A 123598-nucleotide genomic window follows, 5' to 3' on the forward strand; every position below is an offset into this window, starting at 1 on the left:
ACTCAGAACTGCCTCCATCCAAGTCTTTGATGTGGGAAAGAAACACACACACTCTTTCACATGTAATCTGAAAACAATTCACCTCTTGCCAATGAATGCACAGCACTCCACTTTAATAGAGAGCAAGTTCTGTGGAGGTTTCTAATCCTTTCTGCCAAAGAAGAGAAGAGAGAGAATCACTCAGGTAGCCCAACCTCATTCAGGAGTTAAAATCACTTGGAATGTTTTGTGGTGGGCTGGGGGCTTTTTACAAAATATTACTTGCTGAAGATTACTGCTCTCAGGGGAAATCAAAACAACTCAAGATCAAAAAAATAAATAAATAAAAAATAGAAAAATAAAAAAAAAGATTCCCCATCCCCAGCTCAAACAGGATATTCTTCTCCACTCAGATAACTCTTGATCTAAGTGTATTACAAGAAACCTGCTTTAATCCCTCAAAGCAATGGTGTTATAGATAAGTAGGAGTAACTCAGGTGGCTTAAATTCCAGAAATGTACAAAAAGATTTGGTTGGAAACAAAACTAAAGAAGAAAGGAAGCTCAGTCTTGCATTGCTGTGACTTGAAGAGGTAAATTTAGGGCAGTAAAAATGCAAAGAATGACCCCGAAAAAAGAAATAGCCATAAAGTTCAGAATTGTCTTAATGGTATTATCGGCTGCTTACAGCATGTGTCTGAATGTGTGTGTGCTTTTCAGGGTGTGTGTGTGTTTAGACACAGTGAAATTGTTTTACTGATTTCGGGATCTGCTGGAGTTCATATGAAAACTTAATTATACATTATACTGTGATGCTACAACATTCTGAAGTTTTATTTCTCAAGTGATTTTCTTTCTCTTTTTATCATTTGTAGTTGAGTTCCAGCATTTTCTTCCTGCTCAGTCCTTTCTCCTAACATATCACTGCTGACTTAAAATGCAATGGGATGGACTTGATGCTTTTTCCTTCTGTCAGTAATCACCATATTTTCACAGTCTGGGTATTCATTTTGATCTACTTTCTGACATCCCAGTTAACAGATTGCAAAATACCCCTCCCCCTTGTCAACTGTAGCTCTCTATAACAAAGTAATGACAATTTCTTTCATTATGGCCTCCTCCGTTTACCCAAAACATGCCTGAAAATGCCCTTTCACTTTTTAAAGTGTGCCTCCTTTTGAGAGGTAAAGCTTGTGATTTGATAGGTGATCCATATAAATGGTTAGTAGTTGAAAATTCGGAAAGTATGAAATAGCACGCAGCCCTGGTCCCTTCCTTAGAAGCAAACATTGGTACTAGGTTTTTGTGTAACTTTCCAGAGGTTTTTGGCGTACAGAAGTCAACGCACACAAATGTAGTTTTCTCTGCAAATGGCATTCTGTTCTACACTCTCTTCTATATCTTGCTTTTTTCACTCAGTGTGTATTAGAGCTCATTTTATAACCATGCGTATGATCTTCTTCCTCATTCTTTTTTTTTTTTAATTTTAAATTGATCTTCCTCATTCTTTTTTACAGTTGCTTACTATCCTGTTCTACAGATGGTCCGTGATTTATTTAAACAGTGTATATAGGGACGCCTGGGTGGCTCAGTTGGTTAAGCAGCTGCCTTCGGCTCAGGTCATGATCCCAGCGTCCTGGGATGGAGTCCCACATCGGGCTCCTTGCTCAGCAGGGAGCCTGCTTCTCCCTCTGCCTCTGCCTGCCATTCTGTCTGCCTGTGCTCGCTCTCTCTCCCTCTCTCTCTCTGATAAATAAATAAAATCTTAAAAAAATAATAAACAGTGTATATAGATATGTTCCAAATGCTTCTCTTGTCTGTCAGTGGCTTGTTTCTTCACAGGTTGTATCTATAACTCTATCCTAGGTGCTGTAAGTAAGTGACTGAGTTGAAACGTGGAGGGCTCTTGGACAAATTTTCAGACTTATTTTCTAAACAATTAAAAACGTAAAAAAAAAAATCCAAAGGGATATGGGTTTATAGTTTTCAAAAAAATTGCATTATGGAAGATGTGTGACGTCAAGACTTGGAATGATTTTTTGAATTATTTCCTCTCAGTATAATCATGGATCCCACCTGGTTTGTGTCATGACATGACTGCTTAAACATTTAAAACCCCAATTTTCATTGATTTTTCTATATGGGTTAACATAAGATTCTGGTTTTAGAATTTCCTTCCAATAGCTGATATGAGCTTTAATTCTTTTAACCTACAAAGTATTATTAAATGTTGCTTCATACACCTCTAATTAAAAACCAATTCGACATGCTATCTCATATATGACTAAGGAGGCAAAACTGAGAAATTGGAACTTCTACTTGACCTCAGCTCTTTTGGGAGAGCGAGGCAAGCTGTGGGACCTGACCATTGTGATTTCTCTCCTATTATTGAGTGGTCTAAATGCTGAAGCTCTTGGGAGGTTATAGATTAGATCCCCCGAAGCAGGAAGAGGTCCAGGGTAGCCCTGAGATTGGTCATGCTTAAAGCATGCATGGGCAGGAAATTTCTCTCTACTTATTGGTGGCTCCATAGCACTTGGAAGCCCATGCCATTGCCAAGTAAGGATTTGAACTCTTAACTCTGCCTGAGTAGGGCTGATATCTGTGTGATTATTGTTTGGTTCTACTTTCAGACAAGTTCAGTTTCAGCTTTTTAATGTGTTCATTTTGCTCCTGATTTATGATCTTCTCTTGCATATAGAAGTTTAGCTTTTCTTTGCTCACTCTTACTGGGAGACTCTTCTGGCAGAAAGCCTGTCATCTGTTGTAAAAGAGAGCTGGTGTTGACTTGAAGCAACAGAGTTGGTGGTCCAGTAGCCATTGTCCTGTGTCAGGAGCAGGTGGTCTCACTAAGCTCCATGTGTTTGGAAACTTCTCTGACCAGTGCTTGCGCTGTTAAAGGAAGAAGAGCTCAAGCTGTACTCCTTGTTTTCCAGGTCAATCTACTGAACCTGGGAAAATCCCTAGGGGCTAGCTTGGACCTCTTCCTGCTTTTCTCTCCATGGTGGATTTTAAATGTAGGGGATTTTCCTCATTCATCTCTGCATTTGTGTTTGAAACAGCCGCTATAGAAAAGAAAATAGGCACATTATATAGAATATATAATTTTTAAGGAGCATTGATACAGGATCTCAAGGATAACAGTGCAATTTTAGTACAAAAGCCATAACTTCTCTTGATGTAGTATATGAATGTGTGTGTGTATATCCATTTTTTTTTACTAAAGTAAAAACCAAAAAAATTAAACAAGACTTATTCTTATTTTACTTACATCCAAAGTTTTGTTCATATTTAACAACTGAATACAACCCCACCTTCAGAATAATGCAATTGAAACTCCAGAAAAGTTGCTTTTTGTGTTTCTCTCTCTCCCCTTCTCTCTCTCTCTCTCTCTCTTTTTTTTTTTTTTTTTTTAAAGAGAGGGAGGGTTGCAGGGAGGGGCAGAGGGAGAGGAAGAAAGAGAATTTTAAGCAGGCTCCATGTGGGACACAGGACTCAATCTCATAAACCTGAGATCATGACCTGAGCTGAATATTTATATTTGATCTGGCACTTTCTTCCAGAACTACTAAAAATACTAAATTTTTTTCTAGAGCATAATTATCACTCTTTCCTTAGAAGAGAACTTATAAGATCATACTTCCATGTATTCTTTTTTGAAAAAAAGATTGATTTATTTATTTTAGAGAGGGGGGGGAACAGGAGGGGAGAAGAGGGAGAGAGAATCCCAAGCCGACTCCATGCTGAGTGCAGAGCCCCATGTGGGGCTTGATTTCACAACTCTGAGATCGTGACTTCAGCTAAAACCAGTAGTTGGTGCTCACCTGACTGTGCCAGCTGGCTGCCCATTATTTATCTATGTATGTTTGTGTGGATATTGGTTTATAAGTATATATTTATTTATTTAAAGACATCCCCAGTTGATGATGAAAATTTCACAAGATTTTGTGGTTTCCTTCATCTTTAAGTTTTATATCTTCTATCATCTTGTGCCAAATGAGTCTTCCTACTGACAGAGATCAGAAAATCACTAATTCTGGTGCCACATGGTGACACAGGAGTTTATCTTATCCTAATGCAGATGGTGTACTCTATATCACCTATTGACATGGAGAAGGCTATCTCAGATTAATGATAACATTATCTAACTGGCAGATCTGGGAATCTATTTTCTCTTCCCCACAGTTACATTTTGTATCCTGTCAACCCCCTTGTTCTACTCATTATACATGTGGAGTATGGAGTCCTTAAATTTTGTATATATGTGTGTATATTTACATTTATATATTTAAATACATAATATCATTTCTATAAAAATTGGTACTTGGAAATGTCTATTTTCTCATAGTTGTAAAGTTAGGACAGTATCTTGGAATGATATCTGTCCTTATGGAAAATGAATCTTTTTTTTTTTTTTAATTTGATAGACAGAGATCACAAGTAGGCAGAGAGGCAGGCAGAGAGAGAGAGGGGGAAGCATGCTCCCTGCTGAGCAGAGAGCCCGATGCAGGGCTCGATCCCAGGACCCTTGGGATCATAATCTGAGCTGAAAGCAGAGGCTTTAACCCACTGAGCCACCCAGGCACCCCAGTATCATGTATTTGTAATGATTAATGGACCAATCAGAATTCCTGTTTATATCTAACATCCTTTTTCTTTTTTGCTCCAGGATAGCCCATTAAATTTAGCTGTCATGTCTCCTTTGGCACCTCTTGGCTGTGACAGTTTCTTAGACTTCCCTTGTTTTTGATGGTCTTGACATTTTTGAGGAGCACTGGTCAGTTAGTTTGTAGAATGTCTGTCAGTTGGGATTTGTCTGATTTTTTTTTTTTTCATTATCAGACTGAGATTATAGGTTTTGGGGAGGAATGCCACAGAGATAAAGTACCATTTTCAGGGGTGCCTGGGTGGCTCAGTCAGTTAAACATCTCCCTTTGGCTTGGGTCATGATCCCAGAGTCCAGGGATTAAGTCCTGTGTCACGCTCCCTGCTCAGCCAGGAGTCTGCTTCTCCCTCTCCCTCTGCCACTGCCCCACCACATGCACTCTCCTCTCTCTCTCAAATAAATAAGTAAAAGCTTAAAGAAAAAAAAAGTACCATTTTCATCACAATATATCAAGGGTATCCCCTATCAACATGACTTATCACTGTTGATGTTGACCATGATCACCTGGCTGAAATAGTGTTTGTCAGCTTTCTCCACTATAAGTTTACTCTCCCCGGCCTTTCCATATTGTATTCTTTAGAAGGAATCGCTATGTGCAGCCCTCACTTTAGGAGTGGGTGAGAGTTAATACTCTGCCTTAGTGAAGACGAAATAGAACACAAATTATTAGGGATTCTTCTGCATGGATGATGTATAAAATTAATGTTTTATTTTTATACTTTAATACTTTATTTTATAATTTAATATTAAAATGAACTAATACTAAAATATTAAAATGAACTAATTTAATTATTTCTTACATTTAGATGTAAATGCTTATTAGGATTTTTCAAGAACTGATTATGTAATACATGTTCACTGCAGAAGACCTAAAAATGCAGAAAAAGTGTAAAGCAACAGCAGTAGAACTATCCATGATTCCATCTCTTACAAGCATCCATTTCTAAAAATGCAGAAAAAGTGTAAAGCAACAGCAGTAGAACTATCCATGATTCCATCTCTTACAAGCATCCATTTCTAGCATTTGTTCGTATTTCCTTCTGGTATTTTTTCTGCAGAAAGTATTTTTAGACTGTCCTTTTTATTTATTTATTTTTGTTTAAATTCAATTTAGTTAACATATAGTGTATTATTAGTTTCAGGTTAGAATTTAGTGATTCGGGCACCTGGGTGGCTCAGTGGGTTAAGCCGCTGCCTTCGGCTCAGGTCATGATCTCAGGGTCCTGGGATCGAGGCCCGCATCGGGCTCTCTGCTCAGCGGGGAGCCTGCTTCCCTCTCTCTCTCTCTCTCTGTCTGCCTCTCTGTCTACTTGTGATCTCTCTCTGTCAAATAAATAAATAAAATCTTTAAAAAAAAAAAAAGAATTTAGTGATTCATCCATTGCTCATTACCTCAAGTGCTGTCCTTAAGGCCCATCACCCAGTTACCTTAAAGTTGTTTCATATGAAATAAAAATCTTTTGTCTTTGAATAGGACAAAGATGGTGGATTCATTAAAAAAACAGAAGATCTTGGTGGTATATCTAACATGATGAATATAAACTACCAACCCGATAATTTCTGAAACCAAAACTTTAGACTCCATCCTTCTATTTGTGAGATGCTCTTGTGTTTATAGATACAGTATGCATTGTTAGACCTCTTATTTCTTCTCGTTTCTTTCTTTTTTTTTTTTTTTAAGATTTTATTTATTTATTTGACAGAGATCACAAGCAGGCAGAGGGACGGGGAGGAAGCAGACTCCCCGCTGAAGCAGAGAGCCCAATGCAGGACTCAATCCCAGGACCCTGGGATCATGACCTGAGCCAAAAGCATAGACTTTAACCCACTGAGCCACCCAGGACCCCCTCTTCTCATTTCTAATACTCTAATTTGTTCTTTATTTTACTAATACATGATACACATTTTAGATGGAATAAATAAAGTTTAATGAAACTTAGGTGGCTAGTTAAAAATTCTGGTTGGACACCTGGGTGGCTCAGTGGGCTAAGCCTCTGCCTTCAGCTCAGGTCGTGATCTCAGGGTCCTGTGATCTAGCCCCACATCAGGTTCTCTGCTCCACAGGGAGCTTGCTTCCCCCTTTCTCTCTGCCTGCCTCTCTGACTACTTGTGAGCTCTCTCTCTGTCAAATAAATAAATAAAATCTAAAAAAAAAATTCTGGTAATAATTTAGGCTTCAAATCTCCAACTTTCTTATTGCATGGTGTGTTTGGACTCATGACGACTTTTTTTTTGATAGGCTTTATTGACTTTGTAAAGGTGATACATGTCTACGGCCATACCACCCTGAACGCGCCCGATCTCGTCTGTAAAGGTGATACATGCTTCCTCTTTAAATAAATCAAGGAATACAGAAAAGTACAAAGTAAAACCTAAAAATTTATTACCTAGAAATAACCATTATTTTTCAAAAAAATTTTATTTGAGGGGTGCCTGGGTGGCTCAGTTAAGTGTCCAACTCTTAATTTCAGCTCAGGTCTTGATCTCAGGGTTGTGAGTTCAGCCCTGTGTTGGGCTCCATCCTGGGCCTGGAGCTTGCTTAAACAATTTTTTTTTTCATTTGAGTGTAGTTGACCACAATATTGTGTTAATTTCAGGTGTACAGCATACTGATTCAATTTCTTTACATGTTATGCTGTGCTTACACAAGGTAGTGACCATCTGTCACCATATAACGCTATTATAGTGTTATTGGCTATATTCCCTATGCTGTGCCTCTTATTCCTGTGACTTTACTCATTCCATAACTGGAATCCTGTGTCTCCCACTGTCCTTCCTATTTTGCCCACTCCCCTCCCCCTCCCCTCTGGCAACCACCAGCTTGTTCTCTGTATGTATAGGTCTGATTCTACTTTTTGTTTATTTATTTGTTTTGTTTTTTAGATTTCACATGAGTGAAATCATATGGTATTTGTCTTTCTCAGTCTGAGTTATTTCACTTAGTATAATACCCTCTAGGTCCATCCATATTGTTGCAAGTAGCCTAATATTATCCTTTTTATGGCTACATAATATTCCAGCAGAGGGGTGTGTGTGTGTGTGTATACATACACCACATCTTCCTTTTCCATTGTATATGGACACTTAGGTTTTTTCTGTATTTTGGCTATTGTAAATAATGCTGTAATAAATGTAGCGGCACTTTATCTTTTCATATTAGTGTTTTGTTTCTTTTGGGTACATACCCATTAGTGGAATTATTAGATTATATGGTATAGAAAGAACCATTATTAGCATCATTTCACAAAATCTCCCCTTGCATATTTACAAACAGGGATAAATTTACAAAAAGGGGTTATATAATATGTTGTACCATACATATATGGTTATTTTATTTATTTATTTGTAAAGATTTCATTTATTTCCTTGAGAGAGACATAGAGTACAGAAAGAGAGTGAGAGGGAGAAGCAGATTCCCTGCTGAGCAGAGAGCCCGACGTGGGGCTTGATCCCAGCACCCAGAGATCATGACCTAAGCTGAAGGCAGATTCCTAACTGACTGAGCCAACTAGGTGCCCCCATATATTGTTATTTAAATTTAACAAAGGAAATTGAAGCTGAAGCAAATTGTTAAACTTTAGTTAAATGTTCTTTTGCAAGATAGATTAGTTCCTACAAGTCCCTTTAAAGTTTTGCAGAAAGATTAAGGATAGCACTAAGAGGCTGGAGGTCTACATAGTTAACTCTTAGAAAGTGTTGTAGATGAGAAAGGAGTTACTTTAACTACTTAGAAGCAACTTTTATTTAGATACCAGAATTGCTTGATGGTCAGAGGTGAAGTATACTACTATTAAGTGTGTCTATCAGTTGCTAGGGATCTCAGAGGACCCTGAATTCAGTGTCTTTTTCCATTCTCTGCTATGTATGGTAAAGGCATGGTTCAGAGTATAGCTTTGGGGCTAGACTGCCAGTTAGGAACCATGAGGCCACAGGCCTCAGTCTCATCTCCTGCAAAAAACTGGGTTAATAGTATCTTCCTCATTTGACTGTTGATAGGATCAAGATAATACATGGAAAGCTCTTGTAATAGTGCTTGATCAATAGTGTTTAATAAATAGAAGCTATTATTATTATATAAGAATAATGATGAGCATCTGAACTGGTATATGCCATTGAAAACTATCATTCACAAAATAATCTCTTTCTAATTCATCTCAGAATGATTCCTCTGTTAAATCTGCCCACTTCCTAAAGTTGAAGGCTGGAGCCCCGAGTCTTTGACCAATGGGTACATAGATTCCTGTCTGAGACTGCCTCCTATGTTTATAAGAGTGGATGGAACACACACTTCTAGTATTGTTGACAATCCCAAGCATACATTATCACCTATAACAGCAATAGTTACTACTATGCACATCACTTACATGGACATGCACAAAGAACTTTATTTCTATACTTAAAAATCCTCTTTCAAAGTAAATAATGCTAGTGTTTCTAAATACCCAATATGAAGTTCATATTGAGTCTTAAGGTGGTTGTTTTTCTTAATTTTACAGAGAGAGACACAGCTAGAGAGGGAACACAAGCAGGGGGAGAGGGAGATGAAGAAGCAGGCTTCCTGCAGAGCAGGGAGCTCAATGCGGGGCTCAGTCCCAGGACTCTGGGATCATGACCTGAGCCGAAGGCAGACACCTGACAACTGAGCCAACCAGGTGCCCTGAGTGTTAAGTTTTAATATATTCTCCGTTCCATGTTTCTGACTATGTTGAAAGTAGTCTAATGTCCTCAGTTTACTTATTAGTATGCAAATTAAAATTTTAATAAAAAGCCTTATAAAAATAAAGGTAAATTTCACTCTCTACGTTATTTTATTGTGATTGCTTCCTGAATTTGAACTTCAAGGGAGTTGATGACTTTTCTTAAAAATATTCTGAAGTCCACTGTATTCTTTCTATCTCCCTTTTGGGGAACTATTAATATATTTATATTAATATAAATATTAATATATTTATTTTATTTCAGGTACTCCATGAAGAATATATACATTTATTTTCATTATAAACCCATCTTTCAGGCATAGTTGATTTTTTTTTTAAAGTGCTTTATCCCAAAAAAAGAATTTTGAGGTAAAAATTACCTGGGTTTCTTCTCATGCTCAGGACTTTAGGGATACACATTACCACCAAGTAACAGAACATATGCCAATTTTCCATTTTGGCTTTGCCTTTCTACATAGTAGGCTTTTTTGGGGTGAATCATTAAACCATAAATTCTAGTTCAAACAGTTCACTTGATTTCTAGTTTGAGTGTGAAAGAGGGTGATTTGATGTTTTTAAATGATGGTGTAGTTTCTCCATCAATAAAGGTAACATAGGGTAAAGAATAAGTTACATTTCTGTGAAGGTGGATTTTGACTTGATTTATGTTGGGTTAATTAAATAAGTTTTTGTGTCTTCTAGTTCTCCAGTAAAACTAGGTCATATGCATAAACTCAGCTTTACTCTATAGAGGAATGGTTAAAAAATAGTCAAATAATAAGAAATTACAAATATATCTAAATCTGAACACAAAATATAAGAACCATATGCTATATTCATTTGTCTTCCTTCCATCATGGCTCATGGTACATAAATGTAGCAAAATCAATAAATGTTGAGTTGATGACCTGGCCTCAGTTTGTAGTATTCCTGCCTCAAACCTTCTAACAGTAGGATACCTATGAATAAATTTCTTTATAATCATCTTTAAGAGATAGTCTAAATTTTTTAGTTGTACTGAATATCATATCAAATATTATTTTTATTTAAGTAAACCACTGGCTGGAGTTTGGAAATCTTTTTCTACTCAAAGCCTTTGTTGCATTTCTTTTTCTTTTTTTTTTTAAGGATATTTTTTGTAACAGGATTTGACCTGTAACTATTACTGAGCATTTTCTTAGAGGAGTTCAAAGCATTTTACAGGGATCATCTCATTTATCCCTCGAAAGTAAGGCAGAGGCATTATCTCCACTATAAACTGAGAACACTAAAAGGCCAAGATAGGTGGGGTTTTTTGTTGTTGTTTTGCTAAGATCAAAAAGTAATTCTAGGGCAAAGCCAGATTCCGGTCTGACCTTGTTACACGATGCTTCTGCAGCATAATAATGCTGTGTCGTAGCTTTCCTAGGTCTCCCCTTGGCTCTCCTAGGTATCAAATAATTTCCAGAGGTGATTTCCCATTCATTCTTGCTCCCTGAAAACGGGCCTTCAGATATAAATACAAAATAAAATGCTCAAACAGGATTTGGGGTACAGGCTACACAGGGTTAGTCATCTTCTTCCCAAATCTTACGGCCTAGTCCAGTGCTATGTATAGAAAAACAGTTGGGGCCATAAATGCAAGTCACATGTACAGTTTTATTTAATTTTTAATTTGCACTTAATTTTTATTATTTTTTAAAGATTTTATTTATTTATCTGACAGAGCACAAGAGGGAATACAGGCAGGGGGAGCAGAAGCGGGAGAGGGAGAAGCAGGCTCCCAGTTGAGGGGGGAGCCCAACTCTGGGCTCTATCCTAAGACTCTGGGATCATGACCTGAGCTGAAGGCAGAAGGTTAATGACTGATGCGCCCCTTATTTTAAAAGATTTTTAAAATTTATTTAGTGTGGGCAAGAGGGGGGCAGAGGGAAAGAGACTCTCAAGCTAGCTACCCCCTGAGCACAGAGCCTGATGGGGGCTCCATCTCACAACCCTGAGGTAATGACCTGAGCCCAAATCAAGAGTTGATGCTCGACTGACTGATCCATCCAGGGGCCTCTATAAATTACCTAGTAGTTACATTAAAATATATTTTATTTACCCAGTGCATCAAAAATCTTTATCATTTCAACATGTAACATGAAAGTATTAAGGTAAGTAACATGCTTTTTCTTATATGTCTTCAAAATCTGTTGTATGTTTCCCATAGCACACCTCAGTTTGGAGCAGCCACCTTTCAGATACTCAGTAGCTACAAGGGTCTGGCAGGATGTGTTGGACAGCTAGCGAAGACTTCAGTAGGGTTTTCTTAGCTCTCCCTTCAGATTGGTGCCCTTGTGAATGGAATGCCTGGTGTTGGGGAAGGACTCCTGGGTGACCTTGGAGAATCCATTTGCACTTGTGTGGTAAATAGTAAGAAGCCCCAGGTTTTGTCATTTCCTAATAACAGCACTGGGAGTTACTGATTCAGAACCTAGAGGACTGCAGCCTCCCCAAATGTCTAAAACACCAACTCACAGTCCTGAGCGGTTCCGACCCTGCGGGAGGACCCGGCCCAGGGAAAGTGCCAAGTCCCAGGGCTGCGGTGTCCGGGGCCCTGGGAAGTGGCCTGTCGAAAGGAGGCATCACCCAGGGAAGAAGAGGGCTCCTAGAGAGGGAAGGCCACCCAAGTGGATGCTTCTTGAGGGCAGAGGTACTACTAGGTAGATTCGTAGAAGGCGGAAGCTCTTCTTGGGGCCTCGGGCGCCCCGCAGCCGGCCTCACATGCCAGAAGAATGAATGCATGTGCTTCCATCCGATGCTCCCGGCGGCCCTGCCCATGGGGGAGGGGGCCCGCTCCCTGGCCTGGCCCGCACCCCGCAGCGGCTCCGCGGCTGCGGGTGTGAGGGGCGGGCCCAGGTCTCGGCCCGCGCCACCATGTGACCCGGTCCGACATGGTGTCGCCTCCTCCTGGGGCGGCGGCGGCCGCGGCAGCTCGCCTCTGCTTCGGGCTGTGCCCGCGGCCGCTCATGGGCAGCCAGGGCCACCCGGGGCCGCCCGGGAACGGCGGGCCGGGCGAAGGCGAGGGCGGGGAGGCGAGGAAATTGCAGGAAGGGAGGGTTGCGAGGGGGAAGCGAAGGAAGGCGAAGGGGAAGGGAAAAGCTGGAGCAGGGCAGGGCGGAAGAGGAAGCGGGGCGGAAGGGAAGCCGGGGCTGCAGAAAGCGAAGGAGGCAGCGGGGCTGGGGGCCGAGGCGGGAGCCAGGGCAGGCCCGGGGGAGGAAGGAGAGAGAGGCGGAAACGTGGAGGAAGGGGCGAGAAGGATCGTGCGGGAAGATGAGGGGAGCGCAGGGGCGGGGAGGGAGGCTAGAGGAAGAGGGGATGGGAAGGAGGAGGAATGGAAAGTCAGGCCTGGGCGGCGGGAGGACGCGAGGCCGGGGAGAGCGCAGGGACGAGGGGCTCAGGCTTGGGGCTGCATCGCAGGGCCTGGGGCGGCAGGGGTGGCCGTGGCGGCGGCGGCCGAGGAGGAGGCAGCGGCCAGGGAGCCGGCCGGCCGCCCCGCTGCGGGGCCAGCGCTCTTGCGCCTGCCGGAGGAGCTGCTGCTGCTCATCTGCTCCTACCTGGACATGCGGGCCCTCGGCCGCCTGGCGCAGGTGTGCCGCTGGCTGCGGCGCTTCACCAGCTGCGACCTGCTCTGGCGCCGGATAGCCCGGGCCTCGCTCAACTCCGGCTTCACGCGGCTCGGCACCGACTTGTAAGCGCCCGCTCACCCGCCCGCTCCCCGCCCCGGGCCGGCCGGCGTCCCGGGAAAGGGCGGGGCGCCGCGGCCTGGTCGGCCCGGGGTTATGTCGCACCCCGAAGGCGAGGCCCAAAGCCGGCCTCGGCGGGGACCCCTCCCCAAGGGCCCCTCTCCTATCGGAGCCCTCCCCCCTTCGCCCCCAGGAAGCCTCCCTTGAGCATCCCTCAGTCGGTACCCTCTTTGGGCAGCTTCTCACAATTAGCCATCTTAAGCACTGCCTTTAGCTTGTAATTGTGTCTTCCCTCGAAGAAGGTAACTGGCCCTGTTCCTCAGTACCCCCAGGAGCCAGGCTGGTCTGAGGCTTCCTTGGCGCCTCCTTGGGTCCTACAAGGCCACTGTGTGGCCTATCAGAACGTTGTTACAGACATTCACCCGCTCCCCCTCTTCTGAAGGTTGTTAGGCTGCAGGATTCAGATAAAATCGAATATGGAGAAAAGGACTCAGACCTGAAAAGAAGGCCCCTGGGCCAAGTGCCAACTGTAGTTTGACTTGATACAGGCAGAATGATACAAAAAAGAGTGCCTGCTTATGGCAGGGGACTGGTTTAGGTCCAGGTGGTATACCAAGGCATGGTACTGCAGTCTGGCCTGTTTTAGGTAGGATCTGAGACCTGTGAGTGGAAAACGTACTTGAGCCATTTGAGCTGTTGAATAGGAAGGGGGAAAAAAAAATAGAATTGGGTGAGTAAAAGCTTTTTAGATTGCATCTAAAACTCCATCCAATTATGGTTTTAAAAAGTAATTCTAAAACAGTATAACAACATTAGTTCTTTAAGCCGCAAAGTGTTATAATAGCACCACCTTTATTTAAAATAACTTTTTAGTTGCATACTTCTTCCCCCATCTCAGTTGCTGTTTTACTGATCCTGCCAGAATAGGTGCATAATAAATGTTTGTAAACTCTATCATAATGAGATTAAAAACATTCCTCTAATATTAAACTTTAATGTCGTGTCCAGATTTTTGCTATTATAGACAACAGTGAAATGAATAAAGCATTTTTGGGTAACAGCTTTTGAGATACGTCACATACCACACATTTTTAAATTAGTTCCTTAGGATAAATGCTCAAGATGGGCATTACTGGATCAAAGGTTATGGTTTGTAAAATTCTACCAAGTTACGGTGGCACCAACAAAGAATCATTAAACCAGTTGCATGTGAAAATTTAAAAATCTGCTAAAATGGTCATATGATTGTATCCCAAAGTTTTATTTTTTGCTTTTTTTTTTTAAACTACTGACCCCCATAAATATTTTTCCATGTGTTTGTTTCACCTGTGAGATCATCTGTACATAGTCTTTGCCCATTTATTATTGGGGTCTTGATGTTTTTCTCATAAATTTGGAATCCTGTGGGTCATAGATACTAGACTCTCATCTGTCATCTTTGATGCAAATATTTTCTCCAGTCCTTTTTACTTTCCTATTTTTAGCCTATAGAAGTTTTACACTTAAATATGTCAGAATCTGTCGGTCTTTTGTCATTTTTTTCTTTTTTTACCCCAAAGCTGAGAAATTTACAAATTCTCCACAGACCTGATGAATCTTCTTTTTGATATTCTGCTGGCTTTCTTATATTTGGTTTTTTAAAGATAGTTAACACTTTCATCAATATCAGTTTTATTCTGGTGCAAGGGTGAGTTTACCTTCTCTTTTTTCCCCCTAAACCTAGTTATCACTATACCTTTTGTTAAATAATTCTCTTTCACTTTGTTTTAGAAAGCTTATGTTGTCAGTCATTAAGTTTAGGTGTGTATAGACACACACACACACACACACACACATCTGAACTTCATTTTGTTCTGCAGATATATTTTTCCATTTTCCTACTGTTTTAAATATTGTTATTTTTTGGTAGAATCTGCTATCGGTTAGGGTTAGATTTATCCTTTTTATGTGGTGTGTTAGGTCTCCACTCCCATTCAACTCCCTAGCAAAAAAAATTCTGTGCCTTTTCAAAAGTTTCTGTTGTTTTTACTGTAAAGTTCTTACATACCTGTTGTCAAGTTTTTTCCTAAGTATTCCTGTATATGTTATGTATTTTGTTTTTATTGTGAATGCAGTCTCTTTTTCAGTATGTTTTTCACCTGGGTGTTACTAATGATGTACAAGGTTACTATAATCTTTTGTAAATTTTGAACCTGATTATTTTGCTTAACTTTTATTCTGGTATGATTTTGTCTAGTCAGGTTTGTTATCTAGTATGATAATGATTCTTTGGGATCTTTTGGCATGCAGTCTTGTTACCTTCATTTCTTATAAGAAAAATTCTTTCAAAGGACCGATCAGTTGACCTTTAAGGGAAGTTGGCTAAAGTGACTGAAACCCAAGCCAGCTAAGGCAAAGCTTTCTTTCCTTATAGAGACTGAATGAATGAAAGAATTGATGTTTATTTTTCTTTCCTTTTCAAATGCTCTAAAAGAGAGATAATGGGAATGAGTGTTCGTTCTGTGAGCAAAAACAACAAAATGAAAATGAGTTTATAGTATAAAGTGCTTTGAGACTGTCAGGTGATAGCCTTTATTATTTATTAGCCATGTGTGTTTTGATTTCTTGCCCATGTCCTAGGATGGGGTATCTCCGACCTTCTAGGGAAGTTGTTTTACCACAGCACTTGATAAAGAGCAGGGTCACTGCTCATGTTTTCTGAGTTGAGGGAAGAAGTTATGCGTGTTACAGCAGGTGGAGAGAATGTTTACCAGTGTGGTCTGTTTCTGGACAGCTGCAGAGATGTGATAAGCCACCAAGAGAGGTGGTTGTCATCCCCGGAGGGAGCCAGCATACACCCCAGTCCTCTAAGGGCGTCAGATAGCCTGGGCCCAAAGTATAATGAGACTATGGCTGCTTGAATAGTGGCAGGACAGTAGTTTATTTATTTTCTTATTTTTTTATTTTTTTTAATTTATTTGACAGACAGAGATCACAAGCAGGCAGAGAGGCAGGCAGAGAGAGAGGAGGAAGCAGGCTCCCTGCTGAGCAGAGAGCCCGATGTGGGACTCGATCCCAGGACCCTGAGATCATGACCTGAGCCGAAGGCAGAGGCTTAACCCACTGAGCCACCCAGGTACCCCAGGACAGTAGTTTATGATTTGGACTAGTTAACTGCAGACTGGACCGTGGGCTGTTTTTATGAGCACAGCACAAAACTTCATTTAATCAGAAGTTACACAGCCTCACTGGACCTGAGTTTTATCATCTATAAAGAATTTTATACTTTTGCATTTTACTACCCAGTAAAATGAGGCTTAAATGTATGAATGCGGAATAACCAACACAGTGTCCAGCACATAGTAGGTATTCAATAAATTGTTGTGAAATGGAACTCTTTCATTGCTTGGCTTCTCTAGTCCATACTTAGCAAAAGAGATGGTTTGAATTGGAGGTGCTACTGAAAGACAGGAGGTGGGAGAAAACACACACATGCAAAGCTTAGTTTCTCTCACCTGTCCTGAATGTTTTTGGAAGCATGACAGCAGAACCTGTGGGCCTAGGGTCTGTACTCCGTGCTGTAAGAGCCTCTTGATTCTCAGAAACACAAACTGCTAAGGTTTACTGACCTTCCGGCCCAGGGCAAGTCCCATTCAGTTTGGCTGTTCCTAACTGATCATAGCTTTGTTTAGTAAGATGAACTGCTTTGGCTCCTTGTGATTTGTTAATGGTCTTATACTTGTGCTTGAAGGCATTTTGGCCACTTTAAAACCACAAACAAATAATTTGCTTCCCTTCAGGCCTCTTGCCCAAACAGTGAACATGGGTAGGTATTGTGAGCTTTTAAAAAAAAAGTGAACACAAAAACAGTTTGAGTCAGTCATCTGGTTTAAAATCAGTTTTCTTTGAAGGTTTTATGAAGCCTGGGGGAATAGAAATATCTTTAATATAAAAATCAAGGAAATGTTTCATATAGTGGTCTTTTAAGTTTTCCCTGAAGGGTAGGGGGGAAGCTAACCTAGTTCGGTCTTCAAGAGCAAATGAGTGAAATTTAACCCCGTCGGTTTATAATGAAGGCTAGATGCAAGAAGTAGACAGTATGACAGGTGGAAGAGCAGAGGTGCTATCTGTAAGTTCTAATACTGAAAATGAATAAGAACAGAGAATACAGTATAGCTGTTTATATAATCTAAGAGTTTTTTAAAGATACTTTGGTCAGTCTCATGTTAATTCCTCCCAAATTAAGTCCTGTGTGTTTTCAAACTTGAATTTTATTTTAGCTATCCTTTGCGCAATAGCTGGTACGCCTTGCATTTACTTGTGGTAGATTTGCCTAGAATTAACAATGGGTGTTTAGGAAGTAAGGCTCTGAGGGGTTTGCCCTGGCATGTACATTCATTCCTCAGCCAGGGTCTTGCAGACTTGGAGCTCTTTGAGGCTGGGGAACAGGGTATCTATTTCAGTGATGATTAACGTCCAAAGTGGTCAGATGGATACAGATAAGCAGAGTGTGTTTGTTTGTTTTAAAATGATTGCACCTAAGAGCATTTTTGGGGTCTAGAAAGCATAAAGTTTCCTTTCCTAACTCTGACCTGGAGAAGGCGTTGCTGCCTGGTTACATTTAAGGTCTGAACAGTGATTTTCAGAAAACAATTAGCAACTTAAAATAGCTTAGGCTTTCTCCTTTGCCTTCCTGCCTTACCTAGGAAGGGGAGTCACTTAACTTGTTCTGTAGTTGATTGAAAATTTCATAGTTGCATGTATTTCTCTTTAGCCTTTCTGGAAAGGCTTTATTTTGAATCGTTTTGTGAGTTAATAAAAGCTGAGTTCAGTCCACAGGCTTAAAATAAATAAAACAATACACCTGTGGAAGCAGGAAACGGTCTAGTGCAGTTAGTACCTCCCAGTGCAATACTGGAAGAAAAGAAGAAGCCTTTTCTTCCAAGACCATGTCAGAATATAGTGCTGCTTATATCCTTTCCAGTCTTCCAAAACTTGAGTGGTAGGGGATGAATTTCCTAACATTCAAGGCAAAAACATGGAGGAAATCTAGAGTCTTCACAGTCTGTGAAATGAGCAGCTCCTGTTGGGACGAGATCTCTGAAAATATTTCATTGCCCCATACTTTGAATTTTCTGTGCCTAGCACCTTCCCCTCAGGTAAAGATTGTGAGCTGCTGAAATCAAAATGACAGTGAAGTTACTGAGGAACCGTAAAGATTTTTAAAAAATTATTCTTGAGACAATAGGGAAGAATTATCTTTGCGTGACAATGTAACCTTAACTCTGGGTTGACCCTAGCGCTGGGTTCATCTCTGGTTCTGGAACAGGGAGTATTTAGGTAGACTCTTCTTAAGGCAAGTAAATGTTGAAAATTTAAGATGAGATCAGCTGTTTGAAAAAGTGAGGACAGAGTCAAGTTTTGAATTTTCTGGAAAATTGGCATACGCCTCTAATCTACAGAAACAGATTTTGGCTCAGTTCCAGAATTTATCTCAGGTTAGTTAACCATCAGACAAGATTGAGAATCCAAAGATTTGGTTGGTTTCTTTCTTTCTTTCTTTCTTCCTTTCTTCCTTTTTTGTTTAAGATTTTATTTATTTATTTGACAGAGAGCACAAGCAGGGGGAGTGGCAGGTGGAGGGAGAGGGAGAAGCAGGCTCTCCGGCTGAGCAGGAAGCCCGACACGGGGCTCGATCCTAGGACCCTAGGATCATGACCTGAGCCAAAGGTAGATGCTTAACCGACTGAGCCACCTAGGAGCCTCAGATTTGGTTTATTGAGGAAAGTCCTTTCTATTCAGCAGTCTTGCTCAGATTTGAACAGAATTCAGATGGAAATCCAGTTATAATCAGTGGAAATGAGGCGGTTGTGCTAATTAAGAGTATATTTGTGAATCCCAAATCATGTGAGTGCTTGAACTGATCTAAAGCCTAGGATGAGACTATCTGCAGAAAGAATTTATCTCTTGTTAGAGGGTTAGCTGCCTTGTCTCAGCTCTGAGTCAGTTCTCCATTAGACCCAAACCATCTTCATTGCCCTCCCTAGAAGTCTGGGCCACCCAATGGGCCCTGGGCTGCCCCTCTTTAGCCCACAATTAATTGCCAGTACATTCTTTCTTCTTCTCCTTCTTTTTGGTATTTGACATAAGCTCAAATTGCTGAGAAAGGTGACAACTGTGAAATGAGGACAGGGCTTAGAGACACCTTAAAAAATACACGCAAGGGCCACTAAATGACAAGAGCAGACCGCCAGGCTCTTTCAAAACATCGCCACGTCTGTTGACTTTCCATTCCTTGTCTGCAGCACAAAATTGGAGGTCAAAGAATCATAGGAGGTAGAGATGGAAAAGACATTTGGGGTCAGCCAGTTCATCCCTCCACCTTCTTCTGCCCCTGATTCCGAATCATTCCTTACATTATATTTTCTCCCTCAGCTCTTGTACAGTTTTCACGGTCTTCACTCAACCCCGGCTGTCACCTTTGGGGAATGATGCTAGAGGCTCCATCCAGTTTCTCCTCAGCAGAGAGAGATATCGCCTCTGCTCCCAGTTGACATTCATGAACTTCTTTGTTGGTGGTCTCAGCTGAGAGGCTGAAGAGTAGGGGGAGTCTCTCCCCTGCCTGGTGATGGGGCTTTTCTACCAGAACCGAAGCGCATTTAGCGTCTGGTGAAAGGGAGAGGGCTGGGGTATGGTGTAGTTAGTCATTGCTGAATTTGTTCCTAGACTTTTGCTTTTCAAGGCTTTTGACCTGAAAGGAGGGATGTGTGTGTGTGTACAAGGCATGTGGTTTTGGGGAGGTGGACAGAGACAAGGCGATTATACTGACGAGGAGTTTGGTAAAAATCCAAACTTGGAAGTTGGTGGGTTAAGCAAACAAATAAAAGATACTAGTAGAGGACTGTTTCAAGAAATGCATGTTAGCAAAGACATGGAGTGGGGGCTTAACGATACACGGCGTTCAGCTTACGGTCAAGTTGAGAAGATCAGATGGGTGGAGGCAAATGTTTTGAACTAGGGGATGCTGTCGTTTTGGGGGTCTCTCCTTGCTTTAAGAAAGTAGGGAAAGACAAGTCTTATGTTCACCGGCTGCCTGGTTGGGCAGGGGGAATGGTCCTTTTTAGAGGCAGCTTTGGAAGTTTACCCCCAGCTCCCCATTTTGTTCCAGCAGCTGTTGGGAGCACTCCGGAGGGGGTATTATGTTTCTTCTGGTAACTCTGCCAAGAATGAGAGGAAATCCACAATCTGTGGGCTTTTTGGGGGGAACGGGGATGGGGTGGCAGGTGATGGGACAGGGAAATTAAATTGTTTTATAGTAAATATGTTGAGATACTTTTCCTGGAAAGCTCTTTCACGAGCAGGAATGATATTTCCCTTGCTCATGAGCTTGTAATGGGTTCTTTCTCTGCAGAGAAGGGGAAATCGTCTTCTTCCAGGACATCTTTTTCTTTCTTTCCTGTAGTTCCAGCTTTGACCTCCCATGTTTCTTGGTGGGGGGGGGGGAGGCAGTTAAGAAAGTCCATATTGAAAAGGTGAGTCAAGATTCAGATACTGGTGCTGCCGTGTGAGCCCAAGAGGGGCCGAGTCTCTTTAGAAGTGAGTTACTAAAGAAGAACCTCTCATTTATCCAGTACCTCGGCTGCAGTTTGACTTTATCATACTGGCCTTGAAACTGGAGATGTAAAAACTTTCTGGGTGGTGTCTGGTTCATGTTCTTTCCATCCCTTCATCCAGGTTGGAAGGACACCAGGGATTTTGAAGCCTGGCTACTTGGGCTGAGAACCTGTTTTAGTGATTAATATGGAACACAGTTGCAAGATTAAAAACAATAAAAAACAACCCTGAGAAGCAGAGCAGTGTAATTATTCCTTACATTTCAGATGGGGAGCCCAGGGAAAAGTCATTTTTAAGGTATGAGAATAAAGTCCACGTGTGAAGCTGCTAGTGCCTAATTCATGACTCACTGAGAGGATGGCCTGTTCACAAAAAGTAGTAGCATCTTTCTTGCTGTTGTTTGTGCTCAGAAACTGCTAGATCAGCCTTTCTGAAAGTTGTACTGTGGGATTCTTGAAAAAACTTACTCTGTGATCAAATGAGTATGGGAAATGCTGTGCTCCGTATTGCTTCTCCTAGAGGTTCACAATGCCTGTTGGTAAATGAAAGACACCGAGTAGTCCTGCAGTCAAGAGACCTGTTTAATTTTGTTTCAGCCAGCATTGTCTAAAAAGAGTTTGACCATACATTTTTCCCATTGCTTAATATCTCTCTCTCTTTTTTTTTAAAGATTTTATTTATTTATTTGACAGAGATAGCTCACAAGTAGGCAGAGAGGCAGGTGGGGTGGGGGGGGAAGCAGGCTCCCCACTGAGCAGAGAGCCCTATGTGGGGCTCGATCCCAGGACCCTGAGATCATGACCTGAGCTGAAGGCAGAGGCTTTAACCCACTGAGCCACCCAGGTGCCCCAATATCTCTTAACATCTTGGAGAACATACGCAGTTAAGTGCCTTGCAAATACAGAACTTGACCAATAGTAGGAGGAAATGAAGGTGAGTGTGAACACAGTCCTAAATCCTATATTCAGGGTTATGAATTGAGGTTATGCCTAGAGCTTCTGAAACTTCTTTGGACAGCTTTGACATGTGGTACCACATTAAGGTAACTTATCTGCTCAAGTTCCTTCCCTCAAGTTTCTGTAGCATAAGAATTTGGAGGCTTTGGTTGAGTTCCTAAAGGTGTGGTGTATTATACATTTTTAGGAAGGGACTTTGGAGCAAGAAGGTAGTGTGTCTGGGCTCCTGAAAAGCTACAAGTATTGTTGAAAGTGTGACTTGCCAAAAGACTTAAGTGGTTCCTAAACAGTAGCTATCAAAATACCTGTTATGATAGGCCTAGGGTCCTCCCATTTTGTGTCTAAGACATACTTTTATATGGTGTTAGAATTTTTTGGTAGTACATGAAAGGATTAAAAGGTTAAGTTCTTTGAAAAAAACAAGTTTTAGAAAGTTGAAAACCTGTATATTTATTTATTCACCATCTGGTATGTTCCTGTTTGAGTAGAACTGTTTACTGCCTTGATCTTGTTCTCTTATATCCATTCATATACCTTCCTCCAGACACATTATCTTTATTTTATTTGCAGCAAATTGGGCCAGGGGCCATATTGTGGCTCAGTGGTTTGTCTGAAATCTTCATGAAAGTGGGTGGATCTCGAGTTGAATGAAAGTCAATTCTAGAAATTGTTTAAAGTGTAATGGCACAATTGTTCAGGGTTTCTGGTGTACCACTGCTCTGCCGCATGCCGATTGGGATGTACTTTTAGAAGTACTAAGAGGCTAAGACTTTATCCTGTGGAATTTAGGACTGGATTGGACAAACAAGACATAAAGCCGCAGAAAGTTAACAGTGCCTCAGTTTGTGGTACGTTCAGTCCAGGGGTTCACATGAGAGGGAGAGGACTGTTTGCAGGACTTAGGAAGTAGAGGTGGAAGCTGGATCGTGCAGAATGGGTGAATTTGACTAGTGCCCAGAACAGAGAAGCAAGCGTTTGTCTGGGACAGGCTAGGCTGGTGCTGACAATTCAGGAGAAGGTACAAGGGTAGGAATGAATGTAGAAGAGATGGGCTTGGCCAGAGTTTGCTTGTGTGCTGTGGAACCACAGGAGGTACGGTCGGATGAGCAAGGTGAGACCTTGCAGGGGGACAGGTGGGTCTGCTGCCTCATCTTTTACATGGTCCTCTCATCACGGTGGGGAACAGTCTCACTTCACCCTGGCTGTTGGGGCTGTGTCCCTGTTTCCTGGCCAGAAGGGTAAGCAGTTTAACACAATATAATGATTACTCGTTGATTAAAAAAAAAATCTTATTTGGGGTGCCTGGGTGGCTCAGTCTGTTGAGTGTCTGACTCTTGATTTCAGCTCAGGTCACGATCTCCTGGTGGCGGGATTGAGCCCCATGTCCGGCTCTGTCCTGAGTGTGGTGCCTGCTTAGGATTCTCTCTCTTCCTCTCTCCTTCTCTGCCCCTTCCTCCTCTTGTGCTTGTTCTCTCCCTCTTGATCTCAAACAAACAACCAAATAAATAAATAAAAATTTTAAAAAATTTTAATTATAGGCCTCAGCTGCTGAGGCCATTGGAGGATTTAATCCAGTGCAAGTGTAAATGAAGAGTGAAGAGTGTCCTGTCTTGGGCTGTTTAAATACTTGTGCACTGCCTGCTGCGCCAGGCCCTTGCCTGCCTGAGTCTTTTAACCTGGGTGTTAGCATTTTAAAGGGACCCCTCAGGAGTTCTGGCCATTGAGTGACTACCTCCTTCCCAGATGGGAACTGTTGGCCAGACTGTGACAAGTCAACGTTTGTACCACCAAAGTACTCTATTTTGTGGTTTAAAAAGAATAAAATTAACTACATTTAAAAAAAAATACTTGTACATTAGAGCCGAATTCTTAGTACTGGTAGAAGGTAGGGTAGGCACAGGCAATACAAGGGACAATCTTTCTGGAAAGCAGGATCAAATAAATCAAGAGGCAAGGTTAAAATTCCAAGCCATGAGCACCATCCTGAGTAGTCCCGTCTCCCCTCCTTAGCCCCGGGCGCCCTGAGGTGGCCTTGTTCTCCGTTTGTGGACAGGCTCCCCACCTTTGCCAGCGTTCTGGAATCAGCAGGGACTGAGGCTTATGGAAGTCATGCCAGTCATGCAGGGCGGTGGCCTCCACGGCATCCAGGGGAGCCGAACTGCAGGATGGGGCAGGGAGGAAAACTGAGTTGGGATCCAGGAGTCTCCGACCTCCCTGAGATACCTGTGTTTCCGTTCCTTCAGCACAAGGCATTTTTATTCAGACTAGGTTTATTTATTTGCTTTGAGTTTGCCGGGTGAGGGAGGAGATGTGAAATGAAAGGGGACTCTAGATAACTGCCTAGATTAATTTCTGTCCCTCTGGACTCGCTTGTTGCCAAGATTTTAAGGGGCCCCATAGCTTACCACGGGGGCATGTTGTGTTGTTTTTGTTTAAAATAGGTCTTGCGCCCAGGAATGCAGTCAGACTGTAATGGTGACTAAGAGCCGGAAAGCGGAGAGGGAGGGGGCCCGAGTGGAAAATGAGCCTGAGGCAAGAGAAGGTGGGCTGGGAAAATGGGAGTTCCAGCAAGCCCACAGGCTGGTTAGAGATTCTAACCCCGCATTAACAGCCCTGTGAGAGGTTTATTTACAGGGCACTAATCATTTTCGGGGGGAGCACCCCCACTTTAAACCAGCAAGTGTGTTGGAGAAACAGCCAACCGGAGAGCATTTCAAAGGTGGGAACAAGGGTCCTTATTGAATTCCAAGGGGCACCTGCTCCTGTCTTCTTAGGCACGTCTGCTGCCTTGTTCTACCAGCCCCTTTGACCGGACTGTGACAGGTCCCAAGGGGGGAGGGAGGAGAGGATGGGTACCTGTTTTCAGAGAAAGATTGTTTTATTCCTTTTGGTTTTTCAGGTGCTGAAGCCATAGGATTTCGCCACCAGCTAGGGAAACTAACCATCAAGGATGATGAAGTGGACAAAAGGGATGAAAAAGCTGAGTTGTTAAGCTGCTTTGAACAAAGTGGCACTATTTCTCAAGTCAGAGCCAAAGGGAGTGGCTTGACAAAGTTGAAATTTGATTTTGAAGGGCCAGAGCCAAGTGTCGTGAGGATGGTGTAGGTTGTGGGAGAGGACGCCTGCACCTGCTGTTTGGCAGCAGCTTTTAAAGTTCAACTTTGAAAGTTTGTTGCTGGGGTGATCAGGCCCTTAGGGCAGTGCTTTGACCCTTAGTAAAGTGTCAGCAAATGGCAGTTAAGTGATCAGAGAGATGAGAGAAGTGTTATCCTTCACCCAGTTCAGGAAATACATTGATCCTTCCCCCCTCGCTTCCTTCCTGCTGTGATCCAGAATATTCAATTTTTGGTTTCATCTCTACCTCTTAACTTGGACCTAACTCCAGACGACAGGTGAGCTACAGAGGATGTCTTCTTTTATAACCTGGGAGGGATTTGCAGAGAAGATTTGACAGGGAGTCTGATCTTTCTCATTAAGAGTTTAATTCTTTGGTCCATCCTGTTAACTGTCCTTTGCTCTGCTTAGTTCTCTCTCCATCTGATCACGAGGCTTGCTCTCTAGCATTGTGAACCAGGGACTGCATTCACCCAGTGATAAATTCACTAACATAATTTAGCTTTAATGTGTGTACACTCAAATCCTTATCATTCAGCCTGAAAGAGGACTACTGTTTGACATTGGAACAGTTTTTAATAATTGTAATTAATTAGTTAGGGGAAAAATAAATGGTTATTGGATCAGCTTCAGGGATGACACTATTAATTGGTATTAACTACTACCTGTATTTATATTTATGTAAAAAGAATGGACGTTTTCTGTACTTACACGGTACTTTGTTTTAGTTGTCATTTAAAAAACCATGATTGTGAGAAATACTGTCCTCATTTCTTGGGGGAAGGTATTGGCTGTTAGAGAAGTCAGGTCACCAGAATGCTATAATTAATAAGAGGTTGAACTGGGATTCAGATCCTAGTTTCCTAAGTGTGCATTCTGGGCTTTTCCCACAACTTCATTGATTCTACTATTTAGTTAAAGGTAAATTGAGAGATCTAATGATCAACAATTATGTGAGAGAGATCTGTATAAATATGTAAGATCTAGAAACTCACTTGCAAAGCACCATTTATTTACCTCTTCTGGTGTGTTTACGGAGGCTAATTTTATGTAGCGTATCTTCACCTCTATCTTTATAAATTGAATTTCATTTTAAAATTACCATCGCTCGCTATGGTCCTTTCCAAAATGTTTGGCAGTTCCCACATCTGTCATTTCCAGTGGCAGGATATCCATTGCATGAGTATACTGTTCTCCCCACAGACAAACATCAGGGCCACTTGCAGGTTTTAGCTCAAATATATAGCCGCAACTATAAATATCTTTGTAAAAATATATTTTTTTCTTTTGAATTATTTCTTGGTGATTTAGTGCTGAAAATGGGAATGCTGGGTCAGAAGCTGTCATTTAACAGTTCTCCTAGACAGAATTCCTTCCTGAAGGGCTGTACCAGTGTGCTACCTGCCATGTATAACCAAACCCAAAACTTTCATCAAACCAAAGCCAACTTCCTTTTCCCCCCACCTAATAATAGATGTGAGGTGGCACTGTAATAATTGTTTTAATATGCATGTCTGTATTAACGTTGTGGGATGTTTCCTCAGTGTCTTTTCTGTGGACACAGTGGGACTGTTCTTATCTGCTGTTAGTTATGGATGAGAGGGCATTGGAGACTGGGTATTATTCTGGTAGATTTCTGTCAGTCCCTTAAAAGTTTTAGAGATAAAACTTGTACCTATAGTATTGTTCATTTTTCCCTGTATATACTCCGTTGTTTTCATTTTAATCTCCTGTTTTTCTTCTGTGCAGCATTTAACATTTAAACGCTTTAAAATCTTCTAGTTAAAAAAATATTTTAAGGGGCACCTGGGTGGCTCAGTCAAGCATCTGCCTTCGGCTCAGGTTATGATCTCAGGGTCCCGGGATCAAGCCCGACATAGGGGCTCCCTGCTCAGCTGGGAATTAGCTTCTCACTCTGCCCCTACCCCTGCTCATGCTCTCACTCCCTCTCTCTCTAATAAAGTCTTTAAAAATTTTTTTTTAATTCACTTTGATTTCAGGGGGATTTATTAAATTGGGTTATGAGATATAATGTAAATCAGTTTTTTTCTCCATTGATAATCCAGTTTGGTCACCAGCATTATTTTATTTTTTAAAGGCATTATTATTATTTTAATGAGTGTTTTCTTCTTTACCAAAATACTACAGTGTAGAAAAATTGGAAAATACAGAAAAACACAAAGAAAATAACACACAAAGATGACTATCCACAGTTAACTATTTTATTTTTTTAATTGTTCATTTTATAAATAATTTATAGTGTCAGACCAGTATATTGGTCTGACCATTCCTTTACTGTCCTATAGCATCCCCAGTAAGTGAGGGGAAATGGGACCCAGTTTACTAATATATTTTATTTGATTTTTAAAAAGATTTTATTTATTTATTTGACAGAGAGAGAGATTACAAGTAGGCAGAGAGGCAGGCAGAGAGAGGGGGGGAAGCTGGCTCCCCGCTGAGCAGAGAGCCCGATGGAGGGCTTTGATTCCAGGACCCTAAAATCATGACCTGAGCCAAAGGCAGAGGCTTAACCCACTGAGCCACCCAGGTGCCCCTGCTAGTTTACTGTTTTAGAGTATTTACTTGCCATGTTCTTTCTAGACATGTATATTCCTCTTCCCTCCCTTCTTTCTTATAAACTTGGGAACATGTTACATAAAAACCCAACAACACTAATGAAGTAGTGATTTTTTCCCTTACTTTAAAATTTTACTTTGTTTGTTATATATTAAGTTCATATCAGTTTGGGTGCTTTCTGGCTTTCTCTCTTTTTTTTTTTTTTTAAAGATTTTATTTATTTATTTGATAGAGAGAAATCACAAGTAGATGGAGAGGCAGGCAGAGAGAGAGGGAAGCAGGCTCCCTGCTGAGCAGAGAGCCCGATGCGGGACTCGATCTCAGGACTCTGAGATCATGACCTGAGCCGAAGGCAGCGGCTTAACCCACTGAGCCACCCAGGCGCCCATGGCTTTCTCTTTTTAAATTGAAGAATCAGCTAGTTTGTTTATTGGTTATTTCCAAGGTCTTCTAATTGGATAAAATACAGGAAGTATAATTGTGAACTATCTAAATATAATTGTTAATTATCAACAAACACTTTTTTTAAAAGATTTTATTTATTTATTTGACAGACAGAGATCACAAGTGGGCAGAGAGGCAGGCAGAGAGAGAGAGGAGGAAGAAGGCTCCCTGCTGAGCAGAGAGCCCGATGCAGGGCTCCATCCCAGGACCCTGGGATCATGACCCGAGCCGAAGGCAGAGGCTTTAACCCACTGAGCCACCCACGTGCCCCAACAAACACTTATTGATACTTATTGATATTGGGTAAATGAAAACACTTATTGATATTGGGTAAATGAAAACACTTATTGATATTGGGTAAATGAAAAACAGTTCCTGGTTCATCATAAACACCATACTAAATGTTAAATAAATTATCTTTGGAATTATGATCCAGAGAGATTATAGAACATTCTACATCATCTTAAAAATAGTGTTCAGTTGGGTTAACTAAACTCTACTCACTATGTTGAAAGATTTTCCTTAGTAAGGTTGAAATAAAAATATATTTTGGGGGCGCCTGGCTGGCTTAGTCAGTAGAGCATATGATCCTTGATCTCAGGGGTTGTGAGTTCAAGCGCCAGATCAGGCATGAAGCCTACTAAAAAAACAACAACCCTATTTTGGGTTGATCTCTTCTAGCCAGAAAAATATAATAAGAAACCCTTTCCTGAACATTCACTCTCTTTAAAGTGTTTCAAAAGATTGATGTGAAGTCATGGATATGTAAACATTTTTTAAGTGTCCACATGGGCAAAATGCTATAAAAAGAATAATAAATAGGAACAAAATTGACAATATAGATTATATTAAGAGCCTTTACAAACTCCCAAGAAAAAGACCAAAGTCCTCATAGAACAGGGACAAAGGGTATGAACAAGCATTTTCCAGAAGGAATGCTAATGGCTTTCAAACATATAGCCAGATACTCAGTCTTACCCATAATTAGAAAAAATACTATACACATTTAAGCAACAGGAAGGAAACTTTTGAAAAAAGATTTTTATTTATTTGAGAGACAGAGAGTGTGAGTCGAGGGAAGGGCAGAGGGAGACAGTCTTCAAGCAGATTGCCCACAGAGCGCAGAGCCTCACGCAGGTTTCGATCCCATGACCCTGAGCTCATGACCCGAGCTGAAAGCAAGAGTTGGATGCTTAACTGACTGAGCCACCCAGGTGCCCCCAAAACCATCTTTTCTAATCTGCATTTGTTATAATCTTGAAAGCAGGACCTGACTGCTGCCTTTTAGCAAATGGTAGTAAATGTGATGGTATAGCAGAGATGGGAAGAAATGCAAGTCTCTCTCTTCTTTTCTCAATAGACATGGTAGTTATCACTCTGTGTTCCAAGCAGTGTGCCTTTATTGTCCAATGGAGTGGGCAAGGAAACACAGGGGAGCTATGGGGCCTAAAACGAAGTTTTCAAATTCTTGCTCATGATTTCAAAATTCTGTCTGAAGGTGCATTTTCAGAGGGGCTTTGGGCCCTTCTCCCTATCCCCTGCCACTCCAACGCAGTCATAAATTATGCCATTCCTGTTGCTCTTACTGTGCTAACTTTCCTCACCCAGATGATACTATTGACACATTTTCTTAAATGAAAAATTTTAAACAGAAAAGTTGAATGAAATGTACCATGAACACTCATATACCCACAACCTACATTCTGTAGTTAACATTTCACTGTATTTGCTTTATCATGCATTTCAGTGAGTTGTAGAGGTCAGACGCTTCACCTGTAAATGCTTCAGCATGTATGCATATACCTGGTATATATTAGTTTATGGACCTTTTCATTTATCAAAAGTTTATATACAGTGAAATGCTCAAATCTTAGGTGTATCATTGGGTGCATTTTTTTTCATTTGATGCATTTTTGACAAGTGTGTCCGTACCTGTGTAACCCAAATCCCCTTAAGCTTTAGATATAGAATGTTATTCCAGAAAGTTTCTGTATATTCCTTTCCCAGTGACAGGATTCCTAGCGGTAATCACCGTTCTGATTCTTCCATTATAGATTAGTTCCCCTCCTTACACTTCACATTTACAGAATCATACAACATGAACTCTTTTGTGTAATGTTTCTTTCATTCAGCAGGACTTTTTTTTTTTTTAAAGATTTTTTAATTTATTTGTTTGACAGATAGAGATCACAGGTAGAGAGAGAGAGAGGGAGAGAGAGAGGAGAAAGCAGGCTCCCTGCTGAGCAGAGAGCCCAATGTGAGGCTCGATCCCAGGACCCTGGGACCATGACCTGAGCTGAAGGCAGAGGCTTTAACCCACTGAGCCACCCAGGCGCCCCAGCAGGACGTTTTTGAGATTCGTCCACATTACTGTGTGTATGAGTAGTTTTTTCCTCCTTATTGCCGAGTAGCATTCTGTCAGGTAAATATATACCACGGGGTGTTTGCCCATTCTCTTGTTGGCTGCCTGGGCTGTTTTCAACTTCTGGCTATTATGACTAAAGTTCCAATGAACATTCTCGTGCAAATCTTTTTGTGGACATATGCTTTCTCTTGCGTAATTGCTAGGTCATAGAGTAAGTATGTGTTTAGATTTATAATCTAAATTCATTATTATTAGATTTATAATAAACTGCCAGACATTTTTCCAAAATGGCTGTACCATTTTGCTTTCCCACCAAGGTTATAGCAGAGTTCCTTCCTGGCCATCAAAAATAAAATATATTCATATATATGTGTGTGTGTGTGTGTGTGTATGTATATAATGTGTGTACACATTATACACATGCAATTACATATATAAAATTACATATATACATATATAAATATGTATAATATGTACATATATGTATATATACAATTATACACATATATTTATAATTTCTTCATATTTTCTGGACATTAGCCATTGGTCAGATATATGTTTTGTGACTATTTTCCTCCAGACTGTGGTGTATATTAAAGTATATTAATGTATATTTTTGGTGAGCAAAAATTTAAAATTTTGATAATGTCTCATTTATTAGACTTTTCTTTCATGCTATTGCTTTCTGTGTCTTAAGAGACCTTTTTTTTTTTTAAAGATTTTATTTATTTATTTGACAGTAGATGGAGAGGCAGGCAGAGAGAGAGAGAGAGAGGGAAGCAGGCTCCCCGCTGAGCAGAGAGCCCAATGCGGGACTCAATCCCAGGACCCCGAGATCATGACCTGAGCCGAAGGCAGCGGCTTAACCCACCGAGCCACCCAGGCGCCCCTTAAGAGACCTTTGCTTAGCCCCCACGTTGCAGAGATATTTTGACATATTTTCTTCTATTAAACTTATAGTTTTAGGTGTTACATTTAAATTCATTTTCAATTAATTTTCTGTTTGGTTTGAGGTAGGAGTCAGAATTCGTGTTTTTCCTTAGGGATAGCCAGTGGTTCCAGTTCTCTGTTATCCTTTCTCTGTTAGATTGCTTTGGCATTGCTATAGACTCTGTAATGGACAGACTGTTGTCCTTGGCTTTCTTGGTTATCCTAGGGCGGGGAGAGAAAGTTATTCCTTTCTGGTGTCCTAACCCCATCACTTATACCTAGACGTATTCTAAATACTCTTCTGAGTTCTGACTCATACGCCTATAGAATTTTCTGTGGTTGGTAATGAGTTGTCATGACTAGGTTATCTGTTCTGTCTGAAAACAGGATGGCCAGTGTCCCGGTGAAGGAACGGGTGAAGGTGTCTCAGAACTGGAGGTTGGGGCGCTGCCGAGAGGGGATTCTGCTGAAGTGGAGATGCAGGTAAAGTAGCCTCTTACCTCTTTTAAAGCTACCTGCGATAGAAAAGCATGCTGGGAAGTAAAAAGTCTGGTCCTAGCTAGAGTGGAAATGTGTCTCTCTTGAGTGGTGTGGCCCTGGCAATCCTTTAAACATCATGAACGGGGCGTCAGAGGGACAACTTTCTTCTTCTTTTTCTTTTTTACATTTGTAAAAATTACCAAAAAGTGCGCTTTATTTTAACAAATTCCGCATTTTTATGATTATAAAAGTGACATGTGTATTGTAGAGATTTGAAAAAATAGAAAAATTTAAAGAAGAAAACAAAACTTCCATATAATGCGCCAACTCAGGGGTAACCGCTGTTTATGTATCTTATTGAAAGAAAGAAATGAAGCCAGCATTTCAACCCATCTTTTTTTACACTTGTTTTGTTTAAATCAGCTCTGTGGACTCACACCTTCACTTCCTTCATTCCATTAGCCCTCGGCCCAACTTTATTACGAAGGCAAAATAGGACCTATGGGCTTGGCTCTAGATGTTATAGGAGGTAAAGCTCGGAACTGTGAGGAAAGTTAGACAGTGGCTTTGGACTGCTAATACCACACATTTTATGCTTCACTGATACTGCATTATTTCATAGTTACCACTTGACTCCCTACCAAAAAAGTGCTCCTTATCGATTGGTTGGAATGGATAAGGAACATCGTGGTTCCTCATTGCAAGTTGACCTGCATTCAGGCTTCTTCCTTTGAGGACCCCTTCTCCCTTGCTGGTGTCCAGTTTCTGCTGCTTTCCTGGGTGGTGGGTACTGTGAAGTGTGTGTGGGTCCTGGCACTCATGATGGTAAAGAAACTACTTGGGAGGAGAGAGATTTTCATGGTAAAAAACTTTATCCTGTGCTTCCCGCTTTTGCCTTTTAATACCAGAAAGTACAGATTATTTCTCTATCAAGGTTTTGTCCCTGACGTCTTTTTTGGGGATGGTTTCAAAGCAGTTTGGCAAATAAACACACAAAGCAGTTACCAGGCGGCCCCGGGATTCTCCACTGTTCGCCTGGCGTGAACCTGGTTTCTCGTCCTAGGCAAGTGGCTGTTTACCAGATGGCTCTAAACGCATGCATTCCAGCCCCTTCTGCTTGCTCCGCACTTGAGTGTGCCACAGACCCGTGCAAGGGGCTGTTGAAGAAAGAAGCACATGAGTGAGAATATAGGCATCTCTACACACTCTTCACACGTCCTATATAATATATGCACATGCTTGTAAAAACCTCCTGAGCAGAAACTCAGCTACTACAAAGTCCAAGCTGCATTTAATGGCCCGTCAAGTCAATTTGCAGAACTTTTCCACATTCCCATGACGCTTGTATTAAGGAGTCTGGGGAAGAAACACAGCCCAGTTTGCTCAGACAGGCTTGGCAGTGGGAGATGGTGACTCTGTAAATGCGGATGAATCAGCTGTCCCTGTGCTTAGCTTGGGATCGGGTAGCTGCAGAACTCCTGCATAGAGTAGGACAGGCTGCTGGGAGGTCTGCCTTGGAAAGGGGCTTAGTCTCCACCAGAGAACCTCGGGTCTGGCAGAGTTGGCTTGCCTTTCCTTCTATCTTTTTTCTTTTTTTCTTTTCTTTTCCTCTTTCCTCTTCTCTTCTCTTTTTCTTTCATTTTCTTTCTTTCTTTCTCTCTCTCTCCTCTCTCCCTCCTTCCTTCTCTCTGTCTCTCTCTTTCTTTTTACCTCCTTCCCTCCCTTCCTCTCTTGCTTCCTTTCTTTTTCTTTCCTTCTTTTAAAATACTTTATTTATGTGTGCGTGTGTGAGTGTGTGTGCGTGAGGCAGAGAAAGAGAGAGAGAGAGAGAGAGACTGAGTGCGTGAGGGGGAGGAGCAGAGAGAGAGGGACAAGCAGACTCCACGCTGAGTGGAGCCTGTCTCAGGGCTTGATCTCAAGTCCCTGAGATCATGACCTGAGTTGAAATTAATTGGTCGCTTAACTGACTGAGTCATGCAGGCGCCCCTGGCAGAGACTTCTTTCTTAAGGCTCATTCTGTGCGGTGGGACTGGCCTTTGGCTTCTAACCTTTCTTCCTCCTGCCAGACTATAGAGAGAATCTTGAACTATTTGTGGATTTCTTTTATCAGCTGCCTAGGAGAGCTGAGTATTACATTGGAGCCCCCAAACTGTAGTGGACTGCTGCGCAGCCATGTTTTCCCATTGCTCCACTTACCCTCTAATACAGAAACACAGCTATCCCCTGGGCGGACCTGGATAGCTAACCACTGCATTAGCATCCTTTCCTAAATGGCTTTATTCCTTTCACTTATGAATGGCCCCTTTGCTATAGCGGGATAGGGAATGGGGCTTCTTGGGGCTCACTCTTCTCTTTTCTCCATCTGCTGTGTTGGGGGAAGAAGTAAGAAGTATGTGTGGGAGTCTTGGAACCTCGAAACTTACCGCTTAACACTTCAAATCGGGGAGGATGCAGAATGAAAGAAAATCACTTCATCTGGGTGGAAGGTTTCTTTTTTAACCCTCTCCACAGCCCAGTCATTGAATTTGCCATACTCTGCCTACCCCCAAGAAGTCTATGCTGCCAGTAATTTGAGTCTTAAGCATTCTCTAATTCAGAGTGATATTTAATTGATCTTTTAGTTCTGACTTTCTTTTAGAAAGTCCAAAGAAGATTAGGTTACCATAAAGCTCAATCTCTCTGGTTTTCTGAGGGTGGCCTAGGGGTACGTAATTTTACAGGAGAGAAGGGAGGTGAAGGCTTAGCTGTGCAGGTTATCCTTGCTAAGTTGGGCATCAGTCAGCCTCTCCAAAGATTGGAGTCGAGTTTTCATGCTGTATCTTGATAATTCTTAAATTGTGTTTTACGTCTTTGCAGTCAGATGCCCTGGATGCAGCTAGAAGGTGATTCTCTGTACATATCCCAGGCTAATTTCATCCTGGCCTATCAGTTCCGCCCAGATGGTGCCAGTTTGAACCGTCGGCCCCTGGGAGTCTTTGCTGGGCATGATGAGGACGTTTGCCACTTCGTGCTGGCCAACTCGCATATTATCAGTGCCGGAGGGTAAGTGCTGCAGGCTTCTCCTTCTCCTTCTTCCTTAGCATTCTTCAGGGGACTTCGGCTTGTCTGCCTCTGATTTTCTCTCTCAACTCCAAAGAGGTGAGGAAGGAGACCATAAGAAGAGGGAGTGTTTTTTTCCCCCATTTGTAGCAGAGAGGTTTACCAAAGGCATTTAATAGGGTTAGCTGGAGAGGGAAAACAGGAAGAGCCTTTAATGAAAAGTGAAGCTGGTTTTGATACTCTCATGGGAGAGATTTGTTTTATCTCTCAGCTCTGCTCAGCTCCAAGTGTACTGAAGAAGTAGAGGTGTCTCAGAGCTCAGTGCCTTGTTGAGCTGAATTGCTTAAAACAGCAAATTTGGACATCACTGGAGACTCTGGCTGCTTCTGTAGCCTTGTTCTCTTCCGACGGAGAGAGTAATTGGCTATTGGGGGTGGGCTCCCTATTTCTCTCCTAGAGATGGGAAGATTGGTGTTCATAAGATTCATAGCACCTTCACTGTCAAGTACTCGGCTCATGAACAGGAGGTGAACTGTGTGGATTGCAGAGGGGGCATCATCGTGAGTGGCTCCAGGGACAGAACGGCCAAGGTGAGTAGTCTCCCCCCTTACATAGGGTTATTCCCGCCTGTCTATAGGGAGTAGGGTGGGAGAGGGTGGATAGGGCCTTGAGTCTTGGGATTGGCTGAGGGCATTGGGTGGGGGTAGTGGGGGACGACACGATAAAGGACTCACTTATGTGCCTCTGGCATGCAGGTTACCATGCCAGGCTCTGTCCCTGCCAGCTGGCCTGAGAAAGGAGTGGACAGTGGCTGGGAAGCTTGCCACTCACTTGAAATGTGGCGTGAACTCAAAAACAGAGGGCCTGGCTAGCTTTTCCTCCCTGCGCTGAATTTCCTCAAGTTTGTGGGCTGAGTTCTGACCCCAATATTTTATTTTAAACTCTCCCTCCTTTTGCTTGCTCTCTGTTTAGGGAGGTTAATTTTTCACCACCTTGTTTATAAGCAATCAGGCTGATAATTAAAATGTGTTTTTACTGCTTCTCTGGAGAGCGATGTGGTCAGCAAGCAGTAGAAAGACGAGGAGAGAAAGGCATTTTAGTGCGTCATCGCCAAACTGCCTGGTCTACGGTCAGTCATCTGCCAACGTGGAACAGAACGAGGCCGATAAGTAGTGTGACCCCTGCTTTAGGGACTCTGCTCCTCCAAGTTTGAGTCAAACAGGCCTCCACCCATGAGATAGAGAAGAACATCTTTCTCCCCCACTGTGTCCAGCAGTCCCAGGCTGGGCCCACACATACCTGGTGTTTTGGGGCTGCTGTGGAAACTGCGCTGACAATTGAGTCGAGGTGCAGGATGCCTGACAGTATCATACTTGCCTGTTTCCCAGCATCTGGAGACTTTGTAGTGCCAATAGGAGCAAAAATGCTGCTCGTGTCAGCAAATGGGCCGCTAAGACACCTGGGGAGGGTCTCTGGAGAGGGAAGTTGCAGTTTTTACTCGATAACTTTTCTGAACCAATTTGGAAACTGAATTTCCTATTGCCTATTTCCTGTTTCCCTTACCCTGTACTTATTTCAGGTTTCTGACTGGTCACCGTCGTTGTACTATTCCTTCCAAAGAGACTGGCCCTAACTTGCTCTACTCCTCAGAAATCAATTTGCATAGAAATCTTTTTGGCATGTGTAACCTACAAATATTCCCATTGCCTTCTGGCATCTTCCTGTTATGGCTTCAAGTCTCCCCTGACCCCTCTTTTCAGTGACATGTCTTTCTTCTGCCCTCTTCTCTGGGGTCTGACACCCAGAGCAATGAAAACTAAGCTTTATGACCAAAGGTAGCAATCCAGGGGGATGGACTGCTTGTAATCAAAGGGTAGTAATCCTAATATTTGGGATGTTGGATTAGTTTCATGTTTTTTTTTTTTTAAATTTTGAAAAGATTTTATTTATTTGACAGAGACACAGCAAGAGAGGGAACACAGCAGAGGGAGTGGGAGAGGGAGAAACAGGCCCCCCGTGGAGCAGGAGGCCCTATGTGGGGCTCCATCCTGGGACCCTGGGATCATGATGTGAGCTGAAGGCAGATGCTTAACAACTGAGCCACCCAGCCACCCCTAGTATCATGTTTTAAGTACTGCCTCAACCCTGTTTGGTAGATTCAATTTGTTTTTAAGCATTAAAGTAGGTACTTTCTAATTTTAAAATTGTCACCACAGTTCATCCTTTTCCTGTTGAGGATTTCTTTTAAGTCAGTGACAGAATTTCCCCGTGTGTCCTGGTTCTTCAACTCCCAAAAGCTGGCCTGCTGTTCTGGGGTTCCCCGGTGATCTCCGGACCGCCCACCTTTGCAGATTTCTGGATGCTGTGTCTGCTCCCTCTCTGTTGCTGTCTTTGCTTCTAGCTGCCTTCATCTTCCTGACCTGTTTCTACATGACCCATTGCTAGTCTTTTATAACCAGCTCTTCATTCTTTTTGGTGGTTTCTGCAGTCCCATAGCTGCTTCTGTAGGCTTCTGATACATGCCAGTCTTCATGACAACTTAGTCATGTTTGCCTGTAAACATCTATAGCCTGTTTGTTTCCCCAAATACATACTGTGTTTTAGGAAAGAAATTTGTTTTTATTGGGGTGAAAGGAACTAAAACATTTTCTTTGTAAGACTTCTGAGTTAGGGACTGCTCAGAGAGCCTTCTTCCTCCTCCCCCCTGCCACTTTCAAACTTATCGTGACTTAATGTGGGTTGCCTCTTGGGGGTTTACAGAGGCCAGCTCCATCCTGAGATGTGATAGGAATGTAGGAATGTTCTCAGTGGGCCTGGGCTGGTTCTGACCATTCTTTCCTTGTCTCCTTTAGTTCTCTATTTTTCCATTCATTCCTAAAAGTACCTACTGTATGCAAGTTGTAGTGCACAAGGCACTGGGGCTCGTCAAAGGTGAGGAAGAGATGGCCTCTCTTCTGGAGGCAAGCGGAGACGTGCCTGCAGTGGTGCAGAAGCTCATGGGAAGTGGCCAGGACTATGAAGTGTGAGGCCCTAGGGAGAGGGCCAGAAAGAAAGAGGGTGGAGAGATCACATCTGGCTTGAAAGGGGAGATTTTATGAAGGAATAAACATTTGAATTTGTTGGGTTTTTTTTCTTCTTTTAGTTATTTTTCAATGCAGAGGTTTGCTTATTTATGTACAAGTAACCAGACACGATGCTGAGCACTTGACAATTGTTCATTTTCACCTTTTCTCCTTTAGGAGAATTGTTTCTTCACATAATTATGCTCATAGTATATTTTGCATGCCCCATTACCCTACTGTAGCTACTTTATGTTACAAGGTTTCCTATTATTATTACATATTATTTGTGCCTTCTTTAATGGCTTAATGAGTAATAAGACCCACCATTACTGAATGCTGGATACCTGCCAGATGCTGACTTACTGTGTTTGGTGCTTTACGCATTTCTTGACTTTTCTGAAGCCCTCAAAAGATAGGTATTATTTCGCATTGTACACATGAGGAAACTGAGGCTAAGAATTCCTGAAACATCCCTAAGATCAGAGCTAATAAGTAACAACTGGGTGCAGACACATGTGTCTGATTCCAAAGCCCATGCCTGCTCTTCCTGCAACCGTAGGCTGCTGGGAATATTTTTATCGCACAGGTTTCTCTTCGTTTTAGGATCATTATCTTCAGCTAGGGTCTCAGCAATAGAATGACTAGGTGTGAGGCTTTGGTCGTTTTTAGGGTCTTGATGCCTATCTTTGACTGCTTTTCTGAAAGGACTGTATAAATGTCCACTTCTGCTGAGTTCTGTCTTTTCCAGGGGTGGGTTTGTTTTGGATTTGACCACTGAGAGTAAGGTGTGATCAGCATATTGTTGTCAACTCCCTTCCCTTGGGCGTCATGACATTCCGGTTTCTGGTGGCTGGTGTGCTGCTGCTCCTGCGACCAGGGGCCTCCTGGCCACTTCCTTAACATCGTGCTCAGCATTGGCAGCAAGCTTCCCGAGCCACTCCTGGAGACCAGGAACCTTGTCCTGTGGTTTGCACCATGGAATCCACCAGCCCCTTTCTTGGGGGGCACTGGTGACTTCAGGACTGGAGTTGGCCCCAGAGATTGTGTAATCAGAGGCCTTAGTGTTTCCCCACCCTCCCACCTGCCTCCTAAGGAGTTGGCTTTTGAGGAGAAGCAAACCTCTCGTTTGGACTGGGACTGTGTGAGAGAAGACATTAAAAGTGCATCTTGTTACAGGCAAAGTGGCCTGGCTGTAGATCCTGAGTAAGCCAGAATCATGGCACTCCAGGAAGGTTGTAGTATTTACCTTTGTTTTCTGCCTGTCCTTGTTCAGGATCTTCTTGTTAAGTTTATTTTCTTTTCCCTAAGTTGGAAGGAACTCACACCCTCCTCCCCCCTGTCATGCATACACAAAATCTTAAAACACTTTCTCCTTTTATAGGGAAGACATGTCATGTGACCCTAAGAAGGCCAGACCATCCCTGCTCTGTCACCTGCTCCTTAAACTCAAGGAATGTCTCTAGAAAGTTCTTCCATCTAAGGTCCTGACTGGCTTTTGTGTGTTCCCCTTATAGCACCGCAAGGACCTTGAGAGGTCAGTGATCCATCTTGCAGCCTTAGGGTCCCTCCTTGGCCGCTGTCTGGGACAGCCCTGTACATCCTTCCTTTCTGTTTGGTTAGAGGCTTATTTCCCCGAGTGTGTCATCTGGAGTTGGGTGAGGTGAGGGGGGCCTTGTGCTTAATGGGAGATTTCTAAATGCACTGGCCGCTGAGGGCTCCCTGAGTGTTGATTAGAGCTAAGCCCCGAGTGGCTGCTAATGTACATTCCTGACTGATAGGGACCAGATAACGTGCTCCAAGCAATATTTTTAACCTGTAGGAGATATGGGAGCTTAAAAGAGCTAAGCTTTTCTGCTACTTTTGGTGACACTAGGTGCTAAATTCCCTGCTGACACGAATAGCACTGGATCCTGGGCATTATCAACAAACAAACAACGACACGCCACCTTCGTGCTTTGAAGCCTCTCTACTTCTTCCCTTCGTTCCTTCCCTTGTGTCTTTCTTTTTACTCCTCTTTCCTTGCTGTCTTTGTTCCCCCACACTGGGCCTTGATGATCCTCCTCCCTACCTCCCAAAGGAAAATCTGGGTGAGAGAGAGGAAAAAGGAAAACCCACAAACACAAGGAGGTTGCTAAGAGAGGTGAGTCCCATCTGTTCACCCTGCTGAGTCAGGGCTCAGTTGAAGAGTGTGGACTTCTGATTCCCGGGTATAGAATTGGGTGGTGCAGAAAGGGCTCTCAGGTGGACGCTAAGGAGGGCGGTCCGTACGGGAGTCAGGTCTCAGGTCGGTGAGCCAGAGGCTGGGACGGCTCCTCTACTCCTCCGAGCTCAGCATTTGCAGGACAGAAAGGACTTTCCATTCCCCTCCCCTGCCTCCCTGGGACACTCATCCCACATCTCAACCCCAGGCAGTGCCAACGAGAGCATCTCCTCTCCTGTTTCCAGGTATGGCCTTTGGCCTCGGGTCGGCTGGGGCAGTGCTTACACACCATCCAGACTGAAGACCGAGTCTGGTCCATCGCTATCAGCCCAGTACTAAGGTAAGGGAGATGTTTTGGGGTATGGTTTTGTCCTGTGTAATAATGCTTTATTTTCTGAGATCGGGCAGGCTCGGCAGTCTTCCCCCTGTATATTGTAGGCTGCTTTGAGCTTGTCTTCTGGAGATTTTGAAAATCCTCCAGAGGCTTGAGTCTGTGGCTCCTTTCATATATGCATGGGGTGGAGACAGCATTCCAGAGGTAACTTCCTAGGCATCTACCCCGGAAATATGAGGGAAAAGGTACCATTAAAATGTAACCGAGGCCAGCTGTTCCAAGAGTGTCCCTTCTGTAGCATATACCCTCTGGGGCTACTTCCAAAGCAGAGGCCTGTTAGCTCCCCTGGGAAGTTACTGCACCAGCCAGCCTGCTATCACAACCTACATCTGGTTTGTTCCCCTTGGAAAATGTCTTCTGGAGTATCCCTTACAGAGCTGAGTCATCAGGACAGGTGTGTGGCCCATGTCCAATTGGGCCCTCATCCAAAGGCAGGTCTGTGGAATAGAGTGATAATTGTGGCAGAAGTGCTAAATTTTTTTTTTTTAAGACTTTTTAAAAAAAAAAAAAGATTTTATTTATGTATTTGACAGACAGAGATCACAAGTAGACAGAGAGGCAGGCAGAGAGAGAGGAGGAAGCAGGCTCCCCGCCAAGCAGAGAGCCCGATGTGGGGCTTGATCCCAGGACACTGAACTCATGACCTGAGCCGAAGGCAGAGGCTTAACCCACTGAGGCACCCAAACGCCCCAGAAGTGCTAAATTTTTGATGGTAGCTTTACTTTACTCTTTGGCCTCTTTCCTCTAGCTTTACCAGTAAACAAGTGAGCTTTACATCCTGACTTCTGCTTTCTAGGCTTTCTTGAACCAAGGCTGAGCCTCTCTCCTCCCCAGGAGGTTACATGGACTCTCCTGCTGCACCTGCTCTGCCAGAGTGTTTGTTCTTCTGGGGTCTTCCCTCACTACCCTTGGCCCTCACTCCTCACCTCAGTGATCGGTGGGAAAGCTGTAGGGCAGCCACCCTCCAACAGGGGGTTTAAGTCAGTCGCTAGTTTTACGAGAGAGTTGATTTCCACCCCCCCCCAACTTAGCCCCCTTCAGCCTCCCTCTCCTCACCCCACGGAGCCTACACCCCTCCTCCTGCCCCCTTTGCAACTCCCTTTCAAATTTTTTTCTTTCTAAAGAATTAGAGCCGATTAGCCACGTCATTAATTCTTCAATTTGACGGCTGATATAGCAGGACCTGAAACACATTGCTGACCCCAGAGAATGGAGACCCCGTTCCTTAGCATATTGACGATGGGAGAAGTTAATTAAAATTCCACAGAGCGGAGGTGTCGGCTAACCTATAAACCTGTCGCCGTTCAGAACAAATCATTCTAGCAATCCTAGGAAAGAGGGAAGGAGAGACCAGCAGGGAGTAGAGAGGCCTAAGTGTGTGGGAGCGGACAGTGGAGAACAGAGTGATCAGGCAGGGTCCCCTCCACAGTGGGTTTCCATTGCTCCTAGTGGGCCAGGCTTGGGGGTCTGTGGGCTGGATGTGTGTAAGGATTGAAGGTAGGCTGAACAGCCTGTGGGAGGTGGCCGGTTGGCTGGTAACCATCTTATGGACTTCTGATGTCAGGAGACTAGGGTAGGCTGGGGTGTGGCCGATGGTAGAGGGAAGCCCTTCAGGGCTGGTGATCTAGACCAAAGAACATGGCTATTCACCCCATCCCTTGGCCCTCGACTCTAGCCACCTCTCTGGAATGTGTCAGGCTACCCGTAACCAAAGAGAGCATGGCAATGGTTGAAGATAGCTTCAGTCAAAAAAGTTGAGGTCCTAGTTGGTCTTGTCATTAAGAAGCATATAGAACACAGCAAAAAGGGGATCCTGGGTGGCTCAGTGGGTTAAAGCCTCTGCCTTCGGCTCAGGTCATGATCTCAGGGTCCTGGGATTGAGCCCCGCATTGGGCTCTCTGCTCAGCAGGGAGCCTGCTTCCCTCTCTCTCTCTGCCTGCCTTTCTGCCTACTTGTGATCTCTGTCTGTCAAATAAATAAATAAAATGTTAAAAAAAAAAAAAAAAAAGAACACAGCAAAAGGCATTTTGTTTTGGCCACAACTTGCAGCCTAGCTTTGAGGATCTACCTGGCTTTCGGACAATACCAGTACTAGTCTACTACGGCCACAACACGTGTGTATTAGTCATTTGCCCTGTGCCAGACCCTTTGCTAGGTCCTTGATATGCCTCCTCTTTGGTGAAAACTTTCATCGTTTGTTCTCATTCTCCTTGAGAGCCTGCTTGTCCTCTTGGTGTACCTCCTTGGCCCTAAGATGACTCTTTTGCTCGCTGTTGATTGGCTGTTCTGCTTCTGAACCGCCCGTTGTTTGAGATGACCTTTGCCCCAGCTCAACAGGTGGTGTTGGACTCTTTGAAAATTGTTTGCGTTGTTTTGGACCCTGGCTTTACTTGGTGGTCAGGATGCTACTGCTCTCCCCACCGTTTTCTCTTATCCTGAGTGCCCTGGGCTAGGGCTGCTTCATTCCATTACTAAATCCATTTCTTTTCCCGTGTCCATGAAGTTGCACCTGTCAATGAGTGCTTCCATTTTTCCCATCTGGGGAGACCCTGCCTCCTGGCCTTGGGGTCTGTTCTGGAAGAGGCTGCTTTGTCATCACCAGCAGGGTGGCCTCAGGTAAGTCATTCCTTTCTCTGAGCCTGTTTCTTCATTTATTCAATGTAGATACAGTTTCTTTTATAGACCTCGCTAGATGATTGTGAAGATGACCTGAAATGATCAGAAAATACTAGGCAGGGATGAGGTCATGATCCTCTGCTCAGGTCATGATCCCAGGGTCCTGCATCAGGCTCCTTGCTCAGCAGGAAGCCTGCTTTGCCCTCTGCCCGACACTCCCCCTGTTTGTGTGCGTTCTCTCTCTGGCAAATAAATACAATCTTAAAAAAAAAAAGTCTTCAAAAGATACTAAGAAAGTGAAAATACAAGGACCCTTGGGTGGCGTAGTCCATTAAGCGTTTGCTTTTGGCTCCTGTCATAATTCTGGGATCCTGGGATCAAGTCCCACATCCAGCTCCTTGCTCAGCGGGGAGTCTCCTTCTCCCTCTGCCTGCTTTGCCTGCCCTGCCTGCTGCTCCCCTGTTTGTGCCCGAGCGTTGTCTCTCTATCTCTCTCTGGCAAATAAATAAAATCTTAAAAAAACAACGCTCTACAAAGCTAAAAGGCCTATCTCACCATGTCACCCAGAATCTCTCTTCTCTGGGGTAGCCTTTGTTCAGAGGTGTTAGTTGCTCTCATGTCTCCAGCTTGGCTGGGGACTTTTCTACAGTCTTCTTGAGGTGGGGGACCCTCAGCAGGAATTGCCTCCCCCCCCACCCCAGTGTTCCTGCCCTCGTCCACTGTCTTCTCTTCCCCTCCCCACCACACACTCTGTTGAGTATGGCCATCGGTGTGCGTGTGGTCACTACTGGCATGTGACCGTGAACCCCTCACAAAGAACATGAGTGGGGGGGTGGGCAGCACTTTCCCTCTGGGGCATGTATTCCTGGTTGACCCAGTGGATTCCCAGTCTCTCACTGCTCTCTCATCCCTTTAGAAGGATCCTGAACAGTTAGGAGACCTGCTGCATCCCTTTTCTCAATTAATCTTTCTTCTATTAAAAACAGTTTGTCAGAGTTATGCATCATATCTATCAAAGCTGTGCTTTGCTGCCTTCTTTTCTTAGGTGTGTGCTTAGACACTTGTAGGAGGAAGCACGAAGCCTCAAGCCTCAGGCTTTATTTGAGGAGCTCATGACCGGGAGAAAGCCGGTGTTCCGTCCTGTGTCCAAATGTCACCTTTCCTTCCTCCCATGACCTTGAGTTCTTGATTGGTAAACAGCTGTGGAGGGTGATATTTAATACCAGATATGGGCTTAGACCTGTGTTTAGGTACTCGAAACCACAGAAGGAAAACCAGTAGTTTCCACAGGAGGGTGGAAGACAAGGACCTTTTTCTCTACTACTTGTGTGCCCTCCTGCCCGTCTTCATTCCCTGACACCAGCGATCCTGTTTATAAGATTCCTGACTTACTGGTGAAGCGCTCCTTCTGGAGAGGAGATGTTTGATGAGGGAAAGGAGGACAGCCTGAGATGGGAGAGAGGGGCTGTGGGGGACTCACCCAGGGCCCAAGGCTGTAGGTCCGGGTATGCTTGTATAGCTCCCATATGACCTCCCGGGGCCACGTTGGATTCCAAGCACTTTTCCATGAGTAACACAGAAAAGCATAGTTGTTTTTTTTTTAAGATTAAAAAAAAAAATTTATTAAAGCGGGATCACAAGTAGGCAGAGAGGCAGGCAGAGAGAGAGGGGGAAGCAGGCTCCCCGCTGAGCAGAGAGCCCGATGTGGGGCTCGATCCCAGGACCCTGAGATCATGACTTGAGCTGAAGGCAGAGGCTTAACCCACTCATGAGCCACCCAGGCGCCCTGAAAAGCATAATTTTTAAAATGGGTGATACATTTTATTGCCATTTAAAAACTATTGCCAGCTGAATAAATTTAGCAAATACTTAAGAGTGAGGAAATAAGGCACAGCTAAAGACCCCTTCCTTGCTCCTCCCACTGCCCTATATATTGACCAGACCCTTGGGAGATGGCAGCTCCCGGGAGGGTTTTATGCAGGGCTGGGGTGAGATGGAACTGTGACGGCTGCCAGGTGACACTGAGCACCTGGAACTTTGCCTTCTCTGGCTGAGGGGGACGGGGGTGCCACCACCACACCCCTCCCCAGCAGAGGGAGAAAGTGAGCCTCAGGGAAGACTGATGCAGGCCACACGTGGTGTGGGGCAGAGGAGGTAGCTCTTCAGCTTAGGTCTCTTGCCTAGAGCCACATCCTGGGGTGCTGAGGGACGCCCACGAGGCAGGCCCAGGTCTTTGCTGTGCCTTCATCCACCGTGGATGCATGGTGGATGGTAGCTGCGGCCCTTGAAAGGCTCTTGGGGCCTGAGGAACATTCTGTCTTCCTAGAGACCCCAGTTGAGGCGTAGGGGTCGGGGAGAGCAGGACGTCCGTGAGGCCTGGGCTCTCCCGGGCGCCTGTGAGTGCTTGTTGATCTTTGGTTTGGTGCGGGGTGGGGTGCTCCAAGCCAGCTGTGGGGCCCTGGGGGCTGAAGTGAATCCGGAGACCTGCTCACCCTGTTTGCCTGCTAGGGGCAGAGCGAGGAACCCACAGCTCCTCCTTCCTCTGCAGACACCATATTTATTGTCCTCCAAGAACAAGGAGGTGCCCAGCCGACTCCTTTCTTTATCTCCAAACAACGCTTGCTATCGTGTGAGTGTGGTCAGAAGGCTTCCCAGGACACTTGGGTTTTAATCCCTTCTCTCTTGTTTCTGTCATTAGGGAAATAGATTGAGTGGTATAGGTGTAGAAAATTGACTTAGCTGTGTTATTAAGTGTACAATATAATTTTGTGTAACTTTGCTTACTGTGGTGACCTGTTTGTTTTTGGGTGGAATAGTCCAAGTCTGCATGAAATGTACCGATTCAAATTTGTAAAGTGAGTTGTGGTCTCTGGGGGGTTTTGATGAAGGAGCTGCCCCTGCTTGCTTCATTTCTCCCGGAGGTGAGGGAGAGTCTGGAAGGAAAGCAGTCACTGTGTACTGTTTGGGGAGGGGGCGGGTTGCTGGGAGAGCGGGGTGTTTGTTCCAGTGGCTGCAGGGTTTACTGTGTGTTGTGTGTGTGGTAAACGCGCATTCACCAGCATGTTGAAATACACCTTTCTTTAGTGAAAGGTAATTGCATCTGGAGTTTTCTCTGACCGAGAGGTTTGAAAGATTGGAAAAAAGAGGCAGCCAACTTTTAGTTTGGATTCTTTGGTTCCCAGAGGCTCAGCAATCCTGTGGCCCTGGACTGTGTAACTCAGAGCTTTTAGGGGAAAATGAGTCAAAAGTAATGGTTGTGCCTCTGAGTTTTGCTCTTTTTGGTTGGTGATGAGCTGGGCTGTGAAAAGGAACCCTAACCTCCATAACCTGAGGAGAGACTCTGATGGCTGACTTGGTTGTGCTTTACCTTGTGGCTTGACCTGTGGCCAATTCGGTCTCTCTGTCCTGCCTTCCTGGGGCCAGGACAGAGGGAAGCTTTCTCTTGGCCCGTCTAGGGAAAGGAGACCTTCCCTAAGCAAAGAGGGGCTCGGTGTCCTCCTTTGCCGGGCTGCAGAGCACACAGGAGGGAGCCTTCTGCATGTGGTGGTCCTAGATGAGAGAGTCAGAGACACAAGGACACTGCAGAGGGGCCGGGGGCGGGCATGGCGGGAAGAGGGGGCATGACTCCTGGGGAAAGAAGGAAGCTCTGGGTGATGCCAGATGGGCCACCTGGTCCAGCCTGAAATGACTGCAAATTAGAAAAGGATCAGTATAGGGATATGACTAAAATGGAGTCTGGTCCTGCCGAGTCTCAGTGCAGTGCCCACCACCCTAGAGTTCCCCACCTGGCTAAGCCAAGCCTCTCCAACGGGTGCAAGTGTACCCATCGGTAGCAAAGATGAGATGCCACAGGGGTGGGTTTCACTTCCTTAAGACCCTGGATTTCTGCCACTGCCCAGGGCAGGATAGGTTCAGGGAGGCTCATGTGCCGAGCTGCTGGCCTAGGACCAGCAACCCAACCAGCCCGGGCTGGCCCAGAACCCACTTGTGGGAGCCACTTCTTCCCTGGCCAGCAAGGCTGGCTCAGTGGTCAAGAGCAGATTTAAATAAAACACCACAAATAGAAGCAGAAGCCGCTGCAGAAGATAGGGCACTGAAGATGCGGCCGTGCCCAGAGAGCCTGCCTCTCCTGACAGGAAGACCTGGCCGTCCCTCAGTCTCTGTCACGTTCTTTCTCTCTCTCACTCCACAGCTGTCTGTCTCTCTCCCTCCCCCGACCCTGTCTCGATTTAGTCCCTGTTACTGCTAGGCCCTGGGGAAGACACTGTGAACTAGACAGCGTTGTGTGGTAGGGACCAGTCGGAGGGCAGTATGGTGTGTTGAGTTCCCAGCTGGGGGACTGGCACCCTGGAGGACCGGCCTGCCACCCACCTCTCCTGGCTCTGGTCCCTGCCTGCACCACAGCGGTTTCTTCTCTCCCCTCATTGGGAAGAGAGCACATCGTTTTCCTGCCGGAGCCGCCCCTGCTTCTCTGGGCTGTGTGTGCAGTGTGCCTGTGTTTGTCCACCTTTGATCACTGTTCTGCCAGCACATAATTTAGCAGTCCACATCCCCAGGTGGAAGCATGGAGTTAATGTTAAAATTAGTTGGTGGGTTTATGTGTGTGTGTGTGTGTATACACACACACACACACACACACACACACAGACACACGTACTCTTTAAACTTCAGTGGGTGATGAGGCAGAGAGGGAGGCGGGAGGCCGAAGGGGAGCTATAAATTCTGGGACTGGTGTAGCTGTTCTCTGAGCAGCCGGGAAGCCTCTGATGTCTCCACAGCACTTTCATTAACATTTAAATTAAGGGTTTGTTTTCCAGTCTGTTTTATAGGCAGGGACCTTTCATGGCCTGTCACATGCACGCCCCCCCCTCACCCCCAGCAAGTGTGTAATTGTAGCCACTGCTCTGTCCTCACTGGGTTGCAGCCGGAGTTCAAAGGGAATTCCGGAGCTGGAGCTCTGGAGGTACGAGGTGGAACAGTCAGGATGTGGGTGTTCCCTCTGACACGAAGGTACTGTGTAGGAGCTGTTTCTCCTCCCGTCCGACCTGTGCTTTCCTTCCCTCTTTCAAGGGACACACACTCTGTTCTGCCTCTGACCCCTTCCCACTCTTCCTTCCCTGGAGCCACGGGGCATGTGGGAAAGGCTGCGTCTATGAGTGCCTGCTCCCTGTACCATGAGTGAAGGCGTGGGACAGATGGTTTGAAGATACAGATCTTCATGCTTATCTTCCTCCTTTTGATTTTTTTTTTTTTTTTTGAGCCTCAAGAATACTTCCTCCTACTCTCCTTAGAGAAACAACAATATAAAAGAGATTGCCATCTGAGAAGAATTTATAATAGGGCCCTTTGGTCCTGAAAAGCCCGTTCTGGCTTTGACAGATAACGTGTACAGATAACGTATACACACGCCGTACATGGCTGCTCGCTCTGCGGGTACGGGTGTTTGAAATAGCTTAACCAATCTAGGTGCTCATTTGAGACCTGTTCTCTGAGGTTCTGGTATTCAGAGGAAGCCCTTCTGTGCCCTGACAGGGAGAATTGTTTCTAAGCTCCCTTTCGTAAGGCATATTTGGCAGCATTTGGGGGTGTTTTGAAAAGACATCCCTGCTCTGGTCTCTGTCCTCCCCAGCAGCATCCTGTTGATGCGTAGATGACAAGAATGTGTCCCAAACAGCCCAGAACATCTCATTAGTTCAGAACCTCAGGGCTGAGTTCACCCACTGGTGGTCTCCAGCTAGAGTTTCCTTCTGGACAGTCAAGAGAGGAGCACTGGCACCTTTCTCTTCCTCTGTCCAGAGGCTGAGAATTTTCTCTCTCGGAGGGCTGACTTTACTGCTTGAGTTGCTGTATCCTTCCTCCTTTCTTCACGGATCCGTGCGCACTCTCCGTGACTCATCTGCAGGGCTCAGGGTGGCTGAGTGTCCTGCCCTCCTGCTCCAGGTAGCCTGGCCAACAGGTGGCCACCCTCACGCCCTGGAGTCCTGCCTGAGAGGAGTGCGCGCGGCGGGGGGGGGGTGACCCCCTCGCAGGTGCTGCTGGGCTCGGGTTGCAGCTTGGTGTCCAGGCCCCGCCTGGTGGTGATTAATCTGGGCCACGGGCCGGCAGAGGCCCAGCCAGGGCAGCTTTGGTCCCTCACTGTGAAGACCTTTGGCTCGGACGCCGAGCTGATCTCTATAGCCTGCTTCGGCTTGAGTTTGATCTGTCAAGGCTAAAGAGGAACCTGATGGTGGGGCGGAAACTTCTAGCCCTGTCTGACTTATGGCACTGATCCGTTCCAGTGGCTTTGTCATGATAATACTCGTATATTTAAGAAGATTTCTCCACCTGTTTGCTGTAACACTTAGATCAATCAAAAGAGGTGTCTTCGTGAAATATCTGTGCTTTTAGTTTCTTGGGGCAGTGGAGCTCACACTTGCAAGTAGCGTTGGAGATGGGGAGGGTTGGTACTGGGCCCAGGTGAATCAGGCCATGACGAGATGTGGCTGATCAGTAGCATGAAGTTTGTGCATTCAGGGGGTGATGTCAGGGGTTGGAGGATCCCCCCAGCCTCCTGCTGCAAGTAGGTGAATCTTGGGCCATTTGGGACAGATTTTGGTACTTCAGTTTGGAGTCGAGTCTTAAGTTCTTGTTTTCATTTCAAACCAAGTTTTTTGAAAGGGTGTCCCTATCTCCCCCACCACCTTTCCATTTCCCAGAGTCCTGGTTCCTGGGCTGCCCAGGTGGCAGTCCACAGTGTCTGAATTCAGGGCGGTCACACACGGCCTTGCCTGGCCATGGGCTTCAGACCCAAGAACAGGATTTCTGCTGCCTGTGACCATCTCTGGGTGTGAGTGAGTTCCGTTATTATAGTGGTTCCATTTGGGAGGTTAGGAGCTGGGGACCTAAGAGCTGGGGCAGGAGAAAGCATGGACACCGTCATATAGAACCGCAGTGGAATGTGTTGACATTACTGATCTGGGGAGCTCTCTGTAAAGGTGCTCCGAAAGTCCGTGTAGACTCTGAATTCTGCTGTGCTGACTAGAGCTTCTCCGTAGGATGATGGTGAAGGACACTTTATGCCTCAGCAAGCCAACCACTGTGTTCTCTTCCTTCAGACCAAGACTAAAAGAACCCTGGCTGTATGGCTGGGACATCTGCTAATCCTTGTGCCTCTCTAGCAGTTTCTTCAACAGTACTCTTCCAAAGTTTCCAGATTTTAACCTTTGGGGGAGGGGTTTTATTTCCTGTCTTACATAAGTTCTGTGCCCGTGGGCTGCAGATGAAACTCCTTTGCCTCTGGCAGGCCCCACCAAGCCAACTACCCAAGGTCCTTGCCTCCTTTCCCGCTTGGTCTTGCTCCTTTCTCTGGCTAGGGCATTTTCCGAGGGGGTAGTTTGTGACCTGCTCTGTAGTACCCTGTATCTGATTGGCATGGCTCAGAAACAAGGTGCTGGCAAGACAGTGAAGAGCGGAGGAAGGAGTCGGGAGGAGAGTATGTGCTTGCAGAAGCCGTGGTAATTGCAAAGGGAATATTAGTCCAAGAGCTGCTGGCCTGGGAAATTGCTTTCTGCAGAAGCTTTCCTTTTTCATAGTTTGCAATGCAAATTTTAAAACATGAATGGTGCACAAAAAAGTAAAGGAGGGGGCAAAAGGAGTTCCAGTTGGGGTGTGATAACCTCCAATATCTTGAGCAGGGCCTAATGTGCAGAAGAGAATTTCAAGTTATGGGAGAGAATCTTTCAGGAGATTAAAATAATTATACATTGTATTTTGCTGTGATTCCTGCCCCCTCCCCACACACCTGTGTCTTCCGTGCTCTTGTGTTCAGACCTGTCGCTGGCCCTGCTCAGCTTACACTGCTGTCTCCACCTCTGCTTCTTCCTACAGCGAAGCCATAATCCAGCTTCTAGAACAGTGGTCAGGGTGCTCATGGTATAGTATTTGATCCTCACAGCAGGTTGGAAACAGAGGCCCCATCTAAAGTCCGTATGCTTCGGCGTGTGCTCTGGCCCTGAGGACTGGAGCCTTGTCATCGTGCCGGCAGGAGGACCTGGGAGCGTGCCCCCGGGAGAAGGTGTTAAAGCCACGGCTCTCATCCTCTGCTCTCTCTGACCCTCTTTACGCTGTGGGTAGGCTTGATGAAGTCTAATGTGGGGTCACTGGGCTTTTTTCCTCCGATTTCCCATGCTTCACCTGCTGCATCTAGAGAGCATGTGTGGCGTTCTGCTTCCAGGCTGGAGACACTGCTGCCTGGTTGCTTCTGGATGCTCTGGTGATGCTGGAGGTGGGGCTAGGCTGGGGATGACCCCTGCTTTCAGTGTGCTGGCAGAGCAACCAGCTGTTCAGGTGGGAAGATTCAGACTGGCTTTTTTCTAGGAGCAGAGCTAGACAGGAAGCCACAAGAAAGGCCAGAGGCAAGAGCTTTTCAAGTGCAAGGATGCCCCAGGAGTCGAGCTGCCGTGCGGCCTGGGGTTGCTTCCACCCCTTTCTGTGTGGCCCTCTTGCACATGGGACAAACGTGGGCCGAACAGATAGGGAGGGGAATGCTGCGGTGTGGGGGGTAAAGTGAAATGTATGTACCCTTTCTCCTGTGGCCACCAGGAGTCTTCCTTCCTTCTTCACTGGGGAATTTTGAGAGGGAGATTAGCTTGAGTCTTGCACGGGGTGAGTCTGGGGGTGGCTGGGCCACACTCTGGCGTCTCAGGAGCACACTTTCCTATAGGATGCTTCCACGTTCAGTCAGCCACTGCTTATTAGCATGCGCTCCTCACTGTGAACTTGCTGCACTGTGGCCTTCAGGGACTGCAGAGAGAGTCCAGCTCTGAGCACGTGACCCTCCTGTCTCTCTCCCAAGGACTGTCTTGTAGGGTGTTTCTCTTTCTCCTGTTTCTTCTTCTCTCTCGGGACTGTAGCTTTAGCTCTGGTGGCCAAGCCTGAGCCTCTTTTCTCCTCAGCCTGAATGGGAGGAGAACAAGTGAGTGAATGGACTGGGGTCCTAAGGTGAAGGACCCAGGAAAAAGGTCAGCTGGACGTAGGGTGCAATCTGTCACATTTGGCCAAGAGAGAGGGACACATGGGCTAATGTGTTCACGACACCCTCCTTTCCAGCCAGCCTGAATCTTACTAGTATCCCGGGTGAACTGTGGTTGAGAATAAAAACAAAAAATTAAGGAAGAAAAAATACAGATTATTCAAAGGATTCTGCCACTTGTTAAAGGTCTGTGGCCAGGAAAATCCTTTGCAGGCGGGTAAGGGTGGATCCAGGAATAAGAGGGAAAGTTAGAGTTTTAAAATTTCATTACTTTGGCAGTGAATACCCAAATAAAAATACGAAAACCTGTTGACACATAAATTCCACATCTAGGAATTTATCCTAAGACAACCAGACAAGTGTGCAAGATGCATGCATAAAGACGTATGTTAAGCATACCTAAATATCCAGTAATGGGGGCTGGCTAAGTATTTTGTGGTATCCACCTCACCACTGAAAGGGTGATGAGACCTTTATTTATTGACTCCAGAAAATGTACTAGCCTATTATTAAATGAAAAAAAAAAGGAAGGTCACAAAATAGTATAATAGTTATTCACTGTCTCTTCAGAGTTAATTCTTATTAGGGGATTTCTATTGACCTTTCCCATTTTTTTTATTCTTGTTTTTGGTTGTTTTTTTGTTTTGGGGTTTTTTTTTTTTTTGTACTTAAATGTTTTTGTAATGAGCACAGACATAAAGGGCATTTAAATATCCATTTCAGCACCAGACAACCATAGAAAGAATTCTTCCTTTTTTCTTTACATAGTTATTTAAATCAAGGTTGCATGACCTACATTTTGCTTTTATTTTAAGCAGTTATATGAAAGTATAATTTACATACCATAAAATTTGCCCATTTTAAGAGACAATTTCAGTATATAACTCCATGATTTTTGGTAAATTTACAGAGTTCTACAACCATCACCACAATTCAGTTTAGAATATTTCTGTCACCCTGAAAAAGTCCTTCTTTACTTTTACTTTTGCAGCATTAAACTTGGTTTCATGCTTGGGCCCTTTTGTGGGGGAAAGAAGTTAGCTAAAATATTGGAATTTTTAAAAAAGGTAATGTAAACTCAGAACTTTTTTTGCATGTGATATATGTCCAAATGCCTGCCTTTACCAATGTTTCAAGAAAGCTTCTATGTCACATGGGGAGTATGAAGCCCAAGACACAGTTTTTACCACCCAGGAGTTTGCAGTCCAGTTGGGAGAACAGTGCATGTACTCAGACAACAATTCATCCCAGTCTATATGGAGTGCGAGTGCCATCAGTGGCCAAGGTTCTTGATAGGAAATCAGAGGAAAGCAGTAGCCTTTTAGTGAAATGGGGGTGGGGGGCTTTCTGGGTGACATAGGATATAAAGTGGGACTTAATGGTGGCTCTGTTTATATTACAAGGAGGGAACTTGAGACACAGGGATGGGAGGAGCAAAGACCTAGTAAGGGATGGGGATGCTCCTTGTAAGTCTGTGGGTTCAGAGGAGACCAGTGGGGCCAGCTGGGGTGGAGAGTTTATGTAAGGAGTGATGAGCAGTGAGGCTGGAGGAGACATTTGGGGCAGGGTTTCGGGGGCTTTGAGGAGCAGTCGGACTTGAACCTGAGGATGGTAGGGGCCCTTGGAAGATTCGTGACCACACTGAGTCAGTTACAGGGTTAATGTGGCCGCACTGTGCACAGAATGCTTTGGAGGGGGAGGGGCTGAGGCCCTTGGGTTACTTTTCCAGGAGTTTGATTTGCAAGCAGTAAGGGTCTGGGCTCCCAAGGAGAGTGGGAAGATGGCACTGAATTCAGGAGGAACTCAGTGGTCATGGCTGCACGTGGCAGGGATGGAAGGGACCCACATGAATTCCTCCCGAGCCTGGTAACTGAAGGTGGCCTGGTTTTGACCAGGCCGAGTTCCGTCTTTGACCTGTTGGTCTGGGGCGGTAGTGGGACAGTCAGGTGGCTGTGACCAGCGATAGCCAGGGATGGTGGCCTGGAGCTCAGACATGGCATGGAGACAACAGCTGAAATACCACGAGGGATTCATGTCGAGGGAAAGCGCAGAGAAGTCAAGGCAGCCGGGCAAGGAGAAACCAAGAGGCCAAAGGTCCCATCAGAGAGGCAAGAAAGCTAGGAGCCGGGGGAGAGGGGCGCATCCAGTGACAGTCGGCAGTGGACAGTGTACATAAATTCATGCGTCTTCCCTGTTCTATGTGACACACAGGATAGATACGGTAAAAATGCAGAGCCTTGATATTGACGCATGGAGATTTGCAAACAGTTGATTCTCCTTGTTTGATTTAAGTGTTACGTACTTTCTGAACTACAGTAAATTCCAAGTTTTGCTTTCTCTCAAGTTCTTTCCTCTGGCTCTTGTTTTCTTCTCTGTGCTTCCCTGTGGTGGTTTTCCTTGAGGGCAGCCTACTTTGGGCTGGGTAATTTTTCCCTCTCTTTGGTTTCAGAGGGTCAGCAGCTGAGCTGGAGGTGCTAAGTGACAAAGTGAGGGGGTGTCCTTTCTGGGTTTCTCCCGTGGTGTTTGCTCCGTGTGTGACGGTGTTCGGAGCAAAGCTAGAGGCCGATGGAGGAGAACATAAAAAGCCAACTGACCACTTCGCTGTTTGGAGCAATTTGTCCTCAGAGCCACAGGGGCTGCCCCGGTCCGGGGCTTGCTTGGGCAACTATGCCTGTCTGAAATCTTTCTTTAAAGGGAATTAAATAGAAACTTTCAAATCCTCCTCAGGTTCTTCGGGGTAGTAATTCCATGGGGCTTGTCATTTGTGTTTGAAGCTGGTGGTGAGGAGGGCGGAGTGAGGAGAAGCGAGGGGGTGGAGATGGGAAGCAGAGAAGGAATCAGAGAGAGAAATTTTATTGAGGGAGAGTTTGCTGGGTTTATGGGAGGGAATCTCTCCCCTCCTCCCCATTCGGATTTGAAAGGGCCGGTGAATCTTTGATTAGGTGCAGGTCAAAAGAATTTACACATTGTGACCTTAATAACTAGAGGTGATTGGCAGGCGGGCTGTGGGGAGGGGGCCGCGGGTCCCTTTCATCTCACTTAGCACAGAGGAGAGACAATGGGCCCGCCGATTTTCCTTGTTGTCCCTTGTTTGAAAAGGTCTGGTGTCTCTACTAGGTACCTGTGACATGGGGGTCTTGATTGGGGTCTCATAAAGGCCCCTGTCAGTATGTCCAAAGGCCAAGAGTACAAAAGCAAGCAGTGGGTGGGGGTCTCAGCTGACCACTGAAGAAGGGAGGGGAGGGCCCGGGAGGCAGTGGAGGGAGAAGCAACCCCCGATGGGAGCCCTTATAGAAGGAGGGGAGGAGGGGGGCAGAGAAGGGCCATTTTTGTCCCTAACTCATCAAGCACATCTGCAGAATTGTCCAGGCTGCTGCCTCCCGGTTTCAAAAGAAAAAAATGATCGTTTGATAAACCGTCCCCGATTCACCACTTTCTCACAAGGGTGGGAGACCCAGCCCTGACCTCTGTATGATTTCACATCAGGACCAGGCTTTCTTTCCCCCACCCCCAAATTGCTAGAGAAACTTTGAAATGTATCCTGTGGCTTTCTCTCTCCCTTCTTCAAGCCCCCCACCCCCATTTCCCACCCTCTCCACCCCACTGGCCTCTGTTTTCTCCCTGGACGCTCCAGAGTGTAGGCAAGTAATTAGTCCCCTCTTTCTGGGGCACAATGAAGCTGGGGTGTTTGGCGGGCTCCTTCCCACCGCTCGCAGAGCCGGGGGCCTGGGGGGAAGGACCAGGTGGCATGTGCAGTGTGTTCCAGGCCTGTTGTACAATCACTGGGGCACAGGGCCGGGGGCTCAGGGACCAGTGTGCTCCTGCTTCTCGAAGGAATGTGCAGAGGCGCATGCATTAATGGTCCCCACACAATGCTTGCATTTTTCCTAGGTGGAGGCATCTTCCCCGTGAAAAGGCTGCCGAGCCCGGAGCCCAGGCGGGAGCCTGCCACCGCGGCAGCGTTCTTTCCCACCCTGCGCTTAGTGGCTTGGAGCTAACATGGGAGACCAACAGGCCGCGTCTCCTGAGAGCCCGATCTTTGTATCCGATGTGTGCTCCCCCTCTGCCCTGTCAGTTTTGTGTGTTCACGGAGTGTTGATTTTAATGCGGGCCTGTGTTGGGCTGAGAGGCCAGGCTGGGGGGCCTCAGGCCTTTGTCTTGCAGGGCCTCTTCTTGGAGGGTCTTCGGCCCTGGAGGCGAGTGGCAGATTTGAGAGGTAGGGTGAGATGCCAACTCTGGCTGGCACAGGGTTCCCCCATCCATGTGTCTGTCACAGACCACCATGGGGGGCCTAGAAAGCCCAAGCACCTTGAGACTCTCAGGCACACGCTTGTTCCCCCCTCCCTGCCCCCCGCCTCAAGGGGCAGTTCGTTCTACCGTGTAAGGCTGCCAGCTTGAAATGACTTACACCCCCCCTCGTGACTGAGTCTGGCAGAAGCACAGATTGTGAGCCTCAGGGAGTCAGGGCAGGGCCTTGTCTGCAGGGGTTTGGGGAGGTTGGGGGCAGGCAGGAGGGGCGCTGTAGATGACTCTCCGGTGATTGGTAAGGGTCAGAAGAGAACAGGACCGGACAGAAAAGAGGCCAGCATCTGGGAGAACATTGACAAATCGCAAATGCTCCTCTCCGGCACTGGAGGGAAGAGTCCCTTAGAATGTTGGGTCAGGATGGGAGGTATGTTCCCCAGTGAGGAGAACTGGGGCCCCTCACAGGTACATTCACTGGGGACCGTCCAATAGAATGTCTTCTGTCTTTACCATTCATCTCTCTGTGTCAGAAGTTGGGGGAAAGTGTCTTTACCCATTCTGAACCCCGGTGCGTGTACGTGTGCCTCTAGGAGGGGAAGACTAGGAGCCTTGATGTGGCCTGCTCTACTCCTGGTGAGGGGGGAGTGCAAGGATCCCTCTGAGTCAGGGAGCCAGTGGGTGAGGACCTGCCCACCCACCACCATGGCCAGGCCCTGGCCCTGGCATCTGGTATAGTGCTGGAGGCCTTTGGCTGAGGAGTCCAGTGTTTAGAAATGGACTGTGTCCTCACTTTCCATATGATCAGAAGGCAGAGATGTGGGCTGGCCCCTAAGATGAGGTGGCCCTGGGGAGGCATCCCGCCAAGGTTCCCCAAGCACAGCGTCTCCTCTGTGCTGCTTTTGGCACCCTGCAGACTGTCTCAGGAATTGGTGCCAGTGCCACTGCCAGGCCTGACCAGGGGAAAGCAGCTGGAACTCCAAGGCCTTTGAGGGGCCTGAGTCCCAGAGGGGCCCCCCAGTAAGGAGCAGCTCCTACTCTGGGCCACCGTGTGGCCGAGAACATTTCCTTCGTTGAGAAATAGGCCCTCCTGGAGGTACTCACCCCCTCCCTTTTTCCCTTTTACTGTTCTTTTCCCTTAACTTTTCCAAATGCTATTTCTCCCCTCCCTTCGCTTCCATTTTTATGGACCAACTTCTAAAGAGCCTAATAGAGACACAGCTTATGTGTATGGATGTGACCATGGAGGGACGGGGTGTCAGGGATGGTCAGGCTGGGGTGGGGCTTCAAGATTGTCAGTCCTGCCAGTGCCTGGCTGGGAGGGCACACCAGATCACAGCCTTTTAAATGCAGGCTCGATGGAGGAAAGAGGTAGAAACACAGAAGCAAATTAGATCTATCTATGGAGGTGTTCAGCTGGAGAAAATGAGCATTTCTTACTAACTGGAGTGCAGGGCATTTCATTATTAAGCTTCATTACAAGGGGGAAGAGTGCAGTCGGCCTCTCTGGGGATCCCCGGACTGTTTTCCTCCCTTTAAAAGTGCAGTCATGTTGAGGTTGAGGGAAGAGGCAGGAATTGTTCTTGGTAACTTCATAGAGCACCCAGGGGTTTAAAGCCAAGTGCGGAGCAAGGTAGGAGAGAAATGTGGGCAGTGGGAGGGTGCTTCGAGGCCTTCCTCGTTCTGTGACAATAAAGTGAAGAAACCTTGGTGAAAGTGGGGAGCCTCATCTCTGCAACTAGGATTGAGGGATTTGGGATGTTGAGAAAAGTGTCAATTAGATGGGGCACCTGGGTGGCTCAGTGGATTAAGCCTCTGCCTTCGGCTCAGGTCATGATCTCAGGGTCCTGGGATCAAGCCCCATGTCAGGCTCTCTGCTTGCCAAGGAGCCTGCTTCCCCCTCTCTGTCTGCCTGTCTCTCTGCCTGCTTGTGATCTCTCTCTCTCTCTGTTAAATAAACGCAAAATCTTTACAAAACAAAACAAAAACGTCAATTAGAAACCCCACCTTCCTGAGAGACCTGATATCTGACTGTTTTAACTTTTTTTTTTTTTTTTAAAGATTTTATTTATTTATTTGACAGACAGAGATCACAAGCAGGCAGAGAGGCAGGCAGAGAGAAAGGAGGAAGCAGGCTCCCCGCTGAGCAGAGAGCCCGATTCGGGCCTCGATCCCAGGACCCTGAGATCACGACCTGAGCCGAAGGCAGCGGCTTAACCCACTGAGCCACCCAGGCGCCCTGACTATTTTAACTTTTGAATTAAAAGTCCAAAATAGTGGAATTCAGCTGCAGCGCAGTGGTCTGACACAGCTGTTGTTTCCCGGATGCCCAGGACCTTGTCCTTTGGGGCCAGAGAAGGGCAGGAGTGTGCTGCCTTCAACTGGGCCTGGTGGGATGCATGTTAACTTCCGTCCAGGCAGAAGGGTGGCTTGGTCCTGTCCGTGGTAGACAATGTGACACAGGTGAACTTGGCTTTACAGTTCTGACTCCTTTTCCTGCTGCTGCTGCCCCAGGGATCGTGTCCAGAGTATAATCATTCCAAGAGAATTCTGATCTAGAGTGCTTAGTCAAAGAAGTGACTTGTCTAGGTTTTGCCTAGTCAGTTGGATTATCTGGTGTTCAGTGTTCTCAGGGAAGCTGAGAGAGACAGCATTTTGTCATGGGAGAATTTCCTCCCATGGCCGTGGTACCAAGCGCAGAGCTACAAAATCTCATTTAGAATCCGTGCTTGTCATGCCTTATCAAAGGCCTGGAGGTTTTGCTGTCTCCCAAATTATCCTTTGCTTTTACCACAAGTCTCTGCTTAGCTCAACCTCCCTGAGGACATTAAGTACCCAGGCTGTCTTCTGGGACTGGTAGACCTAATTCCTAATGGAGGCCTAGTCCCTTTGTTCAGCGGCCTGGGGACCACTGGATTGGGTGAACCTGGGACTTAGGAGCTCGCTGATCACCTGTAGGTCTCCCCACCCCCTGCCCTTCCCTCCATTTCCGCCTCCTCCCAAAGAGGAAAAGTATCCCTCTGCACTTCCCACTTCCCAAAGAAGAGGAGACGAATGATGGACGATCTGGGGCAGCGGTTGGCACCTTAGCTGAGTGACTGGTAGCCAGCACTGCTGTTGTATTTGCGGGCGCAGGATCCTCGGCCTTTGCGTTCCCAGCTCTGCCTGTACCCACCCCGTCTCTGAGCCCACACGTCTGAAAGGGTGTGTCAGGGTAGCAGGCAGATTCCTTGGTCTCTGGGGGCCCCCCACCCCGAACAGGAGCTCTCCTGTGGTGATGCACGTGGGTTCCTCTCCCTTTCACTTTCCTGCCTTGTGTTAATGTCCCTGCTTCTCCTGGGACTACATCCCCTCAAGAAGGCACCTCAGCATAAGGCCACATATAGAATTCCCCTGTGTTTTCTCTTCCCTGGAGCATGGAGAGGGGGCTGGGAACCTGGTCATGGACTTTCTGGCAGTCTCAGTGTTTCCTCAAGTTCTCTCATCCCTCTAGCTTATCTTTTGCCCAGGCTTCTCCTTGGGATTCCTCTTGTCTGTGAATTTTCCTCCTGTTGGTGGCAGTAGGCAAGGAAATGTTCTCTGGAAGAAGCTGTGGGCTTCTCAAGCGAGTCCCTGCAGGTGGCTGTGGGCATGTGGGAGAATGCCGACCAGAGCCGACAAGGCAGGAGCTGTGGAGTTGGCAGAGGGCCGAGGCCTGTGAGGGTCACAGCTGACCTGACACTTCCGAGCGGTTTATCATCAGGGTCGAAACTCTTTGGCTTTTCCACAAAGGGAGCAGAATGTTTTGGGGTGGGGGGAGGGCAGAATGGGAAGTTGGTTTTCTGTCAGTGGCTAACAATGACCAGTATTTGGAACGGGGACCGCATAGCAATGAAAGCCTGAAGTGAGGGGGGCTACCCAGCCAGTAACTCAGGAACCCAAACTACTGTCAAGTGTGTTTACAAATTTGTGACACTTGGTTTCATTCTTCTAAAAGATTTGTATCCCATCCCAAGTGGCTTAGTGGGAAAGGAAATTTCTAATCCAAGGAGCTTTTTGGTATCCTCATGTTTTTCCAAAGAGAAAAATCCATGCTTGTTGGTGATTTCAAAAATGCATGATTAAAAACATGCTACTAGAAAATACCTGTCTGAAAGCGAGCATGAGGGGCAGTTGGAGCTGAACCGGAGAAAGTGGGTGCGCTGTGCAGGCTGCTGCTTAGGGAAGGCCTCCCATGTCCAGTGTCTTCTAGAAGGCCAGTGTGAAAACCTCTCCTAGGCCAGAGAGCCATGAGAATTGTCCTTCCACTTATCCTCTAAGGTGGTAGGACCAGAAAATGTCCGGAGTCCATGCTCAGAGGCCCAGGCAAAGGTTGCTACCAGAGGTAGAATGGCCTATGGGTGAGGATGCTCATCCTAGAGATAATGAAGGAAACAAGTAAGTTATGGTTCCCTTTGGCATCGGTTCTGCACATTGTAGGGGGCCTTGCCCCCGGCTGGGGCCAGGAGGACCTGATTCTTGGGAAGACATGGACTCTGGTAGTCCCTGGTGTCAGGACTCCATTCGAAAACCGTGCATATTTGCGATGGGCAGGACCACGTGGGTATGTGTGGACCTGGGGAGCTTGAGGCTCTAGAGTTTTATGCTAGGACTGAAGCCATACTTGTGCCCCATTCTGACCACCCCTATCAAGAGGTAAAACAGCAACAACAACGACCCAGAAGCTTCCCTCTAGGCCTCTCTGGACCGGCTCTGGCTCCACTGGGAGTTGAAATCTCAGAAGAGGGTTGATAGGTATCAGGTGCTGTGGGATCACTGTTGGCTATTTACATTCTGAATCCTGGGTTTGAAATTAATTGGATTGCAGAAACAACTTACTTTTATTATTTTTTCAAACCAACTAAATACCCCAAAACCAAAATTTAAAACCCCCAAACCTTTCATCCTTTTCCCTTTCCCTGTGGCTTAATTTGCTGGGTAGTGAAAAGTGCTTTCTCCGGCCTCCTTCAGTTGCCGTGCTGAACCAAGTGAGAAACCCAGGGCAGGAGGACACTGGTGCCAAAAGGGCTGGCTGCTGCCCCCAGCTCTGCATCCCCTGGCCTGCCCCGGCCACCCCACCGTCTGGGCCGTAGCCCAAACAAGCATAGGCGCCTCGACCGACAACAAGCCCCAGCTTTGTTGTGCCTGTGGGGGAACTGCTTTCTGGGGCCCAGGGATCGCCTCTGAGAACCACCTGTGCCTCCCGGCCTCCTGCCTGGCCTGGGCCTTCTGGCACCCAGGCCCTACATTCCAGCCAGAACCTGAGGGCAGAGTGAGGGGCGGGAGAGGACAAAGAGGGCTGTGGTCAGTTTAAAGGGGGTACAAATTCCAGTCTGCCCCTTCAGGGCTCCTGGTTGGCTCAGGATCTCCTGTGGCCCCGGCCAGGTTAAAATCGTCCTGTCTGTCATCAGCACTGACAGTAGCTTTCTGAAGTGGTCTGCAGAATGGGCACAGTGAACCCAAGGTCTCTCTTCTAGTCTAGTTCTGGGTGCTTCAGGAGGGGAATGATGTAGGTTCCGCTTACAGGCTGCTTCTTACTTGGGAGTCTCCCGGGCCTCTGTGCAGCCTAGCCAGCAGTGAGGACCACGATGGCAGCTAAATGCCAGGTGCTTTATAGTTCCTTACGCCTCCCAGACAGGTACTGTCCTCACCCCCTATTTACAAGGAAGGAAACTGAGGCCTAAGAGAGCTTGATTAGCATGCCTAAAGTCAAATCTGGTAATTGAGGCGCTTAGGGGTTGAGCCCCAACATCTGATTCCGGAGTTCATGCTTTCTAGCTACTGTGTGACACTGTCTGCCTTGCCAGCCTTGGGGGGGATTGGGAGGTTTTACTCTCCTTTGGGATTAGAACTTGTTGATGGTCTTGAATTTCTTCTGATTTTTTTTTTTAATGTCAATTGAAGACTTGATTCTCTAGCTGGACCTTAAGCTGCCTAAGGGCAGGCCTCTGAGTTTTGTTTTCCCTGATCCCCCTGGCACCCGCAGCTCAGGGCTGGGTTGGCTGCTCTCGGGTACTTGGAAAAGGAATGACCCAGGTAAGGCCTTGTTATGCGAGGGGGTGACCAGTACCAGAGCAGGAGCTTCCACCTGAGACCAGAGGGCAGGCTGGGGAGGTGGGACCCAAGATGGGGGCGGGGCGGACAGAAGCCAGGCCAGCTGTTCTGACCAACAGAACAGGTTGGCCCCTGCTGTGTGTTGGTCTGGGCTGTTCCCAGAGGGAAGAGGCTGTTTCAGGAATAGCGGGGTGTGAGGGGAGGGTCTGCTTTCATGTCTCTGAACTGTGGGTGTTTGGACTGGCCACCCTTTACTTTGTAGACGCTTCTGTAGAGAATCGCTTTGAACCTCTGTTTGCCAGGGCTTGAGCGCGGGAATGGTAGTAGTTCCTAGCAGCAGGGCCAGCGCGGAGCGCGGTGTCAGTAGCACGACCGATTCTGACGGTCCTTGTGGCTGGATCTCAGTGGTGGGTTAACAGGCACAACATTTGACCTGACTACCTCCTATAAGCCATGTGCCACACGGCTCCAGTTGCCCCCAGCCACACTTGTGCCTGCATACAGGTCCCCTGGGCTCTCAGACTCCACAGTGTGTGGTGAGGATGGCCGATGTGCGCCTGGTCCCACTTCTGGTAGTGGCTCTGAGGGCAGCTGGGAGGCCGGTCTGCAGACAGCGGTGTGTGTGGTGGGCAGTTGCAGCTTTGTTCTTTTCCATCAGCCCTGGGTTTGGCAGGGTGGGGGTGCTCATAGCAGAGTGGCCCTGGAGAAGGTCTGCTTCTGTTTGCAGACAGGGGCCTGTAGGTCTGCGTCAAAGGCAGGAGGGTCGGAGGCCACATGATGGGCTCCCCCGATCCCCTACTTCTGTGTACACGGAAGAGCCCCCCCACCCATTTCCAGTTTTATAAATCTGTCAGAGATGCTAACTCTCACAAGTTCTGTCGCCTCTTTAGCAAGTTAAAGAACGTTGTTCTGTTTCCCGTTTTACAGACAAGGAATGTGAGGTCCCAGGAGGTTATAGGTTTGCCCACGGTGAGCCAGCTTAGGAGCCACTGAGCTGGCACTGGACACTGGCTTCCTGTGTCCCGGCTCCTGGCCCTTCCCGTGCACCATGGTGCGGCCTGCCCAGTGCTTGTGCTGGCCTGTGTCCTGGGCATTCTCACCCGGCGCTGAGCTCAGCCCCTCATTTTCTCCCTCAGTAAGGGCTGGTCGTGAGAGGCTGGCAGACCTGTTTGCTGTTGGCTCAGTGGTCATTGCCACTGCCGGAGCCCATATTTCTGACCTTTGGACACCTCTGCACTGACCGCAGATAAGCCCTGTGCTGCCTCCACCCTGTGCCTCTCTAGCCTTGAAACCACCTTGAGCGGAGAGCTGTTTTTCCACCGCCAAGCTGGGCGGTAGGGGCGGCTGTGGCAGCAACAGTAGATGTAAGTGTTTGAGAGGCTATGGGTGTCCCTGTCTCAGCTCCCAGAAGAGTCTCTTTCCTTAAAGCTTCCCATTTCCCTGCTGGGAGGTGTCTGTGAAGGCCAAAATGTAATGTGAACTCCAGCCCCAGGGTCTCTGGGGACAGCCAGACAGACATAGCACTGTGGCCCTCAGGCCCCACGTCCTGCCCCAGCGCGGTCCATCATCTTTTGCCTGTTCTTTGCATCATAAATGCAGGGCTGTGGTACTAGGTACAAGTCAACAGTCTCTTCTTGCGTGCCTCCACCTCCCAGAAAGCTAGCTGCCTGGGACCACCGGCCCTGACTGGAAGACTCGGATTGGGTGGGTGGTGATGTAGGTCCCTCGTCCAGGCCCCAGTCCCAGCTGCCCCCACCAGCCCTGGTCTGGCTCACCATGGGGCCCAATTCAGATGCCTCTTTTGTTTGAGTCGCACAGAGCAGCCTGGCTCACCATTCCCACATGCCGAACTTTCCCTACCATTCACTGGGAAGGCTGAAAAGCCCTCAGCTAATTGCGTTGGGCTGAAAATTACCACTTCCCTGTGTTCCCCTGCTGCTGAGGACATTTGTGTCACTGCTGTATTTAGGGGGAACAAAGGCCCCCTGTGGGGAGAGCCCAGGTACGAATGTGGGATGGGGGGAATAATTGCAGTCTCTCCAGGTGAAAGCCCCTGTTAAACTTCAGTAAGTCAATTAGGCTTGGGGGGGGAGGGCAGAGACCCCCATGATAAACTGTTCCTACCGAGCAATTAAAGAAAATCATTTTAGCTTTGAGGAGAGAAACTGCTTATTAGAAATTTTGTGGGTCCCCCCCTTCCCTACCCCTGCCCCTCCCTTGGGATGAAACAACAAAACGCCTTCCTCAATAGAAGTGTTTCTCCTCCTCCTACTCATTGTGTGGCCTGAAAGCACTTACTGTGGGAGGGCAGAGGGAGGGACAGAGACAGGCCGAAGGGTGGCGGCGAGAGAAAATGGCAGGGGCTTAACACCTGGGCTGACTAAAAATCACAAGTGCACAGGAAGACTGGGGAGAGACTCCTCTGGGCACAGTGCTTACACACGTCGTGTGGCAGGGTGTGTATGTGTGGGCCGTGAGTGTGTCCACGGACCTGCTTTCCTGTCCTCATCAGGAGTGGAAACAAGAAGCTGTGGCGGTGGGTGTGTCTGTGTGAGTGTTTGTGTGGCATCCCGGGTGCCCCCTTCCAGGAGGGAGCAAACACAGGCTGTGTGTGTCTGTGTGTGTCTGCGCATGCGTGCACTTACATGTGCCGTCTTAGCAGAGGGTGGCAAGGCCAAGACAACCCAGCTGGGCAGGCACCTTGTCCCAGGGCTGTGACTGGGCCCATGTTCTCTCTCCTCCCAGGAGCCAAATACCAGCACCTGGGAGCTGAGCCACGAAATAGCTTTCCACCTCGGACAGTCGGCCGCTGAGGGCTGAATGGCCAGCAGCCACCTCCTGGCCCTGGGCTGGGAACGGGCTGGAGGGGAGTGATGGATGGACAGGCGGATCTCCACGGTGTTCTTCCCCATGTTGCTCAGGCAGGGGTGAGGTGTGGAGATTCCACAGGAAAGAAATCAGTGGCCTGGCTTGTACTTTCTTGGTGTCTATCTTGGCGGATCCTGCATACGGGGCGGGGGGACATTTCCATTTGGCAGCCCTCCCCCACCCCAGTTTCTGACGGGACACACAGGTGGAAAGACAAGGTGATCTGATCTCTGGGGAAGATGGTGGGGAGGGAGGGAGACTTTGTAATTTGGTCATTTACAGGTGTGTATGCACGTGTACACCTGCAGATCACAGGTAGCATTGGTGCCGTACCCCACCTTGCCCCAAGTCTTGGTACTTCAAGGGAGGGCCTGGTGGCACTGATGGTGGGCCTGGCCCGAGTCAGGTACCGCCCTAGCCTCAGTGTTTCCCTGTGGCTCATGATTATTATTACTGGAACATTACTCCAGTGTTCCAAAGAGGTGAAATTAAACATTGAGGGGTTGACTTTTCCCAGAAAACAAATATGCCAAGTTATTTGCCTACCAGGGGACCTTTGGAGGTAGAATTTGGTGCCGGCAGGCTGGCAGTGGGGTGGTCAGGGCTGCTGACAAAGTCCGGAGCAGGAGCGTGGAGGGGAGGCTGTACGGAGAGCAGGGCCTGGTTGGAATCTGGGGGACTCAGGGAGGGTGTGGAATAACTCAGAGAAACAGGAATGGGGACGCTGCTCACTGTGACAGGCTCCACACAGTGGCTACCTGTAAGGAGATTGGTCTTCAGAGAAACATGAAGCTCAAATACAGGTCACGTGTGGTTTCAGATTTTTTTATACAAATAGACTAGGTAGACATGCATCGGCACATAAACGTGACTATTTACAGACTATATGGTGATGTATTTGTAGAGTTTTTATACGACATATGATATTTATTATTTTATGCTTTAGAAAGTGGTTTTTCATGAATGAGCCTTGGTTTCTTCATACCTGGTTTCTGATTTATGACTTTAGGTGGCTTTCTGACCTAAGTCCAGTTTCATTAAAAAGAATGAGTGGGTTTTGGGGGACTGTTTGAAGTATGCATGTTTTTTTTGTTTGTTGTTTGTTTTACTTTTTAAAAAATATTTTTTTTATTTATTTGAGAGCAGGAGTATGCAAGTAGGGGGAGTGGCAGAGGGATTGGCAGAGGGAGAGGGAGAAGCAGGCTCCCCACTGAGCAGGGAGCCCGATGCAGGGCTTAGTCCTCGGACTCTGGGATCATGACCTGAGCAGAAGGAAGACACTTAAGGACTAAGCCATCCAGGCATCCCTCTGCTTTTTTTTTTTTTTTTAAAGAAAAAGTTGTACTGGGATGCCTGGGAGGCTCAGTGGGTTGAAGAAAAAGTTGTACCTGTGATATGTGGGTTTCCTGCTTGGTTTCTCCTGCATTGGGTGTGTCCCTCAGAGGGATCTAGCGATGGAATATTTGAGTTTACTCATATGGCCAGATCTCTTTTATGCTTGCTCTGGGGGCCTGTTTGTATGGAGTCAGGGTGGAAGGAGAGAAAATGAGCTGTGACAAAGGGGCTGCTTGGGGTTACAGAGTTTTGCTTTTGTGTGTGTATTTTCAATTATTTTTTAATTTTTTTATAAGATTTCATTTATGTATTTGACAGACAGAGATCACAAGCAGGCAGAGAGGCAGGCAGAGAGAGGAGGAAGCAGGCTCCCCGCTGAGCAGAAAGCCCGATGTGGGGCTTGATCCCAGGACCCTGGGATCATGACCTGAGCTGAAGGCAGAGGCTTTAACCCACTTAGCCAGCCCAGGTGCCCCTATTTTCAAATTTTTAATCTTGAAAACTCTCAAACACAAAGAAAACATAGAGTGAACTCCCAGGTTCTCATCCCCATCTTACCAGTTGTTCCGTGTGTGTCTGTAGTTCAGATCGGCTGGATGCTGGGACCGCAGCTTTCCCTGGGCCACACCCTCAGGGAACTGGCGCTCCAGGGGTCCCAGGCACTGGCTGGGCAGGGGTGCTGTGTGGGTGCTGGCAGAACCTGTACTCAGTCTGTCAGAAAGGTTCCAAGAGCCGAATCTCTCAGGATCAGGGTTTTCTGCCTTCAAAGCCTAAACCAGTCCTTCAAGCACATCTTTATTATCTGTTCTTTTTAAAAAAAAAAATTTTTTTAAGTAAGCTCTATGCCCAGTGTGGGGCTTGAACTCACCACTCCAAGATCAAAAGTTGCATGCTTTTTTCAACTGAGCCAGCCAGACACCTTTATGATCTGCTCCTATCTGTCGGGAGTGGGAGAGTAGACTTTTTCCTGGGCCCCAGGGTGAGAGACCACCTCACCCCCTTCCGGAGTTGAAGGCCAGTCTGTGCTGTACCACTTTGCTCTCCTGGTAGACATACCAGCTATGGACTTCATGGTTGAGGTGTCCTTAGCCAGGCCTCCTGGTGTCCGCTAGGCCCCTGGCAAAGCCTGTTGCGCAGCTGTCAGGGAGAAACAGTCAGATGGGGGAGCAGCTCTGTGGCTGCCGAGCAGGCTCTCTGGTGGTCAGGACAGACTGGTTCCAACGGACAGAAACCAAGTCCGCATTAATGTAAGTGAAGCTGGGAATGTTGTGCTCACGAAATCCAAGGATGAAGCTGAGCCACTAGGCCAGAGGAGGCACACACATAAGCTGGGGTGGCTGGGCCCAGACAGGCCGCAGAGCTGCTGGGACTTTATCCTTTTGGGGTGCTCATCTTTGTCCTCGACCTCCACACCTTTCTTTCCCCAACTTACCAGCTTATTCTGGAGGCTACTGAGAGCCCCTGAATCTGGCAACTCATAGTTGAAGGGAGAGTGACTGGCTTCCCAAAATCCCAGGACAGAGGCTCATTGGCCCACCTTGGGTCAGCTGCCCACCCCTCCACCCATTAACTGTGGCCAAGGAGGAAGTCTTTCAGGATCACCTGTATGGAGGGAGATTGTAGGGCAGACAGAACAATAGGGGTCTTCTATTTTCATAAAGGCCATGTTACTCCATGACATCTGGCCCCAAAATGTCTATGTGAATGGCATTAATATGTGCCTGGTGCCTGAGCTCAGAGCCTTGGCCACGAGCTCTCAAACCAAGAGTCTGGAGAGAACTCTCAAACTCTAGCCTCTTGCCTCCTCTTCCTCACTTTCACGTTTGTTTATTTTATTATTGTTTTTAAAGATTTTATTTATTTCCTTGTCAGAGAGAGACACAGTGAGAAAAGGAACACAAGCAGTGAGAGTGGGAGAGGGAGAATCAGGGAGCCCAATGTGGGGCTCGATCTCAGGGTCCTGGGATCATGACCTGAGCTGAAAGCAGATGCTTAATGACTGAGCCATCCAGGCGCCTCTCACATTTTTTAAAAAAAGGTTTTATTTATTTGTTTGAGAGAGACAGAGACAGCAAACTGGGAGGAGAAGCAGGCTCCCCGCCGAGCAGGGAGCCTGACGCGGGGCTCAGTCCCAGGACCCCAGGATCATGACCCCAGCCGAAGGCAGACGCTAAACTGACTAAGCCACCCAGGCCCACCTCTTCCTCACTCTATTACTGATCTGCTGTTGAGAGATTCCTCCTCTGAAGCTGTTAAGAGTCCTTACCAAAACCTGCCGCCTTCCTAATGGGGCCCGCACAGGAGAAAGAACCTGGCTGTGGATACATGAGGTTAGACAGATGAAACGGTGAGTGGCCCAGCATCGTGCCAGTGGGGCAGAGAGAGAGTCTGGGATGACAGACTCTGACCCGGTCAAGCCTCCTGCAGAGGGCAGCGAGTAGCTGGAGGCCTGAATGACGCTCAGGGAGTACGGGTGACCTCCCAGAATAGGATGGAAGACAGACTCCTGCCTGTCCTCTCCTGTGCCATGGTTAAGAGGGCAGGAAATCTCGGGGAGGAACACAGTTCAGATCAAGATTTCTGCTGCTGCTAACTAATCTGGAAATGAGGGGTTCCTTGGAACTTCACCTTCTGGAAAGTCCTGTCTGTGATGGAAGTCTGGCTTCCATCCTGTGGAAGAAAGGACTTCAGTTGCCCTTTCTGCTATCCCCAGCTTCCCACTTCCGCCTATAATGTAGGCCTCCATCTGTGTGGCCAAAGCAAGGACTCAGGGGCCCTTTTCTCCAGTCAGAGGGAAGGAGTGGACACTAGTTATTGGTGCTGTTGGCACACCAAGGTCAGCTGCCAGCCCTCCTCTAGGATGGAGCTCTTCTTTCTCGAGTGACAGGCTTCACCTGCTGTGCACACAAGACCCCTCTCATTCACTTCTGAGCCCCTGCTGTGCGTCCTTCATGATGCATAGGAGGCCCAGCAGGCCCCTCAACCTCCATGACGCCCCCTTCCCTTTCTCAACTCCACCCCCCCACCCCCGCCAGCCTTCAGGGTGACAGTGGAACAAGCCGCAGGGATCAGACAATGTGAGGGGTATAGAACTTCGCCTCGCCTTCTCCTACCTTGTTTGGATGAAAGGGAAGTGGTCCGGGGGTGCGTATGATGGTGGTGAACTGTAGGTTGACATTCACACCCTCTTTCCCTGTGTTTAGTTTGCTGATGTCACTGTGAGACTCTTTTTCATTGGTGGGTCATTAGGATTTCTCTTTCTTTAAGCCTTGCTAGAGTCATGAGGCCATTGGATGAGGAAAAGCCACACAGTCTTTTGGCGGGTCGTGTCTTTGGGCTGTCCTGACCTTTGTTTCCTCAGGAAGAATCTCTTTCTAGAAGGTCTTGTTTGTGCTTTGATGCTTATCACATGAAGATGACATTGGTGCTTCTCACATCGGTGCTTATGGAATATTGAGAATAAGAATAAGAGCCAGGTCCGTTTCTAGGGACTCCATTACTGCGCCTAAATATGACAGCAGGTCAGGGATGTAAGGCCTCAGGGTCATGAGCCACGCAGATTTTTCTCGACCTGACCTCATCTCTGTACTCTGTTGATATTATAAATACTTAATGCTCCTGCCCAAATCTGGATTAACTCTGAATTTCAAGGTCCGTCTGTGGTTTGTTAATGTGAGTTATGTTTAGAAAGAATCCGATTTTAAAATAAACTTGTTGAGTGTATGTCCGGCTTATCTGAGTAGTTCTGCAGGCGAGCTCTGCTCCCCTCCGTTTGTTTGTGGAGCCCCGGTTGAGCCTAATGGTTCTCATCATCCTCCCACCTCATGGCTCTGTTCGGATGCCAGCCCCTCAGGTCCCTCAGCAAACCTGAAAAAACACCGGGGCTTGTCTGGTCTCCGTGCATGTGGTCAGGTGTTTTTCTAGGAAAGATCCGTGGAAAAGACTTGCTGGATTAAGGGATAAGTGCATTTAAACGTTTTGATGCTGCCAGTTGCCCTCTAGTTGGACAGGATCAGAATATACACACCCACAAACAATGTCTACAAGTACCTGTTTCCTCTTGGACTTACCAATGCTGGGTAATATCACGTTGTTGTGTTTTTTTTTTTAAAGACTTATTAAGAGAGAGAGCGCGTGTACCCGAGCGCAAGCGAACCAAGGGAGGGAGAAGCAGACTCCCTGCTGAGCAGGGAGCCAGATGTGGGGCTCCATCCCAGGACCCTGAGATCACAACCTGAGCTGAAACCAGGAATTGGCCGCTTAACTGACTGAGCCATCCAGGCGCCCCCCGTTTTGTTTTTTGTTTTTTAAAAAAATTTGCTTCTCTGATGGGTAAAAAATTATCTAATTTTGGGAGTGGTTATAGAAGAGTGATTATGAGCTGGACTTGAGCCCACCTGGCTGAGGTCAAGTCCTGAGTCCGCCCACGTACTAGTCGAGTGACCTTGGTGAATTTGTAACCTCTCTCTTCTTCAGTTTCCTCATCTGTGAAAGGGAAAGGATACTGGTAGTTAATGCCTCAAAGTAACTTAAAAAAAACGTTTTCCTTTTGGAAAATTTCAAAATATATAGCAATAGACTAATTGCCAATTCTTGGCCAATCCTGCTGCTTCAGTATGCCCCACACACTATCCCTTCTGTAGTTTTGTGAAGCAAACATATGAACATTTTGGCCTATATTCTGAAAGATGGTGATGCTTTAAAAGTTTAATTACCATACTATTATTATATCTGGAAAACTGTCATCAAATATGTAGGGATATCTTTAGGGTTAAATGAACTAATACACACATATAATGAGCTTAGAACAGTGCCCGGCATGCAGTAAATGGTCTAGAAGCATTTGTAGCCATTGTCGCTGTTGGTCTAACTTGAAATTCTTTGATTACTGTGAGGTTTTCATCATGTTTCTTGGCCATGTGTATTTTTTTAATTATTAAAAATTTTTGCTCATTAATCTATCTTTCTCATTGTGATTTATAAGATTCCTTGATACGTTCTGCATATGAACCTTTTGATTATTGTATGTATTTGGTAATTCCTTCCAGCTGACATTGATAGTGTCTTCTGTCATTCGGGAGTGTGGTTGTGTGAAGAGTTCTGTCCTTTTTTGCCTTTATGGCCTCAGAGTTTGTATCCCCTTAAGAATGCCTTTCCCACTTCAAAATTGTCAAAGTATCTTCCTATATTTTCTTTAAATACTTTTATGGTCTTTCATGTAATTTTTGAAAAGGTGTCTTAATCCAGCTGTAACTGAGGTCTGTTCTGAGGTAGTGCTCTAATTTTATTTTCTTTCCAAATGTGTATTTTGTAGTATCGTTACCCTTTACTGTTTGTGTCACTCTTCATCACCTGTCTTTAAAAGCCACGTTTAGGGGGTGCCTGGGTGGCTCAGTTGGTTAAGTGACTGCCTTTGGCTAGGCCATGATCCTGGGATGGAGCCCCGCATTGGGCTCCCTGCTCTGCAGGGGAGCCTGCTTCTCCCTCTCCCTCTGCCTGCCACTCCCCCTGCTTATGTTCTCTCTGTCAAATAAAAACAATCTTTTTTTTTTTAAGATTTTATTTATTTATTTGACAGAGACACAGTGAGAGAGGAACACAAGCAGGGGGAGTGGGGGAGGGAGAAGGAGGTTCCCTGTTTTAGGACTTGATCCCAGAACTTTGGGATCATAACCTGGACAGAAGGCAGATGCTTAATGACTGGGCCACCCATGTGTCCCTAAATAAAATCTTAAAAAACAAAAAAAAATTAGGATTTACTTTTCCTTACAAATGTATGGGTATAGCTTTGGAGTCTTATTCTAATCCATTGATCTGTTTTTTCTAGCATGAACATCCTACTGCAGCTTTAGCATATGTTTGATATTTGGTAGAAAAACTTCTTTCTTGGGGCCCCTGGCTGGCTCAGTCATTGGAGCATATGACTCTTGATCTCACACTGGGTATAGAGATTCCTTAAAAATAGAAGCTTTTATTTTTTTAAGATTTATTTATTTTAGAGCGAGTGTGAGTGTGCATGAGCTGGCAGAGGGGCAGTGGGGGCGATGGGGGTCGGGGAGAGAGAGAATCTCAGATAGACTCCTCACTAAGCACAGAGAGTGAGACAGGCCTCCATCCACCAACTGTGAGATCATGACCTGAGCTGAAGACACGCAACCAACTGAGCCACCCTCTGCCTGCAAACTAAAATCTTTAAAAAAAACAAACACAAAAAACCCTTCTGTTGTTCTTTAAAAAATATTCTTGGTTATTCTTGTGCATTTCCACTTCCAGATGAATTTTAGAATCAGTTAATTAAAAAATCTTGTTTGGGTGGGACTGTATTGAATTTATTGAATAATTAAGGAAGAAGTGACAGTTTTATTTGTTTTTGAGAAGTGACAGTTTTAGATCTTGAGACTTCCTATCCAGGAATAAGGTATATCCTCCTGCTCATTCAGCAATTCTGTGTCCTTCAGTAAAGCTTTATGGTTGGGGTTTTGTTTTTTTTTAATTCATATGTGCCCTGTCTTGTTTCCTGTTGGTGGTGGTTTGGGGTTTTTGTAGGCTTATTCTTGGCTATTTTACAACTTTTAAATTCTTTATTGTGAATTGATTTCTGGTTACATTTTGGTTGGTAATTGTTGGTGTGTAGTAATAGCTAAAGTCTGCAGGTATCTGTTGTGTGCCACACACTGCTTAAGTATCTTATCTCCTGTCATTTTTATAACAAGACCATGCCTTGCCACTGTTATTTCTGTTTCACAGGTAGAAGAGAAGTTATCAGAGAAGTTAAATACCTTGTCCAAGTTCAGGTACTTACCAGGTGGGAGAGCCAGGAGCCCAAAGGCCACGCCCCTTTTCACTGTGTGCACAGCATGCTGGTCTTGCTAGGCACTGTCAGAGTTTTCCAGGTCAGTTTTAGATTTTCTCAGTAGGCAATTATATTGTCTGAAAATAGTGACCACCTTGAGTTCTTCCCATGCCTCTTGCTGGGCACACAGTTGTGTGAGTCTTGGGTCATCATTTCTCAGCCAGCTTGTGCTTCACTGGGACATCTTGCCATTTCTTTGTCTTGGGATCAGGTGGAGCAGTTCTTGTACTTAGACGTCATGCAGATGGAAAACAGAGCGCAGAAGCTCTTCTCCCTGCAGCCCCCAACACATCTCCTTTGACACATAGATGGTACAGTCACCTTCTTGTTTTTGGTGTCCTTGACTTTTCTTCTCTGTTTCTCTGTCCTTCCACTGTAACAGGTTTCTGAGTTCCTACTTCTTGAGTGGAATGTGTCCCTTTGGGAAGAGCTACCTCAAAATTCCTCTCCTCTAACCTGGGCCAGGATCTTACCTCCATCTTCAGGCTGAGTTTTTGCCATTGGTTAAAATGGAAAATGACCATGTGTGTTTCTTTGGAGGCGTTTTCTAGCTGCAGGATTGCACTCACCCATGGAGCAGCAGCAAGCTTGCTTTTTTTGGCCTTTGTTAGGGTTGCAGTGAAAGTGTGGATGCTGGAACCCAGCTTCTGGATACTCTGTCTAGAACCTGACCTTCTAGGTGGCCACTTGCACCATCCTGAATCAATGCACTTGAGCTAAGAGAGGCTTGGTGGGTGCATGTGTGACCGAGTGGGTGTTCCGGGCCTCTGCCGGCCGCTGCAGTCAGGAGTTGCTCTTGCTTGCTATCGGCTAGTGTCTCGTTGGGAGGAGAAGGCCAGTGGAGCCCCTGATCTGGGCTTCCTGACTACCCTGGGCCACTGACCAGTCCCAGAGCTTGAGTCCAAGGTGTCCCAGGCCACAGTTGCTGACATCTTTTCTAGTGGGAAGCTCATGGTTGGGCCTCCCTGCTCTTGGCCACAAGTTCATAGACAGGGGTGTCCGGTTATGTTGTGTTTTCCCTTAGAAGGCATAAATACATTTTTCCCTTTCAAAAGTAGTGCCTGCTCATCGAAGGATATTTGGAAAATAAAATTTAAAAGAAAGAATTGATAATTACTCTGCTGCCCAAACATAATCACTTTGAGAATCTTAGCATGTTTCTTTCCACTCTTTCCTTTTCTATGCACAGGCTCTAAAAAAATAGTTGTGGGGTGCGTGGGTGGCTCAGTGGGTTGGGCCTCTGCCTTCAGTTTGGGTCAGGATCTCAGGGTCCTGGGATCGGGTCCCACATCAGGCTCTCTGCTCAGCAGGGAGCCTGCTTCCTCCCCTCTCTCTGCCTGCCTCTCTGCCTGCTTGTGATCTCTCTCTGTCAAATAAGTTTAAAAAATTTTTTTAAAAAGTAGTTGTGGAAGGCTCTTTGTCTTCTACTTTTTCTCTTTTGATAGTATCATAAGCATCTTGCCTGTATGCTTCAGAAGTATCATTTTAAACGATTGTGTAATATTCCATTAAGTAGGAGGACCAGCATTTACCACATGTAATTTTGATCTTGACCCCTTGAAGGCCTCCTTTCTCTGTTAACCCATTTTGGTTCAGCCATCCATGAAGTTGGCTAAGCTCCCTTTTGGACTGATATTTTCTGTCTCTGCCATTTCTTTGAGATCACGTGAAATGGACCTATTTTTTATTTGCCTTAAACTGGATGCAGTCAAGCTTCAGATAGGCCTCTTGGTCTCATTATCCTTTAGTTTGGTGAACACAGTCTTATGTACTGTCCCCTCCATGGTCCCACAGCTTCAGTTCTGGGCACCCCCAGCCCTTACAGGCAGGTGCTCCTGTGGGTGGTAGGCCCACCAGCATGCTTCTGCCCCGGGTCTGACGTGCTCTCAGCCTTCCGGTCTGTGTACAGCATTTAGGAGGATGTTCCCCAACTGCAATGTGGGATGTTTTCCGGAGAGAGAACAAGGTTTCTTTGCCTCTCTCTTTTTGCTTTCCTTTCCAGACATTACATTTCCCTTCCCCTTGGGTGGCCTGGAGTGCCCTGTTGGCTGGGGAGCTGGCTGCCTTGCCCTTCCGCCTGCCCCGGCCTGTGTCTCTCCCGTTCTCCCCTTCCTGACTTCCCTCGCCCTCCTGCTCCCAATCCCGGGGCCCTCCCTCATGGGGCTGTCACTGCACTCCTGCTCCTGGCTGCCCTGGCCCAGCCAGTTTGTGTGACCTCCACGCTGCATTCCTGCTTGGGGACCGAGCCACTGTAATGATGTCAGTGGCGCAGGTTAGCAGATGGTGGCCGCAGCAATGAGACCTGACATGTTCTAATGACTCCCTCCTTCCCACCCTTGCCGGCCGTGCCCACGGAGGGGCTGGGGTTTCCTTGAGGCATTTTCGGAGGGGGCCACGGGAACTCGGGGGGCCCCCAGGTGCCGATGGGGCCCGTGACCTTTGCTGCTATAATATCAGTGTTTCACAAGCAGGGCGGTTCGGGAGCCCACTTGCAGCCCATCAAAAATTGATTTAATTGCAATTTTTCCTCCAATTAGGAGCACTGGAGCCTGACTAATTAGAGTAATAGAGAGTAATAAGGCTCAGATAAAAAGCCTTCCTCGGCGGCCTTTGTATCTCGTGTCAGTGCCTGTCAGAGGTCAGGGAGCTTGCATATTCTATTAGGCAGCCCGGCCTTCATTTGTACAAATTAGTTTACCCAACAGTAATTAAAATGCCAATGCGGGTTGAAGAGAACTGAATACACTTGATGGGCATGTTGGTGAATGATGTGACAGCTCTGGTGGCCTCCCTTGCCAAAGTGTGTCAGCCGCGGCCCAGAGGCGGCCGGGGCCGGGCCAGCTGGGTGGCTCCAGGCCAGCCACAGGGCACAGCTGCGAAGCACGCTGCTCCGCTGCCGCCTCCGAGCCGCTCGCTCGTCCCTTTTTTCTTCCAGGTGGAGCCATTTGTTCCGTCGTCCATTTGTTCCCCCGACAAGCATGTGGGGTCTTCAGTCTGTGTCGGGCATCACACGAGGTGCTGGCGAGAGAAGGCACCAGGCTGGGCCTGAGCTCCGATTCCAGCCCTGTTCATGGCTTCCCCATGGGAGCTGGCACAGGGCGCACTTCCTCCCGGGCCTCAGTTTTCTGGCCTGTAAAATAGGACAGTGGTTCCTGCTACAGTGGATCAGGAGGATTAGGTGGGGTGAGGTTCTGGAGACCTTCCTCGGAACCTGGCACATGGCAAGGGCTCACAGATGACGAGTGTCATTAAGGCGGCCTGAAGGGGGCAGGGGCATCGAGAGCCTTCCTTCCTGGCCTGCTCGTGCCCGAGTCATTTCCCTTCCTCCCTCACTCCTCACTTCTGATTCCTGCTGTTTTCCAGCCCTCAGTTTGAGTGCCAGAACCCTTAACGCTCCTGGGGTCTCTCTCTGATGTGGGGGCTCCTGCATCATCTTCTTGGGCCTGAGGATGAACTCTGGGGTGCCAGGTTTGCTTGTGCTGGGGCCAGGGGGTGGGGAAGGTAGGTCAGGAATCTAGACAAGGTCTGGGGCAAGATGGGACATGGGAGGAGCCTGGCTACTGATAGGGGCTTTCTCATCTGAAAAGAGTGGAGTTTATAGAATCAGAATGGCTTTTATTTGCTTATTTTTAAAGATTTTATTTATTTGAGAGAGCCAGAGAGAGAGATGGAGAGCATGAGCGGGGAGAAGCAGAGGAGAGGGAGAAGCAGACTCTCACTGAGCAGGGAGCCCAGTCCCCAGACCCTGACATGACTTCAGCCGAAGGTGAATGCTTAAATGACTGAGCCCCCCAGACGCCCCAGAATCAGAATGACTTTTAGACCCTCAAGCTCAGAGAGTATGTGCTTGCACAAGAACGTGTGTGGTGTGACATTAATGTGTAAGCACTGTTGGTCCTTCTCATCTTCAGTCTGGTCGTGGTGCTTATGAGGGATTTCACTGCCCTAGCGATGTGGGACTGTGGCATGTGCCCTTCGGGTCTGAGTCTGGTGATGTGGGAGTCACTTAGGAAGCAGAGGGACTGCCTTCATAGCTCATATGTCTAGCTTCCCCAGCCTTGCTGGCTGTGAACTCCAGAGGGTCCTTTCTATCTGGTTCCACAGACTTGTACCAAGTACTTCTAGGCCAGGCCCCGTACTGGGCACCAGAGGATGCAGGAGCCACTGGCTGGTCCATGATCTCAAAGGGAAGATGGGGAGATAACCCCCCAAATACCATGTGTCCCCTGAGGGCAAGATAAAGGGTGGTGGGGGCTCAGAGGAAGGCTGGTCAAGTCCCCCGGGGAGCTAGCAGCTTCTGCTTCAGCACGGGTTTGCCATCCCTGTCCTTAAGACACCCCAAGAATGAGATGGGTTGGAGGGCAAAAGCCACTTGAATCTTCTTTTCTTTCTGAGAGCTGGCTTTTTCCGTAACTTCAGACTCTAAGATGAGATGGTAGCAAAGACCTTTCAACGGGTCAGACTCCCAGAGTAGTACCCTGGGAGGCACTGTTGAAGGGGTGGTGCGTGTGTTTGCTGAGGTCACGTGACTCCGAGCATTTGTTGGGAACCTCGGCCTGTGGGGCGCAGGACCTGGCCCAGGGAGGCCGTGGGTGATCTGCTGGTGGCTGAAGGCGGGCTGCTGCCCGGGAGGCGGGGTGGCATTCTGTGCAGGTGAGACGGCCTCGTGGAGGCTGAGCTCGTGGGGCAGGAGGCCTCCAGCGATGCACATGTCCCACCCCACCCCACCGGCTCCTGAGGCTGGGAGCCCCTTGTCTGGTGTGGCTCTGGGGAGAGGAACAAGTGTGCGGAGGGGTTTCATGAAAATTCCTGGGAGCTGGGCCGGCATTTCATTTTCCCTTCCTGTGCGGTGGAAATCCTAGCTTCTCTCTGGTGAACTTCCTGGGTGGTGGGAGGCATCCTGTGGGCATCCCAGGACTGCAGGTTCTGTCTTCTCCTGTGCTCCATGTGTCCCCTCCATGTGTCCCCCTCTGTGTGCCCTGTGTCCTTGGGCACACCGCTGTCATCTGACCCTGCACATGGCTGGTCTGTGGCTTTTGCCTGATGCCTCCTGAAGTCCATGGGCTCTGGAGGCCGAGCTGAGGAGCACGTGTGGCTGCAAGCAGGGAGGAAGAGTGTGCAGGGCTGTGTCCGCAGCCAGCTTCACCCCCACGATCCTGGCAGTCCCGTGGTCTGGGTGTGAGTCGCAGTGAATGTCCCCAGTGGGACCTGGCTGCGAAGCTGCTTGACTTGCTTACAGGGCTTTTACCGACTGTTAAATCTGATTACACGCTCAGGTCCCCCTGGGTGGTGGGGGCTCTCTACTCTCCTTCCGTCTCTTCCGCCCTGCACCACAGGGTTGGGCAAGGGAAGAGGGTGGCTTTTGGAAAGGAACATTTCTGGGCGCTGTGTCGGGCAGTCATGAAAGGCCTTTGTGTGTGTGAAGGTGAGAGGTGCTCTTGCTGGTGCGGATGGACGGGGCAGGAATAGAGAAGGCATTTGTGGCCTCACCCCAGCCTTCTGGGAGCTGTCGGGAGTGGCAGATTCAGGTTTGGGGGCTTCCTCCCTTCCCCCTCATCTCAGCTTACCTTGTCACTAATGTGGCATGTGGCCGGTCCGAGGCCTGCCTCGGAGATGTCTGTGTCTCTGCCAATGCTCCTCACCTGGCCTGTGCTCCTCAAAAGTCTTAAGAGCCCAATTGCCTGCTCCGATGCTTCCCAAGTGGCTATTATGTTCCCAACGCAAGGTAATTGGCTTGACCAGTTATTAATGGATTACCCTCCAGAGAAAAATGTCGAGGGGAGGGAGGTGAGGACAACATCTCTGGGCTTTGTAGTTTGGGACTTCAGTGTCCAGTGGCTGCTTTCCAGACAGGGAGTCACTTAGGGCAGGACAGACTGGCTGTTTTGGCCGCCATTCCGGTGGAGTGGTTGCTGGCATTCCTGTGTGGGTTGGGACAGAGCTGGGATGATGGCGCATATCCCTGGAAGAAGTCTTGCTGGAGGCACGGAAGCCCCAGGTTGGCTCCTATGGCCTTTTTATCAGCCTGGGGTTTAAAAGCAGACACTGGCCCTGCAGTGTTGATTGTCCATCAGTGGCTTGGCCAATGCCTCCCACATGTCTCCCCAACCAGCAACTGCAGGCCACCTTCCCCCCACCCCCACCAAGGCCACGGGCTTCTTCAGAGCCCTCGCTGCAGAACTCTGTCTGTCCTCAGACCTGCTTAGGACCAGAGAGCCACAGGTGCTGGGCAGGGCCAGGGCGGATGGGCCCCAGCCCCACACCGCCAACGTGTCATTAGTCTGTCTAGCCCCCACACCCCCTGGGCCTGACCTGTAGGGACGTGGCCCTTCCCCACCCCAGAGCTCCTCTCTTGCTCCAGGTTAGGTGTCCCAGCTGGGGCTCCCGCCGGCATCTCTCCCCAGCCAGTGAGTCCTCGGCCAAGGTATGGTCTGGCACTAGGTCCCAGGTGCGGTCCTGGGGCTCCAGGTGGCCTGGCTCACGGCACAGAGTTTGCCCACTAGTCTTGTGCCTCCACCTAAAATTGGAACTGCAGGTGGCATGTGAATTTTTCAGAGGTTTAAGAGTTACTCTGGGGAAATAGGGCACATCACTGTGCTGCACTCTATGGCAGTGGCGGCTGCCCGGCCCTTCACGCTCTGTCTTGCTGCCCTTGCACCCCAGCACACCGCCTGTCTCACCTTTTCCTTGGGTTACTGGTCTTCGGTGGTTCCCTCCGCTCAGTCCCGTGCCATCCTGCCTGCCCTGTGCTTGCAGCACGGTTCCCTAGCTTTTACAAACCTTCAGCAGTGTCCCGCAACCACCCTGACCTCTGGCTGCAGCATCTTCTTCCTGAACCCAACAAGGGCCTGTTTGCGGGGGCCTTTTATGCAGCCTGACCGGCCCGCCCTCCCCTGGCCTGAGGGTTGCCCAGGTAGAGATGTGCTTTTCTGGTGGGCAGAGACCCTGAGACCCTTCTGCGTGGTAAGCTCTGCTGTCCTTACACCTGCGGGGCCACTGGAGGGTTGTTGACCTCTGCACACCTTCCAATTGTCTTCCTGCAGCTTTCTCATCCTGTTTTCAATGGGTGACCCCCCCCCCACCTCCCGCCAAGGAACACTACACTTGCAACTGTTTCGCCATCGCTGCCACAAGTTCTGACAAGCCTGCCCTGACTCTGCTTTCCTTTTGTTTGGCAGCTCTTTTGTGACAGGGACGGCTTGTTGTGGGCACTTCTCACCCCTAAGAATCTGGGACCTCAACAGGTAAGAGATTCCTGAGCCCACGTGGCTTCCTGTGGGGGTGGGACCGCAGCAGCCAGGGAGGCACAGCAAAAACCTGCCCCGGCTTCTGGCTTCCGGCTGTAGCTGCTGGCTTCTGGCTTCTGGCTTCCCATGGGACCAGGTGGACCAGGAGGAGGCTGGGAAGCGCCCGGCCCAGCCTAAGACCCACTGACTGCCCCAGCCCAAACCCACTGACTGCCTCCAAGGCATGGGCCTTCTCCTGGCCCTGTTAATTAGCTCAAGGAAACTGTTGGAAGGAGTTTCTTTCTTTCTTTCTTTCTTTTTTTTAAAATATTTTAGTTATTTTACAAGTAGTCAGAGAGAAAGAGAGAGAGGAGGAAGCAGGCTCCCCGCTGAGCAGAGAGCCCGACATGGGGCTCGATCCCAGGACCCTGAGATCATGACCTGAGCCAAAAGCAGAGGCTTTAACCCACTGAGCCACCCAGGCGCCCCTGGAAGGAGTTTCTAATGGGTAAATCATTTCATGTAGAAATGAGGATAACAGTTTGGATTTGTGATACTTTTTCTGTAAGGAGTGCCTGATTATGTGGTGACATAAAAGCCCATCTGTCCTAAAATACAGAAATTTTGGAAGTGACCTCCTACAGATCCATAAAGACAATTACACGGAACAGTTAAAATACATCCAGGTTTTATTCACAGTTCTCTGCCTTGGCAGACCTGACACATTCCCATCCAATTGTCTCCCGTTCTGTTGAATTTTTGTTTTGTTTTTTGTTTAGTTTTTTATTTTTAAATAATTTTAGATTCATAAGAAGTTCCAGGAATAGGACAGCAAGGTACCTGTATAAGATTAGATAATATGTAGGCTAATATGTAATATAAATTAGAACCAGGAAATCAACATTGGTATAATCCATAGAACTTTATTCAGATTGTAGTCATTTCTCTGTGTGTGTGTGTGTGTGTGTGTGTGTGTGTAGTGGTTCTGTGCAATTTTATCCCATGTGTAGATCAACATTACTGTGACCTCAGTTAGGATACGGAACTGTTAGAGCCCTTCATAGTCACACTGTCTGCCTCCTGTCCCCTCCGGTACTCCCTCTTGTCCCTAATGTCTGGCGACCACTTACGTGTTCTCCGTCTCTGTAATTGCGTTGGCTTAAAAGTGTTACATAAGTGAAATAATGTATGTAACCTTTTTTTTTGTATGTAACCTTTTGAGATTTGCTTTTCCCCCAGTATTATTCTCGTGCAAGCATAGCAGATATACCAAGAACACTTGACCTGAGGTTGCTTGTAGTGGTCCCTGGGGGGACGCACCAAAGCGATCCCCCACTGAGCAGCACCCCCCCACTGAAGGACATTTGGGTTATTTTCAGCTTTTTGACCATTGCAATTTAAACTGTCATGAACATTTGTGTGTAAGCTTTCATGTGGACCTAGGTTTTCATTTCTCTGGGATTAATGCCCCAAAAGATTTGAGTATCTGTATCGTTTTATAATCCAGCCCTGGTCTAAGGGACATCTAGGTCCTTCACATCCTCAACAGCATTTGGAACCATCACGATGGTCTGTATTAGCTATTCTCACAGGTGTGCTGTCTTGTGGCTTTAACTGGAATTTCCTTAATAGCAAATGATGATGAACATCTGTTCATGTGTTTTTTTTTTTTAAATGTTTTTTATTTATTTGACAAACAGAGATCACAAATGGGCAGAGAGGCCAGCAGAGAGAGGGATAGAGGAGGAAGCAGGCTCCCTGCTGAGCAGAGAGCCTGATGTGGGACTCGATCCCAGGACCCTGAGATCATGACCTGAGCTGAAGGCAGAGGCTTAACCCACTGAGCCACCCAGGTGCCCCTGTTCATGTGCTGTTTTGCCCTCTGTATATTTTTGCCCTCTGTATAAATCTTTGCTCAGGTCTTTTGCCCATTTTCTAATTGAATAGTTTGCTTTTTCACTGTTGAGTTTTGAGAGTTCTTTATATGTCTAGATATGAATCCTTTGTCAGACATGTGGTTTGCCTATACCTTTAAGTCTGGAGCTTGTCTTTTTAGCCTTTTTTTTTTTTTTTTTTAAGATTTTATTTGAGAGAGACCATGACAGAGAGGGGGAGAGAGAGCACAAGTCGGGAGGAGAGAGAGAAGCAGGCTCCTGCTGAGCAGACAGCTCAATGTGGGGCTCCATCCCAGGACCTTGGGATCATGACCTGACCCAATGGCAGATGCTTAACCGACTGAGTCACCCAAACACCCGACTTTTTAATCCTCTTGACAGGATAAAAGACCCAAGTTTTAAATTTTGATGACGTCCAAATTATTGACTATTTCTTTTTGTGCTCTTGGGGTGAAGTGTGAGAAATCTCCCCCTAGCCCCAGGCCCCCTGTTGTGGCTTGCAATGCCGTGATTGACAGTAGCAGTGAGGGTGCGCTCTGCCCACCTGTCTAGTGCCTTCGCTGCTCTGGCTCGTCTCCTTCTCTCTCTGTCTCCAGGAAAGTACTAGTCATATCTTTGGTTTTCCTAAAAATCTGTTGTATTGTCAGTCTTTCCAAAAGATTTTATTTGAGAGAGAGAGAGGGCGCACAAGGAGGTGCAGAGTGGTGGGGTACAGAGACAGAAGCAGGTTCCCTGCTGAGCAGGGAGCCCGATGCAGGACTCGATCCCCAGACCCTGAGATCATGACCTGAGCCAAAGGCAAATGCTCAACCAACCGAGTCCCCCAGGCACCCTCCGAAAGACTTTTCTTAAACACATGAGATGTTTTCATTAGATACCGTTTTCTCCACAACATTCTCTTGGGGGTCATCCAACCACAGGGATAGGAAACTCCCACCTTCCCCAGATAGCACATTACGTCTTTGGATCGCTCCGAGAGTTCTCGTGCCTGTCCTTCATCAGGGCTTGATCTGCTTCCAGGAGCCGTGATCCGCAATAAGCAGCAAGTTGAATCGTGCCTCTGAAGACAGGCCTTTAAATATCTGAAAACTCTGGTCCTGCTCCTGCAGCGTCTTCTCTTTATCAGGCCAGAAGTCTGAGGACCTTCAGTTGTTGCTCGTGAACATCAGTTAGGGTGCTTTGGGCTATGAGTAATGAGGACCCAGTTCAAAGTGGCTCAAACAATAGAGGGATTATTATCTTGACTGACAAGGAGTCTGTCCAGGAGTTGGGTGGTTCGCTGGTTCCAGGATTGATGGGTTCGGCAGCTCCGTGAAAGTCAAGAGCCCGTCTTCTCAGCTTTCTGCTTTGCCACCTCAAAGTGGGTTTTGCCTTTACCCCCAGGCTTGTTCACAAAAGCCCTACGAACCCATAAGGCAGTACCCAAAGAGGAGAAGGAAGGAAGAGGACACGTCCCTGCCTGGGGTCTCTTTTTAATATGGGGACACCTTTTAGAGGGGCCCCAAGCAGACTTCTCATATTTAGTGAGCCAAAAGTGTGTTCCACTACTCGCCCCAGACCAAACTGTGGCCAGGGAAATGGAATGAGCAGTCCAGACTGACCTTCTGGGCCTGGGGAGGAGCTCGGCTTCCCCACCCCCACACGCGTCCTGGCAGTGGGGGAGGTGCGTGGGCACAGATTCTGATTTGGGTCAGCAAGGAAGAAAGCGGGCGGTAGCCGGTGGGTGACCTGCGACCTTGGTTTCGTACTTGTTTGAGGACCATTCTCAGCTGAAAGCTTCTCCAGTTTATCTGGTTGCATCCCTCTTTTTTTTTTTTTAAAGATTTTATTTATTTGTCAGAGAGAGAGAGCAAGAGCGAGAGCCAGCATAGACAGAGTGGCAGGCAGAGTCAGAGGGAGAAGCAGGCTCCCTGCGGAGCAAGGAGCCCGATGTGGGACTCGATCCCAGGACGCTGGGATCATGACCTGAGCCGAAGGCAGCTGCTTAACCCACTGAGCCACCCAGGCATCCCTGGTTGCATCCTTAGTGAAACGGGATGTCCACAGCTGAGTGGAGAGCACTCCGGGTGTGAGCTGATGAGTGCAGGTGCTGTCATCTTCTGCATTCTAGATCTTCCATCTTTTTTTTTTTTTTTTAAGATTTTATCTTTTTATTTGAGAGAGAGAGAATGAGAGGAGAGAGCATGATGAGAGGGGAGCGGTCAGAGGGAGAAGCAGACTCCCCGCTGAGCAGGGAGCCCCACGTGGGACTCGATCCTGGGACTCTAGGATCATGACCTGAGGCGAAGGCAGTTGCTTAACCAACTGAGCCACCCAGGCGCCCCTAGACTTTCCATCTTTGTTAGTGTAGCTGATGGTCGCATCACACAGCTGAGACTTCCAAGGCTCTTTTTGTTCTGTAGGCTCTGGGATGTTGGGGTGTCTGCACCCTGAGAGAGTTGTTCTCACGGCCTGCCCTGCCAGACTCCTGCCACTGGCAACTTTCTTACTTCTGCGTGGGCCGCAGGCAGAGGGAACCCGTCCTCTGCTATGTGCTGGGGAGGATGAGCGGCTACAGAAGGAGCACAGGCTGCTGGTCAGGCGGCCTTGGGTTCTAGAATTGACTCTACCCTAAAGCCACTGACTCTACTGTGGATCAGTTCTGTGATAAGGGGCCTCGACTGGGCCTCTGGGCCTCGGCTTCCACATTTGTAAATGAGATTTAATTCTCTCTGCTTAACAGAATTAGTATGAAGTATTTTGAAAACGTGCCCATACGGTACCCATGTCCACTCTCTGCTTCCTCACCCGTGGCTGCCTTCCTTATGAGGATCTTAGAGTTTGCAGAGGCTCAGCTTTTTAATTCCCTAAGTACCTGTGGCCTCGTGACCACTGGAGACCAAGTGGTCCTGCGGACCTCATGGCCCAGAGAAGGCTCCTGACAGTACCCGAGGCTGCAGGCCACAGGATGGGAGTTGCTGCTGAAGGTCATTCTCAGGCATGTGACTGGCCCTGGGGCCTGGCATCCTCCCTGGCCTGTGCTCAGGATGGCGAATGAGCCGGGGGTGGGGGGGGCTGTGAAGGGGGGGTGCACCACCGTGGCCAACTCTCATCTCCAAGGTCAAGTCATTTTGGAGGGCTTCTTCTGCCTGTGGTTTTCTTGGGGGTGGGGGTTACTCCTGAGCACAGATTTAGGGTCAGGATGTAGTTGTAAGACACCAGCTCCTTGAATAGCTCTCACTTATGAAATACCTAATTCCTCCTAAACCCTGGGTCTGTCCAGAACCCAGGGAGACCCCAAATGAGAAACTGCCCTGCTCACTTTGGGTGGCCAGTGGCAGTGCCACCCCAGGCAACACGTGGCCTTGTCTTCTCTCTGACCCTCAGACCCCCTCTTCACCACCGTGAGGAGCCAGGCCTCATTGAAACATCCGTCCGGTTCCCAGGGAAGCTTGGAGGACCAAGGGGTGTGGAGCTCGAAGGAAGGATGGCCTGCTGGAGGCATCTGCTTTTGGTGGGAGGAAGCGGACGGACAGGGTGACTGTCTGTAGCTGTCTTTCCCAGAGAAGCCCAAGCAGATAATAAAGCCATGTAGAAAATAGGATTAAGGTAATGAACAGGCAGGACGGAGTTTGATCTTTCAATAATGCCAAAGCCTGACTGACAGGCCAATCTGGAAGGTGGAGCCGCACCACCGGCAGGACCTGGTGGCGGGCGCTGTGCGGGGCTGGGTGGATTCCTTGCTTTTAACCTGTCACTGCTGAAACCTGAGGAGCACTGGGATTTTCGCTTTTATGTGTGTGCTGTGCCTTGGGGGGAAGGAGTGCTGGAGGGGCAGTTTTGCTCGGAGCATCACCCCTTTGGGGCCGCCCTCAGGATGGTGGTGGGGGCTGGGACACACCTGGGGGGAGCGTAGGGACCCGTCTTCTCCCTGCTATGTCTTGGGGCCTTGCTGTCAGGTCGCTTAGGCTACTTCTTACAGTGCCCTTTCAAAGGCACCATGGCTCCCTTGGCCCTTCGTTCCATCAAGACCCTTGGAGACTCTGTTGTCCCTACGAGCTGGGGAGGGGGAGGCGTTGGGGTACACAGGTCAGAGAGCAACTATGGGCATACGGCCATTGCTTGGATGGCAAGAACTTGGCTCTCTCTCTCTCCCTTCTTCCTTTTCTAACCTGTCTAACCCAGGCAGAAAGAAAGATGGAGTCCTTGACCTGACTTGGAAGTGCCAGAGTATTCCTGCCTACAAGGGGAGCTAGCCTTCAGGCCAGGTTGCAGGCCCCCAAGGGCTCTATCTTGACACACAGTGCCGACAGCCAACCACTGAAGCATCCCTTGCTATGCCCCATGGTCCCATCAGACCCCAAGAAGCTGGGCCAAAGCCTTCCCGTTCCTGAGCCTGGGGTCTGAAGGGATGCAGGCCCATTTTACTGCTCTGTGTGCATTTGAGCAGGAGCCTCAGCTAGGTCCCAAGGAGGGTGCTGTGTGGCATGTACCCCCAGCTTCCGAAAGGCCTGGGAGGTTGGACTGGCCTAACACCATATACAGCCCTCCTCCTGGGCTTGCTGTCACCATGGGTTCTGCATTTTGGCCAAGGGCATTTAAGCTGGATCTAGCATTGGCACAGGTGGGCTACAGGATGGAGGCCTGTGAGCGCCGACCTACAGCGATCCTAGTGGCAACAGCTGCAGCCCTAAGCCAGCCTGGGGACTGGGATGGGGAGAGGTGTGGGCTGAGGTGACCTGGCTACTCCTAGGGCCTTGACTGTTCCGAGTCCCAGGAGTGTGAGTATGTGTGGGCTTCTGCACACATCGCCTTTTCTCCCTTTCCAGCCAAGGTCATCCCTGTTCCCCATCACTCTTCCTTGTCTACCCTAAAGCCCCTGAGTCTCCTCTTTCTCACTGAAGTTGGGGCAGATAGGCGTCTCACACTTCCCCACAGGTGCCCTCTGTTTTCCCACTAGAGCCTCTGCTCTAGCTGCCCCTGCCCCGTGCTTGGACTCCCCCATCTCAATCCTGCTTACTCTTCGGTGCAGACAGCACCACTGTCACCAGGCCTTCCTGACCCTAGCCCCCGTGGCTGGAGTTGGTAACCCTTAGAGCACTCACAGGGCCACCTTGTCAGCCATTGTGGGCCCCGGGGTGGACTTGAGAAAGGGGAGGGCCAGGCTGCAGCCCTTTCTAACGGCCTGCAGGACGTGGTGTCGCAAGCACAAGCCGGGTCCCATCGAGGGCAGTGGCTGTGCCCACCCGACCCAGGTGTGGCTTCGTCTCTGCCCGCGGCTCTGCCTCCGCCCCGGGCGGCCTGGCCCTCGGTCAGGGTGATTGGGGAACTGCCCTCTTTAAAGTACCTGCCTTCTCCTTTGAAAGTATTACTGACAGATTTTTTCATTTTCTTTTTTCTTTACCTCTTTAAGGAACCCTGTAATTTCTTTCTTTCTTTCTCCCCCTCTTTCCTTTTTCTTTCTTGTCCCCTCTGTCCCCCTGAACTCTTTGAAATTGGCTCTCTGCCTGCTGACACCAAACTGATACTTTGCGTTTCACTTCTCCTTATCCCTTTATGGCAACAGATGTTGAAATTTTGTATCCTTTTATCTGCCCGGCTGCCCCTTCCTGTAATTACGGGCCCCTTGTTAGCAGTACAAAGTGGGCTGCCCGGCTGCCTGGCCTTTGAGCCATTGTGTCTGAACACGTGTGCACGGGCGGGCGCGGGGGCCATGCACGCGCGCGCACACATGCGGGAGCGAGGCCGTGGGCTCCGGCAGGGCCCTTCCCGCTCGCCCGATGGCGCCGAGGCAGGCGAGGCTTCCGTGGGCTTCTTGTCTCCACCACTATGGTGTTACATGTGGGACCTAACGTGCCTCCTGGATTCCGGCCCTCCCCACCAGAGGGCTGGACAAGGCCAACTCCTCTCTGCTGAGAAGCCTGGGGACTCCCTGCCCCTCCCAGAGTTCATGTCCGCTAAGCAGTGCGCACCCAGGGGTGGTCGTGGTCCAAAAGGACTGGCTGGACGGGAGGGTCTGCCAGGTGCAAACAGGGCGCCAGTGCCGGTGCCTTGACTCTGGCCCTCCTGCTGGGGGGGGGGTCCTTCACCTGGGCCATATCCCCCCCCACTCCTGTCATTGCCTACCCGCTTCTGTCACTCCCTAGAGAACCACTCCATGCCCACAGGCCAAAATGTTTTCTTATCTGTCCTCTGACAGTAAAACTTCCCTTTCTCTTCAGGGACCCCTCCGGTCACCCCTTGTATTGTTAGTTGGGTACATGACTGACTCCCTCCGTCCCCGGACTGAAAACTCCTAGAGGACAGGGAGAACTCCCCCAGCCATCCTGGACTTGTCCCTGCAGTTCCCGGTAAAGCACAATGCCTCGTATACAGACGGTGCTCCTTGATGGTTGCTCAGAGAGAGAGAGAGGAGAGTGGGGGTGGGAAGGAGGAAAAGCCTCCTCTCCTGAGTGAACTTGTCTGGCCCAGCTTCTACCTCCGCATTCTCTGTCCCTGGGAGCTGAGCTGCAGGAAGGTGAACTGTGTGTCACTCTTCCTCCTTGCCCTGTCCTAAAAGCCCCTATTGCGTCCTCGGGTCACACATCCATGCCAGGCGGAGGAACGAGAACCTCTAGGATCTCCAGGGAACATCCTTGGGAACCCCATGTGTTAACAGTGGCTGTGAAGGGGTGTGGGGGCCACGGGCATTTTTAGATGCAGGCCGGGAGGTGGGTGGGGGAATCTGGCTTCTCCCAGCTCGGGGCCCTTGGCCCTGGAGGACTTTCTGTAGGCTGTGGGTTGTGTTGGGAGCACAGGCGGGCCGGGCAGGGAGGCAGGGGGAGGCTGGGGGATGAGCGGACTTGGGGGAGGGTGGGCACCGGCTTCAGGCTCAGCAGGCCCAGACCAGGAAAGGGAGGGGCTGTCCCAAGTGGGACATCTGGGTCTTCAGGGCCACTACCGTCCTCCAGTTAGCTGTCCCTAGATGTCCCCTAAAGATGGCGATAGAGGGGTCCGTGTCTTAATAGATTTTCTCTGTCAGTACTCCTTCCGAGGCTCCCTCTTCCCTTGAGATGGAATTGCTGTGCAGCGGGGTGGGAGCCCCGGTTCCCTCACCTGGTTGCCCCCTTAAGGTCCCGGGGATGAGGACGCCCTCTGCTTGTTTTTCCCACCCAGGTCCTCTGGCGCATCGCACGCTGCCGTCTGCGGCCTGCTCATCAGGCTCACAGGGGCGGCCCCTCAGTCTTTATCTTTCCCTGGGTGCAAAGAGAATTGCTGGAGTCAGGCTCGGGAGAGGCCAGAGAGGCCGGGGTGTGGAGGACCCCCCAGCCCTCAGCAGCTCCTGGAGGCCCGGGCTTTGTGTGCAGCGGCTGTGAGGGAATGGCCTTTTTGTCTGGCCCTCCGCAGGGACGGAGCCGGCCCTCGCTCCCGTCGTGGCCCAGGACTCTGAGGGGCAGTCCTGTTCCCACACAAGTTGTGCGACAGCCAAGGCTCTGCACCCCCCACACCCCCCACAGTGAGAGGCCGAGAAGCATTCTTGACATTCTTTCTGGAGAAAAGGGGTGAAACGTCTGAATTTGGGGGTCACCATGTTATACAAATTGCAATCTAATCGTTTTTACAAGAACACACTTGCAGGAAGAAAAGGAGCCCGAGAGGAGGGGCTGAGGAGACAGACAGCTGGTTTTGTCCCCGTTTTCCCCAAAGTTCAGAGCTATTGTCGGGCCAACCTTGCTCCCTTCCCCAGAGCTGTTGAGCTAGAGTTTTCTAGTTAAATTGGTCTTGGGGTGGGGGCCGCTGAGGGCCCATGGTGCCATTTCTGTTTGTTTTCCCAAATCAAAGCCCCAGCAGGGCTCCCAGGGCCACGCGGAGCTGCTGTTTGGAGGGACAGGCCCTTTCCCAGAGCCGGCTGTGTCCGCGGAGACTCCGGACTTCACCTCCCGGGCACCGCACAGCAGTCTGGAGGGCCTCAGGCCCAGAGGCCAAAGAAATTGTATCTTTTTATTGGCCCATTTGAAGTGTGTGTGGCCATTTCAAGAACTCCGAGCGCCAGGCTGCAGCAACTGTCTCGGGCCCAGCTGGGCTGGCGGACATGGGGCTCCGCGACTGGCCGCGGCCTCCCGGCCGGTGCTTACTCTAGGCCCTCAGGGTTCCCTCGGCAGGCAGGGTTCTGTTTCTTATCATAGATGCTGGCATGACCCTTTCTAGGGGTGGCTTAGATGCTGGGACAGGGGCCCAGAGTGACTTGGTCTGGGTGTTGCCCTGATGCTGCGGTCCTGACTCTGCTGCCCGTCCGGCGCAGGGGTGCCCAGCTCTGTCCCTCTGAATCCCGGGACCGGGGGGGAGGCAGGTAGAGCCATGCTGGGCTTCACGCCCCCACCCCCACCGCCTTTCATCTTCTATTTCAAACAAACATGAAATTACTTCTGCAGATTAAAGGGGAGAGCTCCTCCGTCATTCCTGAAGGCCTCACTAATGGAAGGGGCTGGGCCCCCAAATCTGGAAGGAGGGAGAACTGTGGAGCCAAACAGCCCCCTACCTGGGTGTGCACAACTGTCCAGGAGCACCTGTAAAAGAGAGGTGGGGGTGGGGGATGGGCTCCTTTAGGGACTCTGGGCTGTCCCGGCGTGGGGCAATCATAGCTGGTGGCCCTTCTGCGAAGACGGGCCCTGCCTGGGAGCCAAGGTCCGTGATCTCTAGGATCTGGCCTTCAGCCTGATCCCTCTCAGGGTCCCCCACCACAAAGGCTTACCTCTTACCCCGGAAAGAGGAACACGGCCCAAGGGGGCTGGGGGCAGGGGCTCTACCTGCTGGGGGGTCTCCTCATTGCCCAGGGCCAAAGGGGAAAGGTAAAAGGGAACCCTGAGCTGCCGCCTCTGTTCCTTCAGCTTCTAGGGAAGATGGTGGCTCCACTGGGGAGAAGGGAGCTTGAAGGTGAGAGCGGGAAGGCCTGGGGCTGAAGTCTGCTCTCACACTGGTGGTGAGCACTGCTTGTGAGAGGGGGGAGTGCTCCCTCCTGCTGCCAGGGCCTCTGACCTGGGAAGCATGCGTGGCCTTCCTTCTCCCGTCCTGCCAGGGAGGAGGGCCCGGTGGCTCTTGGGTGCAAGTTCGGGATCAGGCCTGGAGGGTGACCCTTTTCTCCTTCACCACCCCCCCCATCCTGCAGAAACTCCCTGCTTCTCCCCGTTCCCTAGCCACAGGGATTAGCGGGTGCACTTGATGTTGAGGGGTAGTTGCTAGGGCCAGAAGGCCCCCCTACGTGGTTGCTAGGGGTCTGGCATCAGGGCGAGGGGTCTGCCCACTGCCGCGGTCACGGAGGGACTTACACAGTCACAAAGAAATTGTTCTTCTCAGTAATCTGCTCTCGGCCACCGGGAGGGGCGAGGGGTGGGGAGCGCGCTGCAGCCCAGCAGGCTGGGGGCTGTGATCACACAGGCGTGCTCGCCCCGGGCTGGGGGCCAGCCGGGCCAGGAACACCAGGGACTGGCCAGCTAAGCTGCTTTCTCAGCGATTTCTCTCCCCAGACACAAAGGTGTTTACTTGTTTTAACATCTCCTGGGACTCCCCTTCTCCCTTTGTGTGGTCTTTATCCCCAATGAGGTTTGAGCCCCAGATTACAGGCAGGAATTAAGGCATTGGACTCAGGCAGCTCAGAGCTGCATGACCTGCAGGATCAAGAAGTAGAAAGTAACCAAGTGTGTGCGCGCACGGGAGGGGGCCGGCCCGGCCGCAGGGCCCATTCTTCCACCCTGAGAACGGCCGCTGGGCAGCGAGCAGGTGTGGTGCAGGCCTTCAGCTGGGGGAGGGGCAGGCACTGGGACTGGGGTGACAGGGTGGGCATCCTGGGCCATTTCCCTTGGCCCCATCCGAAAGGAGCCTGATTTTAGCTCAGGAGGGAGAGCGGCATCTCCCCAGGGACCGAGGCCATTAGGTTACCAGCCGGTGTGGGGGCCGAGGTGGGACAGTCTCTCCTCCTCTGCCCCTCTGTTCTCTCCCCAGTGGGCAGCTAATGATGCACCTGGGCAGCGACTTCCCCCCAGGGGCTGGGGTGTTGGATGTCATGTATGAGTCCCCTTCCACGCTCTTGTCCTGTGGCTATGACACCTACGTTCGCTACTGGGACCTCCGAGCCAGTGTCCGGTGAGTGTGGTAGGTGGGAGGTGGGCAGCAGTCCCGGCCCTTCCTCTGGCCCTCCTGGGGCGCCCCCATACGGCACAAGCCCTGCAGGTGGAGGTGAGGAGTGGCAGCCAGCAAGGTCAGATCGTGCTTCAGTTCCTCACTTGGCAGCCCTGGTTCCCTGGCCTGGAGACCATAGCCACTGGGTGCTGGAGAGCCCGGGGAGTCAGCGGCCCATCCATCAGCATTCTGCCCGCCTTTCTGCCCTGCCACCGAAGTCGTGTGACATGTAGCCAGCCGTGGAAGCACAAGTGAGGGCCTCATGTGGCCTGGGGTTCGGGCACTGGCTAGAAAGAGAGCTTTACAGAGGAGGCTTGGTCCCTTTAAGTCTGGTTTTTGAAGAGAAGGTGATTCAGCTTCTGCCTCTGGGCCAGAATGGATTTCTAAGGTCCCTGTGGAAGTTGGGGCGGCGGGCACCCCTGACCCTCCCTCTGACAGACTCTTCCCGCACAGGAAATGTGTCATGGAGTGGGAGGAGCCCCACGACAGCACCCTGTACTGCCTGCAGACCGATGGCAACCACCTGCTGGCTACCGGGTCCTCCTACTACGGGGTCGTGCGGCTGTGGGACCGGCGCCAGAGGGCCTGCCTCCACGTAAGTACGCCGCACACTCCAGCTCTGAGATGCCAGGACTCCTTACTAGTGGCTGTACTGGGGTGGGGGTGGGGGTGGGGGTTGGCTGCCTGGAGAAGCAGGGGAGTCGGCATGCGACCTGGCCCCCTGCGCTGGACCGGGCAGGGTAGGGCTGCTCCTGCCATGCCCCCCGCCCTCCGTTGCAGGCCTTCCCGCTGACCTCGACGCCGCTCAGCAGCCCTGTGTACTGCCTGCGCTTCACCACCAAGCACCTCTATGCGGCGCTGTCCTACAACCTCCACGTCCTGGACTTTCAGAACCCATGACAGGGCCACCCCGGCCTGTGGGCCAGGGAGGCCAGCTACTCAGGGACCTCTCCACCTGGAGGGTGCAGGGATACCTCTGCCCTCCCCCACCCCCCGATGCCTGTGCTCCTAGACCTGCGACCACAGTGCTTGGGCACCGTCAGGTAAAGGCTGCTGACTCCCGGGAATTGGGGGTATCCCTCCCAGGAACTAGATGGGAGAGAAAGGATCTGCTGCTTTGAGAGAACAGCTGAACCTGGCCGGGACTTGCTTCCCTGTTGGCCAGAGCAAGGATCTGGTCTGGATAGGCCAGCCCTACCCCTCACCCCTTCTTAGAGCCGTGCTAGCTTCATGAGGTGAGGGGCTCCAGCCGTCCCTTTCTGCCCCTTCCTTGGAAGGAGGGGTGAGGCTGCCAATCCTCTGCTCTGGCCCCGCCCTCCTCAGTCAGTCCCCTCCCTTGACCAAGCTCTTGGGGCTCCTTCCTGGGGCACTGTGGACTGGTCTCACTTTGAAACTGAGGAAGGACAAAGGGAACCCAGCAGTTTTGAGTGAGTTCTGAGACAACCCAATCTCAGGCTGGCTGCTAAGACATGCTACAATGTTCATTTTTGTAAAAATAAAGCTTGATTGTTCACAGTTCCAGTTCCTCTTTGGCTGGGGAGTCCTGGGAGGCGGTAAGAGAGGGAACGACATATTCAAACTTGAGGATGGGTGTGTTGGGGAAAGAGTAAGATCAGCTTCATAGCTCAGTGTCCCTAAGACACCTCTTGGGCCCCAGTGGTGGGGTGTGTGCTACCTGTGGGGTACAGATAGGGGACTGTAGAAGGGCTTCGTGCTGTTGGGGAGCTAAGCTGCTCCCCATCTGCAGAAACCCTTCTTCAGCCTCCTCGAACACACATGCACTCTTCGCAACAATACGACCCTCCTCCTGCCTTCACACCCACAATGTCTTAATGTCCTGGGTGTTTCCAAGGTTTCTGTATTTCAAAAAGTTCTCCTTTACCTTAGCTCCCCTTACCATAGGGAGCTCATCTGGGCCCTTCTGCAGCAGAGACAGCCCAGGGTTTCCACCAGCCTAGCGTCCCTCAAGTTATGCAAACAGGACGGGGAAGACACCCACCCAGCGTTAGGCTCAGGGCCCCCCCAACTCTGCTCCATCAAAGCCCCATGCTTCCCTCTATGTGAAAGGCTTGACATTGAAGGCCCCTGAGGACAGAAGGGAGTATCCTCACCACCACCCTCCCTGGCAACAGGCGCGTGGAGAGGTGGACAAGAGGGTAGTCGGCCCGCAGTGACTCAGAACGACTTTACTTGGGAGATCAGACCATGGTATGGGGGCTAGGAGCACCCCAAGGCCCAGTTCTCACAGAGCCTGGAGAGCTCTTAGAAGAGAGGACGTACCCCTGTTCCAGAAAGGCCCAAGCCACAAAGTCTGAAGAGCCTCCCCCACTGCCGTGCTGCCCGAGGTCCGGTCACCACACTGCCCGAGGCGCAGGCTCAAGGATGCTCCGCTACTGGGTCTTACAGTCCCCGTCACTGCTGTGGGCCGTCTTCACTTTCTTCAGCTCCTTCTGAAGCTCTGACTCAGCCTCCAGGACCTCCTTTGGCTTCCGGTACTGTGGATGGAACCAAGGAAGAGCGCGTCATTCAGTCACATCTCCCCTCCCCACTTACACACTTGTGGCCTCCTCTGATCCCATTATTTGAAAATGAGGAAATTGATGCCTACAGGATTGAATGATTTGCTCAAGATCACATGGCTGGGGAGGAGCCTCCACCAGAGTCCCAGTCCTGCGATCTCCACCTCTGTCCTCTGTCCTCCTCCAGCTGTGACTTCTGAGATCAGCTGAGCCCCACCCTGCGCTCCCTCTGCTGATGGAGGGATGCCTCTTGTCTAGCAAGCACACGCCAGGGGTTGGGGCTGGAACCGGGGACTCCCATGGGATGGGAAATGGGCAGGGAAAGGAGAGGCCTCTCCCAGATGCAGTGGCCAAGAAGTCTGGCTTCATCTTACAGAGATGATGAGGGTGCAGTTGGCATGAGCAAAGCTCAGCGCGGACTCATCTGGGGTAAGCCGGTGCCGGTCTAGGTCGGGGATGGAGAACTTCTTGTAGTACCTGTGGGAACACCAAGAGGTCACTGACCCATCCTGCAAGGTGGTCCCCAACAACTGGGCAGCAGGCCCTCTGGTACCGATTTTCTACACAGTTCTTCCACACTTTCCACAAAGCCAAAGAGGAAGAGGGGAAACCTTTGAGAACAACCATATGAATGAAAGACGTTTTGGCCAAGGGCAGGACCCCTCATGGTTCCTTGATTAGACCAAGGATTAGAGTGACTCGTGCTTTAGGTTCAGACACTCAAAGGCACGCAGAAGCCGCCTCCGTCATGTACAGTTCAGGCAGGCCAGGCCTCTGCTGCACCCCAAGAACGTGAGAACATGCATGCTAACAAGAGACAGAATAAGTCCATCAAGGACTGTTCCCCAGAGCTGGGAACCGAAAGTTCCATTTACATGCAACTTTCTCTGAAGGCCCCGTGGGCCTGACTCTACTTGTAGGCCAGAGAGGGAAGTACATCCAAAAGGAGAAATCTAGGAGGACAAACCGTGTGACTCATCTCAAGCGGGATCTCTGGACTACTTTGCTGGCCCTGACTCCCTGCCCCCAGCCCCCATTTTCATACACAGTCCCTGTCATCTGCAAGGGCCAGTCCAGAGATTAACGATCCTTTTTAGTAAAAACCCCAAAAATCCAGAGAGCAACACCTAGCCCATGACGCATACGACTGGACGTCGTTTTACAGGAAATCTGACCTTTCCCGAAGAGAGAGGTAACAGGTCTCGCCGGCTTCACGGCCAGCTGTCTGGGGAGCCAGGACACAGCTCCCTGCTCCCGGGTCAGGTGCCTGTCACCGAGAGCGCCTCCTCTCTAGCAGCAGGCTTGTGTGGCATCTTCCCTGGTGGAAGTGGAGCCTGGGCCCCCACTGGCCAGCAGACCTGCCCCCCAGGCCTGGCGTCCCTGCGGCCACCGTGGGCCTGCGGGCTGGGAAGGTAAACACCGCGGGCAGGTACGCAGCAACTTAAGTGAGGGGCCCGGAGAGGACAGGGCTTTGAATACTTCAGAGGGGCCTGGTCCTGGTGGTGACAGCTACTGCGGGTCCACTTCAAAAGCCCCGGGGCCCCCGGGACTCAGAGAGTTGACATCAATGCAGCACTTCTGCCCTGCTCTCCTGCCCAAATCCCTGGGAGTTTAGCGGAGGTTCTCGGGGCCCCTCTCCTCCCAGGTTCTCCGCTCCCGCCAAGGTGCTGGGACCAGCAGCAGGGGAAGAATGTTTACTTAAAGGCTGACAGTTCAAAAGGAGTGGGGGCTGGGGGATCCTAATGGCACCACAAGCTTGCTTTATTTCCCAAAGCTCTGCCCCAGGGAAAGGCGATCCATCTGCCTGCAAAAGCGGGTGGAATGCTGCCTCATCCTCCTCCTAGCCTGGGCTGAGGGCTCTTCCTGGGGCCCTTGGGCTGGCCAGCAAAGGTGGCAGACACTGATAATAGGGGGGAGTCAAAGGTTAAACAGCAGAGATTAGATGAACACAAAGGCTTGTTAGGAAGTGTTAACATCTTCCTTGCAAATATACACAAGAAGCAGAACTGGGAGAGAAGCAGCCCAGGCACGCGCAGCCCAGCCGAACCAGCAGGGCCCGTGGAAGGCCTTACCGAGCAGAGCATGGGGACATCCTTTCTGCCTACCTGGCCTGTGCACCAGGGTGGGACAGGGACATGCCTGTGTACCCTCAGAGAGGCACCAGCAAAGCATATTCCCCAGGCTGGGCCAATGGGACTGAAAAAAGAAACCCTGGGGCTTGGCCTCAGAGGGGATCTGCTGTGCATGGCTTGTGTCCGCCCAGTCCCACTCACACACCTGTCACCACGAGGCTGGGGGCTGGAGGCAGAGTGCGGGTGTACGTTCTGCTTTGTCTTGAGTCTATTCTAATGGATTTAGTTTACTGGATGAGGTTACATAGCTTTCCTCAGACGCTCCTGCTGGGCAATGTGCAAGGGCGTACGGGACATCTGCTTCCTCTACTCAGGGTGCAGCCCACCCCCTGCAGACCCCCCCCCCATCCCCTGGCCTTGGGCTCGCCTTGAGAGGAACCACACTTGACTTACTCACCAGTACCTGGCCTAGAGAGGGACCCACTGTGCTTCTGGAAAACACAGACTGCTCCAGCTCGAGCAGCCCTAGGGAGACAGCAAACATGTCTTTAGGTATCAACTGTGCCCTAGGCCTTGAGCTGTGAACTGGGGATTTAAAGATGAAGAATAAAGAAGACAGGGCCTTCTTTCTTCTTCATTTTTAAATCCCCAGTGTTAAAGGAGGGGATATTCCTTTAAAAACACAAGATCTGCTTGAGATCTTGTGTTTCTGCTGAAAGCGAGACCCTTAGAGTGCAGCAGCTCCTGGGCTTTTAGAGGACCTGTGACACCCCCTGTTCCCACCACCTATTACTGCTCTCAGTCTCGGCCACACAATGACAGCTGACGTTTGTTATGCTTCCTGGGCCAGGCACTGCTCTACACACACCGAGTCCTCCAAACAACCCGCTCTTTGGCTGCTCTTACTAGCCTCTTTCACAGAAAACTGAGGAACCGACCAGTATCTTGCTGGAGTCACAAAACCATCCATAGAGAAGCCCCTGTTATAAGTACTAATCCCCCAAACCCCCTGAGCCCCCATCTCTCCACACCCTCTCCTCGAAGTGACAGAGCCCTGGTCTAGGTTGGGGCAGACATGGGAGGGACTCTCCCTTAGGATCCAGCCAGCCTGCGGGTCCTCTGGGCACGCAACACAGTGGCTTTCCTTTTGGAATGTCAGAAGTATTCAAAAGACACGGGAAAGCGAAGGCTGTCAGGACAACTCCCAGTCCTGGCCCCTAACCCCAGCAGGCCCCTCCACTTCTGGGCCCAAGTTTCTTCCTCCGGATTCCTTCTTCCAATAAAGGAGCTGAATGGACTTTCGTCTCCAAAATAGACAAACGAGATGAACTTGAAGTCACTTGTCAAAGGGACCGGAACAGGCCAACTCTGTACCTTCCCCTAAACTGTGAGGAAAGAATGGCTCCTTCACTTGGGCTGTTTGGGAAATGACCCATAGTACCCCACAACCCTCTTTCTGCTGTATCCCCTTCCCAATTTCCAGTCGTTTCCCAACCTATTCTCCTTTGTAGTGACTTGAGAAGGGACAAGAGGCCAGACCTCTCGAGAGAGTCTTCGAGACGCTGAAAGCAGAAGCAGGCCCGCTAGAGCCATACGGGCCGGGCACACCCTCAGCCAGACTGGTCCTGAGAAGCCCGTCCCGCCCTTAGAAAAGCAGTCGGCAAACCCTCTTTCTTACACATCACAGCTCCAGGCAAGCCGGTCATCCCTGCCTACAGCAACCCTTCCTGGACTCACAACGCACATTCACGTACTAAGGGCGCCATATGTCCTACCAAAGAGAAACTTGTTTTTATCCAGTTTCCTAAATTTATTGGACCACGGAACCCTTTTTTTCTAGTGATGCCTATTAACACCTCCCACAATGCTAATGTCACCAATGTCAAATCAGCCAAGTTCCAATTTCCAAAGAATTGCTGAAGACATGCTTCAGGCTGGCCGCTGGGCAGGAAGTTTGTGTACATATGATTTCATCAAATTGCCCAAACACTCTGTGAGATAGGTCTGAATGTTCTCCTCTGATACATGAGGAAAACTCGCCCCAAATACTACAGTTTGTATGGGGCAGAGGACAGATTTAAGCCAACCTTTTCCCAATCCAGTGCCCTGGTCCATTCTACTTAACAGCTGCCAGCTCTAGGCTGAAGCTAAGAATCTTCTTTCTGCACAGACACTCTTACCAGGAGCAGGCAGAACCACACTGGGAAAAGTACTTTCTTCCCTGTACTTTCTGTTCTTCCCTTTCTTCCCTGATTCATCCCCTCACTAAAACCGGAGGCCAAGGACATGATACACTGGAATCAATCCTTTTCCAGGAAAGTGGCCAACCCAGTCCTTCAGGGACAAGGCCAGTATGGACAAAAGAACGTTGGTTTTTACTGGTAACCACGTTCCAGAACATTCGAACTCGGGCAGGCACAGAACCAGCAGGCAACAGAAGAAGGCAAATCAGAGATGCCACCGTGTAGGTCCTACAGATGCCGGGGCGGCTAGACTGTCGCTAAGTTTCCCTTCACGAGTCAGCTCAGCACGCTGACTTTACAGACACATTTACAGAACCGTTAAGATACGACACGAGGATGAAAATATGCACCCTGCCCAACACTGCATGGCGTGATGATCAGAAAACAGAGTTTTAACGGATCCTGAAAAAACGGGAGTATCCTGCTCAGAAGAGTAACCACTAAGTCATTACATTAGTGGCAGTAAAGGTGTAAGACGCATTACTGCCACTGGTAGGAGACTGGTAGATGAAAATGCGAGTCTGCTCAAGAAAGCTGGTTAAAGGTTTAGCGGCCCTTCTCTCCTACCTCTGGGCAGAGGAACATGAGGAAGGCTGGGCTAAGCCAGGCAGGGCCACAGGACCAGAGGCTCCGTGCGGGCTCCAAGGTGGCACGCACATACAGCCCTCCTCTCTGTGGGGATCCAGCCCTGGCCCTGCCCCTTCCAGGGGCTTTACTCCCATCCCACCTGGCCTCGCCCATCAGTTCAAAAATGTTTCCCCCTGCCTTGAACGCAGGAGTGGGCGTCCGGCCATGTTGCTCCTGGCCAACAGCGCCGCCTACAGCTGGGTACGTGCAGCAGATGGGACCCCGAGGATCTGCCCGCAGATGAAATTTTTGGTGAGCTAGCTAGACTCTCTCCTCTCACTCCCCAGTAATCACATTTCTGCCTCGTATCTGTATTCGACAGTGACCTCTGGGGGACGAAAGGGAGGCAGCAGCCAGCTCCACAAACTGCTAGGCTGCAGATTCAAGTGCTATCAGAAGCACTTTTGTTCCCAGTTTGGACCCAGGGCCTCTTACGCAGGGGAATGCTTGCTGAAGCACAGAGTTTGTTTTCCTAAAGGCAATTTCTCTGTTGTCTGAAATTGCTAAATTCCACTTTAGGCCCTGACTCCCATTAATGATGAGAACAATAACGGGAATAAACTGCCTTTTATCTGAGGGCTTCAAAGTGCTTTATAAACGCAAGCCCTTATTATTATGACTTCGTATTTACAGACAAGGCCCACTGCGGGGGCTGCTGGCTGCGTGAAGAACAATAATCTTGAAATTAATTCATTCATCTCCACCCCTTCCCCATCCCCTGAACCCTGCCAGAGTGAGAGGGGATGGGGGTCCTAAGCAGAGGGCAGAACCCAAGGATGTGCCGGGGAGCCTGGGAGCTGTGCCACTTTCTTGGAGGCCTCACAGACCCATGGAAGCCGGAAGGGGAGCCGGACAGGAGCTGGGCCCTCCTGACCCTCAGGTAAACAAGCAGATGGATGGCACCACCTGTAGCCCAAGCTCGGCACCCACAAGGCACGCTGGGTGGCTTTAGTGTGTGGACCAGTCACTCAGAAAACCTTCCATTTTAATACCTCAACTGTATGTCATGGGAGTTAGTCCTACGCTTCAGTCCCCCAGGCCCAGGTCAAGACCAGCTCACTAACAGGGTTCTTCTCCTGTAATCAGTCACAGCTCTGGAAATCTGCATAGGATCAACGCATTTCCCAGATGGTCAGCTCAGAAACAGCCCTGTCTGGATCCGATCTCCTCCTTAGCCACCTCTGTCCCCTCGACCCTACATTTTGCCTGACTCACCCCTTGCCTGCCCCCAGCACAACACCAGGAGAGAAATAAAGGGAAGTTAGGTACCCCTTTGGAAACAGAACGCAAGAGACTTCCAGGAGGTCGAAGCCCCTGCCTACCGCCCCTCAGCAGAGAGCAGGGTAAGGCTGGCTGCCCTAGACAGGTACTTCACAGTCCTCCCACTGCTCAGCTGGGTGTGCCCTCTAGGCCATGCTCCCTGACAGCCCCGACAGTGATGTCACCAGGCAAGTTCATCACGGACTGGATCCAGCCAGGGGTCAAGGTAATAATAATCTTACAGCAGGGGCACTTGGGTGGCTCAGTGGGTTAAAGCCTCTGCCTTCAGCTCAGGTCATGATCCTAGAGTCCTGGGATTGAGCCCCACATCGGGCTTTCTGCTCTGCGGGGAGCCTGCTTCCCCCTCTCTCTCTGCCTGCCTCTCTGCAAACTTGTGATCTCTGTCTGTCAAATAAATAAATAAAATCTTTAAAAAAATAATAATAATCTTACAGCAGAGCCACCTAAGATCACAAGTTAACGGCCAGGTGATTCCTGATCCCCTCATTATTCAACAAATGCCTGGTGAACCCCAATATGCGCCAGTTACTGGACCAGACATTCCTCATCTGATTTCCCCACCCAAGGGAGCTGATTACATTATTCAAGCTGGGCCTCAGGAAAAGAAGCCCTCCAGCTTTCAGCACTCTCTCGACTTTAGTGCAGCCCTCTGCCCTCCGGGGTGGGGAACAGTCTCAGCACCCCCTACCAGGGCAAGTCCCACCCATCGTGCTCACACACAGGTCCGCAGGTGCCTGTCATGCCACTTACTTTTTGTTGGTTGTTCGGACGATGATGCAGCGCTCCGTCTGGTCCACACAGACACTGTAGACGTCCTTAGGGTAGGGGAGGTTTCGAATCCGCCACTGGAAACTCATCTTGGTGTCCTTGCGCATAAAGATGGGCTGCAGAAGGCAAAAACAACTTAGGGACTGTTCTTGGTGAGAGCGAACAAGGGATGGCCCCCTGCTCTGCAAAGCTCTGCCTGGGGCACACAACAGGAGGAGACCCTCATCTCTTCCCACAGCTCCCCGGACGCTGCTACTGCTGGGACATTCCGGGCCTGGAGCCCTCGTCCCAGGATGACCAAGCGCAAACCCTTTGGGTATTCATTCGAGCAAACCCTTTCAGAGCTCTGTGTCCACACAGAGTGTGGCACGCAGGTGGGCACTCGGGAGACAAGGGGGTGACTAAGACATGGTATCTGCCCTCCAGGGCCAGCGGCCCACTCCCACCTCTCCGACCTGACCTAATGGAGAGACATACATTGGCATTGTTTTCCTTGATGAATTCAGGCCCCAAGCTGCCTGCTCCCGGGACTGCTGGCTCTCCCACCTCCGTCTGCCACTGGCCCAAGGCTCCCAAGGCACTTTTCACACGCCACTTTCTCACTGAGGAGAGAAGGAAGCAATAGGATTACCGGAAAGGAAGGGACTCTGCTCTTCCTGCTGAATCACTGACGCCACATTAGATGACTGGAAGGGGAGAGAAGTGGCCATGATGGGCCTTTATACCACCTCGGTCCAAGTGAGCAAGACCCCACAGCTGCCGAAAGCTCAAAGCCCAGCAGAGCATTTCGATACTGGGTAATCTGGAAAGCCCGTACCACAGGTGCCCAAACAAAAGAGATTGACCAAAGCTCTGAAGGGAGCCAAGTGGAGTTAAGAATCTTCCAGGCGTGATTCCAAGCAAGGGAGAAATGTGCTGGTTAGGAACAGGGGAGCTCCTGGTAACGGGGAACATTTGGATCCCAACAAGTACGAACTGAGATGCATTTGTTTCCCTCTATAAATGTGCCAAGGGAAAATAAGAAGATGAAACCTGACAGGCAGATTGGTCTCATGATTTAGAAAGTCCAAATACAGAAATTTGCTCATTTTAGGTATACCGGCTTAAAACAACAGCCCCGGAATTGTATTTAAATGAAATGTTAGGCACACACTGGATTTCGAATGCGTTATTTATAAACCATGGGAATTTTTCTTGCAGAACAGGATCATCCTTTTATAATGCACACAACTGTTTCCATTTTACCTCGGTTTACAACCCATATGTTTACATAAGATTTTTTTTTTCTCCCCCAAGTAAGGTCCATTCTGTATGGAAATTGTAAGTGGAAACAACTAGTTCCGTGGATATTACCTGAGGACCCCTGCCAGGATTCTGGGAACCCCAAGTCATTCATGTCTTTTGGGTGCAGCCATCACAGCAGGGGAGCTCCCCCCCCCCCCCGCACCCAGAGCTGGAACCCCTGGGCTCCTCTTTCATCCTGCAGCGCTGGTGTCCTTGGCGGGGAGGGGGGGGCGGGCAGCCTAACTGCGCCAAACGCCAGCAGCCCTCCTGACTCCGTGGTAAGAAGCTAACAGGTCAGAGAGTGCCCAGTGTTGTGTCACAGCTGCTCCAGCCCACTCCCCTCTCTGGGCTGGGGTGGGTGAGACCTGGAGTCAGAGTCTCAGGATGGGTTTCTTCAAGACCTTTGGAGCCACTGTGCCAAACCCAAACGCCCTCCCTGATCCGAGTAAGGCATGCAAGCTGAACACAAAAGTGTGCTGTAAAATTAGAATTTTCCCTTGAATATGTGCATTTATAAGGTCTGCTGCATTCTGCAGTGTGATTTTATTACGTCTTAGGGCCAAAAATTCTCCCTAGAAACACATTTCCAAGTTTATAATGAAAATTAATAAGGAAGAGTAAAGCTTGGAAATATGCTTTATAGGCAACTTTTTTTTTCCCCTCCCACAAATACTTCTACTCTCTTAAGTGAATGGACTGTGACCGGGAGTATATCCAAATCTATTCGTGTAATACCTCACTTAACTGGAGGCCGGCCTTCTGGCTCTTTCACCGCTTTCTTTCTTCTTTCTTTCTTTTCTTTTTTTTTAACACCTTGGGATTAAATTCTTTGCTAGAATGTAGAAGAAAGTCTCCCTACTCATTCCATTATAAGATCCAATAAATGGTTTTGGTGAAGTCCTTGTTATTTTTCCCACGTATAAGGGCATGAATGCACACGTGCAAATACACACTTCGTCTTGTCTTTCTTGTCCTGTCTTTGTTCCTGAACTCAAGGACAGTTCCTGCGGCAACAGAGGACTGTTTCCACCTGCTGTCACTCTGATTTGATTATATGTTAAACCCAAACTGGTGTGTGGAGGGTCGCTCTCTGGGATGCTGTCGTGTCTTCCTGCTGAGCCAGGGTCAGTCCTTGCAAAGGAGACTCTCCATGACCCTAAAGGGTCTGATGGGGAATATATGAAGGAGGCAGTGCCTGGGGGCTTTTTCCTAAATCAGCAGGAAGCAGACTACTGTCCTAGACTGCTGAAAGGAAGCCCCATCTTTCAGGTGGGCTGGAAAGTGGAGGTCCTACAGGCCTCTTTCCCCAAAGCTCCAAGCCTTGGCCTGCTTCCAATGCGGATAATTACATTCCCCTTCCCTAAACACTCCCTGCCGCTCAAACTGGAGGCAGGGCTCTTCTTTTCTGCCCTAAAACACTGCAACATTGCTCTGTGGCTATTAAACAGCTGCCACGTCCCATCCCCGAGGAGGCTGAAGGGAATCGAGTGGGTCATTTATAAAGCCGGCGAAGTGCTTGGGGATGAAAGTGCTCAATGTCCTCCAAATGCAGCCGGGGTGGCGAGGCTGGCGGTCAAATACCAAAGCAGATTAAGGCGGTAATCCAAATGTAATCGCGGGGGGGATGGCCTGCCCTTCAGCCTCTGCCCCCCTGGACGTGCTGTGTTCTTCAGGGGCTGGTTTGATGTTCCGATCCTTGTTCTGGGGCCCTTCAGGTTTCCCTCTATGACTACATACAGCACTCATTGTGTGGGGTGGGAATGAATAGCTCTGAGACGGTTGAAAAAAATATGACACCACTCTGCTTATTAACACCAACTGGAAGAACTCCCTCCTACACAAGATGCACCAGCGGCTAATTACGTTCTGGGTTTTTCGAACAGAAAACCAGTTTAGCCAATTATCACATTTGTTAGGTGGGAAATGGAAACAATTCCCATTTATGGCCACAATAACCGTGTCCGTATTTTACTTTATAGAGTGCTCAAGCTCAAGTTAGTTCAGGCCCTGAGACTGTTTATACTTAAAAATTAATAATTTTGCAAGGGCAGCTGGTGGGGGTAGGGTGAAGTGGTTGGAGATGGGTAAGGACCAGCTGTTCAAAGGATCCAGTGGTTTAGGTGGGGTGTTCCTGTCTGCCCAGCTTCTGTCCTGCTCCCACCAGCCCCTTCTTCAGTCATTCTGGGGGTAACAAAATTTAATAAGGAAACAGGATTAAATATTCTCAACAACCAATAGTATGTTGTTGTGCATTAAAGCACGGGGTCTTAACCACGCAGACTCAGACTTAAATCCTAACTCAGAAACTAACCAGCTATGGAATTCTGAGCAAGGTGCTGAACCTCTTAGAGTTTCCATTTTGTCCTGACTGTAAAAGGAGACAAGAGTCCATACTTCATCAGGCTGTAATGAGGATGGTTCGATGAGATAACTCATAACGAAGCACTTAGCATGGTGCCTAATAAAAGTTACAGTATTACTATTAGATAAACTTTAGCCAGTGTTCGCCTATCAATCTGCATTTCTGCTTTTAAGAAAAAAAAAAAAAAAGGAGTTGAAGGCTCTTGTCTATTCCCCACCTGCCAAGAGAAGTGACAGGTTAATGTGGGATGCTACGGAGGAAGGTACCAGAACTTGTTTCTCATTTTAATTTCATGTTCAAGCACAACTAAGAGGCCGGGGGTTATTTGTTTGTTTTTATGACCACAGCAGCTATAGGTGGGTTGTTTGCTCTGAGTGGAGGAGAGAGGTGGTGCTGGGGGCTGCGGGGAGGAACTGCAGCCAGTCTCGGGCCTGGCAATGGTGGTGGTTAGCCCACGTGATCTCTGCTTTCATAAGCTCGCCCCTGTTAGGCATTCCAAGCCTGTCACCCCCTGGGAGCGCTATAAATTACAATGCATTGTGAGGATATTACTACTGTATTGGTTTCCACCAAATCAGTGTCATATGCTAAACACATCAAGATTTTTAATAGCACCAGACTAAACCAATTGGGACTGGAGCCCAAGCAGCTCATAATAAGGAGGGATCAACACTTCACTCTGCAACTGAACATGCGCAGGACATACATTTTAAGACTGTAGACTAAGAAAATGCAAACCAGTGTAATCCGTGTTGTCGGTTCTAGACATTTATGAGCTGTCAGAAAAAGGGAAAAAGAAATTCCCTTGCCAATACTACCTGTCGATCAGGCCCAGCAAGAAATTAAAGTCAAGAATAATGACAAGAAAATAACCCAACCCATGATTCCATCATTGGATTTAGCATTTCAGGTGGAACTTAATAAAGAGACCAACTCCCACCGCTGACAGCCTCAGGCCCTGGGTCAAAGCAGCAGCCACCTAGCTCTGGGAAGTCAGTGAATGCTGATGTGCATACCTGGGCACAGAGGATGGACAAATCAAATAATTCCCAGAAATCTGGGCTGGAGCCCCTATTCATAAGTGTAGTCTGAGAGGAAAAGAGCTGCAGGCATGAAAACAAAAACGTTGCAAAATCCCAATTTCCACTCCAGACTCCCTTTGATTCAGATACTTTCCAAGGCAAGGGTCAGATTTAATAGTGTGCCCTCTGAGGCCAGGTCAGTATCTGCTGTCGCTGCGGCCCTGCTGCTGCTGTGGCTTCAGAAAACAAGCAAGCAAGCAAGGAAGCGCAGTGAAAGCCTGCCCTTCCCTCCACTCGCTCAGCCCCGGAGTAGAGGCTCACTTCCAGTTCTGCCTTCTCTATACAGTTCTTCCCCAACGCTTTTCCTACGGAAGACTTCCTTACACTCTCATGGGTCTGGGGGTCAGGTGGCGTTTACAGATCAAGCAGACACTCCACCTGGTGTCCAGCCCTGACCTCACATTATTCTCAGGGACAATCTTGCCTTGAAGGCCTCAGTCTCCCCTGGCTTCACCTTTGGTGCTCAGTTTCTCCCTTGAGCCTCAGGCTAGATTCGCTTACCTGTGGTTTAGGTCACCCCCGGCATTCCCGTGGGCCCAGCGGAAGCCCCCGTTACTTACCAAGTAGATCGCCCGTCTTCTCATCATATTCTTCGGCCATTTCCTTTCCATCTGGGAACAAATAGTGCACCTTCCTTCTCCCTACGCACAAAGCAGAGAGTGCCTTACCCCCATGCCTCTTCTTACGTTGTGCCTTGCACATCAAGGGATCTACCTGGGAAACACCAACAGCCTTGGGCTTGGGCATGAGAAACCCTCCCAGAGCTGCCCATGAACTCTTTGCCAATCATTGCCCACCACTAGTTTAAGACGTGTCCTGGGACGCCTTTCCTTTCTGCAGCTTTCTCTGAACATGCCTTCGCTCTGCTATTCCCTCTACCAGCAAAGCTCCATACTTCTCATCTGTTGAACTCCTTGTCCTTCAAAATCCAGCTCAAATGTCACTCCACTGGAAAGTCTTTAGCCACGCTGGCAAAATTCATCACTTCCTTATTATGTGGGCCACCCTGGTGCTTTATTCATATCCATAGTGGGGCATTTGTCACACGGTATGGTACTTTTGTTAAAGAGCATCCTCTCTCCAGGAACAGGGCCATATTTATCTTTGTCTCCCCAGTTCCTAAAACCAAGCCTATGCACTCGGGATACTGAACTGGGTTTCCTGACCAAGCACTCCTTCTAGCCACACCATTGCTGTGCCTTCTGCATATCTCTCCGCCACTCCTAGCACTCAGCCACATAATGTTAGTCCTTTTATGTTTCCTTCATGTTTACCTCAGTTACGATTTACATTTGTGTGATTCTTTGATTACTGCCTGTCACTATTAGATAGGAGGGGTTTTATCCTGCTTGCCTGTTTCCCTAACACCAAGCATAGTGACTGGCACACGTTAGGAGCTCAGCTAAGTATTAATTGAAAGAAAGAACACTGATTCAACTTTCACTGAAACAATGCAAGAACCCAGGGGAGTCTCCTAGCCCAACTCTTCCACCTGTATATTATAATCATAAGCATTTTTTAAAAGCGACTATGTTATTTCCCCTATTTTTACCAATGGGTGAGTTGACATACGTAGGTTCCTCAGTGAGCCTAATAACAGGGACAGGTACCCAAACTAAACTTGATGAGTAAGGGCTCCAAGGACCTTGAGCAGTTAAAGGAGTCGCTACCGAAAATTTGCAACTATATCTGATCTACCAAGCCTTTTTTCCATTTAATTCATTCCCCTGGACACAATTCCTTTGAGTCATTCCTAGTTTGTATTCGGGGAAACTCATCCCCAACTTCGCAGGGCTTCTCAGTGTGCCCCTAGGTTATACCACCTTAAATCATTTGGATGGCTAACAGAGGCGGACAGGGTTTTCCTGGTAGGAATGGAGTTAAAGGTGCTGCCTGTGAGTAGTTAGAGGTGTCCGGCCTGACCCCCTTCTCCCCCGGAGTCCATCTGGAGTCCAGGCAGGATGTAGTACTTACTACTGGCCAGCCATTTCACATGTTTTATTGCATTTAATTATCAAAATAATCCTACGTGCCCCCATTATCTATATTTCACAGATGAGGAAAATCGAGACTTAAAGTTCATGTAACTTATCCAAGCTCATAAAGCTATGAAATGAGGGGCGCCTGCGTGGCTCAGTGGGTTAAAGCCGCTGCCTTTGGCTCAGGTCATGATCTCAGGGTCCTGGGATCTAGCTCCCCATCGGGCTCTCTGCTCAGCAGGGAGCCTGCTTCCTCCTCTCTCTCTGCCTGCCTCTCTGCCTGCTTGTCATCTCTCTCTGTCAAATAAATAAATAAAATCTTAAAAAAAAAAAAGCTATGAAAGACCGAGATTTCAGCTCATCTGAGGCCAAAATCCATGCTCTAATAACCAAACTAGGTTAATGTGCATAGCTTTAAATATCTGTAAGCCTGAACACTGTTCCAAAGGTTTATTGGTCATGTTTCTAGTGAATTATTATGTTTAGACCTTAGCGTATTTGGGCATTTATCTTTTTCTTACTCATCTGAGTGACTTTAATGATATTAACCATGTGTCATGTATGTTGCAAATATTGTTTCAATTGCCTTAACTTTGTTTGAAGTGGGTTTTCCTAAACAACTGCATAATTTCTATATAGTCAACTATTTTTTCCTTTGTGGCTACTACCCAGGAGTTGTGCTGAAAATGCCCTCCTTTACCCAAAGATTATATAACAATTATCTGTATTTTTTTTTAAGATTTTATTCATTTATTTGACACAGAGAGAGATCACAAGTAGGCAGAGAGGCAGGCAGAGAGAGGCAGGCAGAGTATTGGATTCTCATTACCAATAGCAGTGCTTTCTCATGGGAGGGAGGTAACATCCTCCCCACACCCACACACCCATCAGGAGGGTAAATCTATAGGAGAGGTTTGACAAAATGTATCCATATACTCCCTGCTCAGCAGAGAGCCTGATGTAGGACTCGATCCCAGGACCCTGAGATCATGACCTGAGCCGAAGGCAGAGGCTTAACCCACTGAGCCACCCAGGTGCCCCATAGCTGTACTTTATTCTAACATATTTACTCTGCAGGTATATATGTATGTGTATATATGTGGCTAATAAACAATTTAAAGTATATTAGCATACTTTGGTAAAAAAATATATGTATGTGTATATACATGGAAGAAATATGGAAGTTTATGCATAAAAACATAAATTATAGGGGTGCCTAGGTCACTCAGTCGGTTGAGCATCCAATTCTTGTTTCCGGCTCGGGTCATGACCTCAGGGTCATGGGGTTGTGGGATCGAGCACTGTGTTGGGCTCTGCCAGAGATTTTCTACCTCTGCCCCTCCCCCCCATTCTTTCCCTCTCTCTCATTCTCTAAAACACTAAATAAAAAATCTTTAAAAAAAAAAAAAAAAGAAAAGAAAATGTGGGGCGCCTGGGTGGTTCAGTCAGTTAAGCGTCTGCCTTTGTCTCAGGTCATGATCCCAGGGACCTGGGATTGAGGCCCTCATCAAGCTCTCTGCTCTCCGGGGGTGCCTGCTTCTGCCTCTCCCTCTGCGGTACCCCGAGCTTGTGCTCTCTCTAATCGATAAATAACATCTTTTAAAAAATGTAAATTATAATTATCTCTAGATGGTAGTTGATGGGTGATTTTACTTATTTTTCATATTTCCACAACAAGCATAAATTCTTTCTGAAAAAAATTTGAAGAGTATTGGATTCTCATTACCAATAGCAGTGCTTTCTCATGGGAGGGAGGTAACATCCTCCCCACACCCACACACCCATCAGGAGGGTAAATCTATAGGAGAGGTTTGACAAAATGTATCCATATACTTAACATTATTATTATTTATTATTATTATTTGGTTTGGGGGAAAAGGATCAAAAACATTGTTTTGTGATGTTACTAACAAAAAACCTGGCAAAATCCTAGACGATGAAATATTTATTGAGGTACCATTCAGTGACCAAAGAAAGTGAAAGCAGGGACTCCAATATCTGCGCCCCCGTATTCACAGCAGGATTATTTACAATAGCTATACAAGTGGAAGCAACCCGTGTCCAGCAACAGATGAATGTTAAACACAACGTGGTGTGTGCGTGTGAACACCGAAATGCTATTTAGCCTTGAGACAGGCAACAACATAGATGGACACTGAAGCGAAAAAAGTGGACGGCAAGTGAAACAAGCCAGTCACAAATGGACAAATATCGTGTAACTCCACTTATGTGATTACGTTTCTTGGCATCATCAAATTCATAAAGACAGAAAACAGAATGTTAGTTGCCGGAGGCTGGGACCAGGGAAGTCAGGGTTTAAGAGGTACAGAGTTTCAGCTGAAGAAGAGGAGGAAGTGCTGGACACAGATGGCGGTGAAGGTTGCCCAACAATGTGACTATACTTCATGCCACAGAACACGGTTAGAATGGTAAATTCTATGTTATCTATTTTTTACAATAAAACCACATGGGGCGCCTGGGTGGCTCAGTGGGTTAAAGCCTCTGCCTTCGGCTCAGGTCATGATCCCAGGGTCCTGGGATCGAGTCCCGCATCGGGCTCTCTGCTCGGCGGGGAGCTTGCTTCCCTTCCTCTCCCTCTGCCTCTCTCTCTGCCTACTTGTGATCTCTGTCTTTCAAATAAATAAATAAAATCTTTAAAAAAAAAAAAAAAACAAAAACACAAACCACAGTCTTATGAGATAATGTCCAAAATCTTTAGCTTTGCATAGGAGATCAAAACATACCCCAATTTATCCAAAATCCCTCTTCGTTTCCCACTATTTCTCCTCACTGCTCCTTGAGAAAAGAGAACTTTTATTCACCCTTGCATCCTAGCACCTAGTACCTCACACAGTGTGTGCGTGGGGGGGGGGTGTTGTTATGACTGGGGGGACACTTATGCCTCACTAAATGTTTTGTTATTCCCCTAGTAATCAGCCATACGCTTTCGCAAATCCATACCTTTCCTTACGCATGAGTCATTCCCTCTTTTACACTTAGCGAACACAGATGAATTCTTTAGGACCCCAAAACATCACCTCTTCTGTGAGGTCTTCTTTCAAAGAGCCGACGACTCCCACCTTCGCGCTCTCATACACTTTATAGAAGATTCCAACCTCTACTTAACATACATTCTTCCTTATTTACATATCGATTCTTCCCCCTCTCTGCTCTGGTACAGAGCTTGGCACATAGCAAAAGACTCCCTAAATGCTACGTGCATGAGCAAAAGAGCAGGTGATTTTAATTTCCATGCTTCCCTGATTGGCTTCTGCCTGCGGATGTGTGCCTCCCGCTGGTCTCCCACAAGCTATAGGAGTTTAGACCTAATTCATCTGGCTGCCAAGCAGGTCCAGCAAAGGACCGCTGCAGCCCTGGGGGTCCTACATCCGCCAATCCTAGGGGGAGACAAAATCAGGACTCCTTACCTCTATGTCCACCTTTTTCCAGGCACAGCGCTGGGACCCTTGCTGTTTTCCCTACACACCCCAGAGAACATTTAGAAGTTCTCTTACAAACACATTACAGCTGGAAAGGATATCAGAGGTAGCCCTTCCAGCTCATTTTACAGATGAGAAAAATAAGGCCCAAGCAAGTAAAGAGGCCACTGTACTTAATGGCAGAGTAGTAACTAGAGCCCAGGTCTCCCACCTCTTCATGACGCCAGGCTGCGTTCAGCAACACAATCCCACTGACTGGACGAGAGGCTAGGGCCCCTCTAAAACACTCTTTAATTTCAGTTTCCTCTTCTGTAAAATGGGGTGGAAAACTGACAGCCTCTTGGGAGAGCAGTCGGGAGCAAATGACATAACGAGTATGAACGGAGTTAACATTTATTAGTAACAACTCAGAGCGGGGCGACGTGGTGTAGAGGAAACTAGGAGGTGTCCTGAGACACGTGTTCTCGTCACGTCATCTCTCTGGGCCTCAGTTTCCTCATCTGCCAATGCAGGACTGGGCCTAGTCTGGCAGCCTCAGCCCTTCCTGCTCGGCTGTCCCAGGCTCGGAGGCCCTTCGTGGAGACGACCACGCGGAGGACTGGACCCTGGGGAAAAGGACTAGGGAGCTCGTGGGGGGCCTCGAGTTACCGTCCTGCAGCAGCGCCGTCTTCTCGGCGGTCCGCAGACTCTCCAACCAGCCCGTTACCGCCATCTTCCCTCCGCCCAGTCGCGCGACCGGCCGCTTCCATGGCAACCATTCCGCCTACGGTCACTTCCGGCCGACCCGGAAGGTCTTCTGGGCATTTGCCTTCCCCACCCCCCACTTCCCACGCGCCACGCCCTCCGTGCGCTCTCATTGGCTGCCCAGGTAAGTGGTTTACTGCTACCCACCGTGGGTGACCCGCTAGGCCTGAAGTTGACCCCACCGCGGACCGAATCGCCGCGGCCGGGAGGGGCCCTTAGGGCAGGGTCCGGGCACTCCAGCCCTCTTCTGGTCCCCAGCTGGGAGTTCCCGGCGCGCGGCAGCTGCGGACGCAGCGGGCTCCCCACAGCTGCCGGCAGTCTTCACCCCCAGCTGTGAGGCCGAGACTCCTCCCATCTCGGAAGGCGCCCCACACCTGCTGCGGCCATGCCCCATCTCCCCGCAGCTGCGGGACTGAGCACCCCAGTGACAAGAGGCCCGCCACCAGGGCAGGTGTAGACCATTACCCCGCCTCCCGAACACCCGCTACCACCACGGCTTCCTCTACAGGTCTGTGATGGGGTAGAGAAAGGTCATGTGAGGTCTATATGTAGATTTCTCTCAGTCCTTCAACCCTCTTGGGAGCCCAGGCCCTTACTAAAGATGTAGCTCCATTTCCTAGCCTGGCATCCCCTTGGTCAGCCCCTTTCAAAGTGGGATGCAGCAGGGCAGACACTGCACTGAATCTTTATAGAGCAACCCCTCTAAGGAGTATCAATTTGTACCCCCCAAGAGTTCTCCATTACTCCCGTTCTCTACCCTTATTTCCCCCAGTACTCTGGTTTTGAAAGGCTGGTAAGTGCTACGCTAAACTGCTGAAGTTCATTTGGGTTTTGGGAGACCCCTCCGCCCTGGGGAACTGAGCTACTGCCCCCAAAGCCTGGTCGTTAGAGACACCACCCTCATAGCCAAAGGGTTGGGTAACCTCAGTTCTGGGTTTCCACATGACAGTTGCCCTGATCAAACCTAAAACCATTAGGCCGGGATCTGGCCATACCTCAATGGACCCTGGGGGCATCTTGAAGGCATTTCCCAAGCGGAGGAAAATTCATGCCAGTCCATCATCAAAAGCACTTGTAAAGAAACCCAAGCAAGAAGGTGGAGAAGAAGCAGGAGGTGAGCAGATCCACTCTCAGAACCCTCACATACTTGAACCCTCAGGCTTCCGATACTGTTCATGTCAAGGAACAGATACTAGAGCAGGTTATGCCAGTCCATGGCCTGCAGGTTGGTTTGTATCCTTGTTGCACTAGGCTTGGGTCCCAGTCTTTGACAGGCCACTTGTATTATTTTCTACTCCGCCCCTAAACCTTCATCAATTAGAAAATACTCTCTGGTCCCTAAGGAAATGACCAGCAGAATCTTTTACTCTCTAGAAGGTTGCCTGAAGAGGAATAAAGGGTGGGAGACTCAGGTCCCCAGAGTTACGTTATTTTGCAGCCAAGCTGACAAATAAATAACAGCTCATGTGGCAGGGAGGGGAGGGGAGGATCTCTTTCGCAGCCAGGCCTGAAATGGCAAAACATATGTGCCTTATGCCTTGTACAGAGTAGGTGTCTATTAATACTTGAAAGGATAAATGGTCAAATGAAGCGATATACAGGATATCTAGCAGTGTCTACACCGTTCTAGTTTACATGAGGGAACAGGATTCTAGGTTACATGAGGGAACATCCTTGCCCCTTAAATCAAGTGATGGTTCATGGGAAATTAACTGTATGCCTGCAGCAGAATCCCTGGAAGGCCTGCTGTCTGGATGGAAGGGAAATGATTGTTTGGGGGCACAGGACTGTAAAGGGTTCATTTGGATCATATCTGACAGTTATGACAATAGGTGTCTGGATGTCCCCTCCACAGAGTGGCTGAGCTCCCTGCGGGCCCATGTTGTGCCCAGCGGCATTGGGCGAGCCCGGGCAGAACTGTTTGAGAAGCAGATTACTCAGTATGGAGGCCAGATATGCGCTGCCCAGGCCCCAGGGGTCACTCACATTGTGGTGGATGAAGGCATGGACTGTGAGCGAGTCCTCCGTCTCCTTCGACTGCCCCAGCTACCCCAGGGTGCTCAGCTGGTGAAGTCCACCTGGCTGAGCCTGTGCCTGCAGGAGAAAAGGCTAGTGGACACGGCAGGATTCAACATCTACATCCCCAACAGGTGGGCTGGCCCCTGTCTTTCCTCAGGTGTTTCCTGGCAGCATCTTGGGCTCTCTTCTTGACTTATTAAAAATAACTTTCATTGTCTTAATCAGACACAGTAGAAAACCAAGATTTCAGAGGAGAGGATTGGGAGCAGAGGTAGGGCCAGGCCTTGGGGTGTTAAACTTGCCATCACCATCCCAGCAGGTACCTGGACCAACCACAGCTCAGCAAGGCAGACCAAGACTCTTCTGTGCCTCCTGGAGCCCAGGAGGCTGTGCTCAGGACAGCCCTCTCTCCTCCTCGCCCTCCCACCAGGCCTGTATCTCCTCCCTGGAGGACAGAGGAGGCCCCGAGCACCCAAGCCCAGGTCAGGAGCCTCCCAGCCCTCAGAGCTCCCTCCCCCTGGGAACTAGGTCCAGAAATAGCCTGGTGCTTGTTGAGAAAGTCTCCAGAGGAAGGGTCTGACAGAGGAAGGGTCTCTTATGGTGGGGCCATTTGGCTCTGCCCAACAATCATCATGTCTGCATTTGCCATGGCCCACATCTACAACCTATCACTGGAGAGTCTAGGGCTGGGCACTGGGGGAAGCCAAACGGAACATGGCCCCACAGTTAAGGAGACCCAGGTGTGATGCAGGAGACCCATCCTCATTCCTGGGTCTGACTAGGAGACTCAGCCCCCACCTTTGAGGAGCTCTCCTGGGATATAACTAGGAGACTCAGTCCCCACCTTTGAGGAGCTCTTCTGGGGGCCAGAGGCATGAATTTGTCATCTCTTCTCTTTCCTTACCTCAAGCCTGACTGTGACGATGAAACCAGTGACGGGGAAGAGACACAGGTTAGCGCAGCTGATCTGGAAGCCCTTATCAGTGGCCACTGCTCCCCCTCCCTCGAGGGAGATGCAGAGCCTATTCCAGCCCCTAAGGGCCTGGATAAATGGGTCTGTGCACAGCCTTCGAGCCAGAAGGCGGTCAACTACAACCCCCACATCACAGAGAAGCTGGAAGTGCTTGCCAAAGCCTACAGTGTTCAAGGAGACAAGTGGAGGGCCCTGGGCTATGCCAAGGCCATCAATGCCCTCAAGAGCTTCCACAAGCCTGTCACCTCCTACCAGGTACCTGGGGGCCAGTGCAGGGGATGCGGGGAAATGGGGAGCTTTCTGTTTACTGGGCACCAGTCACAAGTGGCGATCAGATGGAATGGTTAAGATTTTATGATGTCTGAGACTTGCACAACAGAATTAAAATGGAGAGATGGATGAGAGCAGATCGATGGTCCCTTGATAATTATAGAAGATGCTGACGGGTAGTGGGGATTCATTACACTGTTCTCTCTACTATGGGGATTTTTCTCATAGTAGAGAGTTTTTAAAAAGTTTACTATGGGGCGCCTGGGTGGCTCAGTGGGTTAAGCCGCTGCCTTCGACTCAGGTCATGATCTCAGGGTCCTGGGATCGAGTCCCGTATGGGGCTCTCGGCTCAGCAGGGAACCTACTTCCTCCTCTCTCTCTCTCTGCCTACTTGTGATGTCTCTCTGTCAAATAAATTAAAAAAAAAAAAAAAGATACTTATATCTTTAAAAAAAAGTTTACTATGGAGGCCAAAAGACCAGGGTTTGAATTCTGGTTCCCATCCTTCATTAACTCTGTGGTTCTAAGCAAGTTACTTAAAGCCTTTGAGCAATGAAAAGGAACTTAGACTAGTGAGGGACTCCAGGGCTCTTGGGAGGACCAAATGCCGTGCTCCCTGCAGTGCTGGACCTGAGCAGCAGAAAGGCCTCAGTGAACGCCCCGCTCTCGCTGTTGCCATGACAGTGGTGACTTGTGTGGTCACTGCTGCCTTTTCTCTACTTTCTGTGCTGATCTCCATTCCTCTGAGAACCATAAGACAAGTGACCCAACCCATCCCATCCAAAATTCTCGTTTTCACTTGTGCCCAGACTTTACAAAGCCATCAGCTGCTAACTGACCAAGCTGGCATTTAATCAGATACCCGCTAAAGGCATCTGCTAACCTACTGCTGGCTCTAGGCCTCCCATCTTCTCATTCTTTTCCTGCCTCTGCCTCCTCCTCCCCCAGGAGGCCTTCAGTATCCCCGGGATTGGAAAGCGAATGGCCGAGAAGATCGTAGAAATCCTGGAGAGTGGGCATCTGCGGAAGCTGGACCATATCAGTGAGAGCGTGCCTGTCTTGGAGCTCTTCTCCAACATCTGGGGAGCTGGAACCAAAACTGCACAGATGTGGTACCAACAGGTCACCCCATGTCCCTGCACCCCCTTCAGTTTTGCTTTCTCAGAGGTCCTGCCCACAGTTCTCATACCTTGTGTTCTGATGGGAATGAACCAGGACTATAGGGAGACCACTTTTCAAGGGCATGAGGGCTCATGTAGACTCCTTTCCTGCTCCTAGAACTGCCCTATTGCCAGATAGCCTCAAGGCATTAATCTGTGATGGAGGCAGAGAGATAGGAAGTGTGCTTCTCTGTCTCAGACCAGCAAGGGCCTTTCTGAGAAGACCAGGGCTCAGGGCTGAGTATCTAGATCAATGGTTCCCCAACCTGGCAATGCTCAGAATCCCCCAGACTAATAGACTTATGAACCAGTATTTTAGGGTTGTGGCAAGCTGGATTGGGGTGAGACTCCCATGCTCCCTACCTTTCTTGAGTCCCACTGATTACTGATCCAACCACTCCTGGGGTTGATCCTGCCTCAGGCCTTCCTTGGAATCTGGAGGTGATGGAAGCCTTGCATATGTGCTCAGTCCCTGCCTCTCCAGTGGTCCTGACTGCTCCTAGCCTCCTCATTTGGCTTGTTTTTTTTTCTAGGGTTTCCGGACGCTAGAAGATATCCGCGACCAGGCCTCCCTGACTAGCCAGCAGGCCATTGGCCTGAAGCATTATGAGGACTTCCTGGAGCGCATACCTCGGGAGGAGGCTACAGAGATTGAGCAGACAGTAAGCAGATGTCCTAGAGCAGTGAGGAGAGCCAGGCCTTGCTATAATGTCCTCAGCTGAGGCGCCAGGCATAAGAAGCTGTGAGACACCAGAGATTGGGACCATGGGGAAAGGGCCCGCTGAGACTGAAGCTGGGAGGGTGGGTGGCTGTGCCGGGGAAGGCTGTCACACCAGGTCTGCGGATGAGCATAGAGTTAGCGTGGGCTTCCGCGCTGGAATGGTGGTTGGGCTGGATTAGAGGCGGTTTATGGTCAGAACTACGTGAAGGTCCTGGGGTTTGAACTGGGTTAGGTGAGGCTGGGTCAGGGCAGAAGTTCTTAATGCTCTTTGATTCACAAACTTTTCTGAGAACCCGATGAAAACTATGGACTTGTCTCCAAGATTTGTGCAAATGTACAAAGCTTTCTATCTCCAGATGTGCAGTCCTTCTGAAGGTTCCCGTACAACCTGAGGCTGGTTCAGAGTTTGGGTTAGAGTTGGTGTAGAGGCACAGTGCCAGTTCCATTCGGTCTGGGGTCAGAGGAAGGCTTAGGTTGAGTTGAGTTAAGGTTAGGCCTGAATTAAGAGTAGGATTTTCCTCGTATTGGATGCTTTTAATTAAGGTTTGGCCAACATTAGGGTTTGATTTAAAGTTGTGTTAGGAATTAAATTCATATAAAACCTAAATTAGAAAGAGACTAGGGTAAAAAAAAAAAAAGAAGAAGAGAGACAGACTAGCGCATATATGGGGCTACATATATCATTTGTTCAGTTGGGGTCAGAATTAGGAGCTGGTTGCTGGGCAAGGTTTGCTGCTTTGGAATCCGGTTTTGATAAGGTGGGACTCTATGGAGACCCTGGCCCACCTTAGCTGAAATCAGTCTCCAGCTCTACTCCAGGCCTCCAGCCTCTGTGGGACTATGAGACTGGCACAGGGTGGATGGACGGCCCTTTTGTCTACCCATCACCAGGCCTTCGTGCTAGTGATGGCACTGTCACTCAGCCACGGTGTCCAGGGGCGGAGAATGTCCCAGTGAGCTTCCAGCCCCCAGCCCACTGGAACAGCGGGGAGCTTCCCACCTGGCTTTCAAGGGGTCCATCTTCAGGAGTTTTTGATGAGATTACTCCTCTCAGGTCTCCTCCCGTCCTCTTGGGAGGCTCAAGAAGGGAGTGAGGGATTTAGCAGCCTGGGCTGTTGGAGAATTGAGGTGTCCTGACCAAAGTATCCAGGGCCCCAGAAATCCCAGTGTCCTGGGGGAGAGGCGTGGAGGCCGTCTGCATATGAAAGGCTTCCCTGTTGCCGGGGTAGAGGCTAATGGGCTTATTTCCCTCAGTGAGGGATGATCCTTCAGCCGTCAGCCCTCTCTTTCTTGGCTCCCTCTCCAAGCCTCGAGCCTCTTTCCTCCAAGTAAGGGTGTAAGCACTGGCTCAGAATTGCCTCCCACTTTGCTTTCTTTCTTCTCCTTTACTGTAGGTACCGCTGTATTTCTGGGCTCCATTTCCGCCGAGGGCTGGGCCTGGGGCACCCTGCTCGCCACCTGCTCAGGTCTCAAGCCCCAACTCACACACTCTGCCTTTAGCTTCAGATCCATGCCTGGGGCTGCTGAGACCTGGCAGAGGGCTTGCAGGCACCTGGCCCTTTGTCCTAAGTGGACAGACCTGGGCACATGAGTTGGGGCAGGAGCCGAGAGAAGGTGTGTCTCCCTGCTCTTAAAGAACTCTAGGAGGAAAGATCAGTGCCTTCCCTCACAATCTGAGTTCACACCTCTTAGATCACTCTTCAGGTGGTGGGAGCACATTTTCTTCTCTTCTGTCCTAATGAAGCAGGGGAGTGCCATTCCCCAGGGTAGGCTTCCGCCATCGCTCCTTGAGGCCTTCCCTCAGGCTTCTACCCTCCATCTGGGGATCGGTTCGGCTCGGGGCATCAGCTGGACGTGTGGGCTCCTGGGTCAGGGAAGTCTCTCACGCTGCCCTATGAGAGGAACTCTCTGCAGGGCTTGAAGCCCACAGGCCTTCCCTGTGCTTTCCCAGGTCCGGGAAGCGGCTCAGGCCTTCAGCCCCGGACTGCTGTGTGTGGCGTGTGGTTCTTACCGCCGGGGGAAGGCAAGCTGTGGGGACGTGGACGTGCTGCTCACCCACCCGGACGGCCGGTCTCACCAGGGCATCTTCAATCCTCTCCTCGACAGCCTTCGGCGCCAAGGTACAAGCTCTGTCTCTGTGCGAGCGGGCGCTGCAGGGAGGGTGGCCCCCGGGAGGGAGCATCTCAGAGTCGCAAGCTCTAGGCAGGAAGCGGGGTGCAGGGGGCCGCTGCTCAGTGAGAATGCCACCTCTCCCTGGTGGCCAGAGCCATTACAGGGAGGAGCCATTACAGTCCACTGCTCCTTCCCTCAGTGACAGGTGCTCACTACCACCTGCAGGTCGAGGTTCATCTCACCTGCCTGAGACACTGCAGGGAACCCAGGGAGGGATGACTGCGCGGTTTAAAGAGGCAGGCCCGGAGAGGGCGAGCTCCAGCAATTCGTGGAGCTGGGAATGGAGGACCTAGGGATGAAAAGGAGAGACCTGGGAGGGCAGAGCAGCCGGGCCTGGCTCCCTGCCCTCCCAGCGGCCTTCTGATGTTGCACCAGGGTTCCTGACAGATGACCTGGTGAGCCAGGAGGAGAACGGCCAGCAGCAGAAGTACCTGGGGGTGTGCCAGCTCCCCGGGCCGGGACGGCGGCACCGACGGCTGGACATCATCATCGTGCCCTACAGCGAGTTCGCCTGCGCCCTGCTCTACTTCACTGGCTCTGCCCACTTCAACCGCTCCATGCGGGCTCTGGCCAAGACCAAGGGCATGAGCTTGTCAGAGCATGCCCTCAGCACCTCTGTGGTCCGGGACACCCACGGCCTCAAGGTGGGGCCTGGCCGAGTGCTGCCCACCCCCACAGAGAAGGATGTCTTCAGGCTTTTAGGCCTACCCTACCGAGAACCAGCCGAGCGTGACTGGTGACCCACGGCTCCAGGGAAGGGAGCGCCACACCAGACTGGCCACCCCACCTAGCCATCTAGTATTTGGCTCCAGCCTTAGCGGACTGAGCCTCACCACTTCAGCCGCCTGGGCCTGAGGGAAAGGGTCAGGCTGGCTGCCAGGCTCGTCCCGGCCCTCTCCTCAACAGAGCGGACTGCTGTCCTTCATGTCACCACTGCCCCTGGTAGAGTTTGTGCGCGGCCCCTTGCCCCATTTTAAGCAAGAACAGGTGCTGGTGTGAAGCCAGCTTCCTATGCTGAAGGCCCAGACACCCCCTCTTCCCTACCCAAGGAGGCTCTGGCTGCTGGGGCCGGACGGGGGCTGTAGGGTAGGGGCAGACGGCTGTGGCTGAGCGCCCCCAAGACCCTGTGGAGCCAGAGAATGTGCTACGCCCTATGTACTCCCTCCCCAAGCTGCGTCCTCTGCAGCCGGAGGTGTGGGAAGGGGGCAACCAAGGCTCCGTAAGGACAGCATTTGAAGGCCCCGGGACCCAGTAAAGTGCACTTGACATTCCGACTGCCTGGTGTCTGTGAGCTGTCCCAGCCACTACCTGCCCTCCACCGGGGTGGGGTTGGAGATGGGAGCCCAGAAAGGCAGGTTAACTGCTCTCCAGACAGGCTGGCTTGAGTCAGCCCCTGAGCTCAGAAGGGGGTGGGGGGATGGGTAAGGGGAGAATTCATGGAGTCAGGCATTAGGAGCGCCTGTCTCCCCATCAGCAGCGCTGGGCCCTGCCCTGGAACAAGCTATCAGGACATAAACAGAGGTGATGAGACTCATTAAGAACCACCAAATGGTGACTTGCATGCCACCAACAGTGCTGAGGCAGTCAGAGAAGGTTGCCTGAAGGAAGGGAGGGGCGGCTGGCAGGGAAATTGCCTGCCAGTTTGGGGATAACTAAACATGCTTTGGAGAGGATGCCTCTGCCGGGTTGGAGGAGGCCAGGTGCGGAGGACTGGGAGTCCGGCTAAGAGGCTTAGTTTGATAGAGCAGATAGGAGCAGGTCCTGCTGAGGGACCCAGGATGGTGCTCAGAGGTTGGACCTCTCAGGATGGAGAATTTGGTGAGGGGAAGAGAGGAGTGGGGAAGAAGTTTCGGGCACACCAACCATGAAGAATAATGGGCACAGGGCAGGAGAAGGTGGCTCTGTTGGAGGAGCCTGGGAAAGCCTGGCATGGGGGGTGGGGGTTGGAAGCTGCAGAGATGGGCTCAAGCTGGAGCACACTGGCTGGCAGGCAAGGCTGGGGTACAGGTGCTGAGTCCTGCCTCTCCGTCAGTAGTGGGAATCCCAGAGCCGGCCTTTGTTGGCCTGATTTTTAGTCTGGGGATCCTGGTAGCCTCAGAGTAGACACCCTAGTTCAGAACCCTGAAGTCCCAATTAGGGGCCCCACCTGCATGGTCATACTGGGGAAGGAGTACCGGGGGCCTCACACAGCCTAGTGCCAACCAGAGACGTTCATATCAAAGGCCCAGAAGCCTCTGGGAGGGCTGAGTTCCTCAGAGCTACTCCCAGGGCTGTGTGGCTGGCTGGGGCCTGGAATGAATAAACTGGGCAAGTTCCTGGGCCCCCAGGGCTTTTTCTGGCCCCCACTCACAAGCTCCACCAGTTCTACTCTGGGCTGGACCCCCAGTGTCTGCCCTCACACCCAGCAAGTGTCAGAGTTGGCAGAAACCCAAAGCTTGGAGGGTCCACGGCCAAATGTAGAAGTTTTTTCTCCTCTCCTTTTGCTTCCCACTTCAGGGTCCTGGCCTGCTCAGCACCCTCTCCAGGACCAAAGGAATAGGGCCCCCAGGGTTACAAGAGGGAACCAGTGGGTCATGGGGTAACTTGACCAGTTAACCCCTTCCCACACACAGGAAGCCCCCAGAACCACAGAGAAGGATAGTGCCGACTTCTGTGTCTGAAAACAGAAACCTGACCCCATTCCTGGTGCCTTCTCCTCCTCCCAGGAGATTCAGAATTCCAGACATTACCTTCAATCCATGTAAACTCCTGGTCCCACCACCTGGTAAGGACAACAGGAAGTTGGGATAAAAAGGGAGCGTGTCTGCACCTTCCAGAGAGACCCATTCTGGAGGTGGTATCCTCTTGGCTGCTCAGTCTGACTCAGGAGCCCAGGAGAAGAGCTGATGGAGGGATTTCCGTCTTGAGAAAGGCTGCCCAGTTTGGGGCTGTTCTCTAAGTCCAAACTAAACAGAGTGTGTTGGAAAGTTCTCCAGGTACTTCAGAGTCTGGACTTGGTTTCCGACTAAGCGTGTCACCCTGTGCCCCATTCTGCTGGAAAGGGAGACTGAATTCTGGAGACCTGGTGGGAACTGGCATCCTGTCTAGCAACTGAGTACCCTAAAACTACCACCCAGTTGCCACATGGTCCTGAGGAGGAGGAGAAGGGCCCACGGTCCTACTTTCTGCCCCAAGCCCAGCTGTTGTCACTCTATCCCTGAGCCAGAGTTGTCCATGGCGAGACCACGTGAATGGTAGGCAGAATAATGGTCCCCCAAAGATGTCCACATCCTGATCCTTAAAACCTGTGAATATGTGAGTGTGCTCAGCCAAAGACACTGCAGATGTGGTTAAGGTTAAGGATTTTGGAGATTATCTGTGGACCCAATCTAATTATGAATCCTTCCAAGTGGAAAACCTACACTGAGAGATGTGACAACAGGAGGAAGG

The 123598-nt window shown here is 49.0% G+C and overlaps 3 protein-coding genes across 15 annotated transcripts; 2 read left to right on the plus strand and 1 right to left on the minus strand.

Moving 5' to 3' along the window:
- Window positions 1–12224: 12224 nt before the first annotated feature.
- Window positions 12225–93968, plus strand: FBXW4 (F-box and WD repeat domain containing 4). 7 transcript variants are annotated; one of them, XM_045068832.1, is made up of 11 exons: window positions 23064–24316; window positions 24497–24576; window positions 24983–24989; window positions 31415–31510; window positions 34364–34549; window positions 35004–35136; window positions 40054–40148; window positions 80377–80442; window positions 92277–92417; window positions 92907–93048; window positions 93234–93968. In XM_045068832.1, exons 4-11 carry the CDS (start codon window positions 31416–31418, stop codon window positions 93351–93353), a joined length of 978 nt encoding a protein of 325 aa, XP_044924767.1. In that variant the 5' UTR covers window positions 23064–24316; window positions 24497–24576; window positions 24983–24989; window position 31415; the 3' UTR covers window positions 93354–93968. The 7 variants fall into 7 exon arrangements, 5 of the variants coding, with proteins under 5 accessions (XP_044924764.1, XP_004749494.3, XP_044924766.1 ...); XM_045068831.1 differs by lacking the exon at window positions 23064–24316 and adding an exon at window positions 12937–13053 and having other exon boundaries at window positions 24497–24989; XM_045068830.1 differs by having other exon boundaries at window positions 24497–24989.
- Window positions 93969–94621: 653 nt separating this feature from the next.
- Window positions 94622–112887, minus strand: DPCD (deleted in primary ciliary dyskinesia homolog (mouse)). The gene is made up of 6 exons (XM_004749440.3): window positions 112759–112887; window positions 107252–107332; window positions 102441–102565; window positions 101946–102079; window positions 95347–95449; window positions 94622–94948 (listed from the first exon to the last, which is right to left on the minus strand). Exons 1-6 carry the CDS (start codon window positions 112820–112822, stop codon window positions 94844–94846), a joined length of 612 nt encoding a protein of 203 aa, XP_004749497.3. The 5' UTR covers window positions 112823–112887; the 3' UTR covers window positions 94622–94843.
- Window positions 112888–112904: 17 nt separating this feature from the next.
- On the plus strand, window positions 112905–121440 carry POLL (DNA polymerase lambda). 7 transcript variants are annotated; one of them, XM_045068828.1, is made up of 9 exons: window positions 112905–112978; window positions 113804–113968; window positions 114710–115004; window positions 115193–115355; window positions 115784–116101; window positions 117065–117238; window positions 117810–117938; window positions 119949–120117; window positions 120545–121440. In XM_045068828.1, the coding sequence occupies exons 2-9, from the start codon at window positions 113854–113856 to the stop codon at window positions 120907–120909; spliced, it is 1728 nt and encodes a 575-aa protein (XP_044924763.1). In that variant the 5' UTR covers window positions 112905–112978; window positions 113804–113853; the 3' UTR covers window positions 120910–121440. The 7 variants fall into 7 exon arrangements, with proteins under 7 accessions (XP_044924763.1, XP_012910061.1, XP_004749502.1 ...); XM_004749445.3 differs by having other exon boundaries at window positions 112906–112978; window positions 115190–115355; XM_004749447.2 differs by having other exon boundaries at window positions 112920–112978; window positions 113832–113968; window positions 115190–115355.
- Window positions 121441–123598: the final 2158 nt, after the last annotated feature.

This window comes from Mustela putorius, unplaced genomic scaffold, assembly GCF_011764305.1.
Source record: "Mustela putorius furo isolate JIRA1106 unplaced genomic scaffold, ASM1176430v1.1 tig00003909_pilon_pilon_pilon, whole genome shotgun sequence".
Classification (NCBI taxonomy): Eukaryota; Metazoa; Chordata; class Mammalia; order Carnivora; family Mustelidae; genus Mustela; species Mustela putorius.

Excerpts from the sequence above, each read along its gene's own strand:
- POLL (XM_004749441.2), top strand. The coding sequence starts at position 113,797 with ATGACAGTTGCCCTGATCAAACCTAAAACCATTAGGCCGGGATCTGGC. Across the intron at positions 113,969-114,709 it reads AGGTGGAGAAGAAGCAGGAG|AGTGGCTGAGCTCCCTGCGG; the intron begins GTGAGCAGATCC and ends TCCCCTCCACAG. Across the intron at positions 120,118-120,544 it reads CGACAGCCTTCGGCGCCAAG|GGTTCCTGACAGATGACCTG; the intron begins GTACAAGCTCTG and ends ATGTTGCACCAG.
- DPCD (XM_004749440.3), bottom strand. The coding sequence starts at position 112,822 with ATGGCGGTAACGGGCTGGTTGGAGAGTCTGCGGACCGCCGAGAAGACG. Across the intron at positions 95,450-101,945 it reads GTCCGAACAACCAACAAAAA|GTACTACAAGAAGTTCTCCA; the intron begins GTAAGTGGCATG and ends GTGTTCCCACAG. Across the intron at positions 94,949-95,346 it reads ACTGCACCCTCATCATCTCT|TACCGGAAGCCAAAGGAGGT; the intron begins GTAAGATGAAGC and ends TTCCATCCACAG.
- FBXW4 (XM_004749437.3), top strand. The coding sequence starts at position 12,257 with ATGGTGTCGCCTCCTCCTGGGGCGGCGGCGGCCGCGGCAGCTCGCCTC. Across the intron at positions 34,550-35,003 it reads CATATTATCAGTGCCGGAGG|AGATGGGAAGATTGGTGTTC; the intron begins GTAAGTGCTGCA and ends TTTCTCTCCTAG. Across the intron at positions 80,443-92,276 it reads AGAATCTGGGACCTCAACAG|TGGGCAGCTAATGATGCACC; the intron begins GTAAGAGATTCC and ends TTCTCTCCCCAG.